A 121,896-nucleotide genomic window follows, 5' to 3' on the forward strand; every position below is an offset into this window, starting at 1 on the left:
AAAACTAGAGCTGAGCAGGAATGGAAGGGGTCCATACTTTCTCAGGGGTGTTATGAGCCCCATAGGAAATTACTTACCACTCTACACAAGCTGCATGCTTTAAATGACAAAATTTATCTCTCACTTTTCTTAAGGTGGCACCAATTCTGACAAGATGCTCATGACAAACAGTTACCAAGCAATAGCATCCTCCCATCAACTCCTGCTTGGGCACCAAGGTCAGTGCATTTGGTATCTAAGAAGCTTGTATAAATTTCTCAGTTCATCTTCAAAGAAGCTCTCCTGCCTCACTTTTTGAGTGCACTGAAGGAGTTAAAGTAAGTGGGAGAAGCTATAATACCTTTTTCCAAAGTAAGGCTGTCAGTCTCTGTTTAACCACTGTGAGTTATGAAGGTTGACACTAGAAAGGCAGTTCTTTCAGATCTAGGAAAAGAAAGGAAGTGTATTGGGCTCTATTTCAAGTCCTCTGTGGTTTTATTTAATCAGGGCAGAGTGGGAGGGGATAGAATATGGAGCCCTCTCAGTTTGCCTGACTTTTCTCCAGCTCAGCCCTGTAGTCATGCCTGGGGTAGTTATGAGTCCAGTTGGAATCTCCTGGGTTAAGTGGCCATTTCCCAGTTCTAATACTCCATCCCTCCCCCTTTACATACAACCAGAATACAGGAGTGGGGTGAGGTCAACCCTCTGAAGGGAAGAGGACAGCTGCACACATGTGGCCTTACGAAAATGACCTGTAGTCAGAATAAACAGGGACTCTCTGGAGCACAATAGCAACAGACATTCCTAATGTCTGCTTAGAGTCCATGACATGTGATAAAACACCAAGTGTTTGTTCTCCTGTAAAGAAAGATGTCTAGGGTTGAAAACTACCAATTCACATTCACACAAACACATGATCAGTGTTGGAAGATTCACCTCTGCGTAAAATTCATCAATCGGATTAAACCAAGTGTAACCAGCATCCCAAAACACTTAAGTTCAAATTTCCTACACATATTCCACTGATAAGGTCTCAGAAATTGAGACCTATTCCATATACCTTTATTCTTGGGCTTTGGGGATTTTTAGTACCCATGTGTTGAAAACTGTAAATATTTCATGTTGTAACTCATAACGATTCTTGGTTCTTTTACTTCAAGGGGGATATGATGCCAGTATGAATGGGTTGTTGTTTCTAAAAAGGAGTTACAAATAGGAAGCCAGTGCCAAGAAGCATAGAAAAGGATTTCCAAAAAAATTTACTGCTCCCTCACTAGAGGGGTCAAGGGTACCACAAGAGGAGCTACAGAGTCAATTAACTTGCGTTCATAGAGGTTCACAGAGATTGAACCACCAACAAAGGGCATGCAGGGGCTGGACCTAGGCCCCCTACACATTTACACATAGGCATATAAACGTGAATAAAGACAAGACTCGCGCACATGCACACACACACACACACACACACACACACACACACACACACACACACACAAAGGCATGAATGTCCTTCTTAGGAGAGCTAGTAACCTCCGGAACTTCCCTCCACCATTTCTCCAGAGAAGTAAATGACTCTAGGGATAATGTTGTTCTGAGTTTAATGTGGTGTCATAGCTTCCTCTGTCTACAAGATTCCTCCACATGTGTACTGCCTACCCTGAGGCACCAAGGACAGTGTTAGAGGGAAGTATGTTACAAAGCAGGAGGGCCTGGTCTTTCCATCCCCTCTCCTCTTGGATATGTTCTCAGATAAGTGTGCAGAAGAGAAAGGGAAAGGACAGAAGCCTCCAAGAGGACTTGACTTAAAGTCATTCTCTGTTTATGTCCTGCATGTCGCTGTTGAAAGAAGATGATGATAGATTTACAATAAGTGTTCATCTGGGAGGGTAAAATAAAAGGCAACAATTATGGAACATAGGGGTCTGGAGAGATGGCTCAGTGGTTAAGAGCACTGACTGCTCTTCCAGAGGTTCTGAGTTCAATTCCCAGCAACCACATGGTGGCTCACAACCATCTGTAATGGAATCCGATGCCCTCTTCTGATGTGTCTGAAGAGATCGACAGAATACTCAAATACATTTTAAAAAATGAATCTTTTTTTAAATTCATTTCTGAAGAAAAATTGACATAACAAAAGGTGCATAAAATGGTAAGGTTCATAGACATGTTATTCAAAAGCAAAAAGTAATACTAAGAAACACTTACTAGTCTATTGCAGCTACACAAACAAGCACAAGCAGGCACCAGAAGATCTACACATGATGCCCCCAAGACACTTTTTACAGAGGGGTGTTCAGTGGGCAGAGACTCACTGGGTTATACTCTCATAACATGTTCCATTTGCCCGTGAACATTTATATCTACTGTCAGAAAGTTGAAAGCCGAGGTCAACACCTCCAGTGGTGGACTGAAGTTGACCCCGCCTTATTAAAGACAAGTATGCGCTTTATGAATGCAATGTTTCACCAAGAAAATATACAATTCTAAATCTTGGGCGGGAGAAAGTCCGAGAATTCTGCCCCAGTCTTTGGGCAAATGGCGGCAGTTTAAGCAAACACCAACCCTACAGTTTTCTTCTTTGCTACTTTGCAGCTGTCTTTGTACTTCTGAACTCCTCAGACCCAGGCCAAGTGGGAAGCCAATACTATAAACCCGTAAAGCAATCTCCAGCAAATTATTTTATAAGACGTACTTGAAAGAAAATCCATCCTAAAGGGCTGAAAGGGTTTGTTTTTCTTCTCAGTTTTACCCTTTTATACCCAATAAACAGAGATGAAACTGTCTCAAAGAACAACAGCTATTTGAGTTGCACCAGTTCTGGGAAAATGCTCTCTAGGAACAAAAAGCATGTGAAAGCTTTGCGTGAATCATTTGAGTCTACGTTACCTGAAGCTTTTAATTTACACCTGATGTGGCTAATACCCACAGCTCAATCTGTGCTTAACACGGAGGGGTAAAAAATACAAAACGGACAACAAAAAAACAAAACCCATCTCCCTGAACTTCTCCATGTTCCTGGAAATTAAAATACATGATTAGAAATTGCTTTACATTTTGGGTGAATGGTTTTTTTTGTTTTGTTTTCATAGTGAGAATCTGGATTTATTACAAGGACAAAGAGTAATGAAATCTTCCTGGAGACTTGTAGATTCAACTACTCCTCATTAGTGAGTAGAAGAATTTCAATGAATTCAAAACTCTCTGCCTCTTTAGTGGCATGATTTTGATCATATGTTCCCACACAACTTCTTACAGACTGTGAACAAACGCTCAACGGCATATGGAAAGAAAACCAAACAATCCTGTGTTTCAAAAAAATCTGTTCAGAAAATTTCCCCCTGTGCCTATGTGCTCAAGGCTCTTCCCCACTTTTCTCCTATTAGTTTCAGTGTATCTGGTTTTATATGGAGGTCCTTGATCCACTGGGACTTGAGCTGTGTACAAGGTGATAAGAATGGATCAATTTGTATTCTTCTACATGCTGACTGCCTGTTGAACCAGCACCATTTGTTGAAAATGCTATCTTTTTTCCACTGGATGGTTTTCGCTCCTTTGTCAAAGATCAAGTGACCATAGATATGTGGGTTCATTTCTGAGTCTTCAATTCTATTCCATCGATCTATATGTCTGTCTCTGTGCCGATACCGTGCAGTTTCTATCACAAGCTAATACTCTAAGATCAAGAATTGACAAATGGAACCTCATAAAATTGCAAAGCTTCTGTAGGGCAAAGAACACTGTCGTTAGGACAAAACAGCAACCAACAGATTGGGAAAAGATCTTTACCACTCTTACATCCAAAAGAGGGCTAATATCCAATATATACAGAGAACTCAAGAAGTTAGACTCCAGAGAATCAAATAACCCTATTTAAAAATGGGTAACAGAGCTAAACAAAGATTTCTAAACTGAGGAATATTGAATAGGTGACTAGCACCTAAACACATGTTCAACATCCTTAGTCATCAGGGAAATGAAAATCCAAACAACACTGAGATTCCACCACACACCAGTCAAAATGGCTAAGATAAAAAACTCAGGTGACAACAGATGCTGTCAAGGATGTGGAGAAAGAGGAACACTCCTCCATTGTTGGTGGGATTGCAAGCTGGTACAAGCTGGCACTCTGGAAATCAGTCTGACAGTTTCTCAGAAAACTGGACATAGTACTACCTGAGGACCCAGCTATACCACTTCTGGGCACATATCCAAAAGATACTCCAAGGTTAATAAGGATACATGCACCGCCATGTTCATAGCAGCCTTATTTATAATAGCCAGAAGCTGGAAACAACCCAGATGTCCATCAACAGAGGAATGGATACAGAAAATGTGGTACATTTACACAATGGAGTACTACTCAGCTATTAAAAATAATGACTTCATGAAATTTATAGGCAAATGGATGGAACTAGAAAATATCACCCTGAGTAGGGTAAGCCTGTCACAAAAGAACAAGCATGGTATGCACTCACTGATAAGTGGATATTAGCCCAAAAGCTTGGAATACACAAGATACAATTCACAGACCACATGAAGCTCAAGAAGAAGAAAGACCAAAATGTGGATGCTTTAGTCCTTCTTAGAAAGGGGACCAAAAAACTCATAGAAGGAAATACAGGGACAAAGAGTGGAGCAGAGACTGAAGTAAAGGTCATCCAGAGACTGCCCTACCTGGGGATCCATCCCATATGCAGCCACCAAATCCAGTTGCTATTGCTAATACCAACAAGTGCTTGCTGACATGGCCTGTTATGGATGTTTCCTGAGAGACTCTGCCAGAACCTTACTGATACAGATGAGGATGCTTGCAGCCAACCATTAGTCTGAGCACGGGAAGCCCAATGATGGGGTTAGAGAAAGACTGAAGGAGCTGAAGGGGTTTGCAACCCATAGGAAGAACAACAATATCAACCAACCAGACACCCCAGAGCTCCCAGGGACTAAACCACCAACCAAAGAGTCACATGGAGGGGCCCATAGCTCCAGCCACATATGTAGCAGAGGATGGCATTGTCTGACAACAATAGGAGGAGAGGCCATTGGTCCTGTGAAGGTTCATTTCCCCAGTGCAGGGGAATGCCAGGGTGTTGAGGTGGGAGAGGGTGGTTGGAGGAGAGCAACCTCATAGAAGCAGGGGGAATGAAAAGGGGAAACCTGGAAAGGGTATAACACACACACACACACACACACACACACACACACACACACACAAGTATCTGGATGTATCATCACCCATGATTTCAAACTGGACTATAATAATAAAACCCAAATGGCATTGGCATAAAAACAGACAGGTTGATCAATAGAACAGAATCAAAGACCCAGACTTAAATCTACACTCCTATGAACAGCTGATTTTTTTTTTATAAAGAAACCAGAAATACACAATGGAAAAGAGAAAACATCTTTAACAAATGGTGCTGGTCTAACTGAATATCAGCAGGTAGAAGAATGCAAATAGATCTTTATCTGTCACCCTGTACAAAACTCAAGTCCTCAACATAAAAATAGATACACTGGGGTTGGGGATTTAGCTCAGAGGTAGAGCACTTGCCTGGCAAGTGCAAGGTCCTGGGTTCGGTCCCCAGCTCCGAAAAAAAAAAAAATAGATACACTGAACCTAGAAGAAGAGAAAGTGGGGAATAGCCTTGGACACATTGGGCCAATGTTTTTAAAACGTTGCATTTTCTCATTGGCACAGCATGAAAAGCAGGCCCTTTGAAAGTGTGCTGCAGCAAACCATTGAACTGAGAATGGGGTCTCCATTGGAGGAGTTAGAGAAAGGCCTGAAGGAGCCGATGGGGCTTGCAACCCCATAAGAACAACAATGCCAACCAACCAGAGCTCCCGGGGACTAAAACACTACCCAAAGAGTACACATGGACTGACCCATGGTTCCAGCTCCATATGTAGCAGAGGATGGCCTTGTTGGGCACCAATGGGAGGACAAGCCCTTGGTTTTGCCAAGGCTGGACAGCCCAGTGTAGGGGAATGTCAGGGGTGGGGAGGTAGTTGGAGAGGAGGAACACCCTTATAGAAGAAGGGAGAGGGGAATGGGATAGGGAGTTTATGGACGGGAAACCAGGAAAGGGGATAATATTTGAAATGTAAATAAAAATATATCCAATGAAAAAAGAAATTTAAAAAGAAAAAGAAAAAGAAAGGGTGCCAAGTCATCAGGCTGAGTATCACTCGGTAAAGCAATATCCCAAAGAAGCAACCCAGGACACCACTCCTGTCACCCACGGTGTGGTGATTTCCTCCCATCGGCAAGAGCCACTCTGCATCTGGAGCCCATTAGTAATTAGAACACGTGAGGCTACCATACAAAAGCGTTAGAGTTATTGCCAAGCAGTATCAAGTCGGGAAGTACACAATCAAGATAAGAGATATGAGAGACACCTGTCTAGGTTCTCTGGAGATCCTTCCTAGCCTCAGGAAATTAAAAAGAAAAAGCGGGCGGGGTGGGGGAGGCAGACAGAATTCAAACAATTTTGTCTGTATGTTCAAGTTTCAGGTAGTAGAAGGAAGTTCCCCACTAAAGCATGTGTGGGTGAAGTAACGTTCCGAGCTTTATGAAAAGCTTGACCACTAAAGAAATAATGAGACACAGGCATAGACATCAGTGAAGTGTGTCAGGGCATAAGGTGGGTTCCCTAATGTCCCTTTTAAAATATTTTTGTCACCTATGTTACCTAATAAAATCTGAGTGGAGAAATATTTTTTAATACTCATGAGGTAAAAAGAGCTGAATTTGTCAAGTACGAGGTAGAGAAGATAGAGAAATAGAGGCTATTTCTGTTCACAAATCGTTTAAATTATAAGTCCTCTGGTACAACATCTATGTGTCTTATATAAACCTAGCGCAAGGCTAAGGAGGCAACCAAGGCAATTTAGAAGCAAAAGGCAGCAAGCAATGATGTTAAGCAATGGTTTGGGTTGCGAGATTGCATTTATAGGAAGTACTCAGGGTGGGCCAATTCGTAGAGCTAGAGTAATACAGAGTAGACGCCCAGGGTTAGCAGGAGAGGTGCACAATGAGTTGTTGGTTAATTTGCATAGAGTTTCTGTCTAGGATGAAGTGGAAGGTTTTGGGAATGGATTTGCTAATAGCTGCACTACCTTGTGAACAATCTTAGTGTCACCAAACTGTCTGGTTAAAATGGCAATTTTTGGACTGTATTTTATTCGAGTTTTAAAAGCCAGCAATAACTTTTAGATAAGCATTGAGTGTTTGACTAGACAGGAGCCGTGACCTGTGGACCTCAGAGGCTCTGACTCTCCTTTTTGTAGAGTTAACTGCTCCAGAGTCTCAGAATGAGGAAAACCCCAGCAAGGAAGTGGGTCTGGCGTGGGCTTAGCGATCTGCAAGTGATAGAGGCCCTTTCCTGAACCTGAGACGGTCCGTTTCCCAGTACAGAGTTCTGCTCTGTGTGAAAGGCTCTTCCATAACCTTGAAGACAGGAACCCCAAACACCCTTTGGTCTAAAATAACCCAGCTAGATTAGGCGTCATTTTCCATGTCTGCAAATGAACGTGATGGGACTGTACGATTTGTGGCCTTCTCCGGCTCTGCAATTCCATGATTCTAAAGCATGTTTTCCTCTGAATAGTTGCAATTTAAGTACAAGGAAGAAAAACTGTGTATGCACGAGCACACACACACACACACACACACACACACACACACACACACACACACTTCTTTAACCATCCATGCTCTCTTTTGGATTATCCGGATTTACTTTATTGTTCCCCCAGAGGATCAAGCAAGTTTCCTTAAAGTGACAACTAGTAAAAAGTATGGAGAAGACATCACTTTTAACTTTTAGTAGCTAGTCTTCGGAAGGGCATTGTGGGTCACTCCTATCCTATCATTCAGGAGCCTGAGGCAGAATTTAAAGTCCCAAGCTACCTTGGTTGACATAGTTAGTAATCCCTTGGAGACCCTGTCTCATAAAGGAAAAGGGGCGCATATTTCTTGTTATTGTTTTGCTATGTTTATAAAACCAAAAATCCTACACTACTGGCCCATTTTTTAATCACTGACAGAGTATAGCCTTCCAGGATCAAGCCATAAAATAGTAATACCTATTTCCTGTCCCAGACTGGTTTGGTGATTAAAAGCAATCTGACTACACCAGGATAAAGGAGATAAGAGCGTGCACACAGAACATTTTGCAAATACCTTTTTCTTAGAAGCAACATGGAACACTTGTCATTTCTTCGCCATCTCTGAAGTGCTACAGAAACCATGTTTGTTCTACTTAGCCATCCAAGGGTGCTGCTAAGAATCTTCTTTAATTTTTTTCAGCATTTAAAGAATTTCATGTACTATAACTTAATCACATCAAAGAAGTCACATGTGGCCAGATCATAGAACTATGTAATAAAATGGCTAGGAGGTGTTCAGTCTTAACTCTGAACTTAAGATTTGCAGTGGAAGTCTTGGGTTTTGCCAATATGGTGTCATAAATCAGTTTGAGCAACACACTGATCTATACATTAATCTTATAAGAAATAACATCTACTTACCAAAAAGCCTAAAAACTTCAGTATCTGTGTATGCATGTGTGTGCAAGTACTTGCTCATACATGTGTAAACATACATGCATCCACAACATAAATGCATGTGTACTCATGTGTCTTTGTGAAGGCCGGATGCCATATATATATTTTTTTCTATGTTCCATATATATTAAACAGGGCCTCTCACTTGCCAAGAACTCTCCAGAAGTCGAGCCAGGCATACCAGAAAGCACTGAGATGTGCCTGTCTCAACCCCTCTAGCATGTCTCATGGATTACAAGCATAAAACACCACGCCTACCTTTCATTAGGAGGGTCCTAAGGGTCAAACTATTATCCTCATGCTTCTGAGTCAAACACTTTGCGAATGGAGCTATGAACACAGCCCCAGCCCTTTAGTGTTAATGGATGAAATAAATGGAGAATAAAGTGGCTAAAAGAAACCATCTATATTAACTTCCCCTGGATTGGGGTTGTATCTCAGTAGTACAGTGCTTGCCTGGCATGTGTAAAGTCCTGGGTGCAAAATTCAACATAAAAGCAACAACAACAAAATACCTCAAAAAAGTCAATGTTAGAAAAATTGTAAATTTTAAGAAAATGTCCCGCAATAAGATAATGCTGCAATAATATTTTGTGCAGAAATGTTTGAAACAAAATGCCCCCCATAGGTTCACAAGGCATGACACTATTAGAAGGTGTGGCCTGGTTGGAGTAGGTACAGCCTTGTTGGAGGAAGTCTATCTCAGTTCATTTCTTGCTGAGGTAGAACTCTCAGCTCCTTCTACAACACCATATCTACCTGCATGCCACCATGCGTCCTACCGTGATGATGATGGGCTAAAATCCTCAGAACTATAAACCAGCCCCACTTAATTGTTTTCTTTGATAAGAGTTGCCATGATCATGGTGCCCCTTCACAGCAATAAAAATCCGAAGACAAATGACAGTTGAATTTTTCATTAGATAATTTATATCTTAGGATTTTTTCTTTTAGAAATTTAGAGTTGATTGAACTCCTAAGGCAAATGTCAACTATATTGTTACCAGGAAACCTAAAATGTTCCAATACCATAACATACATTCCTGAGGAGGTAATAAAATATATTTCAAAGATAACTACAGGCCGTAATACTTCAAACACACAAAACCATAAGAACGGGTTATAGTCAAAATTAAAGACAAAATGATAAAGATAGACAAAACCTTTTATTTAATGACCACATAGTAATCTGATACAGTATTTCCTAGTACAAAAAGAGGGGGGTTATAAACACGCATATAGTATTTTTTTAATTCAAAGGTAAAGTTTGCGCCCTGACCCGCAGGGCAGTCAGCAGAGGTTGGGGACCACCTAGGAGAGAATGGAGAACAAGAGACACGAAGAAGGACACCAAGACAAGAGTCTGATCAAGGCAACACTTTTTATTTTTTCCCAAGGCTGAATTTATACCATAGCAGAGGTAACAGAGGGAGGGGGGAAGTGGGAAACATTCATGCAAGCCAAGGACACTGCGCGCCTGCGGTCAGGCAATCGGCTGACGTCAACAGGATGTTGGTTTCTCAGAAAGGTCACAAGTTTGTCATATCATTAGGCATCCTGACCACCAGATGTGTATTAGCCTTCTGCAGCTGGCTAATGTCCTGACCTCTTAATGAACCCAGTCATACTTAACTCTAACTATAATATTAACATCAATAATGGAGGGTTTTAAGGGCCTAGCTCCCAACAAATTTGCAGATAAAAGCTATGTACACACATTGTTTTCTGTCTCTATGACCCTCAGACTTCGTCAGTAAGGAGAGCCACTGAAACAATCAGGAGACCTTTTACATGAAACAAACACCCGCATAGGAGTTACTGATAACCAAAACAATACATCTGTTTGGACATCCTCTTCCATTGCTACACCCTTGTGCTGTTCCCTAAATCCTCTCAACATTACCTCTGCTCCCAAGCACCATTAAGCCTCTCCTTCCCGCCAAGCTCTAACCTCGGGTGGGAAAAGCAATAAAGGAAAAGCAAAGCGATGTGGCTCTAAGGGATGCTAACATCTTCTCTATCCGAAGGGTCCGTTCTTATGTCATCTCTCGTCACTGGCCCTCCCCTCCACCCACAACGATCATTCTTCCATATTCTTAACAACTCCTTCAATCTTCCTTCTAGAATTGCTTTCCCGCTCACAGATCCCATCTTCCTTTTAATGTTGTGCCTAACGGTTCGTCCTCACCTAGATCGACTTCAGAAAAATCTCCGCAAGCTCCATCCTTCCCACCCTCTGGCTTCCCTAGAGCTGGGATTACTGTTTTGCTTATGCTTGGATGAGTGTGCATATCCTCACGTAGCTTGTGTGCACACACTTATCACCTCTCATAGTGAGTGGCCACACACTTGTCACCTATCATAGTGAGTGGCTGCTGTTGTCAGTGTTGCCACGCTTTGCACTGTCCGTTTTCAAGCCTACCTCAGTAGATGGCGTCTCTCTAATATAAATATCAATATACTTTATATAGTTCGTTCATTCATGATTGGTCTCACAGTGCTTACCTTACACAGATGAATGAGTTAATAAACAACCAAGATTAGAGGCAAGCTGTCATCATGTTCCTAAAGCCCTTCGGTAGTTGGCCACCTAACCCTGTTAAAAAGCTCTCGCTGTATTCTCCTGCACCAGTCATTGAGAGAGAGAGAGAGAGAGAGAGAGAGAGAGAGAGAGAGAGAGAGAGAGAGAGAGAGAACAGATTCTCTGGAGCCTAGAAAAACAAATCGTCATTTGCATTATGTATTAGGGTAATGACAATGGAGGATGTGAAGAGCAGCCCTTCTCCTTAAGAACGTTTTATAGAGCAGCTCCGTGAGGGCGCTCACTGATGGTACTGACTAGTATGTCTGCCGAAATAAGTTCCAAACAGAATTAAAGTACAGATGAAATACACTTATAAACTAATTCTTTATTTAAATAATTGAAGAGGGCACCAGCGCCAAGCAGCTTCAGAAAGATGATAAGGTGTCCGGGGACCTTTATCCACAGCCAACACTAGCATCAGACACTTTTTCAAACATGGGGAAAACTTTCTAAAACGTACACAGATGGTGAGGTTGCCAACCAAATCTGAATACATTCAAAAAGAGTGTTTAGTTCGTAATTGTTTTGTCATTGGATATTTTCTATGGTGATAGAAAATAAGTATACAATTACTAGCATGACTGAATGTCTTAAAATGATGACATTACCAAAACTATTTCATACCACAAAGGATTGAGAATCTCCCATTTAAGGCATGGTACTGAACTCCTCAGACATAGTCTAGTGAACTTGGATTACAGTGTCTCAATATGTACAGATATAAACCAGTCTCTTTTCTGACTCCCACAGTGATGAATAATGAATGATACTTAGTTACATAGTAACTGTGTAACTATAATACATATGTAAATTTGTGTATAAAATGCTTACACAATACATTTGAAGTAACAAGTCATATATACACATATATATACATATATACATATATATTCATTAAAATGACAATTTATCGGTTACTCCAGACACCTGAGTCTGAAATGTTTCATCAGCACAACTTCCCACGCTCAGATGTGCACACTGGGGAGCCTAGGGCCACTTGCCCTCTCCTCATTTTGTAACCAGCCCCACTTCCTTAGCAAATGGCCTTTCTTTATCGACAACTGGCAAAGAACAGTTGATATGAACTCAGCAGTAATTTAAGGCAGGTTGATGGCCTGGTCCTCTGGGAACCTGGGAATCTCCTTAAACTCACTTTGCTTCCTGAAGAAAAGCTGGGCCAAAATATGGTCTGAGGTGGCCTGGAGATAGTCATCCATGTCGAGAGTTTGCACCTAACGAAGGAAACAAACAGACGTGTCATCGCCACACTGCTCAGAGTCCTACAGAGGCCTCAGGACTGCCAAGGCTTTGGCAATGTGATTGGTACTTGGCTATTTAAGTTCATACAACTGAACTCCTGCACAAGGTGATTGCCTGTGCCAGTCTCCCCTGGCCATGGGGAACTCACTGTTCAGTTCTGACAGGGAAAGTCTGGGAGGAAATGAGCTAAGATGCCCGCAGCCTTCCTTAGAAGGACTCTTTAGTCCCTCTAAGAAATGCATCTATCGCCCTGTGAGCAAGAATGAGTGGCAGACTTCTCATGGTTGTACACCATGGTCATCTGATGAGACAAGCCTCACAGCCTGGTAACTGCTCCTGGAACTCCATGGCAACACTGGCTTCTCCCAACAGGGTGCTAACCTCTGCTCCAACATGAGGAGGCCTATCCATTCCTGGGAATCGATATTAGGAATCGTATTCGCCAACTACCGTGGGTCACATCTTCTAATATTGCTGTGCCGTAACTGAAATGCCTTCATAGATCTGTGCACACTGACCCTTTAGTTCAAGCTTCAGAGAATCAAGGAGTGATTTAATGGAACATTGCTTTAGTCTCCTTTTCTTCACACATTTTTCTCATCTAGCTTACTCATCCACCCCCCCCCCGACTCAACACGTGCACATTGAGGCCTCCTTTGTCCTGACACACGGCTTCGCAGATTATTGACAACTGTCTTGGACTTACCTGATCTCCAGTGCTGAAGGCAAGAACGAAGAGCAAGTCTTCATCACATGTGTTCTTGATGTAATGCTGGGTTCCAATAGGGAAAAACACCACATCTCCAATGTGAATATTAAACTCTATGGTTCTTTGAGCATCGGTGAGGCCCACCTGAGGGGAAAATGACACTTTAGAACACACAGTCACAAACCCATGCAGGATGAGTATGAATTGTGAAGAACAGACACGACATAGCTTGTGGCTACATACATGTTCCTTAACAAGGATATGACAGGAACAGAGATGTCAAAAAACAGAACCTTACATAAATACCCTTTGAAGTGTGTGAGAACATCCAGGACACATAACATCGTGAATAAAATACAGCAGCTATTACCTTCTAATAAAGGTCACTGATTATGCTCCATGTACATCGGAGAGGAATTATGTCCAGTGTTTTCCCACCTACGTGATTTCAATTGTGCCGTCTTTCAGCATAGCCTCTGAAGAGTCTTCTATTTAAGAGTTAGAGACTAGGGCTGGAGAGATGGCTCAGGGTTAAGAGCACTGGCTGCTCTTCCAGAGGTCCTGAGTTCAAATCCCAGCAACCACAGAGCTCACAGTCATCTGTAATGAGATCTGATGCCCTCTTCTGGTGTGTCTGAAGACTGCTACAGTGTACTCACATACTTTAAATGAATAAATAAATAAATCTTAAAAAAAAGATCTAGACACTAAAAAGCAAATAACTGAAACACAATTTGTAGATGGCTGCAACATCCTTTTTTAATTTCCTGAAACTTTCACTCCTTTATACTTTTATTCCTTTTGTTCTGAGTGAATTTCATGTGTTTTTTGTCCTTTCCTTCAAGATTGAGAGAAATACAGACCATCGAAGCATTTTATTAAAATTAGTAGGCAAAGGTATTGTGTCATTTTTAAATATATTGAAAATATTTAAATATAAATATTCTTGCTGATTCATTTCCCCTTCTCTCTGTTCCCCACCATCCCCCTCCCCACTGTGGCCTCTCACCGTCTATTAACTCCTTTCCACAAAAAAAGTCTTGTCTGGTTCATGTTACTCTAGAATAACCAATGTCGGATCCTTGTAGTTACACAATAGATATCTTGGGGAGTAACAGTTTGATCACATAAGTGATCATCCAAATACTCTCTGAGGAGTAAAAGGGGTTGACCATAGTTTCAGCCAGACAACAAGTACACTCAACATCTCAAATAAGCTAGGTATATGGCCATTATACAGATGGGGTATAAGACCAGCATGCTAATGTCCCAAGCCTTTCCAGGGTCCCCCATCTATCTTTTGCTGAAAGACAAAAAGTTATTTCTGTTTCCCCATAGCAGAGCACTTTGCATAAGCTAAGGGTACACAACTGAAAACCTAAGTTTGTTCTTTAGGCCTCTACCATAAAGCATAAATGTTTATTACTTCCTAAATACTCTTACCCACTTCAGAAATACAGAACCTCTTTATTCTTTCTGTCTCCTCAAATATGAAAAGCATCGAAGGGATCTCCATGGTGTCCTCTGCAAAACCAGTGTCCACCAAGCCATTAGGAGAGATTTCTTTTGTTCCCAAAGGCTAGATCAACAAGAGAGATGCCTCCTAGTGGCCCCTTGCTACATCAAAGAAAGTTTGAAAGAAATGTTTATTGAAAAATTACCTTTCCACATCCGCTCACTACGTATCCCATTTCATTTGCATTGAAATGAAAATGTGGCTGTCTTAATCCATTATTATAAATCCTGAGTGTATTCAAGGCGAGGGCATTTTCATGCTTTCAAGAGAACAGGAGAAAACATAGTTATTTAGCCAACATGCTACTGAGCAACCCAACAATTCACAATACCATAAATATCCAATATCCATGCATCTCTGCAAACATCACCCATGCTCCTCACAGGTACTCCATTCCTTACTCCTTCCAACAAGCTGGCAAAGCTGTATCATTCTCCCTACTCCACAGAGAATGACTGAGATGCAGCAGAAATGGAACAGGAGCCCAGGGAATCTGATAGCGCAGCTATGCTATGGAGCTAAATGGAACTCACGAGACTCTCCACTCTCTCCACTGATGTGACTGCTTGTGTCAGAGAAGTCCCAAGGCCCCTGAGCACCTCGGTAAACAACTCATATGAATGGGGTTAATTTGCATGGTTGTAATCAGCCCATGCCGGCTTAACTAAGACACTACTTCTCCTACCAGTAAGAAGAAGCATGAATCAGATCTAAATTTCCTATTTCATCTGCCTGGATAGTCATCGATAGGTTTTTCCCCCTCTGTAAAGTTTGTAAGAGCCAAAAGAACAAGATGTTTACTGTGAGGTTTCCTCTACTATTTCTAGTCAAGGCACTGGCATCCATGAAGTCTTAGCAACATGGCTGCCTGAACAAGATCTGAACAAAGACAACACGTGTTAACAAGAAAGGGAGGCATCTCCTAGCAAAGAACAAGAGGCAGCTAAGAAATAATGAGAGCTCGAGAAATAATCCTCCTCAGGGAAGAGCTCCCAAGTTGGTTATCTAACAGCAAGTAGCTGAAATTATATTCACACAAGGTAAGTAAGCACACACACAGACACACACACACACACACACCACACAAACACACACACACCACACACACACACCACACAAACCACACACACACACACACACACACACACACACACACACACGTATAACAATATCTAAAACAGCAGCCATGAATTTGAGAGAGAGTAAGGTAGGTGTGCATAGGAAGGGTTGGAGTGGGGGAGGGAAAGGAGAAAGCAATACAATTATACTTCTATTTCAAAACATAAAAGAGAAAAAATAAAAGAGAAAAAAATTTTATGTTGTTTAATGATAACAAAAAAAGGCTTTATTCCTTAACTACCTGATGTAGAAATTCACTGAAGATTCTCTCATTGTTGCTTAGTTCACTTCCATTCTTCCAGTACTGTGCTCGCTGGATGACTCCTCCCGGAAACTTATATTCTTTTGAACCTGAATCAGATGAAGGTTAAGACAATATAATGAGTACTTCAAACCTGAGCTTCAGTGGACACCCAGCAAAACACAAATGTCTTCTACTCACGTAAAACTTACATAGTGTGGATTGCTGACCCCGAGCCATATGCACTCCCACCAGGCACAGTTAGATTCTAGTCTACCTCCCAAACTGTCTTGAAACTTTTAACATGGAGATTCCTAGTACTCTTCATTCAATTTAGGGAATCTAATAGAAAGCTTGGTAGTTACCCCAAACAAAACCCTACAAGTCTGCAAGTTTGATATTTACTTCAAAAAGCAAAATTCATGGTATCACTATGCTTCAAAATTCTCAGTCACTCTTTTCCTCATGTAAGATATGGTACAAACTCTTCAGTATGGCTTCTAAATCCTAGATGGTTGGGACTAGCCTCTGCCATCCATGTCTGGCTTGCAGCATTTCCCAGCTCTAAAACATCCCCATCCCTCTTCAAGATCCTTTGTTGAGTTTACTCTTGACTGGAAGACTTTCCCCACATTACCTACTGTATTGAAAACTAGGGCGAGTTTGTTGTTGGTTGTTTGTTTGTTTGTCCTCAAATTTCTCTCAGCAATGGCCCACCATGAAAAAAAAAACATTCTAGGCATATAGATAGAGATAGATAGATAGATAGATAGATAGATAGATAGATAGATAGATAGATAGATAGATAGATAGAGATATGGATATGGATATGGATATGGATATAGATATAGATATAGATATAGGTATAGATATAGATATAGGTATAGATATAGATATAGATATGAAATATACCATACCTTTAAGGTCAAAAAAGTATCTCCATGTAAGGCTGTCAGGAGACTGTACATAGCTAGCGTTCATGACTAATTCTGCCAAGTTGGGAGGAAGGTTGATCCCCTGATCCTCGGTTTGCTTCTGGAATTTTCTAATGAAATTAACTCCACCTTTGGGCTGAAACACAATCATAAGTCACACATATGGCTATGAAACACTCCACAGATTTTACTGACAGAAAAGAAAGTGGCAGAGGGTCTGGTAACCCTAGCACAGATGGGCTTCCATTGACCCAGGCAGAACAACTTCTGATATTTGTGAATGCATTTTGTTTTAGGTGATCAATATAAATTCCTGAGAAATCATACATTATTTCCCATACCTACCAATATTCTCCCTAAGAAACCATTTTCTTCTCCCTCTCTCTAGAGCAGTAGCTCACTGGAAAGCAATCTCACAAGTTAACTGTGTGGATTCCTATGCTTGCCACTGAACCTTCTCCAGCTGCCAGATACAGACCGTCACCATTTCTCCTCTATCAGCACTGTGAACATCTATGTCTGACCCTCTGTAACCAGCAACATCAGTTATTCCCCTGTGGTAATGGAAATAGGTGTCTGGAGAGGTCAAAGGCTAATTTTCAGGAGGAAACGTTATGCTATGGAATCATACAGCTGGGTGACAGCGGGGAATAACAATATACTATGTGCATTCAGAGGTCAGAAGCCAAGAGTTTTCCCTGTAAAGAGCATGTTTGAGGAGAGAGATAGGTTTAGCCTGATTAATATTATATCATGTAAACATGCATGCACTAGAACACCTTGGTATCTCATTAATAATTAAAAAGTTTTTAAATTTGTTTTAAAGTTCCAATAATTCGGGAAACAGGGTCTTCAGCTGAAATTTAAGCAAATATGATTCCATCATATGCAGCAAATTCTCCCCACAGAAAAAATGAGTGATCTCTTGACTCCTCAGGGCTATATGTGGCAGCAATTTTCCATTAATTATATCATAATCTTTCTAACGATACATGACAATTTCATGTAGAGGACCATCACAAAAGGAATGCATTTTCAACTTTGGTCAGGAGTAAGAATGCAAGATACACTTTTGAGCGTGCTATCCCACAGCTACTGTCACTGTTAGTCAAGCTGTGGCTCTGCAATTGCTAGATCTTAGAAACACTGATATGTACTCTCCCTGTGCCTGTGGAGAACACCATTTCGTGACTTGACAAATGTCGCATACCTTAAGTGATCTGGAAGCAATGTCTTCAGGTGTAGAAAAGAACACATCATCAACATCTAGAGTCTGTAACTCATCGTGGGTAGAAAAGAAGAGTAAGAAGAAACAGTCATCATCGCCCACGTTCTTTATCCAATGTAGCGTATTTTTAGGAAAGAAGATCACTTGGCCAGCTGTGACATTGTATGTGGTAGCAATCTCACCACCATCATCAACCACTCCGATCCAGGCCGTCCCCTAGGACATAAGAACACTAGTTTCACTTAAACCAATGCTTTTCGATCTGCTTTTTATCACTCAGTTTGTAAACCTAGTTTTCAAATTCTTTTCCCATTTCCTTCCATCGCCTTATAAAATTTTAATACAATAGCTATTACATAACACGTGGTGTGTGTGTGTGTGTGTGTGTGTGTGTGTGTGTGTGTGTGTGTGTGTTATTTTTTGTCCCCATAAGAATCCACTTTTCCTTGGGGCCAATATGGTTCCCACTAAGATTCCATGTTCTAGAACTGATTAAACAAGTCTAGAACATGTTTTAAATTAAGACTGAAGCAATACGTGCAGAACCTGTGCTGCTTACAGGTAATTAAACAGGCACATATGTTTGTATACACACTTGGGGGATAACACATTGATATATGTGTATTATAAATAAGAAAACGTCTATACACAATTTTAATAATGGAGGTAATATAATAGCATGCATTTCATACTTTTGGCATGTCAGGTACCTATCTAAGCACTTTACTTGATTAAATTTAATTATTTCTTATATTAACTCTGTAAAAATAGTAGTTATCCATATTATGTAGGTGAAAAAACTGGGCTTGGTTGAGGATATGCATTATCTTGAAGTTACTTAAGATAGTCAGTGACCAATATGGGATTTAGACACAGACGAGCAAGCTCCAAAGCCTATATTTTTTGTCCATACTACATCATACTTGAAGCCTTCTAATAAGAAGTGAAACTGAGCTAATGTGTGAAGATCCCGTGAATTGTTATAACTGAATGCAGTTAAATGCCGGACGTTTATACACCTCTTAGTTACATTGGTTTTGTGGCAGATAACCTTATACTCAGAGGACAGGCAATGGTTTCTTTTATTTTCTCCTCCTTTCTTCATTATTTATTCATATTGTTGCCAGTATTTATATTTTAGAGACACTCACGGTCACATAGTGAGACAAGTAATGGAGAGATTAAAAAAAAAAAAAAGAAGTCTTTGTTCTAGCACAACAGGCAATGTGTATCTTGGATCCAAATGGGTGTTAAAGAAAGAAGGAAACGATAAACCTGGTCTAACTCAGTGCCTCTGGCTTGTCTAACGCCTTTTAATACAGTTTCTCGTGTGGCGAGCGTCAACCATAAAATTACTTCCTTCCTACTTCATAACTGTAATTTTGCCTGCTGTTAGGAATCATGATGTAAATATCTGATATGAGAACATCTGATATGTGACCCTGTAGGAGTGGAGACGCAAAGATGGAGGCCCACTGCTCTAAAGCATTCTGTCCTCCTCCCCAAGCACGTGACAGCACAAATACCCATCTATTCTCTCGGGGCGCCAGTCAAGTAGAGCAGAGGCAGCCCAGTGGTCAGTGGTCATGGGATGCTCGCCGCTGAGCCAGGCTCACCTGCCTCCTCATCTACAGGTTCTCACCTCAGAAATGGCGCCCCAGCCTGCAACAAGTTACTCAGAGGCAGGCAGACGCAATCTCCACAGACCTGTAGGATAGTTCTTTCCTTCTCATCCTCCGTTAGCCCCTTGCCCTAGTTTTACAGGTCAGGAATCTTACAATTCTTCCAGGATCTTGAGAACACCTGAGTCAATAGAGTCCATGCTCAGAAACCAAATTCCAAATTACCCAGGGACTTCTGAAGTAGCCTCCTCAGGCCAAGTGGGTCCCAAGGCCTGTTCTCCACTGTAGCTGGCTAGTCTAACTAAAAGCCTGAGTGCGCGTGTATCTCTCAATTAGCGGACTTCGTGACAACTAAAAGAACATCCGGCATTTAAGCGCTGAAAGAGGATGACCCGCTTCTACCTGCACGAGATAGCCATGTTCGTTGGCGTTGAAGTGCCAGTGAGGAGCCCGGAGACCCTTGCTCTTTATTCTCAGCGTGCCCAGAGTCATCTGTGACCTCAGACTGTTCAAGCTGGTACCAAATGCCTCTTCTTCCTCACTGAGATAGTCTTTGATGTTGTTCCTGTACCGAGCCCACTGGATTGCACCGCCAGGGAACTCAAACACCTAAAAGGTGAAAAGCAGAAAATCATCACCATCGAGGCCATCTTCAATGCTTCTGTCCATGAAGAATGTGAGTCCACTATTACCCAGAGAGTAAGAAGGAGGCAAAATGGAAAATTGATGGGGAGTAAATTTTAGGGTTTCCCAAAAGGAACAGCACTCCTCTAAGAGTCTAGGAACTGTAACAATGGTATAGGCTATGCCATCAGCCTAATCCTATCACACTCAGATGCACAGACACACACACAGACACACAGACACACAGACACACAGAGAGAGAAAGAGAGACAGAGACAGAGAGACAGAGAGAGACAGACACACAGTTCCACAGTTCTCTCTCTCTCTCTCTCTCTCTCTCTCTCTCTCTCTCTCTCTCTCTCTCTCTCTCTCTCTCCACCTTGATAAGAAAGTGGAAAGATTTCCATTCACAACCTGACATATTTCTCTTCTCTATCTAGAGTATAAAATAATCTACTGAAATTTTCGGCCTGAATCCAACATCAGACCAACTTTGCACTCCTCTAGTCTGCACCGCCTCATTGGCTCTCCCCATGGAGAACAGTTTAATAACATGAAGGGTAAATGTAGCTTTAAAATCATCATCTAGAGACCAGTTTTCTAATATGCATGATTCATACCTTGGATTTGGGTAAGTGGTTAAGAAACTGAAATTTCGGATCAACAGCCTTCTGTACTTGGGAAACTGCTGTCGGCGCAGTTGAGGTTTTCTGCTCGAAGTGAGGCTTGGAGTTGACATAAACCAGGGAGAGAGTAAGTACTCCTATTGTAGAGGTGATGAAGCAGGCGAGCAGACACAGTAGGAATACGCTCACCAGCGACCATCGCCTCTTCTTTTCCTAGGAGAAATTTTGAAGCCATTATTCTCCATTTGTGACAAAATGGTCTCTTTCTGGATTTTTTTTTTTGAAAAAATTTTCAGCTAACTTCAATCAGTATACTCTATGTTTACATCTTATCTATTGGTGTTGAATCAGGAAATTATCAGAACATGAAACATTTAGGGCTTCTTGACATTTTTTTTAACCACATCCACATGAAGAAATATATTCCTATACTTAGTCACTTATGTCTTTCATAACACACACACACACAGCACACACCATCATTTACACGAAAATTTCCCATATAATTCTTATTCTACTACTTTTAAAATGCTATTCCTACACACTGTATGCATATCATTATTAATAGGTACAAACTGAAGTTTGTCTAGGTCCCTTTAAATAGAAAATATAACAGGTTATAGTGCCTGCTCAGATTGGTAGAGAAAACAAATAGCAAAGTCACCAAAGAATAATCCCCTAAACAAAAAGGATAAAAAAATTGATCAGAATGCATGACAATATTGCCGGTGGGAGGGTGTGAGGCAGTTACTATGGGCAATGATTTGGCCAATAAAGAGCCACAAGCAGTATCTAAGAATTTATAAGAAAAGGCAGTAGCAATGAGAAAAGGGTCTACTGAGAACACTAAAGAGCTTTCTTAAGCTCTATACCAGTCCGGGCACAGCACCCCAGCATGCAAATCTCTACCTTACCATGTTGGAGAGGGGACCAATCTTTCCCATAGAGGAGGCTTTCTGTGTCCCATCTTCCTGCATTTCAAATGCCAAGTTGTCCATTGGCAAAAAAGGGTCTAATAATCCACTGAAAAAAAAAGAAGAGAGCTTTTACAAATAGAGATTCCCAACCGGAGAGAAGTGAGACTTCTCAAGAAAGGAAGCGCTTATATAGAGCTGATAGCGAAGGGAAATAAGGAAGCTGACTCCCAAATTATGATACTGCTTTAAAAAAAAAAACTACTCTTGAAAGAGATGTAAGACGAGATATCAGTAAGGAACCGGCAATAGTCCCCAATTCCTTGGCAACTGATGACACATGCTCAAACAGCGACAGTCACAGACAACCTTTACTTCCTCCTAGCAGTATGCATCATTTGTAAGTTGGGTATTTCACAAGTAGAGTATGACGTCATTCTTACAGTAATATTGTTGGTTTCTCTAATTATTTCTCATTTTTCAAACTGGGAAAATTAAGCCATAGAGAAATGGCACCCAAATTCCAAACCAATTTTAGCGTTGGGACTAAGCACCTAAGATTCTCCCTTGACTTCACTTCTCTAGGGTTTTGATGATGGACAAGTAATTTAGTAAAATCTTTTCATGTGCAAATCAGCTGTGCCTCTGAGCCGTGAGTTGTTCTTCTAATGCTTACGAAATCATCTTTGTAGCTTGACAGCTGATTTTTTTCTGTTTCTATTAACAGATATTAATTATATAAATCACAGCTTTCACAGTGACATTTTCATATATACAATATACTTGTTAATTCTTATAAAATCCACTCTGAATCATTTTTCTTGGTCATGAGTGGAAAATGACTGCTCTGAAACAGCGTCTGCAATCCAAAAGATCAACACTGGGTCCTGTTTCTACTCATCCGTCTTTATTCTTCCTGTAAACATGACCAAATGTTTACTTCATTCCAGGTGATATGACATTAATAAATTTAGGGTAGGAAGAAGCCTTAGTAGTTTTAAATCTACCTTAGAAAACTTTTACGAAAAAAATGTGTTAAGCTTTATTCTCTGAGTGTTAGAGTTTGTGCATGTTTTTTGGTGACATAAAAAAGAGAAGGCATGTGTCTCCTGGAATGTCATCTGGAGCTGAGCTCTCAAGTCCCAATGCAGACTCACTGAGAGACATACTCAGTCAATCCCAGTAGATCCTACAGTCTTGGCTCATCCACAAACAGATCTAGCATAGAGCAGGTGGGAAGAATGCACTTTACCTGGACCGACCAGGTTGCATGTAAATCTACTCTTACCTGCTGAAGAGCTGACCTTGCAGCTTTTCTACTATATTTATGGAATCTAAGGTGCATGGTTTATCAATCTAGCATCGCTGTTAAGGGGAGATGTTTAAGATGAGTCGTCTTCTAGACTTGAGGAAACATACTATACACACTATTTATTACCATTTATCACACAATCGTTAGATTAGGATCATCAGAGCACGGTTGACACAATTTGTGTGTTCCTCTTCTCTCTTGAGTATAAGAAAAAACACTGCCCTCTGACGCCAGCATTATTTAGAGTCTTTGCGTAGCATTATTAAAACAGCTGAACAAGTAAATTATCAACCAAAGTATACTAAAATGCTGAAATTCACTAATAAACTCAACCAACCACTGCAGCTAGATAAGGTCCCTTTGATCTTTGCAGATTAAAAAGCAAAAGGTTCAAATAGGCCGAGTTATTTTTTTTCCACGCTAACAGACTAAGTAGGTCACTAGCAACACAAAACCAGAGGTCCAGCTCCCCGCTGCTAACCTGACTCCGTCCCATTGCTCTTCGTTCCTTTGCATACATTAAATAGTCGACGTAAGAAGCAGTGGGATCGTTGCAGGTTCGAGACTAGACTTTTCTACACATAGCAAGTTCCAGGCCGGGCAGGGATACATAATGACAACTTGTCTCAAAGTAGAACAACAACAACAACAACAACAAAAGTAAAACAAATGAAGTCATATCAGCAAGCAGTATAAAGAACAGAGAATGTATGGCTCCATTTATCTCTTTGTAAAGCACCTAATGTCCAGTGTAAGAACCATGCTTGTGTGCTCTAGCCAAAAAACAATCGGGAACTCAAAATTAAGCAGAATAATTGATAAGTATTTCTATTTGCACTTTGTTTTTTAATCATCTGGTCATGTACCTCCCCTGGCCATATCAGAGACTCCTTGTGTACTCATTTCCTTGTTTCTGTACAGTCAATTGGAAAGACACTCTTCTAGAACATTCTGAAGCTCGCCCCTACTGGGAGCCCAAGCCTCTACGCTGATAGCACTTCACTGATATCATGGCCTTTCCCCCAGATCTGAGCACACTACTCATCCCTTCCCCTGGTGCTTCCAGTTGTTGCTCCACGCCCCGGTCCTGCCTTTCCATAGGGCACTTCTGCACCTGACCTATGTTCTGCAGTGAAAGTTTCTGGCACTCTGGATGTTCTCCAAATGCTTAATTTGTTAGAGATGTGTCTCCAACTATAAATATAAGCACCAAGCATATTTATTGAGTTCACTTACCACTGTCAGATATAAAACTCACTCAATTCAAGGATAGCCAGGAAATCCTGCATATTCGCACCTATAAGTAGAGACTAAACACTGGAAATGTAACCATATACATTTCCATGGTTACTAGAGCCTCAGAAGTCAGAGAAGATGCACTGGGAAGATGTTTGTGACCAGATAAGAAAATAACTTACAATTTTCTCTAGCACAGAATATCTATGACAGCAAGTATCTGGATATTTCAAATTACATAGTAGGATTTCATTTATTTTGCTTGGAACAAGGAAATGATGGCTCAAGGTGTTTACCCATACCAATTACTTTAATCAGTTGTTACTCATTGTCTACAGGAAGCAAACTGAAAACATTGTCTCGTAAATATGTCAAATTGTCCTATGTCAATTGAACAGATAAAATGGGCTTTTTAAGTCAGATGGTGGGCTGTACTATGTTACCATGTGACCCTCTAAAGAAGTGTGGGAATAAGACAAGTTACTATTCCACAGAGAGTGAGAAATGGGGAACCCAAAAGAACTCATAAGGTTAGTGACAGGATATCTGTTATGTTCAGAGAAAGGGAAAGTCCTAGCACCAAATAGAAGGCCATGAACCAAGGGCCCCAGAAGCACAGTGCCTTCTGTGTTGAGAGAGCAGAAGTCTCTCAAAGCCATGTGCTTTTTCCTCTGTGGATAGTACTGGGGATGGAGCCATCAAGAGTAGTCTGTACCCCAACAGGTCCCAATGAAACAGGAAGACATGTCCCAAACCACAGATGCTCAAATGACAACACAGAAACACAAGAAACAGGAAGACAAGGTCATGTGACTCTTTCAAAAGATAACTCCTAAGTACCAATTCAAGGTGGGTCAAACACTGACTAGATACAATTACTCATGACCCAAAATAGGATATAAAGACCCAATAAATTCAATTCTAGGTCTTGAGAGGACACTCAACATCACAGAGTATGTGCTGCATAGCCTTATGTCAGGTTAACAGACAAACTAGATTTATCTGAAAGGAGGGAACCTTACTTGAGAAAATGCTTCCATAAGATCTGGATGTAAGGCATGTTCTTAATTAATGATTGGTTAAGGAAGACTCGGCCCATTGTAGGAGGTACCATCTCTGGGCTGGTGGTTCTTGGTTCTATAAGAAAGCGGTCTGAGCACACTCTGAGGAACAAACCAGTAAGCAGCACCCTTCCGTGGCCTCTGCATCAGCTCTTACCTCCAGGTTCCTGCCCTGTTTGAGTTCCTGCCAGGGCTTTCTTCAGTGATGGACTAGAGTGCGGATGTGAACACTTTCTCCCACACCAGCCTTTTGGTTAAGATGTTTCACCTCAGCAATGGAAACCCCAGTCAAGACAGCGGAAAACTAGCAACACAAGAGGAATGAGACAAATCAGCAATAAAAGTGAAAATCTCGCCAATAGGAAGGAAGAATTCAGCAGTATGTATGTAATTTTAAAAACAAATGTGGCAAGTGTAAAAACCCAGTGAGTTGAATTTAAAAGACAGTAGAAAGCACCATCAGTTGATTCAACAGATCCAAAGAAGAATATCAAGGATGGAGGACCCAAAGGGACACAAAAACTTTGGGAAACAGTTTAGTGGCAAAAATCCGTGGGATAGAAGAAATTAAAACTAAAACTAAAGACATGGAGAATCTATTCAAACAAGTAAGAGCAGAAATTTTCCAAAATCTAATGAAATAGAAATGAACACCAAAACAAGCAAAAAGTATTTAGTGGGCTGAGAGATGACCCCAGCAGTGGGGAGCGTCTGCTGCAGAGGACACAGGTTCAGTCCCAGTGCCCACGTGGCCGTTCACAGCTGCCTGTAACTCCAGCTCCAGGGCATCCAACACCCTCTGCAGCCTTCACGGGCACCGCACACACATGGTTCACATGCAGGCCAGAAGGCAAGCTACTCACACACATAAAAATACTCACTCATGTATTTTATATATTTAATATATATAAAGCAAGACATAATCAGAGAAGAATCTCTTCATGATGTCAAAAATAGGAAGCAAAAAAAAAAACCTTTAAGACAAGAACTATAGTATTAAGGAGTTAAAAAAAACACCTACCCAAGAGCAAAGGCAACCATTCCAAAATCTCACATTGGTGACCTTAAAATCATGAGTCATGAACGACACACTCAAGCCTCATATTGAACTCTCAAAGAAGTTATCCCCATTGAGGCTATCTTTTACATTTTTCCAGACTGGTGGTGCAAGACTGTTATTTCCAGCTATTGAGCTAAATAGAACAGGAGGATCACAAGTTCAAGGCCTGCGTCAAATACACAGTGAGTTCATGGTCGGCCTGAAAAGCTTAGCAAGGCCCTGTCTCAAAAGCAAAACAAACAAACAAACAAAATATGTGGTATGTCTACAGGATGGAATTTTATTCAGCTATAGAGAAAAATAAAATATTTGCATCTCTGTGTTTTGTGTGTGTCTGTGTGTGAGTCAGAGACAGACAGACAGACGGATGGACAGAATAAATATAAATGTAGAGAAAGAAGACTATGAAAAAGGAAGACTGTAAGGGAGAGTGGATGGAAGGAATGAGTGATAATAAAATATGTGTGTGTCCCACTATGTTCATCGCAGCCTTATTTATAATAGCCAGAAGCTGGAAAGAACCCAGATGCCCTTCAACAGAGGAATGGATACAGAAAATGTGGTACATCTACACAATGGAATATTACTCAGCTATCAAAAAAAAACGGCTTTATGAAATTCGTAGGCAAATGGAGGAAACTGGAAAATATCATCCTGAGTGAGCTAACCCAATCACAGAAAGACATACATGGTATGCACTCATTGATAAGTGGATATTAGCCCAAATGCTTGAACTACCCTAGATGCACAGAACACATGAAACTCAAGAAGGATGACCAAAATGTGAATGCTTCAGTCCTTCTTTAAAAGGGAACAAGAATACCCTTGGCAGGGAATAGAGAGGCAAAGTTTAGAACAGAGGCAGAAGGAACACCCATTCAGAGCCTGCCCCACATGTGGCCCATACATATACAGCCACCCAATTAGACAAGATGGATGAAGTAAAGAAGGGCAGGCTGACAGGAACCAGATGTAGATCTCTCCTGAGAGTCACAGCCAGAATATAGCAAATACATAGGCGAATGCCAGCAGGAAACCACTCACTGAACTGAGAACGGGACCCCTGTTGAAGGAATCAGAGAAAGGCCTGGAAGAGCTTGAAGGGGCTCGAGACCCCATATGTACAACAATGCCAAGCAACCAGAGCTTCCAGGGACTAAGCCACTGCCCAAAGACTATACATGGACTGACCCTGGACTCTGACCTCATAGGTAGCAATGAATATCCTAGTAAGAGCACCAGTGGAAGGGGAAGCCCTTGGTCCTGCCAAGGCTGAACCCACAGTGAACGTGATTGTTGGGGAGAGGGCTGTAATGAGGGAAGGATGGGGAGGGGAAGCCCATATAGAAGGGGAGGAGGAGGGACTAGGGGGATGTTGGCCTGGAAACCGGGAAAGGGAATAACAATTGAAATGCAAATAAGAGGTGTTTACCGGAAGTCCCACACCCGCGGATCCCGCCCCGCAGCAGCTCTCTGCTCCCAAACCCCGTGGGAGAGAGACCTCACCGCCTGGTCAGGTGGGCACTCCTGAGGCTGCAGAGCGGAGGAGACCACCAACACTGCCCACCCCTGCCCAGATCCCTGGCCCAAGAGGAAACTGTATAAGGCCTCTGGGTTCCCGTAGGGGAGGTCCCAGGAGCGGCAGGACCCCTGCGCCTGAGACACCGCCGGAACCTGAAGGAAACAGACCGGATAAACAGTTCTCTGCACCCAGGTCCCGTGGGAGGGAGAGCTAAACCTACAGAGGGGCAGGCACGCCTGGGAGGCAGGAGGAGACTGCACTCTGCACACATCCAGACGCCAGAGGAAAACACCAAACGCCATCTGGAACCCTGGTGCACGGAGGCTCCCGGAAAGTGCGGTGCAGATCTTCTTGGTTGCTGCCACCGCGGAGAGGACTTGGGCAGTACCCCACGAGCACACCTGAGCCTCGGAACCTCAGGTAGGACCAACTTTTCCCCTGCAAGTGACCTGCCTGGTGAACTCAAGACACAGGCCCACAGGAACAGCTGAAGACCTGTAGAGAGGAAAAACTACACGCCCGAAAGAGGAACACTCTGTCCCCATAACTGGCTGAAAGAAAACAGGAAAACAGGTCTACAGCACTCCTGACACACAGGCTTATAGGACAGTCTAGCCACGGTCAGAAATAGCAGAACAAAGTAACACTAGAGATAATCTGATGGCGACAGGCAAGCGCAGGAACCCAAGCAACAGAACCCAAGACTACATGGCATCATCGGAGCCCAATTCTCCCACCAAAATAAACATGGAATATTCAAACACACCAGAAAAGCAAGATCTAGTTTCAAAATCATATTTGATCATGATGCTGGAGGACTTCAAGAAAGACGTGAAGAACTCCCTTCGAGAACAAGTAGAAGCCTACAGAGAGGAATCGCAAAAATGCCTGAAAGAATTCCAGGAAAACATAAATAAACAAGTAGAAACCCATAGAGAGGAGACACAAAAATCCCTGAAAGAATTCCAGGAAAACACAATCAAACAGTTGAAGGAATTAAAAATAGAAATATAAGCAATCAAGAAAGAACACATGGAAACAACCCTGGATATAGAAAATCAAAAGAAGAGACAAGGAGCTGTAGATAGAAGCTTCACCAACAGAATACAAGAGATGGAAGAGAGAATCTCGGGAGCAGAAGATTCCCTAGAAATCATTGACTCAACTGTCAAAGATAATGTAAAGCAGAAAAAGCTACTGGTCCAAAACATACAAGAAATCCAGGACTCAATGACAAGATCAAACCTAAGGATAATAGGTATAGAAGAGAGTGAAGACTCCCAGCTCAAAGGACCAGTAAATATCTTCAACAAAATCATAGAAGAAAACTTCCCTAACCTAAAAAAAGAGATACCCATAGGCATACAAGAAGCCTACAGAACTCCAAATAGATTGGACCAGAAGAGAAACACCTCCCGTCACATAATAGTCAAAACACCAAACGCACAAAATAAAGAAAGAATATTAAAAGCAGTAAGGAAAAAATGTCAAGTAACATATAAAGGCAGACCTATCAGAATCACACCAGACTTTTCGCCAGAAACTATGAAGGCCAGAAGATCCTGGACAGATGTCATACAGACCCTAAGAGAACACAAGTGCCAGCCCAGGTTATTGTATCCTGCAAAACTCTCAATTAACATAGATGGAGAAACCAAGATATTCCATGACAAAACCAAATTTACACAATATCTTTCTACAAATCCAGCACTACAAAGGATAATAAAGGGTAAAGCCCAACATAAGGAGACAAGCTATACCCTAGAAGAAGCAAGAAACTAATCGTCTTGGCAACAAAACAAAGAGAAGAAAAGCACACAAACATAACCTCACATCCAAATATGAATATAACAGGAAGCAATAATCACTATTCCTTAATATCTCTCAACATCAATGGCCTCAACTCCCCAATAAAAAGACATAGGTTAACAAACTGGATACGCAACGAGGACCCTGCATTCTGCTGCCTACAGGAAACACACCTCAGAGACAAAGACAGACACTACCTCAGAGTGAAAGGCTGGAAAACAACTTTCCAAGCAAATGGTCAGAAGAAGCAAGCTGGAGTAGCCATTCTAATATCAAATAAAATCAATTTTCAACTAAAAGTCATCAAAAAAGATAAGGAAGGACACTTCATATTCATCAAAGGAAAAATCCACCAAGATGAACTCTCAATCCTAAATATCTATGCCCCAAATACAACGGCACCTACATACGTAAAAGAAACCTTACTAAAGCTCAAAACACACATTGCACCTCACACAATAATAGTGGGAGATTTCAACACCCCACTCTCATCAATGGACAGATCATGGAAACAGAAATTACACAGAGACGTAGACAGACTAAGAGAAGTCATGAGCCAAATGGACTTAACAGATATTTATAGAACATTCTATCCTAAAGCAAAAGGATATACCTTCTTCTCAGCTCCTCATGGTACTTTCTCCAAAATTGACCATATAGTTGGTCAAAAAACAGGCTTCAACAGGTACAGAAAGATAGAAATAATCCCATGCGTGCTATCAGACCACCATGGCCTAAAACTGGTCTTCAATAACAATAAGGGAAGAATGCCCACATATATGTGGAAATTGAACAATGCTCTACTCAATGATAACCTAGTCAAGGAAGAAATAAAGAAAAAAATTAAAAACTTTTTAGAATTTAATGAAAATGAAGGTACAACATACCCAAACTTATGGGACACAATGAAAGCTGTGCTAAGAGGAAAACTCATAGCGCTGTGTGCCTGCAGAAAGAAACAGGAAAGAGCATATGTCAACAGCTTGACAGCACACCTAAAAGCTCTAGAGCAAAAAGAAGCAAATACACCCAGGAGGAGTAGAAGGCAGGAAATAATCAAACTCAAAGCTGAAATCAACCAAGTAGAAACAAAAAGGACCATAGAAAGAATCAACAGAACCAAAAGTTGGTTCTTTGAGAAAATCAACAAGATAGATAAACCCTTAGCCGGACTAACGAGAGGACCCAGAGAGTGTGTCCAAATTAACAAATTCAGAAATGAAAAGGGAGACATAACTACAGATTCAGAGGAAATTCAAAAAATCATCAGATCTTACTATAAAAGCCTATATTCAACAAAACTTGAAAATCTTCAGGAAATGGACAATTTCCTAGACAAATATCAGGTACCGAAGTTAAATCAGGAACAGATAAACCAGTTAAACAACCCCATAACTCCTAAGGAAATAGAAGCAGTCATTAAAGGTCTCCCAACCAAAAAGAGCCCAGATCCAGATGGGTTTAGTGCAGAATTCTATCAAACCTTCATAGAAGACCTCATACCAATATTATCCAAACTATTCCACAAAATTGAAACAGATGGATCACTCCCGAATTCCTTCTATGAAGCCACAATTACTCTTATACCTAAACCACACAAAGACCCAACAAAGAAAGAGAACTTCAGACCAATTTCCCTTATGAATATCGATGCAAAAATACTCAATAAAATTCTGGCAAACCGAATCCAAGAGCACATCAAAACAATCATCCACCATGATCAAGTAGGCTTCATCCCAGGCATGCAGGGATGGTTTAATATATGGAAAACCATCAACTTGATCCATTATATAAACAAACTGAAAGAACAAAACCACATGATCATTTCATTAGATGCTGAGAAAGCATTTGACAAAATTCAACACCCCTTCATGATAAATGTCCTGGAAAGAATAGGAATTCAAGGCCCATACCTAAACATAGTAAAAGCCATATACAGCAAACCAGTTGCTAACATTAAACTAAATGGAGAGAAACTTGAAGCAATCCCAGTAAAATCAGGGACTAGACAAGGCTGCCCACTCTCTCCCTACTTATTCAATATAGTTCTTGAAGCTCTAGCCAGAGCAATCAGACAACAAAAGGAGGTCAAGGGGATACAGATCGGAAAAGAAGAAGTCAAAATATCACTATTTGCAGGTGATATGATAGTTTATTTAAGTGATCCCAAAAGTTCCACCAGAGAACTACTAAAGCTGATAAACAACTTCAGCAAAGTGGCTGGGTATAAAATTAACTCAAATAAATCAGTAGCCTTTCTCTACACAAAAGAGAAACAAGCCGAGAAAGAAATTAGGGAAACGACACCCTTCATAATAGACCCAAATAATATAAAGTACCTCGGATCAAGTACTTTAACCAAGCAAGTAAAAGATCTGTACAATAAGAACTTCAAGACACTGAAGAAAGAAATTGAAGAAGACCTCAGAAGATGGAAAGATCTCCCATGCTCATGGATTGGCAGGATTAATATAGTAAAAATTGCCATTTTACCAAAAGCAATCTACAGATTCAATGCAATCCCCATCAAAATACCAATCCAATTCTTCAAAGAGTTAGACAGAACAATTTGCAAATTCATCTGGAATAACAAAAAACCCAGGATAGCTAAAGCTATCCTCAACAATAAAAGGACTTCAGGGGGAATCACTATCCCTGAACTCAAGCAGTATTACAGAGCAATAGTGATAAAAACTGCATGGTATTGGCACAGAGACAGACAGATAGACCAATGGAATAGAATTGAAGACCCAGAAATGAACCCACACACCTATGGTCACTTGATTTTTGACAAAGGAGCCAAAACCATCAAATGGAAAAAAGATAGCATTTTCAGCAAATGGTGCTGGTTCAACTGGAGGTCAACATGTAGAAGAATGCAGATCGACCCATGCTTATCACCCTGTACAAAGCTTAAGTCCAAGTGGATCAAGGACCTCCACATCAAACCAGACACACTCAAACTAATAGAAGAAAAACTAGGGAAGCATCTGGAACACATGGGCACTGGAAAAAATTTCCTGAACAAAACACCAATGGCTTACGCTCTAAGATCAAGAATCGACAAATGGGATCTCATAAAACTGCAAAGCTTCTGTAAGGCAAAGGACACTGTGGTTAGGACAAATCAGCATCCAACAGATTGGGAAAAGATCTTTACCAATCCTACAACAGATAGAGGCCTTATATCCAAAATATACAAAGAACTCAAGAAGTTAGACCGCAAGGAGACAAATAACCCTATTAAAAAATGGGGTTCAGAGCTAAACAAAGAATTCACAGCTGAGGAATGTCGAATGGCTGAGAAACACCTAAAGAAATGTTCAACATCTTTAGTCATAAGGGAAATGCAAATCAAAACAACCCTGAGATTTCACCTCACACCAGTGAGAATGGCTAAGATCAAAAACTCAGGTGACAGCAGATGCTAACGAGGATGCGGAGAAAGAGGAACACTCCTCCATTGTTGGTGGGATTGCAGACTGGTACAACCATTCTGGAAATCAGTCTGGAGGTTCCTCAGAAAATCGGACATTGAACTGCCTGAGGATCCAGCTATACCTCTCTTGGGCATATACCCAAAAGATGCCCCAACATATAAAAAAGACATGTGCTCCACTATGTTCATCGCAGCCTTATTTATAATAGCCAGAAGCTGGAAAGAACCCAGATGCCCTTCAACAGAGGAATGGATACAGAAAATGTGGTACATCTATACAATGGAATATTACTCAGCTATCAAAAACAACGGCTTTATGAAATTCGTAGGCAAATGGTTGGAACTGGAAAATATCATCCTGAGTGAGCTAACCCAATCACAGAAAGACATACATGGTATGCACTCACTGATAAGTGGCTATTAGCCCAAATGCTTGAATTGCCCTAGATGCCTAGAACAAATGAAACTCAAGACGGATGATCAAAATGTGAATGCTTCACTCCTTCTCTAAAAGGGGAACAAGAATACCCTTGGCAGGGAAGAGAGAGGCAAAGATTAAAACAGAGACTGAAGGAACTCCCATTCAGAGCCTGCCCCACATGTGGCCCATACATATACAGCCACCCAATTAGACAAGATGAATGCAGCAAAGAAGTGCAGACCGACAGGAGCCAGATGTAGATCGCTCCTGAGAGACACAGCCAGAATACAGCAAATACAGAGGCGAATGCCAGCAGCAAACCACTGAACTGAGAATAGGACCCCCGTTGAAGGAATCACAGAAAGAACTGGAAGAGCTTGAAGGGGCTCGAGACCCCATATGTACAACAATGCCAAGCAACCAGAGCTTCCAGGGACTAAGCCACTACCTAAAGACTATACATGGACTGACCCTGGACTCTGACCCCATAGGTAGCAATGAATATCCTAGTAAGAGCACCAGTGGAAGGGGAAGCCCTGGGTCCTGCTAAGACTGAACCCCCAGTGAACTAGATTGTTGGGGGGAGGGCGGCAATGGGGGGAGGGTTGGGAGGGGAACACCCATAAGGAAAGGGAGGGGGGGATGTTTGCCCGGAAACCAAAGAATTATTATTAAGTATTAAATAAATTAAAAAAAAGAAATGTAAATAAGAAATACCCAAGTTAATAAAGATGGAGGGGAAAAAAGAATAAAAAAAAATGTGTGACACGAAAACAGAATGGCGATGGAGGACAGTGGTTGACAGGACTAAAGCAAGAAAACACCACAATGAAATTCATTATTTAGGTAAGAACTTCAAAATTATGTTTTTACCTTAAAAATACATTTTAACAGTGGCGAAGTCTTAACTGTCCCTGTTACAAAAGGAGCTGACCATGAGGAAACATGGCCATTAAATGAAATGGATCCTATAAGGGACAAAAGTTAGAACAAGAAAAACCAATGAATCTGGGCGAGACTCCACAGTTTAGTTAATGGTATCTTTGTGGAATAACAGAAAGTTATCCTGTGGCTATGTGGATATTATAGAAGGAGCTAAGAGATGCTCAGGATGTATCTTTGCAAGTCTGTGGTCTCCAATTGTTCCCAAAAGAGGGTAAAATAGGGGAGAAGAGAAAGAGGAATGAATACGGAGAAAAATGGTTTAAAAATCTCTTTTCCCACTTAGGCAAACGACTGTATAGTCCACGATGTTTCTTACAGATGGTGCCATTTGATTACACTAAATAAGAGTATTACCAGAAACATTGTAGTCACTTACCAACTAAGACTTTGTTGTCATTGTTGTTGTTGTTTCTGTTTTGTTTGGCTTTTGTTGTTCTTATTGTTGTTGTTTTGAGAACCAATCTATGTTACTCTTTTACCAGTTAGATGCAGTGATGCTCGGGTAGCGTCTTTGGGAAGAGAATGCAATCTGGATGTGTGTAAACACACATGCCAGTAAACAAACTTCCACCTCAAGTTCCCACATCTGTAAGCCGCGAAGCTCCATTGTTTCCCACTGTCTCACACTTGCCCCGTCTATTTTTAAACCAGCAACCAAAAATACATTTTTGCCCATAATTCCCACTAGGATATGCTGCAAACTTGACTCTTTGGGGTCTTTATCTCAAGGAGTAGGGTATACGAATACTATAGCAAACATAAGAGCTGCTAACTGCATTATTCAGCAAATGGATAATCTGGAGACATAACTCATTCCATAAGTCTTGAGTATGCACATACAGATCATGATACCAGAAGCAGGACCATGAAGGAGAGGAAGAGATCATGGGCTGGGTGAGATGGATTTACAGGAAGTCAGTTTATTTTCCAAGAACATATCAAGTCACAAGAGAACAATGTTTTCCTTTGAAAATCTGAGCCACGTAGACCCTTTTATATGCCGTCCTGACAGAGAAGAAAGGTCAGTGGTTCTGAAGTCTAATCAGTTACCCTTTTCTGCTACCTGCCTTGCTAAACCCAACAGGAAATACTTTATTTACTCGTAGCCTGACTTTTCCCCCAAACTACTTATCAATGTAAAAGATACAGACACTGACCAATCAGAAGTAGCAAAGTGTACGGCCTTAGCCTGCCAAGTTTATACCGAAGTGGTTGAGAATCTGAACTCTGGACCAATTAGTCACAGCCGAGGGATGACTGTGGAGTCACTGACACGGAAACGGCAAGCAAGGGATGTCTACCAGTAACAAGATTCATTAAGGTCCTCATTATGCAATAGTTCTTATCTGTTGCTTAGCGCTAAATGGATGAGTGGCTATCAGAAATATGTGAGATGACGTCATGGACCAGACAATGGTAAAAGTTATGAGGTCAAGAAGCGAAACAGACCTCTTCCTCAAACATAGTGCAATGTAATGACTCACTCCAGCTAATAAATGCGTGAGGAAGATAAACATTTTAAAATACATTTTATAGTATCCTGATAACAAGACAGAGAAGGCACCTTAGTGGACCCAAGGAAAGCCAGTGACAGACATTGGATATACCTGTTTGTGGGAAAAGATCAATACATATTCCCTGTGCTTCCACACCCACCGATACCCATTCGAGAAATGCCCTTGCTCTTACGAAGCGTTTGCAAGCCTTAAACAGGAATCAACTGCTAATAAATGTTAAGAATGTCACAACATCCTTGACCTTGTAAAGTTAATATTTAAAAAAACATTGATTTAGCTCTGTTAAGTATCCCCGCCAAGACAGTTTCCTCGTGTGTATGAATTATTAAAGCTAAAATAAATGGCATTACCATGTTATGGATATAGATTATCGAGCAAACATCCATGGGATAAACATGTGCTTTTCAGGGTGGGTTGCTAAGGTGGCAGGACTCTGAAGAGGATGCGCTTAATGAAAAGTAGTTAGGTCACAGGGAGTATATTCTCACAGATGGATTAATATTGCTTACAGCACTGTGTCAACTCCCCTGTGGCTGAATTTTATTCTGCTGGGAATGAATTGTAAATGACCAAGTTCAGCTTTCTTGCATCTATGTTTTGCACCGAGTCCCCTTTACACATGAAATGACCACCTTTGCACCTTTCTACTATGTGGTTTGGACTTTCCAGTCACCAGAGTCACAAGCCATGGAAACTTGCTTCCTTCGTAAGTTTATTTCATAAATAGCAAACAAGACAGACTGCAATAGGCTCATAGTTCTACAACTTGAGTCAGTGGTAATATTTAGAGAAATAAACTTCTAACTCCCCAAGGTTCTCATTCTCATTCTTGGGAATTCATTGGATTATTTAGTAAATTTATCTTGTTTCCTGCCCTTTGTGGAGGGATTTAGGTCTCTCATTCTTTTGATATACTCCCATACATAGCCTGCTACCTTCAAATTTTCCCCTACCTTACCTACTTTGGATTCATTCGAGAGGCGTTAGATCTCTTCTAGAATCAATTCCTTCCAGCTCTAAGTTGGAGATTTTAGGTCGACCTCACAGATGTTCTGTCCACTAGAAGTCACTTTCCAGATGCAGCATATCGCATTTATACTTCACACAGTTCCGCACACCTGCAACAATCTTCCTTTGATGTCTTTCAGTGACTGCCAATCACCGTGATGTTACAAATTCTTATTTCAATAGTGCATTCTGTACATTGTTTTGCGAGATGGGTTTGTGTGTGTGTGTGTGTGTGTGTGTGTGTGTGTGTGTGTGTGTGTGTGTGTATGTGTGTGTGTGTGTGCTTGTAAATTTTACAAACTTTTAAAGGAAAAACTTATTAGTTTCATTCTGGGTTTTTTGTTTTTATTTTCCTCTCTTTTCTTACATGTATTTATGTATGTGAGAGAGAGAGAGGAGAGGTGGTGAGAGGAGAGAGAAGAGTTGGAAATGGAGATGGAGATGGAGAGATATTGAGGGTTATATGAAGCCCAGACTTAGCTCAAACTTCCCGATATGTCATCAAGAATGATGCTGAACTTTGGATCCTAAGGCTTCAACCCCCAAATCCTGAGATTAGCAGCATGCATCACCAGGGTAGGTGTTTATAAGGTGTTATGGATGATGCCTAGAGTTTTGTGTGTGCTTGACAAGCATCCTACCGACCGAGCTAGACCCTCAACCCAAGAAATTACTGTTTAAAGAACAAGTGTTCAGTGGCTGTAGTCAAACGTTTTCTAGGAGCCCCTTGATGCTTCCAATGTTGCAAGTCCTTTCTCAGGTTTCCTGTTCTTTATCACCTAGCAGCCAAATGGCCCAGATGCCATTTTTCTGCCTGTATCTTTCAAAGCACCCTACAATATAGTTATACTGCATTGAGATAGATTAAGTGTCCCTACACTCTGCCTGCTTCATTTAAAGTACTCATGTCAGTTGACTATTTAAAAAACAAAATTCTTACATATCTCCGTTGTTAGGCCAGATTACAAAGAGGGAGCATCACGGTGATGGCATTCTGTAGGCTTAAGCGAATAAATGATTGGACCTTACATAATCTTTACAATTCCATACTAACATATGTAGCTTTCATCATTCTCCACTTGTCCTTCCAGAGAGCTTCCATAAGCCAGATTTTTGTCAATTGGAGCTCTGAATGTTGCTTACTTTGTAGTTAAATTGAGTAAACTGAAAACGTTAAAAGCTCATAAATTCAAAATGCCATAATCAAAAAATATACAAGATGTCGATACCCGCAGCAGTAACATTAAAAAGTATGCCACATTGAAACAAAGAGTAACTAATATTTAGGGCTCCTGTTCATGATGAATCTAGAGATTTTTTTGTGAGCACAATAAGCATGCAGAAGAGAATCGTGAATGAGCTTTTCCACATCAGCACATCTCCTGATCTTGCCGTTGTTCAGGTCTGGCTTAGGCAGCCATTTCTGGGAGACACAGTTTCACAGCACACTTCCGTGCTCTGCTTCTCACAAACCTTCTGCTCCCTCTTCCTCTTTCCTGAACCATAGACACTGGAGCTGTGCTGTCAATGCATTCATTTGGGCTGAACTACTCAATGATCCACTGCTCTCTGCATTATGGCCAGTTGTGGTTTTCTGTAACGGTCTCTGCTGTAAATAGAAGCTTCTTTGCTGGGGGTGACCGCTAACCTTACCTGTAGCATAAGAATAAAAAGGTTTAGACAGTAGTTAGGGACTACACTGGTCCAATAAAGAGGCAGTAGTAGGTTCACTTCGAAGATCCACGACCTCACTTGCCCTGGGAAATTGGTTGGTTTTCTAGTACAAGGGATGATTTCCCTCCTATGGAGCAGACCGTAAGTGCTTACTGTATTAAATGGCAGCTTTCGTATTGCATTGATCACTATTTGTAGTGATCACTATTATACCTTGGGGATGTCTTGTCCTGTTGGCCAGTATTGTGGTTTGTAGGCATCGCGGCTGAATAGGACAATTGACTGCTTTCCTCATGGGCAGCTTGCACAGTATGCTCTGGTACCACGGAATTAGGTCACAAGGAGGATCCAGCCCACCTGTGTCCTAAGCATGCAGGTGAAGCGTCTTCAGCAATAGGTTTTGCCTTCAAACTTTGGGAGGCAATCGAGAAGAGCAGCAGTAGCCTATACATTTTGAGAGACTCTTGGACTCCCCCTGACCACCCACTCAAATGCGGGTGTCCCATGTCTGGTACTGGAACTTTTGTGAGGTTATCAGATAAAAAGTTGTAGGGACATTTTTAGCCCAAGTGAGATGTGATACACATTCATTATATAATTTTACATAATTATGAACTGATTCCCTGAGGATTTATCTAATAACCTTGATGTTATTTGTCCTCCTCTCTCCTTCTCCTTCTCTATTAAGCTCGTTTCCCAACACTCCAGCTGAAGACTTTTCCTTATTACTGGTTCCTACTTAGTTAAAATATACTATCATTTTCTTCCTTCCTTTGCTCCCTCCAGCCCTTCCCAAGTTCTGTATCCCGATCTTCCTCTCCCAAGCACCCCCGTTCTCTTTACAAGTGAGGAATAGAGGATAAATGACTATGGCATACGTTGTTTAGACACGGTGGGCCCTTCACAGACATCTGGTAGCAAACATGAAGTATTGGAAATATGTCTGTCTGGATGGACAGTACCAAGGTCTGGAGGCTAGAGCATATGTGCAGTTATTAAAGAGTTAAGACCAAGCTGTTAAATCACAGAGCAAATGGGGTGTAGGAAAGTGTTGTGTTTTGGGGAGATGATGAAGCAGAGTTGTTGCCTTGTCACAAGGAAGTGTAAGTCTAAGTTAAGAACCTCTATTTTACTGATAGGAGGCCAGTAAAGCCTGAGAAGAGGTGCACTAACATCTACTGTGGAGAATGAATGTGCTCTTGGAGATTAGAGCAGGAGGCCCAACGGCAGAAGCTTCCTTGTGTTAAAGCTCCTAGCCTCCCTTAACTAATGTGTCAACACCACAGCAGCTGGTGTTTACTGAGCTCACAATTGACAGCTGTACCCTTTCTCCTTTAACCCTTCAAACTACAGGAGTGAGGAAGTCAGGTATTAGAATGCTGCCTAACCAAAAGTGAGGTCCTGGATCCATTCTCCCCATCGCTACCAAAGGAAAAAGCTCAAGAAAGATCACCTTCCCTTGTGTCCCTTTAAAGAGATTTTAAATGACAGAATCATAACAGAAACCTACCTTATTGCAAACCTAGATTCCTTCCCACATAACTCAGAATATGCCCTTCTTACTATGGTATATCAGACTTTATTCAGGTCTTTGCAGATAATATGTTTATCAAGAATAAATGCCCTTTAACCCAATTCCTTTATGGAAAACTGAAGTTTCAGTTACCGAGATCAATTCACACATCTCGTCCTGGATGAAACTATTTCCATCTGACTTAGCATTTGATCTTGCTCCTTTACCTGTTAAAGACAGAACCTAGCCGTGTAGCCAAGTTAGCCCTGAATTCATGTACCTTCTTTTTTGTCCTGACCCTGGTAATTCCCTCCCTTCTCAGACATCTCCCATCTGGCACAGCAACAAATTAGTTAAGAATCAAAATCAGAGTCTACTCCTTCTCAGGTTTCTGGTGTCCCATGTCAAACAAACCCCACAACACTGAAGGCTAGAGAACAACCAAAAAAAAAAAAAAAGTGATACCATCACAAAACAAAACTGCACTCTATGAAACAATTTAGAAACTAAATGTTAAGCCTGAACATTACTTTCTAATGCTGGGAAGACTGAAATATAGTATGTTTCTACCTTGAAGGACAAAATTATGATCTGTAGTTGGTACAGAAATCACAGCTTAACTGAGGTAAGAATTTGCTAAGGAACAAAGAATTTCAATTGTCGTTTTCTGTTTCTGGAAATATTTACAGAAAAGTTGCATGGTCACTTTAACGAAAGCAGTGTTTTTTGCACCTGACGCTTTGTTTGAGGCAAGCAATCATGTAGTTCTGAGGTAGACAAGCAGAGATAGTTTGATACTGTGGGACCGCCATTTGGCTTTAGGTCAGTCAACCCTTCTCTCGGAAACACTTGGAAGCCTGGTTCACTTCCTGCCCGCGCATCTCTCTTCAGGCCGTGCACCTAGCGGCTTCAGGACCCCATTAACCCTGAACCTGCGTCAGGCAGGCCACACACTACCATCTGTGAACAATGGTAGCTTTGCCATCCTAGTAATAAGCAAATTTAGAACATTCGAGTGTATTCCTCAGGTATTCGAGTATGCAGGCTAGGAGGGACGTTTCAAGCTCCACTGTTTTCACGGGCATAGACAGTAAAACTCAAAACTGTTTCCATTAGAAACACTGTAGGAAATTGTTTTAGGAGACGTAGGAAAAAAATCCCCTATTTATTACCATAAGCCTATGCATAACTGGGCATGCATATGATTAAAATCACATTCTAAGAAATATACAGAAATGACTCCGTAACCAATCCAAATAGAGAATCTAGCAAATGGTGCCTCTTAGGAAGCATCTCTTCCTATGGAGCTAACAGAAGAAAGCCCTGACTAGTAACTGGGGCTCTTTCGTTCACTCACGTGGCTTGCTGTCTGTCTTTAAAGCGTGTCCCTCTTTAGTCTGTATTCTGACTTACTCACAAAGAAAACTATCTTGCTCCTTTTGCAATCCTGTGAGCCCGTATTTTCAATTGTTTGAATGAGAGGAAAGGAACATGGAAAGCCTCACTCCAGGCCCCAGTCACCGACTCCAGGATTCTAGCTCATCAAACTCTTTTATGAAGTGGTCAGATTCGTCGGAGTTTGGGAACACCGGCTGAAACTCTCCCCCTGAATTTTGGTGTTTCTAAGTAACCTAATATTTTTTACTGTTATCTTGGATGTTAGGATAGGTTGCAAAAGAAGGGAGGCAAAAGTAGAAAACTGAGACATTTTTAAGTTTCCTCTCAACAAAACCCCTTAGGACCCGGAACTGGAATCTGATGATCAACTGTATTGGTGAACTAAAGGCCTTCAGGCAAAAATGGTCCTGAAGGGTTTTTCCTACTGAGTTCTGACAACTGCTCTAGTGGTTAAGGAAGCGTGGTATAAGACATTCGGGAGCATTCTGTCCCAACCGCTCTCCCAGGCATGCTGTCCTTACCAGCTTCCAGGGCTGGGCTAGGGGTTTCACTCAGACTCTGCTCAGCACCTTCGTGTTTCTCCGCTCACCCATCCATCCACTCACTGTGAAGTTAGTTAGTTAGTGTGGTCAACTCAATGGGATCTGGGATCTGAGAAGTGGATTTCTGAACATGCCTCAGGGAGATTATCTTACTTGATGTACAAAGACCGATCTTCAAACAGAGGATGCTGGCCTGAATAAAAGAAAACACAGCCGCAGCAGCAGCCATGGAGGACTCACTGCCTTTTGATTGTGGCATGCAATCTGACTAGCTGCCTTAGCTTCCTGCTGCCTTGGCTTTCCGGCCATGAATTGGAGTGCTACCTTCAACTCTGAACTAATATAACCCCTTCTTTCCTCAGACTACATTATTACAACAACAGGGGAAGGAAAAAAAAAAAAGACAGTCATCAACAACTTTCCTGCACCTTGGCTGGCTGTTTGCCTCGTGGCTCAAGATGAGATCTGGCCCCACCAAGATGGTTACCTCCATCTGCCGTCTAGTGGACTCCAGATACCTCTTCAGCAAGGTCTTAATCTTTCCCAAGTCTGTCTGTCTTCAGCTCTAGCTTAACAAGTAGAACTAAAGTAGCCATGGTTTCAGTCACTATGCACATTTCCTTAGAAATCAACACACACACACACACACACACACACACACACACACACACACACACACACAGATAGTAGCCAGGCTCAAAGCAGTATGATGCAAAAGCCATGTTTGCTTTACCTGAGTCCCTCAAACCCACGCACTACAGCCACAGCTCAACAGACTTAGAGGCAGGGCCTCAGGTTCGGTATTTTAAGTCAGAAGGATTTGCCCTCATGAATGAATGGACTAATGTCTTTATAAAAGGGCTCGCTTGAGGGACAATGTGGCTCCCTTTATTTTCTATGCTTTTGCTATACACAGAAACAGTCTTCTTTGGAGTAGGCAGCGAGGCACCACCTCAGAAGCAGAGTGGCCCTCAACAGAAACAATAGACATGGCAGCATTTTGAGATGACCTCTCATCCTCCAGAACAAGGAAACGGACTTTATTAATTACCTAGTCCCGGATACCCCATCACAGAGGCACAAAGCAACCATGACAGTCAGATTTAGTTCTTGATTTAGTTCTACATCTGTAAAATGGATTGAGTATCTGGTAAAATGCAAAATACCAAAAACTTTTAAATCTCAAGTTCAAATAATCAGGGTTCAAATAATCAGGAAGCTTATGGTTTCGTCCAGGTGTAATACTTATAAAACTTCTGATCCTGTTTGAGAACAGAAGCAGAAACATCAGAAAGGAAGTTAAGTTTCAAGTAGGTTTGATCCAGCTCATTTCAAGATGGCTTTGTGGAGATGGAGATGAATAGGACAACAGCAGATTTTTAAGGGAAAAAACACCATGATGCTTACATCATCGTGGCTCCTTATCACACAATTGTCCAAACTCAGAATTTATAACACCAAGAGTCAACCCTGTGCTCATCGGCACTTCTTCCACTAAACAGGTTTAAAATATATGTAAAGGATAAAATAAAAACATAAAATCAATCGACTTAGAGCAAATCCATTTATTCAAAATGCAGGAAAAATATGATTTTTCTTCAGAATATTTTACAGATTAGTATTCTTATTCAAGTGTGTTTAACAGCATGAGTAACTGCCACATGTGTACAGGTATCCTCCCTCAGAGACCAAAACAAGGCACTGGATTCTCTGGCACTGGAATTATAGGCAGTTGTGAGCTGCCCAACCTGGGTGCTGGGAACCAAACTGAGGTTCTCTGGAAGAGCAGTGTGTGCTCTTAACTGTGGAGTCATTGCTCTAATACTTGAGAATTTTCATTTGTAACTATATAAGATACTAGCCTAATCAATTAAATACAAAATAACAAAATATTAAGTACAAGAAAATCCCAACTTCTAAATTTTGGCAGGAAATAACCTAACTACAGAACCATATACCAGAGCAAATTGAAGGAGACGGTTCCTCAGTGGTGAGGAAAGTATGGCGCTGAACAGGGAACTCGCCTTGAACATAAGACAGTGCTGTTCAGTGCTGGTTCAGTTGTTCACGTGATCTCAGCATGAAATCGAGTGTGAGCGCATGCAGACAGAAATGAGGGATAGCCTCACGTATCATTTCTCAGGGATACTTGTCTACTTCATTTTTAGAGAAATATCTCTGACACGGACCTTACTCACTAGACAAGCTGGCCAGCAAGCCACAGGACTGACTCTTTTCTCCCTGCCCTTCTGAGGCTAGGATCATGCCATGCTCTACTCCGCTTGTTTTTGTTTGTTTTAACCTGAGTTAAGCATGAGTAGCAAGCGCCGTATTCAGAGCACCATCTCTCCATGCCCTTTCCCTTTTTATTTTTTGCTTTGAAAGACAAGGTCTCTCACTGTGTAGTTCTAGCTGTCCTGGAACTCCCTGTGTAGACCAGGCTGGCCTCAAACTCAGAGAGTCTCCGGCCTCTGCCTCCTGTGTGCGGGAATTAAAGATGTGCACCACCTCACCACAACAATCCTTTGGTTAAAAATTTTTATACTAAAAAACCTGAAGCCTTTTCGTTTCTCCAATTTAAAATTTTTCCCAATAAACGTTAAAAGTAAGAGCAACAAACTGTTACAATTTTACATTTATCCATTTTCAATCTAATTTATCTACTTTAAATTCTCAATTCAGAAGGCTCCATATTGCCATTTTCTTCCAAAACTCTATCAAGAAAAAACTTTAAAATATTATACATGCAGCTAAACTACTTCTTTGACAAACTTTATGAACATTTGCTTTTTAGTTCTCTCTCTCTCTCTCTCTCTCTCTCACACACACACACACACACACACACACACACACACACACACACACACACACACACACACAAGTTGGGATTAATAACCTATTAAATCAATTTCTTTATTTAAGTAAATGCTGAATTTCTCCATAAAGAAACCAATGCTTCTTTGGTAATACGAAGTGCTTTAAAGTGCAGGTTGTACTCTGTTTAGGGTGAGCTGGTTATACTTACTACTGGAAATAATGCTCTTGCAAAGAGTGCTGACCAAAGGAATCTTGGTCACTGCAGCACCATGTTTTTCTGATGCTTTCTAGGAATAGTATGTATTATGTGTGACAACTATATTGGCACTTATAACCTAGATCTCTCTTTACAAATTGTCTTTACTAGATAAAATGGCTCTCCCAGACATACCTGATGCTTATCGTGTTACAATCTTCCCTTTTAACACCAGGCAGGAGAACTTACCACACAACAGAGTGTCAGCAGCAGAGAGATCTTACTGTTAGCAAAGAGCTTCTCGCCTAGCCAGAGACTTGTGGTGGAACCTCTATGCCAGGGAACACAAAAGACAGGGCCTACTTGGTTGTATTTAATGTCAAAAGTGCCTTAATAGATGAAAAAAGTATTTAGCCATATGTACTTGGAAATTCTATATAACAAATTTATTCATCAAAAAGCTGGGTAAAATGTTACTTTGCAGTATTTGACCATACACTATAATTTCATGAAGCTTTGAAATACATTCTTTATGCTTTATTACATAATTTTCATTCTCGATGAAAATGTTTTCTACTTAATATTAATATCTGCTTAGTAGAACCTGCAAAGCACAATTCTGTTCAGTTCTATCTAGAGATAAATTTGGAAGACTAGAGTAAATAGATTTAAATTATAATTGTTTTTCGATTTTCTACACTCATTTTTTGTTTAGTTTTAGATTTGTCATAACGTCATAGCTTTTAATAGGTTGAGGTTAATCCAAATCTAAAATCTGAGAAACTTCATATCAAATATTAAATTCAAAATATACTCTATAAAATGACTTGTCAAGTGTTAAGTGTTATCAAGATTATCTTAAAAAGAATCAATTAATTGAATTAAGTAAATGAAAAGACTACATGGTTTCATAATAAGAACACTCCATAAACAGTGAGTCACAAACTATTTACAACAGATCACCTTAAATAACCAATTTATGAAACTTCGGAAGTAACAAAATGTCCCCTATGATACAACGATGTAGGTATTCCTGAAGCCACGTGAAAACATTCAGTACACACACATTCAAATCTCAACTTCAGAAGATCTGGGGAGAAGCTACAGACTTTACAATGAAGAATTACATGACAAATGATGAGAACATCGATTCAAACTAAATCCAGGTGAATGGCGAGAAGGGAGATGATCCACTTCTGAATGTTAAAGATCTTCTGGTATGAAGATCCAATGTATAATCATATACAATCAGGCCAACTTCATTCAGATCCTCAGAAATAAGTACACTAGTCATAGAGCAGCACATGACTTATTTCACTGTGTCAGTGTAGGGGACAGCAAAGAGTACACAGCTCATGGTATGGTGACGCTTTATTGTGGTGAAGGCTTATTTTCCTCTTCACATCTTTGGTGACTGTCTCCCACTGGTATCATCGACCAGGTCTCTCAGGCGAGATAAATGTTGTAAGGCCCTTCATTAAAAAAATTAAAAATACATTATAAAAAAATACTGAGAAGTGAACAGCCAATATATAAAGCAAGAGATGATGATAACATCATTTAAACATCAAAGTTACTGTAAGAAAGTTACTGTAAGAAATTAAGCTACAAAAAATATAAAACTTTGAGAACTCTTTTTTATAAACTGATATCTGAAGTAAAATAAGTTACTGTTTTGTAAACATTTGCTTTAAATATAATATTCAATTTTTAGTAATCTGCCAGAACCTAATAAAAAATAGTATCACAGGTATTATATTTAATAAGACATTTTTCATATACTTTTCCCAATAGCTCTGTAAAAAAATTATTTTTATTGTCGTGCTATATGAATCATATAGAAACAAGGCATGTAATTCATTTAATATTTATAGTGAAGACAGTTTCAATTTTAAAAATATGGCTTAAAGTCAGTTAAAAATCTCTCTTCTGGTCTCCATTTATGCCCCGGCTAAGGCTGTAGACAGCCTTCCATACCCAAATCCCGCCCCAAGAGAGCTGGTCTCCCATGCATACTGTCACTCCAAAGCTCACAGGTGAGACCACCACTTTTGCTCCAACAACTGTCCAAAGAGGGACCCACCAAGAGTCCAAAGAGGAACCACAGAGCAGCCAGAGACAGGATCCTTCTGGTCTCCATCAGCACCCAGGAGCTACCCTGTGACACAACTCTCCATACCAAATCTTGCCTGGACAGAACTGCTCTCCCAGGAGTGTTGAGGCACCTAAGACCACAACTCTCTGCACTCCATTCCCCCACCCTCAACCCGGAAGAAAGCTGGTCTTCGAGGAGTGCTAACAAGCACCAGAGACAGCGACTAACACTGGAGATAACCAGGTGACCAGCAGCAAGTGCAAGGGAGAAGCTAAGAAACAGAAGTCAAGGCGAATTAATTAGCATCATCAGAACCCAGTTCTTACACTATGGCAAATCCTGGATACCCAACACACTAGAAAAGCAAGATTTGGATTTAAAATCACATCTCACGATGATGAAAGAGGATTTTAAGAAGGACATAAATAACTCCCTTAAAGAAATACAGGACAGCACAGGTAAACAGGTAGAAGCCCTTAAAGAGGAAACACAAAAATCCCTTAAAGAATTACAGGAAAACACAACCAAACAGGTGAAGGAATTGAACAAAACCATCCAGGATCTAAAAATGGAAATAGAAACAATAAAGAAATCACAAAGGGAGACAATCCAGGAGATAGAAAACTTAGGAAAGAGATCAGAAGTCATAAATGCAAGCATCACCAACAGAATACAGAAGATAGAAGAGAGAATCTCAGGGGGAGAAGATACCATAGAAAACACTGACACAACAGTCAAAGAAAATGCAAAATGGAAAAAAGCTCCTAACCCAAAACATCCAGGAAGTCCAGGACACAATGAGAAGATGAAACTTAAGGATAATAGGTACAGAAGAGAGCGAAGACTCCCAACTTACCAGACCTTCAACCAAATTATAGAAGAAAACATCCCTAACCTAAAGAAAGAGATGCCCATGAACATATAAGAAGCCTACAGAATTCCAAATAGATTGGCCCATCAAAGAAATTCCTCCCATCATATAATGATCACCAAATACATGAAACAAAGAAAGAATATTAAAAGCAGTAAGAAAAAGAAGACAAGTAACAAATGAAGGCAGACCTATCATAATTACACCAGACCTCTCAACAGAGACTATGACAGCCAGAAGATCCTGGGCAGATGTCATACAGATGCTAACAAAAAAGAAATGCCAGGCACAGCTACTACACCTAGCAAAACTCTCAGTTAAGGCAGATGAGAAACCAAGATATCCCATGACAGAAACAAATTTCCACAATATCTCTCCAGAAATCCAGCCCTACAAAGGGTGATAGATGGAAAACCCCAGCACAAGGAGGGAAACTGTACCCTGAAAAAAGCAAAGAAGCAATCTTTCAACAAACCACAGTGAGAGGCCACACGGACATAACCACCTCTAAGGACAAACACAGCAGGAAGCAACGATCACTATTCCTTAATATCTCTTAACATCAATAGACTCAATTCTCCAATAAAAAGACATAGACCAACAGACTGCATACATAAACAGGACCCAGGATTTTGCTGCATATAGAAAACACACCCCGGTGGCAAAGACAGAAACTATCTCAGAATAAAGGTCTGGAAAAAAATTTCCAGGCAAATGGTCCCAAGAAACAAACTGGAGTAGCCATTCTAATATTGAAGAAAATTGACTTTCAACCAAAAGATAAGGAAGAACACTGCATACTCATCAAAGGAAAACTCAATTGTGAACATCTATGCTCCAAATGCAAGGGCACCCACATACATAAAAGAAACTTTACTAAACTTCAAAGCACACATTGCACCCAACATAGTAGTGGGAGACTTCAACACCCCACTCTCATCAATGGACACATCATGGAAACAAAGAAAACAGAGATACAGTTAAACTAACAGAAGTTATGAACCAAATGGATTTAACAGATATCTATAAACATTTCATCCTAAAACTAGAAATATACCATCTTCTCAGCACCTCATGGTACCATCTCCAAAACTGACCATAAAATTGACCACCAGTCATAAAATAGGCCTCAACAGATACAAGAAGATTGAAATAATCCCATGCATCCTATCAGATCACCATGGACTGAGGCTGGTCTTCAACAACAACAAAAACGACAGAGAGCCCGCGTACTCATGGAAGCTAAACAACGCTCTACTCAATGAAAACTTGGTCAAGAAAGGAAGAAATAAAGAAATTAAAGACTTTTTAGAATTTAATGAAAATGAAGGCACAACATACCCAAACTCATGGGACACAATGAAAGTAGTGCTAAGAGGAAAACCCACAGTTCTGAGTGGCTCCAAAATGAAACTGGGGAGAGCATACACTAGCAGCTTGACAGCACACTTAAAAGCTCTAGAACAAAAGGAGGCAAACACACCCAAGAGGAGTAGATGACAAGAAGTAATCAAATACAGGGCTGAAATCAACCAAGTAGAAACAAAAAGAACTACACAAAGAATCAACAAAACCAGGAGCTGGTTCTTTGAGAAAATCAACAAGACAGATTAAACCCTTAGCCAAACTAACCAGAGGGCACAGGGACAGTATCCAAATTAACAAAATCATGAATGAAAAGGGAAACATAACAGAAACTGAGGAAATTAAAAAAAATTATCAGATCTTACTACAAAAACCTATACTCAGCAAAACTGGAAAAATCTGGATGAAATGGACAATTTTCTATAGATACCAGGTACCAAAGTTAAATCAGGATCAGATAAACCATCTAAACAGTCCTATAATCCTGAAGAAATAGAAGCAGTCATTAAAAGTTTCCCAACAAAAAAAGCCCAGGAACACATGGGTGTAGTACAGAATTTTATCAGACCTTCAAAGACCTAATACCAATATTCTTCAAACTATTCCACAAAATAGAAACAGAAGGAACACTACCCAATTTGTTCCATGAAGTCACAATTACACTTATACCTAAACGACACAAAGACCCAACAAAGAAAGAGAACTTCAGACCAATTTCCCTTATGAATATTGACGCAAAAATACTCAATAAAATTCTCACAAACTGAATCCAAGAACACATCAAAACGACCATCCACCATGATCAAGTAGGCTTCATCCCAGGGATTCAGGGATGGATCAATATATGGAAATCCATCAACGTAATCCACTATGTTAACAATCTCAAAGAAAAAAAAAAACACATGACCATCTCATTAGATGCTGAGAAAGCATTTGACAAAATTCAACACCCCTTCATGGTAAAAGTCTTGGAAAGCTCAGGAAATCAAGGCCCATACCTAAACATAGTAAAAGCAATACACAGAAACCAGTAGCCAACATCAAACTAAATGGATGATATACAGAGGGTCAGGAATTTGAACAGAGGTGTGTTGCAATGGGGATGGGCAACTGGGGGGTAGCCACCAGCAAGTCCCAAATGCTAGGAAAGCAAGAGGCTCCCAGAACCTATGGGGATGAGATTAGCTGAAATGCCCAACAAAGGGAAGGGAGAACATGTAGAGACCATATCCTGAGGTTAGGCAAGGCCCCCAGTTGGGGAACAGGGCCACCCACTCATCTCCAAATTTTCAACCTAGAATGGCTCCTGTCTAAAGAAAATATGAGGACAAAGTGTGGAGCAGAGACTGAAGGAAAGGCCATCCAGAGACTGCCCCACCTAGGATTCTATCCCACATGCAGCCACCAAACTCAGTTATTGTTACTGATGCTAAGAAGTGCATGCTGACAGGAGCCTGATGTGGATGTCTCCTGAGAGGCTCTGCCAGAGCCTTACTGATACAGATGAGGATACTTGCAGCTAACCATTGGACTGAACACAGCGATCCCTAAAGGAAGTGTTAGAGAAAGGACTGAAGGAGCTGAAGGGGTTTGCAACCCCACAGGAAGAACAACAGTATCAAGCAACCAGGCCCCCCTGCCCTCAGCCCCCGCCCTCGAGCTCCCAGGACTAAACCACCAACCCAAGAGCACACATGGAGGGACCCACGGCTCCATCTGCACATGTAGCAGAGGACGGCATTGTCTGGCATCAGTGGGAGAAGAGGCCTTTGGACTTGTGAACGCTCGATTCCCCAGTGTAGGGGAATGCCAGGTGGGTGAGGTAGGAGAGGGTGCAGGGGGAGGGGTATGAAATAGGGAGGTTCTGGAGGGGAAACCAGGAAAGGGGATAACACTTGAAATGTAAATACATAAAGTATCCAGTAATAATAAAAACAGTTCTCAGGTAAACTCATTTTTTTGAGAAGACAAGTAACTTCTCCAGGAAGATGAATATGAATACACTTTTCAAAATACACATTAAATAAAAGACGGCATCGTCAGCTTCAAACTCTATTAACTACATGTAGAGGAATGGAACTCAATCCTTATCTCTTATTCTCACAAAACAACTGCAAATACATCAAGGACCTTAGTCCCAATATTAGACTCAACAGCCCGAGTCTGACAGAGGAGATTAGGAAATGTGCTTATTCACCTTATAAGCTCAGGAAGAAACTTTCTGAATAAGAAAACCAGTAGCACAGGCAACAGCTGACAAAATGGGACAACTATAATACTGTCGACAGTAAAGAGGCAGCCTACCAAAGAGAAGAAAATCCATACCAGCTCCAAAGCAAACACAATATATGAAGATCTCGAAAAAAACCTAAAACCAAAAAGACAAAACAAAAAAAAGGAAACAAAGAAAGAGGAAAGAAACTCAGAGGAAGCCATCGGAGCGATGGCTCAGTCGTTGAAGAGCCCCTGGAGCTCTTACAGAAGGCTTGGTGGCTCCACACGCGGGGGCTCACAACCACTCATAACTCAGGGAATCCAGTGCCCTCTCCTGGCCTCTACAAGGGTCCAGGCACACATATGGTACACACATATACACATTTAGGCAAAACATTCATACATATAAAAATAAAAATTAGTCTAAAATAGCTTTAGTTGAAGCAGACAATTCAACAGTTTAATTGAAGCAGGTAATGTAAAGGTTCTCAGAAGAAGAAATACAAACAGAAGGAGTATGACCCTGAGAACCTGGTGGAAATGGAGTACTGTAGAATCCTAGAGTATATACACATACTAAAAGTGTAAATGAATTCCCCTAGTAGAGTGGGACAATGCCTTCCCTAGACGCCATAGGCTATCAAATAGGAAGCCCACTGTCAGTCAGATATGAGTTATCTCTTCCCAAAATGTTTGCCAGAGCAGTCCCACAATCTCCCCAAATAATACAGGCTATGACCACTGCTCTTGGCCATCCTCCAATATTTGATGGTAAAACCTTACTGCTGAAAATACCACATACTTAAATCACAGACACAGAGAAGTCAAGCTGGTACCAAGATGAAAGTCTCATCTCTACCACCTAGATTTTATAGTAGGATACCGTGCATGTTACTGAAGGAGAAAATTAACTATGAAATCTACCTAGTTGTGAACCCTACAAGCTTCAGTACCTAGCAGCCTGGTAAGATTGCCTCCGGTGTAACAGTGGCATCAATGGCATGGGAGTAATCAAACACTTTCTGCTTGGACATAAGGTCCGCTGCTTAAGGGATAACTCCTACATTGTCCATTATAGCAAAACCTCCTGGCTCCACAGGCCCTCGGGGGAACCATTCCTATTGCTCTTCTAATTGTGCGTGGTATTACGGCGACTCCTAATGACCCATCTCACCGTCCTCATCAGAGACCATTCTGTAGCAGATGGTGGTTAACACGGAGACCCACATCTGGCTAACGTGAAGAAAATACGAGGCATCCATATCACACCCATACCTCCCAAGGCGCAGAGACCATCTTACCTCATATCTTTATAACCAAATGCAAACATAAAGAACCATATTGCCTGACGATAGAAACAACTTGTAGTATTCACTACATTTTTATTTAGGACATTCTGACTAAGGAAGATAAATGTACCTTTCTATAAAAGGTATACACACACACACACACACACACACACACACACAGCATTTGTGTAGAAGACCGGGAACAAGTTGTAGGAATGGTTTTGCCCTTCCACTACATAGGTTCCAAGAATTGAAATCAGATCATCAGGCTTGGCAGAGGGTGCTCGTACCTACCAAACCATCTTGCCAGCCTCAGATACATTGAATAATGATGCATTTGTGACTAGATGGACTCATTTCATGGCTTATTATTGCTACAGGATATTCACATCTGTACTAAATACCTCGAATTTCAGCTTTTATTCTGAAATAAAGACAGAATCAGACCCAGTCATATCCATTACAGCTTGTATGTCCTTCATCTTTTCAGCCGTTAGGACTATTTAAATAAGTTGCACAGGTTTAAGAGCAAGCAATATTCTTAAAAAAATAATGCACTCCATGAATAAGAAACACACTCGATGTTGACCTCTAGCCTCTACAAGCATAAAAGCACACATAAACACACATAAATACACGTATCACATTTTAAAGTAAAGTATGTGCTATAAGAACCTTAAGTATGCCTACCACATAAACACACATAAATACACGTATCACATTTTAAAGTAAAGTATGTGCTATAAGAACCTTAAGTATGCCTACCACACATTTACTCTGGGAACTACTGAATTCCACCTGAATTTCTGTTAAAGGAATAACTAAAATGGATTCGTGTCCAAAATAGTAAACAATACTTACTTGTGAAGAGACCTAGTAATAGGAATCATGTTTTCCTTCATCTGCAGTTTAGAAAAATCATCCTCTGACACCTATTATTAAATCCAAAAGACACAAAAACAATTGAAATACTCAATACATTGTACCAAACTATTTTTTGAAGAGCAATTAATACTTTCACTGTTCCTTCATTCTAAAACTTCTTTGACTTACTGCTTAATGCTCCTAAAACATGCTTCTAAGCACATGCCCATTAAAGAACCACACTGCCTGGAAATTACACCTTAACAGACAAGGTTACGTGTCAGTGATGTTTAAGAGAGCAAATGAAGGATGGGTTACAGCTATGAGTGGAGTGTCAGAGTAAAACTGACACAGAGATATAAGGCTGACTCACTCAGATGTAATGCTCTCTATTGTAAAGTTCTACTGAATGGCAGGAAAACTAATCAGGAAGGTAAGCCAGGCACAGAAAATCAAATAGTCAAGATCTCACTTACGTGGAATCTAAAAAGTACCATTCTTAAAGCCCCGGGGCTGGAGTTACAGGCAGTTGTGAGCCATCCTACACGGTGCTGGGAACTATATTTAGGTCTTCTGTGAGAGCATGCCTTCTTAACCACTGAGCTACTTCTGATGTCACTGGACCACAGAGTAAGATTAAAGGATCAAGTGATGACAAATGAAATGTGGGTAAGAATATGATATCACACCCAGAAGGGGGTAAGTTCAAGATAGCTACTGTGTAACTATGGTACTTATAGATTTTTAAATGTTCTCACCACAAAAAAATACCTATATAAGGTACATATACATTAATAAGCTTAATTTAACGATTCAATAATCTATACTTATATATTACACCAAAATATCCAAATTTTGTTTTTCACTTGTTTTAAGTGCCAGTTAGAATTCACAAGTACATATAAGAGAATTTAAATTCTATGGTTCTGTACTTTGAAAATTCATCTGCTACATGAAGCAAAAACACATTTTTCAAAATTTCTAAAAATACTCAATTTTTAAAAAATGTTTTGTACTCAGAAATGCCAATAAACACATAATAAAAATAGATTTGCTATTCTGATGCAAAGGTGGAGAAGTCTAACATTAAGAACATCTTCTGGGTTTCACAAAAACTCTAAGAAGCTTCTGTGCTTGTGAGAAGCCACACAAGAGTAATTCTGTAGGAGGTGCAAAGAGGGCACTGCTGGTTTTCTAAAACTGTGGCGGCAGCATCTCTAAATAAGATGTTGCGCAGAAGCATGAAATAAACAGAAACGATAGCTCGGAAGCAGAAAAGCGAAATAAAACTTTAGAAATGTAAATCTACTAGTACTAGACGGGAGTGAAATCATTTCTCGTGTACTGTGTTGACATGATCATTTACAGACAACTACACGTATGTCTAAAACGATTCTGATCAAGTCCGATCTAAGCTGGAATACAGAATGATCCCACAGCTCAAGTGCTGATCCCCCACGGGTGAACTATTTCGGAAGGCTACAGCGTGGAGGACATTGCTCACAGAGCCTGCTGCTGACACTCACACTGGTATCCAGCCCTTACCTCTTTCACTCTCAGGAGGTTCATGGGATGCACAGCCTCTCCCCATTCTACTCCCAGACACCATTGCTCCTGCGGCCTTCATGTTCTGCCTCACTGTGAGTGCAGAATTCAGAGGAACCAAAGACTATGGACTGAAATCTAAGAAACTACAAGCCAAGATAAACCATGTTTCTGTCATGTATCCTGCCACTAGCATGAAGAAATAACACGACTTTGGATAAACGCACACATCTCAGTTCCCAAGGTTGTCCTTACTTGTTTCCTCCTTTCTTCTGGCTCTGTACTCTTGTTCTGATCAAAACTTTCTTGTACTGCTTGAAGGTTAAACAACATCTGTTTCAAGGCCTCCACAGGACCATGATGTTTGCCTCCAGATAAAGTCGAGCTCTAAAGTTAAATGAAATAAGAAAATCAACCATTAGATATAAAAGGAAAATAGTACATTGTATAATATCCCTCAACATAGAATGAATGTAAAAAGCAAGACAATGCATTAAAATTGGTGTCTTAAAAATCAAATCGACTCTGTCTGTGGTCTTACATAGCACTGGACCCTGCAAGCTGCAATACCAACCTGACAGAAAAGATTCATCTCTGGTGTCACAGCAGCATGGCTGCTACCGACTAGTGCTTTCTGACTGACCTTGAGGGATGCTCCATAGACGGGACCTTCACGATATCTGACCAACAGCTGACAGCTAGAGGAGGCCACAGGTCAAGACATAGCTTTACTACTGTTACTCCGCTAAGAGTGGAACTGTGCAACTGCTGTCCAAACACATGGTTATAACCATAGACCTAAGCTACTCTCAGGGAAGCTTCGTTTTGTAGTGAGCATTGACAGAGTCCTAATTCTTGGGTCTTTAAAATGAATATTACGCATTTACATAATACCTTTAAATCCACAGCTTTTGAAATGTTCTTTTCCAATATCTAAAGAAAGTTATCAACAAAGTGAGAACTAGATTTCAAGATTTCAATTATGTTTTCACTGGTTGAGAAAAGAGAAGAAAGCCTTAGTCACTAGCTTGTGAAAAATGTCAAATTGTTCAGTCACTATGGAAAGGAAATGATTATCCCTCACAAACTGAAAACGCAAGACCGTTTAACCCGGCTACATGACTGTTGGTTACGTATCCAAAGAAGTGCGTCAGCATGCCACAGAAGTATCCACTCACTCAAGCTTACTGCCGCTCTATTCACACGGCCAGGAAACAGAGCCAACCTTGATGCCTAGCTACGACTGAATACAGAAAGAAGATGTGGTATATAAATACAACGAAGTCTTATGCAGACATAAGGAAAAATGAATAAAACCATTACATTTTGCCAAGAAAATGGTGAAACCAGAAATCATGTTAAATAAGCTAATCTAGAAATACTCTCCTCTGATACAGATATTAAATTTAAAACTATGTTTTAAGTCAAATGTGTGCTTGTCTGTATGTTTTCACACAGAGATGCTGTCTTTTTACCTCTTTAGCACCTTCCACTTAAAGACCTAACCACCGCCATACTCCCTTTGCATGATGAAAAACACCTCAGTGCTTACCTATACCGCAGGGTGACTGTTTGCAGACATTCTTACAGCATTTTAATTTATTTGCCTATGTGGGAATTTATACCCCATGCTGGCCTGGAACTTACAACCCTTCTTCCACCTTCTGAGCTCCACTGGCTCATGACCTTTCTTATGAAGTTCCCAAGTGGCTACTTTATAGTTACAAAAACCAAGACACTTCTTTAGTCAGGAGGTGGGGAGAAGAATGCGAAGTCAGTGCTCGCAGGGTAATACACTTTAGCTTAAGATGAAAAGGCTCTAGAGACAGTTGTTGGTGATCTTTAAAATAATATCACGTTACTAAAATATCACTGACGCATATACTTAAAACAAATTAACATGGCAAATGTATGGCATGTATACTTTACGACAGTAAAATAAAACCTCAGAGGAAAAAAGCATCAGTGTAAGGATCCAGTTAGGCTTAAAATCAGAACCTATTCAATATTCTGAGACTTACTACTGAAATTTAATAGTGTTTGGGGAAATTATTTTGTTCCTGATTCAGTAATGTTTCATATATAAACACACACACACACACACACACACACACACACACATACACAACTATTTAAACTTCTAAGTAACAGACTGACAGCTGACTCCACGTGAGCTGGTTATGGAGAAGTATCAGGGCTAGAAAGAGACCCTATTCCAAAGAGACGAGCAAAGACTGGCGTGTGGAGCGGAGCAGTGCAGAGACAGAGGGTAACTCAGTGTTGAAAGAAGTAAGCAGAACCACACAGCCCTCTGGCAGGAGTAGGGAAACAAACCTTCATCAAAGGTACGACAGTTCCTCTCAGTGAGACACAGAACAGTCCTACCCACAGGACAACACTGGCTCTCACCAACTTCAGAATTGGTTGAAAGTGTGTTAACAACAGAGCACTCCTCCTGTACTGGCATCTGGAGAGAGCACGATACTAGTCTTACTTTCCCATTGCTGTGATAAAACACCACAACCAAGGCAACTTATAAGGGAAACTATTTCTTTTTGCTTACAGTTTCAGAGGGCGAGAGCCCATAACAGTAGCAGGATCAGATGAGCACTCCCATAAGCTACAAGTAGGAGGCAGAGAGCAAACGCAGTCAGTCTCTGGAAATCTCAAAGCTCAACCCCCAGGAGTGGAGATGATACACCTCCTCCAACAGGCCACATCTCCTTCTCCTTCCCAAACAGTTCCGCCAACTGAGGGCCAAGTGGTCAAACACATGAGAACACGGGGTCATTCTCATTCAGGCTCCCAGAGCACCCTCTGCTTAACTAAGATAACCTGGGAGCCTGAGAACAGGAAACCATCATAAGTAAGGGAGCCTAAATTCAACCACTGCTGAAATAGACACCAGAGTTTTAGGGAGAACAAGAGGTCCAATCTACTCATAAGCCAAAAACAAGAAAACAAAAAACACAAAAACAAAAACAAAATCAGACATCAGCTGGTTTAACCCAGGTAGTAAATGGTACAGGGAGGAAGAAGGAGACCTGCCCTTAGTAGTTTCATCAACTGAGAAAAACCTTGGAGTCTGACAGTCCAGTCTGAGGTCAGCGACTGAAAAAACAACCTCAGAAGTGATGAAATTTACTGCTGTACAGGCCAAGAACTTTGAAGCTCCAGCAAACTATTTAATATCCATAATCATATCTCCCCAACAGAATGATTAATGTTTAAGAACTAGAAAGTCATCAGTTTACACAAATAACTACTCTCTGATAAGTGCCTGCCAGCTAGAATGTTTACCACTTGGAGAAAGGAGGAGTGAGAGTAGCTAGAGAGAGCGCAACCAAGTACCAGCAGCAGAGGCCCCTGCTGCACACAGCACAGGGATGATAATACAGACAACTCTAGTAGATATCCCACCCTTGTCCAACACAAGTTCAACACCAGCACCAATCATAGGAGAGACGCCAAGAGTTCTCAAGCCCAACTGACCCTCTACCCCATGAAACAGCCTCCAATATCTGAGAGCCCAGAAAGCAACTGTCATGTCCAATTTTAACCTCTCTTTTCTTTTTTCCTTTCTTTTATTCCATGCTTCTCTCTCTTTACTGTTCTTTAGCTCCTAGTTTTAGTTTATATCTCTACTTTTTTACTCTCCTTAATATACTTATCTAGTTTTGTGTATTTTTCAGTATAAGACAACTTTTCTTTTTTCTTTGTTTTGCCTCATGTTTCCCCTTTCCTTATATTATATTTAGTACTGTTTTGACTTTGTCTTATTTAAGAAAAGCCTTTAATATTTTTGTTGTTACTTTATCTACTTTTACTTATGAATTTTTCATTATTGGGAAATCATTTTCATTTTTTCTTCCACTTTGTTATTTGTTAGTTTCTGGGTCTTTTCTGTTTCCTTCTAAAACCTTCTCCCTTAGCCTGCCCCTTACCTTTCCTGCTCTAGTTTACCTGCTTCGCCCCCATCACGCATTTGCTGCCCTACACCTATCTCATTCTGTGAGGAATGCTCCACCTGCTAGCAGTTCCCCCTCCTGTGGTTACCAGCCATACTGATGGGCTTTAGTCACTCTAACTGTATCTCTCTATCTCGGACAGCTTAATATGGCTGATGTTACAGGTGTGTCCTCTCTCCTCACTGTTACTGCTGAAGGATAGAGGTTTCCTTGAAATTGAAACATTTCCCCAGAAGGGAGAGTTAGACTCACGAGACTCACATGTAAAAAGAAAGGTCACACATGCAGAAAGACAGGACTTGAAGCAACACGTCCAAGATAAATGGGATTGTATGGGCAACTCTACGACAAAGGAAAGAGATACTGTGCGGAGAGAGGGAGTATGGATAGGGGAGTACTATCTAGGACCTATGCCAAACCTCAAAAAGTCCACTCAAATTTGTTCCTCTACCAATGTTCCTCTATTAACGCCATCACCTAGCTGCTTGGCTAAAATACCTTGGATTCCAAGACATTTCAAATGGGACAATTGCTGATCACCTCCAAGGTGCGTACCCTACCCAATTCACTGCTCTACTATTCTGGAGGCTGCAGCAGTCTCCCCAGCGAGGTCACTGCTCCTTCTCTTGGGTCTCCTAACATGCTCCTCACAGGGCATTCTCTGCTTCCCAGATCTCCTGGCCATGTTGCCACCTTCTTACCCTTCTGTCGGAGCTAATCTGACTCACTCTGACAATCCTGGAACATGTCAGGTGTACTTGTACTTTTAGCTCAAATCATGTATCATTTCTTCAATGCATGCATATAACTTGATTTATAAGACACAGAAACTGACTTTGTAAAATAAGCTAAAAATTTACATTATTATAATATGTATTAGTACTGGAAAAATTCAAGCCTCAGTGATCAACTGGCCCACAAAGCAAGATCATCTCCCCACAATGATCTCCTTTGTTTTCCAGAAAAAAGCTGTAATGACAGTCCAAGCTACATGTACAATTCGACTCCAGTGTCTTATACTTTACAGTACAAAAAGTCCTCAAAATACTAAATTCTTATACTTTAAAATACTAAATATCCTGAAAATAGTTGTAGGTTTTGGATATGTTGGGGAAAATGAATTCGGGAACTGTTTTCTGTTTTAGAATATTGAGTAAGAGAAATCAGTATGCACAATTTAACTACAGACTTTCTAATATAATCATTAGGTTTACTCACCTGATTACAATCATTTAAAAAGTCCTCAAGACACTTTGTCCTGGAATTTTGTTGAGGACTGTCATCAGCTTTAACAGGGACAGGAGATTTGCTACACAGGATTTAAAGGATACAAACAGTAATTTTAAAAGTAGGCATGATAGAATTCAAAAGTTTTCCCTTAAAAACTAGCGAGGCTATAAGGATAGCCTAGGCAAGAGTCCTTGCTGCTATTGCATGGGACCCCATGCTTCTCCAGCATCCACATCTTATACAACCCACGTACACACAACCCATGTGAGCGCGCGCGCGCACGCACACACACACACACACACACACACACGTGCACACTTAAAAGTAAATTTTTAGTAGTGACCAAAAAATAAATGTCATGGGTATGACTCATATTAAAGCTGGGTATTAAGTCCTCCACCTTGTCCCTAAGCTGATACCAGAATTCAGCCCTTCTGTGTCCCTTTGCTTGTCCTTTCCAGCTTTAAAGACAATACATATAAAGTAAACTATTCTTCAACTGAACTGCCCAACTATGGAATAACTTCAAAAGCTCATCCGCTTGTCACAATACCTCTTCCCAAGTAAATACAGTGAAAGCTGGGAGGGTAGCTCAGTGGTAGAGTCCCAGGCAAGCACGCAGGGGACCCTGGGTTCATCCCTCCGTGCCATGCATACATACCAAACTCTTTACTAGTGATAATAGAAAGCTTCAAACTCTGAAGAGACTTACTTAAGTGGTAGTTTCATTCTCCCAGGAGACAACGGGACAAACCCACCTCAGAACTATTATTAATGTGGGAAAACTGAGGAAAGATTTAATTTTTAAAATCTAAACTCCAAATTGAAAATTCTGATCCCAGTCCCAACTCTATATGACCTTCAGTAACTCACGTGTCTAATCCTGAGTATCTGCACCCATTGTCCTTATCTCAGAGGTGTTGTTAAATAATTCTCTATGCACCTTACATATTTAGTCATTCAATAATCACTTCTTCCTTGATATTCTGAGTACTAAGGATTACTCATGGCGAAAATAAGAACTTTCCGAATTAAACTGTATTTATCACAAAAATAAATGAAATTATCCTAGCTCTTTACATATCATTACATATTTATAACTTAAACACAGTATCTAGTAACCTTTATATAACGCTTTAAATGCTGCATGCTAATTATTTCAAGAAGCAGTTCTTAGATGACATATTTTATTTATACCTTGCCATGAGCTTTTTCTTAGTCTGGGTAGTCTTCTCCCTCACAACTCAACAAGACGGTTTTACATATCCACACTGAAGACACAGGCAAACATGCTCATACACTATCCTACTTTTACTTTTAACATTTTCACAACAAAATTTGTTAAAAGAATGTTTGGTTGATTTTTATTAAGTTCTACATTTTAGTGTGTTTTATGTGTGTATGTATGTATGGTGTTTTATGTGTATATAGGTATGTGGCATGTGTTTAAGTGTGTATGGTATATGTATGTGTGGCATGTGCATGGTGTGTGTGTAGTATGTGTGTATGTGGTATATATGTATGTATATGTGTGTGGTGTGTGTGTATGGTATGCGTGTATGTGTGGGGGCATGTGTGTGGTATGAGTGTGTGTGTAGCATGTGTATGTGTGTGGTGTGTATATGTGTGTGTGGTATGTGTGTATGTGGGGGGGTGGGCATGTGTGTGGTGTGTGTGTATGTGTGTGTATGTGTGTGTGTGTGTGTGTGTGTGTGGCATATGTGTATGTATATGCATGTGGTGTGTGTGTACACGTCGGGACCATGGTCAGTGTCCCATGTCTTATTACCCATCTTAATTTCTGAAGGTCTTTCACTGAACTTTAGCTTTCTAACTTAGCAAAACTAGTTTGCCAAAAAATCCAGAGGTCCTCTTGTCTCTCTCTCCCTCCCTCCCCAGGCACTGGGATTACAGGTTCACACCACCATAGCCAGCTCCTTACTTGGGTGCTACAGATCCAAACTCTACTCTGTGTGCAAGCACCTTACGCACGGAGGCGGCTGCCCTGCATGTAGTCGCCCTTTACAGCACTAACTCTACACTTCTTGTTTACACTGTCTGATCCTGGAATGCTCCGCCAGTTTCCACCTAAGACCTGTTTACTCTTCTCAGCAGTCCATCTTTTCTTTTTTCCTACAAGCACAGTACTTGTGAGTTGACACTCCAAAACTGAAGTGCTGGGTGCGAGTTACTGGGTCAAACCATTAATATGACTCGTATAAAATGCAAGTAGTACAGTCTAATTGCAAACGCCTACAGTAAATGCATTTCTATGCCCACTCCTCAGCTCCGCTCTGACTTTACTCCTCATTTTGGTCACGACTATAAAGTAAGCATTGTAGCTATTCTTTTACTCATGCAATGACTGATTAGGAAACAAAAAAATAAAGGGCATTAAATAAGTGAGCTAGCTATAAATCTTTTAAAAAACATATGGGAGTAGCATGAGAAATAAAAAGAAAAAGTCAAGTCTTATGAGCAATCACCGACAGCATGAGACTCATAGACAGCTCGCCCCAGTCGGAAACTAGCCCCGGTGCCTCCATTTTCAAACTGAATCCTCTCAACAACTCTGTGGAACTGTTATTTCTCTATCTTTAAATTTTAGAGAACTTACACTACTATCAAAGCAAGAAAGTAAGAAATGAAGATGACAGTCAGCGTTGGCATCAAAGTATCCAACTGAGAAACAAGCCAAAGGAATCCAGGTCCTTCCCGGGCTGGCGGAGGAGGACTAAGAGTTGAAGGCCAGCCAAGGCTACAGAGTATGACACTGTCTCAAGAAAGAAAACAGGATACAGAATTATGAAACATAATCAGCTATTAGAGCCTGAGACACAAATATTACTTATCAAAATTGCATTTCTGTTAAGTGCAAATATGGTATCACTAATGAAAATACTCTTTTTATATAAGTTCCAGTGAGTACAATACTCATCTTAGGTGTGTAGGCACTTTTTAAATTACTCCAAGACAGAGTGCCGTGGAAGGCTGAGTGTACAAATAAAAAAAACCCTAGGAACTGCAACAGACCATGTCTCAAAAGGGACTGTCATCTCAGGAAAGCAGTAACCAAAAGAGAAAATCAAAATGTAACAAGACATGAGTAACAGAGGCTGGGAGAGAACATTAACAGGAAAGTCAACAGCACTCACTCCATGTGCAAGATAAATGTTTCCGCTACTTCTATTTTACATGTATGCAGAGTCTCACATACACTCATATAGATAATTTAGCGCCACGCAGCATGTGTTTTATGGAAGTACATGAAACATTGTGTCATCTCACAGGAACACTTGAAAAATGCATCTTAAGCCATACGAAAGCTAAATCATGCCACCATTAATCATTAAGTTATGTACAAAGTACATCTGATGTTGACGTAATACTTGTCATTTGGTACACTAAACAATGTCACTTACTTACAAAGTAACAGGGACATTTTCCCAGGTTCGCTCTGCTTCAAGTTTATCTAAGGAGCAAGGACTGTCGTCCTTTTCCACAGGCTTCGCTAAGTCTTCAGTAGACTGTTTGAGATTCTTCTTAGCCTTTAGGATGAGCAATTCAATTTTGTCACCTAATTTTAAAAACACTCTTTAAGAAAAAAAATAGAAATCTCAAAATATCTCACAGTCAACAGGAAGTAAAACATTGGGAATGTATACATCTATAACAACAAATTAGGATAAAGTGTGATAATTTAAGCAAGGAAAACATATAAAGACTTTAATAGTGTTAAAATACTAAAGATCATATATATTCTAAAAGTGTTAGTACATCATAAAACTTCTACAGAGTATATTACATTTTAACACATCCTTTGTTTTAAAATAAAAAACTAAAAACAAAATATTACCACAGAATGGCTTTTGGAACTGTCCTGGGAGAAGTGGATTGTCACACTGACATTTAAATTCATTAACTAATCCTTTATACTCACTAAAGGAATCTGTAAAGTTTGAAGGCTCAAAAGAGTACTCAAGACAATCTACTTTATTTAAAGGCTGAGTTGTTCTTTGTGTTTGGTAACTATGTATAGGGCGATATGCATCTTCATGAAATAATTTATACACCCTTGGAGTATTTGCATCAGGTAGCAAGTCTTGATTATGGAGCCAAATTGGATACTTAAAATCAGGTATACTAGTTACCCCTGAGACACTAAGGTCAGATTTCTGGCTAGTGAGCCATCTTGGATAATTCTTTTCAAGACTGCGCTCTGAACAGTCCTTGAGAGATGATTCTCTAGGGAAAGATAAAGATGATTCCGAAACACATTTACTTTTTCTATGAATAGGTTTTGGGGTTCTGGGCCTACCACATTTCTTTCCATTTATATTTGTATATACATAAGGAGGAAGTGTATTATCCTTGCTCTTGGGAGCATAAAAACTCGGACTATCTTTAATGTCCAGTGAATCCTGTCTTCCAATGTATTTCTTGCTTTTCTTCTTTTGTCGGTGATCAGATGTAACATGAGAGAAGGAAAAGCATCCATCTGCTGGAAGTCTTAACAAATCATCGGTTGTTAGGCTAATGGAGTCCATGTCATTAATAGTCTCTCTTCTGTAGTATAAGGGGTTAAAGTGCCGTTTGTCATCAAGATTTGCCAACGCTGAAAAACAAAGACAGTTCTGTCTATTTTTATCATATATAATAGTCAGCAGAAACGCGAATTACATTTAGGAATCAGTTTGGGGCTTCCCCTTTACCATTAGTTTTGAATAGAAATCTTAAACGTATAAACTGGTAAATATAGCACATGCTTTTTCATACCTCTTCAGTATTTAGTTTCTATACGTCACATCAGTCAGCTAAATCTGTGTCTTCTCTCACTGTTTCTTCAACTTTCTCCACCCAGACTCACCTTTATACTTACGCAGTGACAGTCAGCAACAGAGAAAACTATTAAAGTAGGTGGGAAGACAATCTGCTTTCTCTGCTCCCAACCCTGCAGTGGCACCGCCACAGAGAATGCTATCTGGTTCTCTCTGCGAGTAAACAAATCATCCACACTCTTCCCACACTACCACTCTTTAGTGTTCAGTCGAGTCTATAAATTCATTTTCCAGACTTGTCTTCGTGAGGCTTTATGAAGGACAAACTTTTAGTATATTATAATTATTATTCCACAGAATACAGATGGTAAAAATAATATTCCTATTTCACCAGCTGAAATTGAGCAAATATAAACTCAGAAAGATCGGGATTATTTAATAGCTTCTTTTTTTAAATAAATCTTTTTAAAGCTTTATTTATTTATTTATTTATGCAGGTATGCTGTCGCTGTTTTCAAACATACCAGAAAAGAGCATCGGATCTCATTACAGATGGCTGTGAGCCACCATGTGGTTGCTGGGAACTGAACTCAGGACCTCCAGAAGAGCAGTCAGTGCTCTTAACCTCTGAGCCATCTCTCCAACCCTATTTAATAGCTTTTTTTTTTAAAGATTTTATTTATTTTATGTATATGAGTACACTGTAGCTGTCTTCAGACACACCAGCAGAGGGCATCAGATCTCAATACAGATGGTTGTGAGCCACCATGTGGTTGCTGGGATTTGAAGTCAGGACCTCTGGAAGAGCAGTCGGTGCTCTTAACCTCTGAGCCATCTCTCCAGCCCTATTTAATAGCTTCTTAAGACAAAAGTATCAGTGCTCTTTCTATCATACCACAGAAAAATGGCTTTAGGATCAGCCACTTTCTACTGTTAATTATATTTACCTGTGTCCTCTCTGAGGACAAAAGATCTTAGCAAAAAACTCCTGGGATCATGACAAGTAGATAATACATTTTACAAAATATCAAGACTTCAGCAATATAAGGGTTTTTTCAAAATAACAAAAGGTCCGACTTTCTAAGGCACCTCTCTCAAGTATGTTAAATCACTGGACATAAAAGAATGCAAGCAAGCATAAAGAATAAAGCCTACCATTGTTTGGTGTAAGCACACAGCTGGAAAAGTGTGGCCCGTTACCAACCTCACCATCAATGTTCACTTTGTCAGTGTTTGCACCAGGATGTCCTCTGCTTAGGTCGAAATCATCAATGTAGGCCTGCAGTGCCTCAGAAGCAGAGCTGTACAGTTGGTCCTTGTACTGAAACGAGCCGTCGGAACTGCAGCCACTACTCCCACTTAGGCTGCAGCTTGCCAGGAGGGAAGATATTGAAGATTCCCGAGAACAAACTCTGTGCTTTGTGTTTAATTTCGCCATGGCTTTCTCAAGATGAGTTATTCGTTTCCATTAAATACTACAATACAGAAACAAATGTGACAGTGCCCATGAATAATGATGATAGGCAATATAAATTATTAAATATGTAAACGAAGTTTTTCAGGATTAAAATTAATTATTGATAATGGATAATCCTAAGTAAGCACTGAAAGTTTCCTATTATCTTTACTGTTAGTCATTCATGAATGACTTAGGAAAAAAATTTGAGCACCTACTATGTGCTTGGAAATATACAGATAAAAATTATCTGCCAATATAAAAGCAAGGAAAAGGTACTGTTTTTTAGAGTCCTAAAAGCTACTGTGGACAGTCCTTTTTCATGGTGATCTACTTTATGACATCACAGCACCTAACGTTTCCAATAGGTACACACTATTTTTAAGTCTTCTAAGCCTACTGACATACATTACAGATAGCTGACAATCAATTTTTAAGCCATTAAATAAAGCATTAGAAATAAGCATCAATATGAAACTTTAGCCAAAAATAACTTTAGAAAGCAAAATAATATATACAAAAAAATAAACTAAAATTTTTATTTCCCAGCAGGCTAGCTATATAAGCCTTTTTTAAAAAATGTCGAGAATCTCCTCTTCACTTTTCATATGCTCGGTGCATTTTAATTTTTATAATCGTATGTGTACGAGTATTGAGCCTACACTTATGTCTGCGTACTACATGTATGACTGTTGCCTAGGGAGGTCAGAAAAGGGCTGCATAGCCCATGGAACTGCTGCTACAGACAACTGTGAGTCAACATGTGGGTGCCAGGAATTGAACCTGTGACCTCTGGGAAAGCCGCCACTCTTAACCACTGCCTTTCTCCAGGTCCTGTAGTTTCAATTCTTAAAAACTTTCACCTTCTTAAGAAAGCTTAACTGGTTTGGAAATTCATTCGATGTGATCAGCTTTATGTTTTTCTAGTAAAACTGGGAGAGCTGGTGGCACAGTAGTAATATCTACTTTTGTAAACAATGAGATAGACATGTATCAATTCAGGACATAATAGTCCTCAGAATTGAAGGATTCTCTGTACTAAAAAAACCTCACACACAGGTAGTGATACATGCTACAATGTTGCAATGTCAATAGTTCGATTCTGGCTGTGACTTTGTATATTCTTTGTTTGATGTGGTATTAGCAATGTCAAATTTGACTTTAAAATATAACAAATGTGGGTTGGGGATTTAGCTCAGTGATAGAGCGCTTGCCTAGCAAGCGCAAGGCCCTGGGTTCGGTCCCCAGCTCCGGAAAAAAAAAAAAAAAAAAAACAGTAAAAAAAAAATATATAACAAATGTTCTAATTAAGGAGACAGTGCCGTAGTAGCTCCTGCCTATCTTCCTAGCATTCTGGGGCTGAGGGAGAAGGTAGCATTTGGGGAGTGGCAGCAGAATGTAAGACAAAGCTCTTCTCCGTTCCTGAGGGCTCTGCTGTAACTGATCAAAGTCAATTTTATGCTTTATCCTTCTTACGAATCTTTAAACTGGCTCAACTAAACCCACTTGGATAACGTTTTATGTCACAAATCAGGATGCCAATTTTACTTCACCAACAACAACAAGCAACATCGTCAAAGGGAGAGAGCTGTTGGTTGGATTTAATTCTTACCAAGTGGGTGAGAGTTATCTCCACTTTCATGACCAAAAAGAAAACCCGCAATTCTTTTGGCAAGTTTTAAGTCCATACAGAAGTAGAAGAGTTTAAGAAACCCCTGTACACCTACACCCCTGCTTCCAACAATTACCCCTGCTTCCAACAATTATCAACATTTTTAAAGCTGTTTATGACCCCCTCTCCCTCCCATTTCGGTCACAGGACGGTTCCCAATTACATACATTTTAAGTAAATACCATATAGCTTACCATTCCCTTCGCAAGCTCCGGCTTCGATCTCCCGAATTACAACCATCCTGTTGAATGGTAAAAGTTAGGGCAAGAAACTTCAACCACCTCGATACAAAACACAGTCGACTGTGTCAAGGGTGCCAGGGAGACGAACGCCCAGGAAGTGGAGCACGACTCTTGGAAACCGCTGCTCTGGTTTATCCTGCAAAGGGGCGCGTCGACGGGTCCGGAACACTGATCTTGGCAGGCTCTGGGCTGCAAAGAGTGGGGCCATCCGTGTGTGCTGGGTGTGGCTTTCGTGCTGGCTCCGGGGTGGCAGCGTCCCTGTGCTTGGGGACACAGACATGGCCTTGGGTTAAGACCTTCATCCCGCAGCAGCCGGGGCCCGCAGTGGATGCTGAGTGACAACGGCCCCCGCACGCACCCGCAAGCTTCGTCGGGGCCCCTCGGGTCACCGCACCCCGGGACGTCCCTACTCTTCTTCCAGACAGTGCCCTCCTTGGGAAGATCTTCCCCCACCTCCGTCCCGCCGCCCAGCACCAGGGTCTCCCTCCTGCTGCGGAAGGACGCGGTGCTCCCCGCAGATGGCTCACCGGGACACTTTTTTAAAACGCACAGTTCCAGACTCTCGGCGGGAAGCCCACGCACTTCCCAAACCGGACGACACGACAAAGCATCCCCGAGCGCGACACCGCCCTCCTCGGGACCGCTATTTCCTCCGCCCCCGCGGGCGGGCGAGACGCCCGCGCTCGCTTTCAAACCGACCCAACATGGCGCCGGGCCGCACGGCGCATGTGTAGTACCAGGCGCCCGGAGGGGGGCGGGGGGGGTCTCGAGAGCCCCGCGAAGAGTTCAGAGGTCAAAGGGCGTTGAGGGGCGTTAGGTCGCCGTCCTCGGGGGAGGTGGGGTTTCTTTCTTGTCTTTCCTCTGGGTCGGGTGGGAAGGTTCTAGACTCTATCCGTGACCCATGCTGTCCTCATCCAGGCCACTTCTCTTCCCGGCTCTATTGGCAGGCTGGGCTTCCCGGGCTGTGGGAGGGAACTGTGCGATAGAAGAGTTGGAGGCACCCTCAGAGGCGGGACCCTTCTCAGAGCCACATCCACAGCCCAAGTCCTTCTCGGTGAACTTTGCGCGACTTCAGAGCACGCCCCCCCCCCAACCCTAACCCCCAATCCCAGCTAGGTACCAATTCAGCCAGGGTCAAACTGCTCACCTCCGTGCCATCTCCATCCCGCCCCAGATCCCTGACCCTCCTGGCCTCCCACCCACTGCAGGTTCAGGACTTGGGAAGGAAGTCGGTTGACCTGTGATGGGATTTAACAAACTCCTGGGGAACCTTGATTCCCAGGAAAGAACGGCCCGTGAGCCAACACGCATTGGGGAATCCAGTGAGGCAGCTCAGAAAGCAGGAAATCATACAAACTTAAAGATCACTAACTTGTGTGACCCTGTCTACCAGGCTGGGGCCGGATATGAAGTGGGAAAAATCAAGTTGCAACCAAGTGCTTTGTCAAAAGAAGGTGCCATCTCAACAATGGTCTGGCTTCCACTGACCCAATGGCTGAAGACACCCTTGGCTTTCATCTGAATACATTCTAGTTCATCCAATGTTGCATCATCAGGTAATAGAACCACGACTTCGCTGCCTCCTGTATCTTCGTACTCTCTCTAGCCTTCTAAACTTTACCTTCCCGATGTTCTTATCAAAACTGGCAGGTGCTATAAAACACAGTTCAGTAGTTCATTAAACACATCTACTGTGGAATGCGAAATGGTTCTAAAATCGTTAGACAACCCACGCAGAAACTTACAGCTAGAGATAAACACCAGTAAGTGTGAGATTTCTAGATCAGTGTTAGGTAAATCGGTGATAAGTAAAACCCTCTTATGCTAGGAGAGACCCATGTTGGAGACCAGCCAAACAAGGTTTATGGCATGACCTTCAAAACAAAACAAAAACCCTAAAATTTTCTTTAAAAGCCTAAGCTCCATCTAGGTATCTTTTTAACCTCTACTTTTAAATGTTTCTTGGCTTTGGGATGTAGCTCAATGGTAGAATACTTGCTCAGATGATGAATTCAATCTTCATACTGGGAGGGGGCAGTTTTTTACCTACCCAGTAATGGTTTCAGTAAGAATGGCCCCGTAGGCTCAAGTGTTTAAATACTTGCTGTCCAGTTGGTGAAACTACTTGGGAAGTATTAGGAGGTGTGGCCTTGATAGAGCAGGTATGTCCCGCAGGAATGGATTTTGAGGCATGAAAAGGCTTGTGCGACTTCCTGTGCCTCCAACTTGCAAATCAAGATGTAAGCTCTCAGTTCTTGCTACCATGCGTTTGCCCTGGCATGATGGACTCCAATCCTCTGAAACAGTTTCTTTAATAAGTGACCGTGATCATGGTATATTATCACAGCAATAGAACAGTAAGGCGTACCCATTCCTTCTACCTTAGACGTATGTTTTTTAATAAAGATATAAAGTGTTAGTGGAAGAAATGTAAAAGAATTGATAAAATATGCTGACCTAAATCTCGTGGATCAAAATAATTCGACTTCCACTTTACTCCCTTACAGGTTAACAGAGATGGAGATCTCCAGGATTTGGAGACCAGTAACAATGGGCACTAAAATTCTGGACTAGATTTGAGAAAGGTAAAGAAACCAGGACTTTTATAGGAAAGAGGAGTCTATGATATTGTACTGTGGTTTTTCCAACATAAAAGGTATCACCTAGTTATCATGCCTTTCTGGAAAGCCAAGGAAGAGAATGTAAATTTGTTAGGAGAGAGCTAAGGATTTCCAAACATTGCGATATTCATTCTTAAGATGTGTTAAGGTGCTTAGGGGCCAGTTATTTGAAGAACATTTTAGGGATGGTTATGACAGTTAATTATAAGAAACTCACTGTACTGACCACCTTGAACAAAACCACTCACTGCTTCAAGCATGTTTGCATATAATAACTCTGATAACCTTTGTGGACCCCCCCCCCACACACACACACACATGAGTATCATTATCTCCTTCCTAGAAACGTGGGAAGTTGAAGTTCAGAGCCTAAGCACTCACCAACTGGCAGCGTCAGAGTCTGAGTTTGGTCCAGATGTTACCGTGTTCTTTGTAGCATCTGTTCAGCTTCCTGTAACTGAAAGTGGGTGACGGACTGAAGAACCGTGATACCCCAGGCCTCGTCAGAACACAGCCCCAACAGACACAGGATTTCATTTTGTTTTGTTTTGCTATACTTACTAGAGCACTCGGTCGCCTTGAGGTACTACTACATATTACCATGGACTATGTGGTTTATAAAGAGCAAACATTTCCTTTTTTTGCAATTGTGGAGGCCATAAGTCTGACCTGCGTGCCATAATGTTTGGTTTCTGGTCAGTGCACTTTTCTGGAATATAGACTGCTTTTATGGCTGTGTTCTCAGGGCAGAGGGGACAAACAAGCTGCCTACAGTCTCTTATAAAGACACCAGTCTCATCCATGAGGTCTGTGCCCTCATGACTTAATCACGACCCAGTTTCAGTCTGTGAGTGCGGAGGAAGGAAAACAGTCATTTGTAGTACTTAGCAGCAAGGAAAGATTTAGTAAATGTCTCCAAACCAAATTGCTTTGAATATGATCTTGTCTGAATGGTTGACATTTAAGCAAAGGATTCAGTGAAACATAATCTATCGTGGATTTTCCAAGGAAAAGAAGAGTAAGGACAGAGACCTTGAGATAGGGTGGTTCTTGCTGGTATGTGAGGAAAATCCAGGAGATTGTTATGGTTGTGCCTGAGTGGACAGGACAGCTGACAGGAGCATGCTTGGAGAGAAAGCCATATGTGGCCTCAGCCACTCAAGGTTAATACCAAGAGCACATGATAGAAGAGTGTCACATCATAGGGGAAAGCTCGTTAGAAATAACTAATGGCTTTTGGGAAACTAGAACCTGCCATGCCCTGGGACCTTAGTTAACCCATTGGAGGCTTTAGTTAACACTTTGACTCCACAGGATGTTGGGAATATTCTAGTTTTATATCAAGAAGAAAGGGAAACATTACATAGCATGCTTCACACAGGGCAGGGATCAGACTTCACCCAGGCCCCTGATTTCAAAATCTGGCTTTCTAAATGCTTACACACTTTCTCATTTGAAGAAAGAGGTTTGTGAGTGCAAGTGATCAAATAATGATTATGCTAAATGACAGATGGTGTAAAAGAGAAAGTATCGAAGTGTAATATTGCACACCTGTAGTACCAACCGCTCCACAGACTAGGCGGAAGAATGGCTTCAGTTCATGAGTTCAAGACCTGCTGTGCAGCACGGAACCCTTTTGTTTGCGAAATCATGTGTTACAATCCTTGTTAAATTTCCACAGGTAGATGGACTATAAGGCAATCGCCCAACAATCTGCTGAACAAGTTTTAGCTTACAATCAAGACCTGTCTGGCTGGAAAGTCGTTAAAACTTCAGTAAGAAAACAAATATTTCTCAAGAGTTTATTTTTTCAGGGGAAAGTTTACTGTAAAGATGTTTTAAAATAATGTTCTTTCTTTCTTTTTTTTTTTAAGCCAGAAAAACATAGTTTTCCTTTTGTTTTGTTTTGGGGTTTTCTTGTTTTCTGTGTCTGACAGTTAATTTATTTCTGGATTTTTATTTCCCCTTTGAGAAAAAGGTAACTGTTTCCAGCAAGGCCTCTAAACTATTCCAAGGAAACCTGTGAGTACATTTTCCCATTTACAGTCATTGTTTGAAATTCAGTGCCATTAGCAAATCTGGAAGTTAAGTTCACTAAGTAGCACCAACCATTTGCTACTAAGCAAGACATGGTGCATGGAACCATGGGCTTTCCTAGAGTAGAGTGATTGGGTGTTGTGCAAACTTCCAGACATGAGTACAGTCAGAGTTAATTCCTTTCTGCAGATTTACTTTTGGTGTGGAGCACTTCACTGGACTGCACACGACCCTAGATCCACCCCTAACACCAGAAAACTATGGATATGTGTGCAAAGCGATGTCCTTCTGATTCCCTTGGACAGAAAAGTTCTGCACAAGCAAACTGACATTCCTTGCCAACAGTAACATTTTGATGATGTTTGGAATCCTTCGCTTTTCTCTCAAACCACCAAAGATATTTTCCCCGTCATTTTTTTTCTCTTACTCACTCTTTTCCTATAAATTGCTTTAAGCAAGCGTGGTTTTTGTGGATCAGACTGTTTCAAACACAATTAGAATGTGTTTGTAAAGTGAATCAATGTCCTGACATATTTTAAGCATTTTTGTCTTTTTCTTGTTTTGATTTTAGGAGTTCACAACTGTTCCCTTGGGTCACTGGATTATTGAGAAAACCATGACCAAATTTGTAGAAACTGCCCCTTTGAAGACCCCTACTTAGCACATCTGGCTGTCGGGGTGGTTTTTGTGGTTGTTGTTTGTCTTCGCACATCTGGCTGTCGGGTGGTTTGCGTGGTTGTTGTTTGTGTGCGCATCCCAATTTCTGTGAGTTGGTTGTTGTTTTTGGCAATTGGTCTCACTAAGCCTTTCATGCTATAGCCTCCTGTGTGCCAGTTTTTAAAAAAAAAATTAATACTTAAGGATGGAGTGAGTTTCTCTTATTCATTTTAATATGTACCAAGAAAGTAATTATTTCTTTTGTTGTCTAAGCAACAAAGGAACCTAATAGTGGCACTTCATAAAAATAAATGTGTATGTGTAGAGGTATATTTAAGCTCAGGCATGCCCGAGTAATAAAACCTTTCTAATGTTTAGCTTGGCACAAAGTAGGATCTAGGAAGAGTCTTAGTGAAGGGTTTCCTAGATCAGGTTGGTATGTAGGCACGGCAGTGGGGGTTGTCCTGAGTACGTGATACAGGAAGACCCAGGCTGCTGTGGCCTGTGGGCAGCAGCCTTCCTGCAGCCTGCTTTTGTCATAGAAAACTTTTCTTTCACATTTCATAGTGACAGTTTTATTTGACATTATTATCTGCAGCACACGTCACTATCCGATTGTTAGACCACTCCGAAAACAGACTAGAAAAACTACCCTTGTTAAATATTGATTGATTTGCGGAGTCTAAGGGCCCCGATAGAACCGTGTATACTAATATGTTAACATCCATGGGAAGGGAGAGAAGAAAGAAATAATCAGTCACAAGGAGACCGGGGACAGTCGTCAGGTGTCAGGTGGGTGGTTAAATGGCTGCACACAGGAGAGGGAATAATTAAAATAAAGGAAAAATAGTGTGGAGCGTGGGGAATCTCCACCCAGAAATGGCAAACCAGGCCAGCCTCTGCACTTTAGGAGAAGTCACAGTAAGAGTGGGAACAGAAAAAGAGAAAGGCCCAAGAGAAAGAGGAAGGGATAGAAAAGGGTCCAACCAGTAGGTGGCAGTGTTGCCCAGCTGCGAGGCCTACTGAACTGACAGAGCTAAGGAGCACAGCAGTGGAGAGTGGGGGCTGGGTCGGGTTCCAGCGTAGGACGTGAAAGGGCGGTGGACAAAGAGTAGCCTCGTTCTCACACAGTTGGGAGCTTCTGGCGGCTCTCTAGTGCCCAGAGCACCGCACAGTTCCACAGCTCACCTCGTTTACCCTCCATTTGTGTTCCTTCCTGGGAAGGATGTCTGCTCCGTTTGTTGGCTTGTTTATTGAGTGGCACGGAAGGTTTCGGTGTTTAATTTTTCAGTTTTTTACAGAGCCTGGGTATTAACAGTTTGAAGTATAGCTAGCCAAGATTCTCACTCGTGGGCTGCTGTTTACCCAGTTGGTTTCCATTACTGTGCAGAAACTTTCTCATTGCGTGTCAGCTCTTACAGCTATCTGCTATGCTGTTAGGGGTCCGTTCAGAAGTTTGTTTCCTGTCTCTGTGTGCTGGAGTGTTTTCCTTGACCACTTTCAGTGTTTCTTGTCCTTTTGATCTAGTTTGAATTGACTTGTGTGTAAGGTGACAGATACAGACCCAATTTCATTCTTCTGTAGGCTTATGTTCTGCGTTTCCAACACCATTTATTTAAAAGGCTTTCTCTTTTCAAGTATTTATTTTGATTAATTTTACTAATTTAGATTTTATTACTCTTTTGGTTAGTTTGGCTAAGAGTTGGTCAATTTTACTCTTTCCAAAAAACCAACTTGTATGATGATTCATTCTCTGCATTGTTTTTTTGATTAGGTTTTTGTTTGTTTGTTTGAGCAGTGACCCTGGGCTGCCGAGCCCTTGACATCTGCTAGAGAATTTCAGGGGTGATTTCTAGTTGCCTCTTGCACTCAGTGTTCGCCTGGTGCCTCGGTTTATCGCTGTCTACTGTGGACTGTAGCAAGGGAGGAGGATTGTGGGCCTCCCTTTCAGATCTGCCACTTCCCTGAGCTCTGCTGGTGCAGCCTGATGTGGTCATCGAGGTGCAGCACTGCCCAGTGAGTGTACTGTCCTTTCCTCTACAGTCACGAGGACAGGGCCACTCACTGACTTTGGTTTTAGTAATACTGTATTTCTAGAACAGATTAGAGAAGGGTCATTGGTATTAAGCTTGGATCCATATAGACACCCCGAGTGACCAAACATGCACAGAGACAGTGGTCGGGGTTTCTTAGCTCCTCGCCGTTACCCTGCTGTCGCCAGCATCTCTCAGCGGAATATGTGAATGATTCCTGCTTGTCATTTCTTCTCAGCTACATCGCACTGTTCACCCAGTGCCCAAAGTGACGTCTTAAAATATGATCCCGCTTTTGTCACTCCCTGGATAGATCCTTTAAAGGATTTCTTTCACTTCTAAAATAAGATCCAAACTTTTGATTGTGACCTCATACCTATCACCTCATGCTCTTTTTCCCTGTGTTATCCACAAGCGGTCTGTCATCAAATGCCCTGCACCGAACCTGCAGGTCCTCATAATCCTTGTTTGCTTGGCATACTTCCCCATCTCTCTCCAAAGCTAGCGTCAGCTCGGATCATCAGGCTCCCAGCTGCACAGTGGCTTCTTCACAGTGACCTTCCCACCCACCAGGCTAAATGTCTTCCCTGCACACACTCAGTCCCTGTTTAACTATTCTGCTCTTGTAACCTTCACAGGTGACACTACATGGAATTTATTTTTTAACTCATTACATATGTCTTATTAGAATGTGAAGTGGTATGAACAGGAACTTGAATAGGAAGGAAACTAGAAATAAGTCACCCTTGTGTTTTGTGGTAGACCCTACACCAGAGCCCTGCCCGTCATATAGACACACGGTAGATATTTATTTAGTGAATATACGAGCTTTAGCTATATTGGTTTCCAAACAAAGTTAAATGTAACTGCAATATAAAAAGGTAATCTATATATTGTACTAGGATTTGTGCTTTTTGTTACTAATTTGTTGCCCATAAAGTGGTTAGTTTTTTGAGGACTTGGTTTTATGCATCAGAAGGCACATCTGTGCTTAGAACCCCTTTCCTTCCTGCCCTTAACAATGCATTCCTTTAATGCTATGTCAGCCATTACATCAAGCAAACAAAAATTCACTCCTACAATGTACAAACACATTTTACAATTGCACAATTTACAATTAGATACAATATAAATAGCACTACTCCTTCCCGGCTCAGGTGAGTTCAGACTTACATAGGTGATGATCTTGCAATAGTGAAATGGAAACTTCTAGAAGTTTCAAAGGCTACTTGTGTTATCAGTTGTTTCTCCTGAATCCTAAAAGCATCCAGCGTGTGAGTTGAATAACTGAGACAAGTCATCCAGAGAAAGTATCTACCAGAGTCTACGTTTTCTCATTTAACATTTCATGCTGGCTTACCATGCTGTTTTCTCTGATACCTTAATTCCTTGGTAGATAAGAACGCACAAAATTTAAAAGTTATTATCTATAGAAATTTAATGACAGCCCAGACATACCAGCCTAACATGTGCTGGGAAGGTTTTCTTCCATTCAGCTATATCCCAAAACTATCTTTATACTTTTTGAAATAAGATTGCACTAAATTGCCCAGTCTGGTCTGGAACTCACCTTCTGGCCTAGACAGAAATTATATATCATGATTCAATTCTCCTGACTGCTCAGCCCCACAACCAGCTGAGATTACAGGCCTGTGTCACCAGGCCTGCCTGACTATAAAAGTAAACTTTGAAATGATGACTGAAATGTTTATTTAAATAAGCTACGCTAGTTCCCACTCAATATTGTGTATTGAATAAAATTGTAAAATGTTATATAAAATTCCTATTAATATATGTATATAAAGATCTTGAAATACAAATGAATTTTGTGCTTAGACGTAGGTCTCATAAGCAAGGTCTGTATATATATTCTCAAAAGAATATGCATACATATACTCAAAAGAATCCAAAATAAAAAGCATTTTGATCCCAAGCATTTTAGATATGGGATACTCAATTGCTTTACTGTTCTTTGCTATTTTTAATTTCAGTACCAGTATATTTTCTGCTTAAGCTAAATGTTTAAATTTTCTTTACTTTGATAACCATAGATACCGTATTGAAGGAGTAATTCCAGAATTACCAGCTCACCTCTCTGATTTCCTCTACAAATCTGAACACAGAGTTTCATGGGATAAATCTTTGAAAGCATTCAACATGATACACAAGATTGATTCGGTAATTTGCTATTTAAAAGTAAATCATTGTTTCCTACATTACTGTATTTCGATGTCTGAGCTTATTGAAAACTGTTTAGTTGTCAGTATGTTTTGTTGTTGTTGTTTTTTTTTTCCGGAGCTGGGGACCGAACCCAGGACCTTGCGCTTCCTAGGTAAGCGCTCTACCACTGAGCTAAATCCCCAGCCCCGTCAGTATGTTTTAATCATATAAATTAGCTATTTTTCTTTTTCAATGGTAGTGTTGGGGACCGAGCCAAGGACCGTTCCTTGCTCAGCAAACTCTCTCACTGAACAGCCCCACACAACGTATACCACTGCTTCCATTAAAAAGTAGTTTGAGCCACATCTCACCTAGTTGGCCAGGCTCCTGTCAACCTTTGTTTTCTGAATGATAGACTTTTAAGCATGGACCACTACACCCATCTGAAATATAGAAGCCTTAAAATACCCATTTTCATAGTCAAGTTCGATAGCAATTAGCTTTGCTCTATTGTTAAATAAGTCTCCCATTCCTAATATGGTAGTCTCCTGTTGCTATGTACTTATGCCATGGGGGAATTAAACCTAGCTGTCTGTCCACCTGTATTACATGGAAACAAATTTAAACACACCTGGTTGAAAGGAGTCAAAAATTATATGGGGAGAATGGTGTGCACACCAGTGCATCTGCTCAATAGGCCAGAGGCAGAGCATCCCCATGGAGCTGTAGTTACTGTCATTGTGGGCTGTCTGAGAAGGGTTCTGGGACCGGAACTTAGGTCCCCTGCAGAGGCACTATGTGCTATTACTCACTGAACTGTCTCTCCAGCCATGGCTGTGGGGGACTTGTTGCTAGTTTGTTTTTGAGGAAGTCCACATGGTCCCAGTGCTCACTCCACTGCCCATACTGGCCTGGAGCTGAAGACTCTCCTGCTCCTTGATGCTGAGACCACAAGCATCCAGGCAGAGTTTGGTTTGTGGATAGGCCTGTACGTGATGCTGTGAGCCATTGGACTTCAGGAGAAACAGCAGGTACTGCTGAAACTTAAAGACAGAGACTGGAGAGGTAGCCTCACGGGTGATAGCCATGCCGCTATAGGTAAGAGTTCCAAGAACCCGTGTTACAGGGTGGGGGCGGGGGTTGGCAAAGTAGCAGCGGTAACCCCTGCATTCCCACAGGGTAGATGAAAAATGAGAAGTCCCAGAATTCATGGACCAGCTAGCCTGTATATGCAGTAACACACAACAAAGAGATTTTATGGCAAGACACACACTAAAATCCAAACAGAACATTGTTGTGGCTTCTATTTAGGCACGACATGCAAGCTCATTATATATTCCATACTTTAAAATATTTGCAATCCTACTGTAAATAGTCAAGCAAGATGAAAAACAAAACTATGACTTGTCTACAGATCCCCAATCTTGTAGTAATGGTTCCTAGTGCAAACAACAAAAACAACATTTCAAAAGCATTCAATAAGGATAGAAACACCAGGAAGGATGTAAAGACAGAAACAACTCTTCAGTGAAGTTCAAGAAAACAAACATCTGATTAAAACAAAAGTCAATTCAGGATAATAAAATAAATTTCAATAAAGCAAAATCATGACGATATGAGACTGAAAGTGAAGACTCAAAGTCAAATGAAAACTCAATAAAAAAAATAGGCTGCATCATACAGAAGACAGAAGAGCACAGCTTGAGGATAAGGTAGAAAAGTTGAATCACTCAGTTAAAGCATAATTTTTAAGTGTAAATGGAGTGTTTGAAGTCTCCTTCAAATTATGGGCTCAATAGGAGAAGTCCATGTCAAAGGCCTAGAAAATACTTTCAATGAAGTCATAGAAGAAAATGTCCCAAGTCTAAGTAAAGAGATGGCTATCAAATTCAAGAGGCATATAGAACACTAAATAGAACCAGAAAAGAAACATTCCCTTTAGTATCATAATTAAAGCATTAAGTACACAGTGGAGGGAGGAAGGTGTATTCAACAGGATGGGAAAAAAAAGTTACATGCAAAGGTAGTTCTATAAGAAGTCTTGAAACTCACCAGGTTAACTAGGCTCCTCCTTATAAGGATGTGACTAGGAAAGACTGCTGAGAGTCACTCAGATAAGCAGAGAACTGCCCGACGACTGTGAGGAAACAAGGACCAGCTGAGCTGCCTGGAAGAGGTTCAGATAAACTGAGCTACCTGAAAAGGACACTCTCACACTCTGAGCTCCCCGCAGACCCTGCAGGGAGCTCCAGGCTCCGCTCTTCTGAGCTGTTACTCATGATGGGGTGGCTTTGGCAGTGCAGCTGTCTTTGAGTCATTTCTGCTCCAGTAAGTAAGTGGCCTCGCCCATATTCCTGGAAGTAACCCTAATAAAACTCATTGGTTCATCAAATTGCACTTTTGCTGTATCCTTATACTGGACTACCATGGGTTCCCTTTCTGGAATGAGCAGACCGATAATGATCTCTCTCCAGGAAAAGTCTGTCTTGCAACACAGGCCAGCAGAGAGTTGAAATCACTCAAAGGGTTAAGTATCGACTAGGTATTTTACCTACCTAACATAGACAAAAGAGGGCTGTATGGAAAGCAGAAAACTTGGGTTCTAATTCTAAACTACTTTCTAGCTGTGCGTATGATTCCATCTCATGGGCCTTGTCTTCCCCATCTACAAATAGAATAAATGGTCATTTTATTCCTTGCTGAATGTTGTGCTTTCACCATTGTGGCTCTAACCTTCTCCACCACTAAAAATGCAGGCTGACTTGGTGATGCTGGCTTAACACTTTATTTATTTTTTTTTTTTTTGGTTCTTTTTTTCGGAGCTGGGGACCGAACCCAGGGCCTTGCGCTTCCTAGGTAAGCGCTCTACCACTGAGCTAAATCCCCAGCCCCTACACTTTTTTTAAATCTTGATTTTATTTTCTAAAGGCAGGCTACTCATACATGGTGACGTTCTTTGGGGAGCAATCAATCATTCACACTAAGTAATTCTTGCAATCTTTATGATTTGATTTGTCGCAGGATACACTTATATGCCACACCATCACACAGAGTTTTGCCATGGGCTCAATTTCCCCGAGAGACTTTATCGACTTAGTACACATCAAGCACCAGGACGGGAATATGGACATTATCAGTAGTAAGTTGAAACATTTTGCCCGTGTTTTAGAATTACTATGTATCATTAAAATTTTTTGCCTTTAATTATTAATGTTAACAGTTTAGAAGAAACTGTATTTTCAATTCTTTTTTGTTTGTTTGTTAGTTGTTTGTTTGTTTATTCAGTGCAACCAAAAAGCTTGTGTCCTATACACAGGCCAGGTATTGTGCCTAACACATGAGGTGCTGTTTAGAAAGTTCCCCCTCCACATTTGCAGTATGAACCGTGAACTCAATAGAGATAGATGACTGTAAGCTAAAACGTCAGTGTATACATTTGTAATCCTATAAAACAAAACTAGCTTTTATATATGACTTTATACTTGGCTTGTTGAAAATAGGCATGTATATATTAATTCTTACAGTACTAAGTGTAAAATATGAAAATACTGAATGAATAGTGCTGGATCGGTCACTCCTTAAATGTACTATTACTATATCTTCTCTAGGGAGTTCAAGTCTTGATCTAACCCTGCACCTCTCTGCAGTAATACGACTCTGTGACATGCAAACGTATCGTTTGCCAACTTGTGTTATTGACCCAAAACTTCCTCACCCCATCAGTTCGGACTCCGAAAGCTTAGGATCACTAAGAGTACTTTGGCAGGATAGTGGCGAAGGTCCCAGTTTCCCTCTTGAATTTGATTCCACCTTATAATTTCTATCAGAATGTTTCCTCTCCTGTAAGCTACTCAGAGATAGACAGTGAAACTGCTTTATTACTTGCCATGGGATGCAATATCTTAATATGGAATGCCTCCAGTAGTCTGTTTCACAGACAAAATTTCTCAGCCTTCTAACTCAAAGCCAGTTCTCCAAGTCTCACGGAGATCACTGAAGATGGATGCTCTCAGTATATACATGTTTTAACTGTTGTTCTCAGAGTTACAGCATATAGAATGCTTTCAGAGCCTACTGTACACATTTTTGCCTTTTCAGAATTGTAGATCTATAGTTTTCTGTATTCTGAAAGCAAGCCATTCTAGGCTTTTATTACTAGTCAAAAAGGAGGTAAAATAGCAGCTGCGATTTTAGCTGTGTCAGTTCTATCAGAGTCACCTGAGTGAGGCTAGGCCCTATCCTAGCATAGGAAAATAGGAAAATAAATGAGCAGTATGTCAGCTCCGGCATGATTGAGCCTGCCTTTGGTCCCAGCACTTAGGAGGCAGAGACAGGTGGAGCTCTATGAACTTGAGGCCAGTGTTGTCTACATAGTGAGTTCCAAACCAACCAGGACTACATATTGAGATTCTGTCCTGTCTCAAAAAATAATAAAGCATGATATAAGCTTAAACTAGCAACTAGAAATAATAATTCTGTTTTTGAAGCAACAAAGCTAAATTTTCTATCAGACATTCCCAGGGAATAAATTTTCAATGACTAGTCAGTTTTCTTAGTGTTTTTAAAGCTCACTCTGCACCTTGCTTTGAAGTAGAGACTTTGCATGTGGAATCTCACCAAAAATAAATCTTAAGTTCCAGAAATTAAGCAGTGAAAACATTGATTGACATTTCTAACAAGCTACTGAATTTTAAAGTCCTGTCTTTCTGGTTGTCAAAATCATGCCTCATCAACGAGTCCTGCTTTCTGGTATACTGTTAAGGTTTTTCAAAAAGAAATAGAATTATAATCTCCATGTTTTAAAAGGAAAACTACTTTATTGGCCCTCCAGGCACCATCATGCCAGCATACGAGGCTCTGTTTAGAAAGTGGTTCACACTGGAACATTTGTCTAGCTCCTCGCCCTCTGCACCGGGGCTTCACTGCCTTTCCCACAGACTTTGTTATGAACTTTCAGGAAAACCTATATTCTCTGATCTGACATATGCTCTCAAACTATTTTTAGAAAATATATAATTATCATCAGCATAATCACGATCACCTCCCTCTTTTCAGTGCAGCATATATATCTTGCAGCATAATTAATTACTGAGGCAAATTCTCTAAGTTTTAATTACCCTATGAAATTAGCACATGGAATTAACAGAAGAGGGCATTTAACGTGTCTGAGTAGTGAGCTATTCTGTGGAGAATAACAGTATTAACGGCAGCCAGTGAGCCCCTGACTCATTAATAATACAATCTCTCTCTCTCAGCTTTGCTCTTTTGTTCCAAACCTCAGAAAGGAATGAAGCGATACTTTGAAAGAGTTTTCCTTGTAAAAAAGTACACAAGTATCTTTAGGAATACTGGTTCAGATACATGCACACTGGGAAACCAGTATTAACATTGAAGCCAATGCTGTCACATGTCTTAAGATTATCCTTCTAGAAATAACATTGTTTGCTTTGTGATTGGGTCTCACTTCAACATTTTAAATCACAGCTAGGAGTGTGGAGTTCCCAGGATACCCTCCCACGTCACATTATATCCGTGGCTATAACCATCCCTCCGGCTATGTGTGCTCCCCTCTCAAGGAGTAAGTGTTATTTTTATTCATTTTAATGAGATTTTTCACATCTGATTTACCTCACTCACCAATAGAAATATGTACCAATATATTTTGTTAGAATAGAAAAACTGCCCCTAAAAGCAATTTTTAAGTACAACTTTTATATATTTTTGGCTTAAATATAAGAATAAGATAGACTTGATGTTTCTGGGCATAATGAAACAAACGAATGCTTTTCCACAGCTAAACCTTCCATAATGTTTATGTCTGTCCACTATAAAGGAATTCTTAAACATGCATGGATGAGAAGTGTACTTGGCTATATGTGTGCGTGTAATAATTAAAGAAGAGGTCATGCATTTGAGAAGTCGTGGGAGCGGGGAGGATATGAGAGGAGCTAGATGAGAAGAAGGAGAAATAATGGAGATACAGTACTCCTTATTTTCATGAACAGTTATAAAACAAAATTTAAAATTTGTAACTAAGAAATAAAATTCCCTGAAAACACAAAACATATTTATGAACCATGAGTATGTTATCCTAAGTGAATTATTCCCATGGGATCACCTGCTTTAAAAATAATATACAGAATGAGATGTCCCATGGGATAGTCAGATAAAAACTGCCAAGATCAGAGTTGAGGTACTGCCAACAGGTGGTCAAAAGATAAAATTATAATCTAAATAGATTCAGTAAAAGCGCACACTGCATTGAATTGGAGTGTATGCACACATGCATATACATCACTCTACATATTTTAATTTATGCTGTTATTTCCTATTAAAATCCATATCGATATATAAAGTGAACATAAAATTTTGGATGGTGAAATATACATTTGTAAGAGAAAAAAAGTGCATTTGTAGTTTTAGTTCTGTGTTTCTCACTGCTTTCTCTATTGACCTGGAGGGTTTAAGACCTGTTTTACACACTAGTGGACCGTAGTTGCTCCCCCTGGCTGTAATAGGTGTAATGTGCTGCCTTTCCAGTTAGTCGTCAGTTTTGAATCTGTGGCCAAGATCTTATGGTCCCTACCGGAACAAAACCAATTGAATGAGGAGAATCAGGAACTCTCATGGTCTTATTAACTCTGTGGGATCAGACTCCACCTCCCATCCTGCTAGGTTAATGTTACAGTTCTGTTTTCACAGACTGGAAAAGATGCTGGCAGAAGCCATGGTTCCTTCTCTTCTCTTCCCTGCAGTTTAACATTCTGGACAGCAGCCATTTGTAACGGAGCCATGCAAACACTTGTAACACACTGTCCTTCCTGCAGTACTCTCCATAAGCAGCAGGAAAGCGTTCTCACGTGTGTGATCCCATGGTAAACTCAGGAGAGGTTAGGACTGACAAAGGCAGCCTAAGCTCGTCATAGGGGAACGCAGAAATGGTGACACTGCCACACTCCGCTACTACAGTCTCTAATCATTCAGTGAGACGCTATCAGCCTCCATGTTTTCAAGTTGACATAGAACTTCTCATACACTAAAGGTGAACTTTCCAGTCTCTCCCAAATAGTGATGTGTTTAAGTGGATCTACCCTCATGAGCCCAGTAGAATCTGTATAGCATAGCAACTCGAATGGAGCCTTACACTGCTCACTTCAGAGGGCATAACGCCCTGCCCTCTGCGTTGAGCCTTTGAATCACTCCTTTCTTCCTTGACTTTGCATTTAAAATTTTTCCTCTCACATGATAGTTTCCTAATAGCATAGATTGACAGCTTTGAATTTTTTTAAAATAAACTTATAATTTTCTGTTAAAGATAGTATGACTTAAAGTTTTCAAATGTGTTTTCTATGGCCATGATATCTAAAGTTTAAAACTGCATGTGTGGATGTGGTAGTATAACTTGTAACTTAGAACCTGGGAGGTGAAGGCAGGAGGATTGCCATGAGGTGGTCAAGCACAGCCTGGGCTGCACCGTGAGTTCAAGGCCAGTCTGAGATATGAGTAAACGTAGCCATATGAATACAGTCCTGGCTTGGGTCATCCACTTTCACTGTGAGGGTTTTCATTTTCTTAATGTATTTTGTTTCTTTATGTTTTGTTGTGCCCTAGAAACCTGTTCCTTGCTAATGAGAAACATGAAAGGGAAGAGATCCAAATGGGAGAGGAGATGGTGTGGAACTAGGAGGAATAGAGGGAAGGGAAAATATAATCCGGACTTACTGTATGAAAAAAGAATCTATGTTTATAATAAAAGGAAAAAATATAATTATATTTCACTAAAAACTGCACATATGCAGCAACATTTTATATAACTTTTATTTCCATTTATTTATTTTAATAGAAGCAGATATTGTATTTCTTATAAGTAAATCATTTACATATAGAAAAGTGCTGCATAAGGTTTATAAGTGCTACAAAAACATGATTAGAACAGTTGTCCAGAGAAAAGAAAGGGTCTGTATTCTGAGGGTTGTGTCTGCTCAAAGGATCAAACAACAAAACGAAGAGGTACTTAAATTAAAATTTCAGTATATATTGTGACTACTTAATATTGTATAAGAATGTAAAATTTCAATATATACTCTGGCTACTTAATGTTTTATAAGGATTTGACCTCAGGCCACTCTCCGTTTTCCTCCTTGAATTAACTGTCTTGTCACGGGCACTGTAGAAAGAGCCAAAGAGAATTGATTTAAGAATCTTGCTCTCTATAAACTTGCCATCTCATAGGATCAAATTAAGAAGGCTTTACCTTTTGTAACTCTTCCTCCACTTACAGAAACCCAGCATATTCCAAGCTAGTGGTGTTTGTCCAGACAGAAATGAAAGGAAAATTGCTTGCCTCAGTAATTGAGAAGTCTATGCCTTCCAACTTAGTAAGCTTCTTCCTCAATGTGAAAGACGGCCTAAAGATACACAAAGCCCCAATCCCAGCACTTCGTTCACATCACAGTATGCACTCCGCTGTACACAAAAAGAAATAAAGCTATGCTGCCATTAAACCAGAGATCTCAGACGGCACAAACTACTACTAGTGTAAGTGTAGTTTGTTACTGCAGACTGCTCCTAAGTCGGTATGAATAAACCTGTCACACGCCTCTAGACATTAACCTTGTACACACTACTTAAAATACTTTGTCAAGGGGCTAGAGAGATGGCTCAGCAGTTAAGAGCACTGACTGCTCTTCCTAAGGTTCTGAGTTCAATTCCCAGCAACCACATGGTGGCTCACAACCATCTGTAATGGGATTTGATATTTGATGCCCTCTTCTGGTGTGTATGAAGACAGCTACAGTGTACTCATAAATTAAAAATAAATAAATCTTTAAAAAAGAATCAGCCTTGGGGTTTAAAAAAATATTTTGTCAAAATAAGAACTTCACTGTACAAGAAAATTCAGTTAAGTATAGTTTTTAGTCTAACACAACATTCAATAACGTGCCATTGATACATTTGAGCATGCGCCCCATTAAGGATCATGAAGAAGGAGATAGTGTCAGTAGTTAGCATTAATTAGAACTTATTCAAATATTCACCTGGCAGTGATCGAAAACACCTATAATCCCTGCACTGAAGAGGCTAGCACAGTGGGACTAGCCTGAGCTACACAGAGAGACCCTGTCAATAAACAAATAAGCTCGTTATCATATATATTACATTACTTTCCTTCACCTACTGCTTAAGTTGAGAAGAATGGAAAAGGTGAACATAAAAGATTTCCACTAGGGAGCTCGGAGTACGGCTCAGCGGTAGATTAACTGCCTAACATTTAAAGATCCAGGATTCCATCTTTAGCACCAGAAAACAACGAGAGGCCCACTCCAGTAAACAGTGGTGTTTATCTGAAGCTCTTCGTCAACGAGGAGGAGCAAGGTGGCGAGTCACAGGCCTCCTGTCACTCTGCTCCTGTACTGCAGATCACTGCCCACCGCCACCAGGAAGGGATCAGCAAGGGCAGACATGGAGCGGAATTGCCACCTACATCTGCCATGAGGGTCAGTGCTCTGCCTTCCCGGGAGATCAACACCACCCAGCTCTTATACTAATTACAGCAGACCGACTGCGATGCTGCCTTCCTAAAGGGGCCCTTAAGTAGGACCCAGGGCCCTCCAGAAAGCAAAAGATGCGTGAAATCACCTTTCATACTGACAGAGTCAAAGGCACTTCCTCAGAGGACAGACACCTGCCCAGCACTGGGTAGCAAGAGGCCTTTGCCCAGTTACGCACCATTCCCAATAACCATCTGTAACAATGCACTCACAGTGAAACTGGAACAGACACAGACATAACACCCCCAAAACACCCTAACCCACAGCTGAGCAGGGTGCTTACCAAGGAAAAGTGATCACTAAAAATAAGTGTGTGTGTGGTGTGGGAGTCCCAGTGGGAAAAAAATTTGCAAGACATTTCTGACAAAGAACTCTTACCTAAAGTACACAAAGAGCTTTCCAAACGTATAATGTAAAAACAATCTGGTTAAAAAATGGCCAAAGCCAATGCTCTAGAAGGGATCTGTCATTTAAAACAAACTAAAAAAGGAGTTACACAACATTAGCCATTGGGTAAATTCAAGTGACATCCAAGCCCAGTGTGTCAGCACACTTATCAGAATGGCAAAAGGTTTTAAGACAGTGATAGGATGGAGTTGTCAGAGAAACAGTGTCACACTTCAGGCAGAGGGGGAAAGCACCACAGCAGTCAGAGAGAGGCATGGCGCAGTTTGTTCCTAAAAGCTAATCTGTCCCCTGGAGGCGGGAACGTTCCAGTGAGGCCCTCTCTGCAAGTGTCCACAGCAGCCTTATTCTCAGAGCTCCAGCTGACAGCAGCCACAGACTCCCTTACAAGTAATTGAATTGTGGTTCACCATAGACGACACAGTGCTAAGCAAAAAAGATGAAGCTGTTTTCTTTCTCTTCAGCTCAAAGAATTCCTCCATGTAAGTTTTATTAGAGCCGCAATAGTGTGCGTGAATTCTTTAAATCTGTTTTTAGTCATAGATTTTCTCTGTCCCTCAATTATATCCCATAGGTTTGGTGGGTGTAGGAGTCTGGGGGCTGCTGTGCACGACCCTTCCCCACCCTCCTACTTTTGCGTTTCTGCTGAGACACCCAGGAGCTTCTGTTCTGAGGAGCTCGCCTTCGTGTGTAACTGGACTTTGTGTGTCTCTCTCACGACTTTCAGTGTACTTTCTTTGTTTCAAATATTTTAGAGGTTTTTTGTTTCATCTGTTTTATATTCTAAATGCCTTCTCTGTCCAGATAGGCTGTCATTGAAATGTTTTACTCTAGTAAACGTTGCTTTTGGAAAGAAATTTTTTACTTTCCTGTATGTTCATCATGGTTAGTTAGCATTTTCATAATTTCTGAATACCTCGAAAGCCCAGCTTGTACCCCTTTTATTGATTAATCATTGTTCTTGTTGGACTGTTCCAGTTCTAAAGGGTTAAATTCTTTGGTCAATTCTCTTAGTAGGACACTCCAAGGATATTTTTATTTGACTTAAATAGTTCCTTTCCGGTGTTTACATTTTGTTTTCCGTCTCCACTCCTCTGTGCTCCGGAAACTCCTCGGGCAGACTGTACCTCCTTAGCTCGGTGCCTGCTGTGGTCTCAGCATGCCTTCCAGAGCTGACTCTCTTTCTTTTAATTCATTTTCTGAGATTTCACATAATCTGCTTTCATGGCCGCCATTACTGTGGGCCATGGGATTTAGAGAACAAAGATTGTCCTGCTTTTATGTTCTGATTTGCACATCTGGAATCAGATCATTGCTTGGTTGAGCTCCTTAATTAATTTTCATCTGACATTTTTGCTCACCCTTATTCTTTCAGAGAAGCTTGTATTACTCAAGGAGTATCATGTTATTGCTAACAGTTTGTGGGATGTGGGGTATGGAGTGTTTGACAGGGCAGCTGAGCTCGCTGAAGTGATTGACAGGGATGGTCTCCTGCAATGTTCATCTTCACTGAGGCAACAAGCAGCTGGTTACCCATGTGTGTGTGTGCTGTGCTTGCCTGGGCAGTGCATGGAGCCCCTCTACCTTCCCGTGACTAGGGGTAAAGAGCACTGCCCCACAGACTGCTTCCCACAGCCCTCAGCCTTCATCAGCTCAGGGCTGTCCCCTGAAGAAGCGACCACTGGGAACTCTAAGCTTCCAACCAAGTATGTCAGGCTGAGTCTTCAGACTAAAAGGAAGGACAAACATCTCAACAGAGATAAATCAACAACTCCTCAATAAGAGGAAAACAAGGGAGGATAAGAAAATGCCAAATACTACAAAGTCAACAGAGTGAGAGGAAATATACACACTTTTCAATAGTAACTATCATTGGTCCCGATTTTGCAGTGAAAAGGCACTAGTGTAATGGATTAAATGCAGGACCTTGTTTTTATTCTTAGAGACACACCTCATTGTAAAACAGAGATGCAGCCTCACTAGTTATTTTCCCATTTTGAAAATACCACGACCAAAGCACCGTCTAGAAAGGAGGGTTATCTGTGGCCTACAGCTCTAAGACCATGGCCGCCACAGTGGGGAGCAGTGGAGCAGGCAGAACATGGTTGGCTGGAGCAGCAGCAGTGAGCTCACATCCTGAACCAACATCCTCAAACCGGGCTCTCCCAGAAAGGCACGGGCTTTTAAACCTAAGTCCCATCCTTCAGGGACAACTCCTAAACCTCGCCAAACAGTATCCCCAGCTGGGGACTGAAAATTCAGATGCCTGGGAGTATATGGAGGGGACATCTCATTCAAACTATCCACTCCCACTGAGAGTGAAAGGATGGGAAAGGTGTTCCAGGTGATGGAGAACTAGGAAATAATCACTGTTCTGATCGCTGGCAGAAGTGACTTCAATCAAGAGAGAGTCACTTCATAATGACTTAGCAAAGAACCCATTGGAAGCACATGGCAGTTCCAAACAGGTAGGCATAGGACGCAGGCCTACCTAATTTTATAAAACAAATACTACTAGAGATAAGATTAATCCCAGCACAGTACTACAGTTTGTGACTTCAATACTCCATTCTCATCCAGGTAAGAGAACGGGGTGGGGGGAGGGTTCCTGAATGAAACAGCATAATAGACCAAATGAACTTAAAGGTAACTACAGACGGTTCGCACAAAGACTTGGGAATGCGTGTTTTTCTTAACATCTCATCAAACTTTCAACTTTAGCGCTCTCTCTCTCTCTCTCTCTCTCTCTCTCTCTTCCCCCCCCCCCATACACACACACAGAGAGAGAGAGAGAGAGAGAGAGAGAGAGAGAGAGAGAGAGCGTTCAAATCAGCATATGGGGAAAGTTTTTTTGAGCACAATGGAATAAAACCACAAAGAAAAGAGAACAGGACATTCAGAAACTCATGATTAAGCAGCACAGTGCTGAGTGAGGAAATCGGGTCTGGCATTGCAGCATGTTCCTGTCGTCTCTGGAGCCAAGTGTAGCAGATGAGCCCTTGCATTCAACACAAGCCACACGGTCAGTGACACTTCATGGTTGCCTCGGTGGATTTTTTGTGATTACACATCCAGAAACTTCTTACTATTGCCAAATTAGGGACCCCACATGGAATGGCAACTTTCAGTTTAAGGATGGGCCAGAAGGATCTGGGAGGACTTAAGTGAGCGGTACAAAAAAATTAACAAAAGTAAATAAATGACTGTAACCTGCGGAGAGCGTGTCTGAGGGCCCCAAGGTTAGTTGGACTCTGTTGGTCCCATGGGGTTCCTTTCCCCTCGGGCCCCACAATCCTTTCTTCTGTAATTCCCTGAGTCCCCAAGCTCTATCCACTGTTTTGCTGTGGGTCTCTGCATCTGCCGAGTCAGCTTCTGGGTGTCTTAGTCTTCATGTGGGTCCCCAACACCCAGAGCAGGGGCCATCCCAAAAGCTGTTGCCTGTCTGTGGGCTATGTTCTTCTAGCTGGGCCTCAGTGGGAGAGGATCCACCTAGCCTTAAGACTTGATGTGCCAGGGTGGGGAGATGCACAAGGGTCCACCAGTCTTTCAGAGGAGAAGGGGTGGGAGAACTGGGGTAAGGATTGTGGGAGGTGGTTACCAGGAGTGGGGCAGTGATCAGGATGTAAAGTGAATTCAAAAAACAAAAAACAGCCTTTGATACCTTAATCCTATGCAGTCAAGTGCCACCAGGTGGCGCTCTCCACATTTTGATTGTAGATAGCTTGGGCAACTTTCTCACCAATATTGCAACTTTTATTGTTTCCTCAACCACATGTTACTCAGAAGCCCAATACTACAGACTCTACATGTTTGTGGGGCATCACACCAAATTTTGTAGCAATTACTTATTACTCTCCCCAAAAAGCTCTGTTCCATTATAAAATGGTCCATATAATATAGTCTCTGAATATATTGATAAACTGTCAATGCCAATCCTTTGAAAACTGGTGGGTTTTTTTAGATAAAATTAATTTCCCATTCATCATTTCAATTTTTTCAATAAAAATTAAGTTTATAGTTTGGTGGGTACCTAATTCCAGCTTCAGTCTTGTTTCTCATTCCACCCCGAGGACTAGCTTTCATAAAACAAGATGGTACTCTGCCAGCTGCTAAAGGAGGGAACTTTCTTGAATTTTCAGATTTATGTTTTTAATAATCTGCATTATTAAAAATACCTGTGGATCGCTTCTCAGCCTTTTGGCTAAGATCAAGTGTAAAAATACCTGTGGAATTTGTACACAGAAAGATGTATATGCATGGTTTCATTTGAGGGATGCAAGATTGTTTTAATATATATAAATCTGTAAATTCAGTTCAGGATATGTGCTGCAAAGTGTACTAAGTCTCAGATGTAGGACTCAAGAGGACACTGAGACAAAATGTTGGGGGTAGGAAATCTGTTAGAAGTGTTAGTTACTAAGGGTATGGGCAGACAACAGCATGGCGGGGCTCTGAGGAGAATTCAAGCCCCAGCCCCAAAGCTAGACAGCATGGAAGCTCTGTGAAGAGCAGTCAGGGCCTGGGCATCATGGAGAGACAGGTAGGCGTGGTGGGTATCCTGAAGGAAGGAGTCAGGCTCAGGCAGGATCAGAGTCCCTTCTAATAGCTCCCCAAGGAAGGGGTATGTTCCACAGCACAAGCCTGCAGTCGGGTTTTCTGATCCCCCCTCCACAGAAGGCAAGGTAGATTGTGTGGGATTCGGCATGGGTGGTCCCCAGTACTCAGTTTGATATAAATTCACTTCTGCTGGTGAGAAGTCAGGGCACTTGGAAGTTAAGTTAGGCAGAGATATACTGAGAATGCTCTCAGCAGGATGCCTGAAGGGGAAGGGGGAAGTAGGGGTGTCTGGGAAGTAGGGGTGTCTGGGAAGTAGGGGTGTCTGGGAAGTAGGGGTGTCTGGGAAGTAGGGGTGTCTGGGAAGTAGGGGTGTCTGGGAAGGGGCTGCTGCGGCAATACCTCAAACAGAAGCTCGTAAAGGTTAAGACGCTGAGACCATCTGAAGTAGAATATACACTAGAAATGAACTTACAAGGCACAACAGTGAATAGAAATATTGAAAATGAATTATTGTTGGAATTAAAGCCGTCATTAGCATATTATGTAGCAAACAGGATGCTCCTGGAAAGTGGCTAAAGGGACGTGAAGAAATCACCCAGAGGAGCCGAAGAGAAACAACAGGACGGAAGCCATGGCTCACCGCACAGAAGCTGTCATCTGGCAAGTCAGAATGCTAGCATGACTGTCCAACCTTTTGACACAGCACCATGACAATGTCATTTACAAATGCGATGGCCCACGTTCAAGCTGTTCTGGGACTCATGGGCCATGGGCTACATATTGGATTTGCCTAGAAAGGGCACTTTTTAAAGAACTAGCTCACACTCTGCAGAAAATGAATTGAACAATATGGAAAAGCCATCATATACCAGTAAGAAAAAGAAATTCACAATTGCAAATATTATTGTAAATATGAAGAGCCAAAGAAAACTCTTAAGAAAAAACTAAAATAAAAGGCAAAAGAGTAGAATGAAGCTCTCTGGAAAAGTTTTCTGTACAGTGAAAGTCATGCAGACTACCTGACCATAGCTGACTAGAATATATCATCAAAGGGGACAGCCAAAATTGTCTTGAATCATCTTAGGCCTCTAATGGCCAATTACCTTAATTTTTTTATCTAACAGTGTCATGACAAATACATTTTTCCTTTTTTTTTCTTTTTTTCTTTTTTTTTTTTTTTTTTTTTGGAGCTGAGGACCAAACCCAGGGCCTAAATCCCTGAGCTAAATCCCCAACCCCTACATTTTTCCTGATATAGCCCTACACTCAGAACACCTCTAATTCAATCCAAACGCTAACACTGCTGTGGTATCTAAAACCTCCAGATAACATGGGCTTCAGAGCCAACCAGCTTGAAGACCCTGTCAAGTAATTACTGAATACATTGATCTGTGCCTGTAAAGGTTCACGCAGCCACTTGCACCTGGAGCATGTCATTCGCGGTGACAACCCTTTTCCTGAACACTGTCCTCATGTGTCATCCACAAAACATCTTCAGAGAAGTCTGGTGTGCACGTTCGTGAGTGAATTGGCGGGCGTGCTCAAGGTGGGTGCATCTGTGCAAGGAGACCAGATGAGGGTGCCAGGTGACCTCCCCAACACTCCCTGGCTATTCCCAGAGGAGGGGTCTGTCCTTGAACCCACAGTTCATATTTCATGACCAGGCTGGAAGGTAGAAGGCTCCATCAAACATTCTGTCCCACCACCAGCATGGTGGTTAGACTCGGAAACGCCCCCATGGGCTGAAACATCTGAACACTCAGGCACCAGCTGGTGGCACTGTTTGGGGACGTTAAGGAGGCATGGCCTTGGTGCAGGGATTATGTCACTGGGAGCCGGCTTTCACAGTCCCTGGCCTCGCCACACTTGTGGTCCTTTGGCCTGTTTCCATGTGAAGATGTTATCTCTCAGCTTCCTGCCCCAGCCTGCAAGTCTCCCAACCATGTGGGGTGGCGTCACTCTGGACCGCATGTTAGTCAAGTGTCTCCCCGAGTATACCAAATGAAAAGTAAAACGCTGGGCTAGAGTGCTTCCTCGGCGTTCACAGCACTTGCTCTTGGAGCACACTGCTGTCTTTACCTCCAGCTCCAGAGGCTCTGGCAGCAGGATCTGAACCTCCACAGGCACCAGGCCTGCACGATACATACGCAGACATGGTGAAATACATTTAAACCAATACGACAACTGTTAAGTGACCAGACTGAAATACTCCTTACTTTAGGTATACCTGGCTCAGGAAGTGGCACTATTAGGAGGTGTGGCCTTGTTGGAGGAAGTGTGTCACTGTGGGTGTGGGCTTTAAGACTCTCATCCCAGATGCCTGGAAGTCACTCTTCTGTTTCCCTTGGGATCGAGATGTAGAACTCTCAGCTCTTCCCACATCATGCCTGCCTGGATGCTGCCATGCTCCCACCTTGACGCTAATGGACCGAACCTCTGAATCTCTAAGCCAGCCTCAATTAAATGTTGTCTTGTAAGAGTTGCCTTAGCTGCCGTGTCTGTTCACAGTAGGAAGACCCTAACCAAGGCACTCTTTTTACGAGTTAATGCTGTTATTAGTTTAAACAGTTGTTTGGTTCCCAACTTGGGATATCTTGGGCACAAATAATTTTAATCTCAAATGACTGGTCACATTAGCACATGCCTGCATTTTGGAGATGAAGACAGATAGGTAAAGGTCCTCTTCGGCTGCAATAGTGAGTTCTAGGCCAGCTGGAACTCCACAGACACTGCTAACAGACACACACATTTCAGTTTTAGTAGTTAAATTGTAACATGTCTGACCTGGAAGAAAGTATTTTTGAAGCTGCATTCATTCACACATGGGGACTTTATTTTTAACTCTAGTCTGTATTTACAAAAATTACAGCCACAAGATGACCTCTCTAAACTAGTGCTGAGGGATACTTCAGTATTCTAGAAATTTCCTTACAAAATGAGACATCCTCAATCATAAATCATACTTTGTCCAGAATAAAAGGATAGGTAAAATATTACAGGGCCACTTAGTAATGATTTCTGTTTCTGACATATCCTAGTCTCACGTCCAAATAAATATACAGGAGATAAAACACCGTCAGCCATTGCTTCTAGACACTGTAGACTGATTGCTTATGAAGACATGGACTTTATTAATAGTGCCAACAGTGTTTAGGCCCATCACCGTAACTACATTCCTGATGCCCATGTTTACCACGATAATTTCAAATAATGTTCCTTGCACCACTATCCTCTACAACAGCAGTTCTCAATACAGCGGTCCCCTGTCTATCAGAAACCACTGATATTTGTACTGTAATTTATTACAGTAGCAAAATTAGTTATGAAGTAGTAACAAAAATAATTGTATGGTTGGGGATCAGCACATGAGGAGCTGTATTAAACGACCACAGCACTAGGAAGGTTGAGAACCACTGCCTTACAGCATACAAACCCTCACCCATAATCCTTGCGGGCACAATGCGCATCCTTTGGTTATTTACTAATGCACTGCGGTACGTTCTCACTGGGAGAAATCAGTAATTATTATTTTAAAAACCAATGGTGAGGATGGAGGCCTGGGTTAAAAGTGTTTACAGCTTTACCAGAAGACTGGGGTTCAGATCCCAGCACCCACACTTGGTAGCTTACACATGAACCTCCAACTTCAAGGGATAACATGCCCCTTTCTGGTCTCCGTGGACTAACTGACTCTCTCTCTCTCTCTCTCCTCTCTCTCTCTCTCTCTCTCTCTCTCTCCCTCTCTCCTCTCCCCTCTCCCCTCTCCCCTCTCCCCTCTCCCCTCTCCCCTCTCCCCTTTCCCCTCTCCCCTCTCCCCTCTCCCCTTTCCCCTCTCTCCTCTCTCTCACACACACACAACCAAAAATCCCAAACAAAACCAAAGCCGGGCGAAGCCCATGCTCTCCCATGCATAAGGGTGCTGGGTGCTGTGATGAGCTCCTATTTTGCATGCAGGCCCAAATATCTGTCCAGAACGTATGGTAACAGCTGGAGAAATAATAGGACGATAGCTTTTTCTACATTACCACATGCTATGGATACCTTCCCTTTGTACTAGAATTTACTTCCTGCATCCACTTTTGCCTTATCTATAACATCTTACATCGGATTTCTACACCATTGAATATTACTGTTTAATTATGAAAAGATAATCTGGGAACGGCCACGCCCTGGCTTTCTCCTGAGTGCACTTACTTGTGCACAGAGGGGAACTCTGCCCCAGCTCTCTTCCATTCGGCCATCAGTTCTCTTTGGACCTCTTCTGGTAGCTCATAGAAAACCTGAGGATCAATGTCCGATGGGAAAGTAAGCTTTTCATCAGCAGAATCTTGCTCTCTGTTTTCTAGTCCCTGGTGAGAGGTGGTGGCAGTCTGCTTGTGGCTGTCTGCAGTGCGGTGTGTGGAGAAAAGCTGTTCACTCTGCAGATTTGGAAATGAATGAAAAACGGAAACAGCAGGGTTCGTATTGGAAAAGTGGAATCCCTGAGACTCTGTAGGGCCTTGACTCATACGTTCGTCCTTTAACTGATTATCTACATAATAGGAGCAGTCCTTTCCGCAGGATGGATGGGAGGAGCTACTGGTACTCAACCCCGACGTTCCCGGCTCACAGGGAGACACAGCCGATGCCTGCTTGCCAGTGAGCAGAGTATCTCTGGGACTTAAGCAGCCCGCCTGCGTCTGCTTTGTAGAAAAGAAAGACAATACTCCTCTCGAGGCATGTAACGGACAACTCAAACTTCCTTTCCCTTGAAGATTTTCTCTAGATTTTCCAGAAAGGATTTCTTCTTGAATATCTGCTGGAAGCTGCGTGAAGACTTCTTGGTCAACACCCTCTGGCAGGAACTGGAGTGGCAAGTCACTCGTGTCCTTTTCTTTAGGAAAGCAGGTGGCATCCGATGGAGACTCCCCCCTTCTCGTGCTTTCGATTCTTCTACTTGGGAGACAATCCCAGTTTGCTTCTTTCTCCTTGTAGGAGTCCTCCATGTGGATGTCCTTCACTTTCTACAACACAAGGAACAGCAGAGCTCAGAGTCCACATGCCTTGCACATCACTGCTGCAGGTGTCCTGCAACTAGTGTGTCTCACACACCCATAAACCTGCCCAACCCTTCGACCTCCCGTTACCAGTGCCAGGTACCCACAGAGATCAATCCAGCCCAGTGTCACACACCACTGAGTGGCTTATCATTCCATTCATACGTTCCTGGCTAACACAGAGTAGGAGACAAAATATGAATGAAGAAAGGAGGGGCTGGGGATTTAGCTCAGTGGTAGAGCGCTTACCTAGGAAGCGCAAGGCCCTGGGTTCGGTCCCCAGCTCCGAAAAAAAGAACCAAAAAAAAAAAAAAAAAAATACACCACAAAGCAAAAAGGGCTGACTTTCCAAAAATTACTTGTCTCAAGAGTAACATTTAACAGAAACAAAAAAGCACAATAAAAGTATATTATTTTTTAAACTATAATACTACATTTATATAAAACTTAGAAGCATTCTTAACCTGTTTACTCAATTTTTCTATAAAATTTTTCACTTGAATTTCCCTTCTAGTTTTATATACCATAAAACATTCAACTCCAGCTCAACAATTATTATAATACTATTATAATAGTATCCTAATCTTAATACAATGGTAATTAACTTCTAGATATGTTTATATTTATAAGCCAATCATAATATTTGTACAAACCTCCAGAAAATGTGTTAATGCTTCCAAAACAGAAGCACCACGATGGGTGTCTCTTTTAGTCTGTGTTTACATTTTCTTTTCGGACAACGATATATCTAAGGCCAGCAACCGTCCTGTGGCAGGAACTATGAACAACTAAATCATCTGAATAGCAGCACCTCAGGATCTCCGAACAGCACTACGTACAAATGCAGATGGTAGGTTTAGCACACCAGGGCAGTCGAGGGTACTTACAAAGCTCCGCTTGCCAGAGCAGGCAGTTGTTGACAGGGACGACGTTAGGAAGCAGTCCATAGGCCCTTTCTTAGCACTGTTCAGGGCTTTCAGGTTGCAGAAGCACACACTCAGAAGGGTCAGGTGAAAGGCCATCTTCACATTTACCATATTTCGGAAAAGTTTCATAAGGATCTCCATCAGGGGCGGCACTGCATCATAATTTCCTAAGTAAAATGTAGAAGGGTGTAATAAGCACGTGCATCTTAATAGTCAAAGCACAATTTTATTTACAAATCTAAGTTGGGATCACCACACATTTTGATATTATTTACTAAATGTATTTTACATAATTAGTTTTGTACCCTCTGAATTTGGGAAATATTTTTAACTAAGTATTTACGAGTTGATTGAGTAAATGAGAATTTACTTTTATTATCTATTAAAAAGTTTTCCTAATGTTGATTCCTGGTAAAATAAAACTAAGTTTTGAAGACTACATGAAAATAATGTGCCATGTTTCTAACTCAAAGTTTGCTTTTTGAAGAGTTCAATATACTATTTATCTTCTTAGAGAACTGGCCCATACCTGTCCCTAACTTCTGAATGACGTGAGATGGGATTGGGCACTGGCGACTCTCTCGATTACAGTGTTTGTCAGAGTATCGACGGATGACTAATCTTATTGTATGGGGCTTCCTTCCATCATGGCATACTCTAAAAATATAAATGGGAAAAACAATAACAAAAGAAATTAACATGATTTTAAGATGATGGAATACTTATTTATTGAAGTGTCGGATCTTGTAACTATAGCGACTATATGCACCATAGAAAATGAGATAATAAAGTGATAAATGTTCAAAAATATCCCAATAAGCATCCCAAAGTCAACACAGAGAAGCCCTGACAGCCATATGCCTTCTACTAGAGGACTAACAGCCAGAACATGTCAGGAACTCAAACGGCCAGGCATCAGGAAACAACCCCATTCACCAAGAACATAAAAATAATTTTCATCGCCTTAGCGATCAGGGGAAAGTAACTTAAAACAGTTTGCCATTTCACCTGAGCTCACCTCACTCAGTGGCCACGTGAGATGAATGGTAGTGAGTGCTGGGAAGAATGTGTAGAAAGGAGACTCCCCACTCACTTCTGCTGAGAACACCAGCTGGAGTAGCCATGGAAAGCAGTGTGGAGGTTCCTCAGAAAGCTAAAATCAAGGCTACCACATGACCCAGATACAGCATTCCTGGGCACACACCCAAAGGCCCTTCAGTGGGCTTTAACATACAGTATTAAGCAAGGTCTCACACTCTCAGAAAGAAACCACATGTTCTTTCATATGCAGAATCTGGTCAATAATATATAGACACACATACATGTACGTGTGTGTGTGTGTGTGTGTGTGTGTGTGTGTGTGTACATATGAGGGGTACAGTATAACATGGAGAAAAGAGGACAAAAAGCTTAGCTATCAGGGGACAAGGAAAGACTGAATGCAGGCAATGGCCATGAGCAATGGAGGAGCACATAGGGCTGTCTTCCTAACTCTGATCTGTCCACAGACTCTCGGCTTGGGTACTACACAGTATTATAGGAAGGACCTAGGAAGACAATGTGCATGTTCTCTCTTACTTAGGATCCATCGCCTCAACACTTAATGTTGGAGTCTCTAACTTGGAGTAATCGTGGAATCCAGCCGAGGAGAAAAGGAGCGTGCACTGGGTCCCTGTAGGCAGGAGAGAAGAACCCAGGCCTATGAAAGGAGAGGGGAGCAGAGGCAGGGGCAGGGGCAGGGGAGAGTTAATTAGAGAGGGAGATGAGAGGGTAGAGTGCAGATAAGCCAAGGAGGGAGAGAACACTAAAGATGTCAAAAAAGCCATACAGAACCCTACTATTTCATACGGGTTCTACAATGGGCATCATGTTCCCCACAAGTCCATGGACTTATCAAACAAAAGGTCCAGTGTCAGATGTGGGGTCTGGGGTGGGGTAGGGGCAGAAGACACTACAAGATAACACATGCAACTGTCATTGTTCTTAGCTGCATGCCCTGACTTGAGATGTACTAAAGACACCACACACTGGTCACAGGGCTTGCAGAAATCAAGCTGGAACTAAGCTTGAAGCTCCCACATCCCCCTCCTCTGACTGGCTGTCGCAGTGCTACACAGGACGCCAGGAAAGAAAGTTATCAGGAGCCCCACCCAACTCTAAGTCTTGTGAACTACCATAATGACAAGCTGTGCTGGCTGTTTTCGGTTGACAACTTGACTACGTCTGGAATTAACTAAAACCCAATGGCTGGGTCACCTGTGAGGTTTTTTTTCTTTCTGATCAACTGAAGTGGGAAGACATTTTTAAACTCTTAATCCAGTCCTTTGTGGTGGGAGAATCCACCTTTAATCTGGACCACACCAGCTGGCAGCCTGTATAAGGCCATGGAAGGAGGAGACCTGCTCTCTCTGCCTGCTTGTTCTCACTGCCACTAGCAAGTCCATTCCTTCACCAGCATGAGATACATATATAACTGGGTTTAATGTCTGCCGAACAGAAGAACTCCGGGCCTGGTGTTAAAAGACTAGCCAAAACCCTTGGCTGGAGAGGTCACAGGCCCTAGAGGGGCACCCACCTCACAGGCGCTACAGGAGCACCGACCTCACAGGCCCTAGAGGAGAGGAGCACCTACCTCACAGGCCCTAGAGGAGCACCCACCTCACAGGCCCTAGAAGAGAGGAGCACCCACCTCACAGGCCCTAGAGGAGCACCTACCTCACAGGCCCTAGAGGAGAGGAGCACCCACCTCACAGAACCTAGAGGAGAGGAGCACTGACCTCACAGGCCCTAGAGGAGAGGAGCACCTACCTCACAGACCCTAGAGGAGAGGAGCACCTACCTCACAGGCCCTAGAAGAGAGGAGCACCCACCTCACAGGCCCTAGAGGAGAGGAGCACCTACCTCACAGAACCTAGAGGAGCACCTACCTCACAGACCCTAGAGGAGAGGAGCACCTACCTCACAGGCCCTAGAGGAGCACCTACCTCACAGGCCCTAGAGGAGAGGAGCACTGACCTCACAGGCCCTAGAAGAGAGGAGCACCCACCTCACAGGCCCTAGAGGAGCACCTACCTCACAGGCCCTAGAGGAGCACCTACCTCACAGACCCTAGAGGAGAGGAGCACCCACCTCACAGGCCCTAGAGGAGCACCTACCTCACAGGCCCTAGAGGAGCACCTACCTCACAGACCCTAGAGGAGCACCTACCTCACAGTCCCTAGAGGAGTACCTACCTCACAGTCCCTAGAGGAGAGGAGCACCTACCTCACAGACCCTAGAGGAGCACTTACCTCACAGACCCTAGAGGAGCACCTACCTCACAGACCCTAGAGGAGCACCCACCTCACAGGCCCTAGAGGAGCACCTACCTCATAGGCCCTGGAGCACCGACCTCTACCGTCTCACTCAACAGGAGTACCATGTACTTGCCTTCTAAATACTTATCCTGATACCCATGGATGACTCTGCCCTCATCTACATCACACAAGCTTCATTTGTAGCAGATGGAGATAAATACAGAGAATCACAAAAGGACAAAGTTCAGAGCCTAGCAGTGCCCATGGAGTGGCCAACCCCAAATAATAGGACACCTACAATACAACCCCACACCCAAGGCTTGGTGCACAGTGAGGAAGAGGGAGACGGAGACAATGAAAGCCAGAGGACTGCTACAAAACTATGTCTTCTGGACCTGACAGGGATGATGTACCCATGAGCTAACAACAGTTATGGCTGCCATGCAAGACCACAGGAGTCAATATCAGCACGGATGGCAGCAGGCACTGCACAGCTCCACACGAAGCTGGGAGCTACAGGCAACAGATGGCTACTGAGGGAGGAGGCAGCAGTACAGGACAGGAACTGAGAGGTATGGCGGGAGGACATGGGAAGAGTTGGTGGGGGCGGGGGGAGGGGAGATAGCTCTAATAAAAAAAATGCAGAAAGACATTTTTCTATTTACCTAAAATTACATATCTATGTAAATTTTGTAACATATTATATATATATATATAAGTAATACACATAAACTACACATAGATATATATGTATCTATATATATATTTATATATGGTTTAAAGAAGTTACAGCACTTGGAGTAATAATGCTTTCCCCAAGAGCCATGGACAATTGAACAAAGCTCCCAGTAGCATGCGAGTGAAAGCTCCCGCCATGTTGTAGGGCAGGGTAGACCAGAACTCTGCCAACAGTACGGGCTACTGCATTGCCCGAGACTGATTCCTAGAACTTTAAAGTGAGGGCCTGTTCATGAAGACAGCATGCACTCTGGTCACAGGACGTGGGAGTGAGAGTTGGAACTGACCCAGAAGCCTCATCCCTGAGGAATGGCACAGAAATCTATCAGAAACGACAGTGCAACTTGGCAAAGAAAAGCATCACTATGTCATCCTCCGCAGCTGAAGCCTACAAACCGAAAGCAGTGACTACACTCGCCACGCTTCAACAGTGGTGGAGGGTGGCGCTTGTACTTTGGCGGTAACTGTCAAACCAGCCTTCGGACTTGAGGCTGCTCAAACTGGTGCCTAGAGGCTGGTGCCTAGAAGAAAACAGCTTATCTTTCTCTCCTGTCTGTAGGATTCATCAATAAATTCTCTAGAAAAAATGTATGTCAGACATACAGACACACAGATATGCGAAATTATTTTCATGCCAATCACTTGAATTCTATTAACCTCAGCTGCAGACACAAGTCTACGGCACGGCACGGCACGGCACAGGGCACGGCACGGCACGGCACGCTGGCGGCAGAGACGTGGACGGACGACTCTGGCCTCTCAGAGGGGAGAGGGCCTGCTCTCTTCTGGACTGAGTCTCCAGATGGAGAACTTAAGGGATACAGCACATACTTCTCTGGTATTCCATGTACAGGACCATTCTCCACAGCCACTGACTCAGGGTATGCGTGAGCCGAAGCAAAGTGGACGACCCAGCTTCAGCAGCAGAGTCCCCAGAGGAGAGCGATCCATGTCGCTGGAGCTGAGTCGTGCTCTGCCTCAGAGCAGGCGGCCCACAGTGAAGTGTACAGCGCTGCTCCAGACTGACAGCAGATCTCTGCAACAACCATCGGCCGTCTCACGTGTGACAGCCAGCCATCCTTGGAGAACTCAGAAGCACACATGCTCTAAACCAATTTAGGACACTTCCACCGAGATGAAGTGATGGGATGGACGTTAATACTTCCTTATGGGAAACGAGAAGTGCACACTTGAAAGATAACAAGGACACCAGGAAAGCGCCTTTTGCTCGCTTTATGTTACATTTTTTGTATACTAGATCCCAGTTGACACATCATTGTTAACTGTGCTCAGAGCCCCTTGTCCGCACTCCCACACTGTATGTACACCTATCTAGCCATGCCTTCCTTTGACTCCACTGTCTTTTCTGAGTCTGAGAAAGGGAGCCGGGCTTCTCCTGCTGTCTGCAGCCCTGCTCCTCAGCACCTTTCTACTCTGAGCCACCATCCTGCCTGCTCCTACAAAAGGACTGGGAGAACTGTGGCAGACGGACTCTTCCCTTTTAACTTTTAACTGAAAAGCAAGTCGTAATGTCAGAGCAGAGACTGGGCACCAGCTACAGGGAAGATTTAAAAATTCCTTCTCACCTAAGGGTGAGAAATCTAGGGATATTATTAGAAACACTGAAGAACCTTCAGGTAACTACTGGGGCTTAAGAGCAACACAACCACTGTTCCTTGAATGACAACTAATGGAAGGCGGCAAATTTAATTAAGAGCACACAGTAAGAGAAATCTAACGACAAATGATCGATCTTGAATAGCACTACCTCCTTCAGTTAAACTGTAAAAGCCAACACAGCACATGAGGGGGTTCTGCATGCAGCCTAAATATAAAGATGATGGGGGAAGGTGAAACGCACCTGTTTAAAAGGCTGGAAAGTAATTCTTCAATCTTAGTTTTAGCTTCCACTTCTGAGGAACACTTTTTAAATGTATCTTCTTCACTAAAGGACTACCAAAAAAATAAGGGTTAATGTAAAATCAAACACAGTGGCCGTGCCAAACAGATGTTCAACATTCTTCACTACCTATCTTTATGCGTTGGTAACACCAGGTTCACTTTTGCACTAATTCCTGGTGTGTGCAATTATCTTGTGCACAGTACTGTGTGTGCAGTTATCTTGTGTGCAGTACTGTGTGAAACTATTGTGTGCACAGTACTGTGTGTGCAGTTATCTTGTGTGTGCAGTACTGTGTGTGCAGTTATCTTGTGTGTGCAGTACTGTGTGAGGTTATTGTGTGTGCAATTGTGTGTGCCGTTACTGTGTGTCCTGTTATTGTGCACCAAGAGTCATACAATTTTGAAGCACAGGGACCACCTCTAATTACTCTATGGGACTACAGCAAGGTTTCCATGGCCCTAGAGCCTTAATCTGAGTTTACGCTTGGACAAGTTATTTAACCTTTTTATAGTGCAGCTTTAAAGAGGGAAAGAGGAAGGACAGGAGCAGGAAGGGAGGTCTGAACAAACAGCACTGCCTATCTAAGAGGTTATGGTGAAATTCACTGCAGTGGGTCTGTGGAGCAATTTCTGAGGCCTAGCACGTGCCAAACAACTGGGTAGTTATTCCCTCCCCACTGTCCAAATCTCTGGATTAGTCTAAAGGTGAGGATGTTTTAAAAGGTTAAAAAGTGTTCTTCATATGTTTGTGTGTTAAGGCAGTAGTAACAAAAAGTAGGTAATTAGATTTAAAACTACCAGCAGGCAAGTTTCAATTTCAGAGTACTGGCTCCTCTCACAGCAGTCAGCTTCTCCCGGGAAAGGGTCACACACAGCCGCAAAGCACAGCAGAGTAGTGGATCCGAGAGCCAGACACCTTTAGCTGAGGTAGCATAACCACCACCTGGTAAGGTTAACGCCAAGCCCACATACCTGTGGTGGCCCTGAGGGTGTTACAGGCGACTTGTCCTCTCCAAAGCTGAGCTTCCGGATGCGCTGAGCAACAGAAATTCCCAATTCCTTTTCTAAGGTTTTGATTGGAAAGGTCTGGAGATCATGCACACTATTGATTCCCAGGACTTCAAGACGCTTGGCGGTTTTATAGCCGATACCTAAACAACAGAAATGCACAGTGTTGCGAAGGCTTTGCGTCTCAAAGCCAAGCTACTCTCAACTCTCAACATCAAAGATGTCTCCACCATACGGCTCCAGGGCACCACTCAAAGCCTTGTGTGGAAAAGCACTTGCACGTCTATCTGCACACAGATTCGTACACAAAACATTTCAGGTTTTTGGCTTTCTCCAAACCCAAGTGTGCGCTTCTAGGAATTAACTGCATAGTTTAAAGAAACTACAACAAGGCCAGTATTTGTCTGCAAATGCATTTGTCTTACCAGGCATTTCCTTTATGTGGTTCAAACTGTGAATGAGATGCTGACAACTCTCAGGTAATAAGACTGTCTGTTGATTTGGTTTAAAAACACCAGACACTAACTTTGCCAATAGTTTATTAGGCGCTACGCCAGCGCAGCCTGTGAGCCCCAGCTGGTTATGCATGGCTTCCCGCATCTCTGCTGCAATCTGCGATCCAACCGCAAGTCTCACATGCGTGCTGCTGTGCAGGTTTACAGCTGTAACGACAAAGGTATCACCTCACAAACATGCACTTTCTCTCTCACCAAAAGGGTTCAAAGAGCCCAGGGATCTGTCCATGCTCACTCCTCCCCGACACTCCTCCCCCACACTCCTCCCTGACACTCCTCCCTGGCACTCCTCCCCAACACTCCTCCCCCACACTCCTCCCCCACACTCCTCCCGACACTCCTCCCCCACACTCCTCCCCCACACTCCTCCCCGACACTCCTCCCCCACACTCCTCCCCGACACTCCTCCCCACACTCCTCCCCGACACTCCTCCCCCACACTCCTCCCCCACACTCCTCCCCACACTCCTCTCCCACACTCCTCTCCCACACTCCTCCCCCACACTCCTCCCCCACACTCCTCCCCACACTCCTCCCCCACACTCCTCCCCCACACTCCTCCCCGACACTTCTCCCCCACACTCCTCCCCCACACTCCTCCCTGACACTCCCCACTACTCTTCTAACTGCTTCCTTAGTTTGTCCTGAGTCATTACAAACTAACCAGATGCTGAGGGTCCGTGACGAGAAATGCATGCTGAGAGTGCTTACTCACTAGCAGACTGTGAAAATGCAGTTCCTGGCAGTTCTAGCTGACATGCATAAGACCTTCATTCACCTTTACTAATAAAGAAACAGAAGGAAGCCTATATACTAGGAAAACATAGCTTTAGAATGAAGTCTGGATGTTGTGCACCCCATGAACGCCCTGCTGCAAATAATGACTGGGCCCCAGGTTATGAAATCTGCTCACGATACTACAGGGAGGGGAGAAAGAAACACGTTTTCTTTGGTGTGGGTAACAGAGTTGTATGATCCATCCTAGGATTCATGCTGGAAGGACGTGGAGATGAAGTGTCTGTCACAGGACTTACTCCCCAGTAGCTCATCAATCGGCCTAGCTGACAGCACATGCACAGTCCACAGAGGCAAGATAAAATACCTGTGCCCGAATGGCAACTGGCTTGTCTATAACAGACAAGAGCGTCCACACACAGGATTCTGCCTGTTTACGTACTTATTCAAAGAAATTGTGCTTAAACCTATGTGGAGCAGGCACTTGGAAGGCAGAGGCAAGCTGATCGCAGAGTTTAAAGCTATCCTGGCCAACAGCGAAGTTCCGGGCCAGCCAGGCCACATAGTAAGACTGGTTTCAATTAATAACTTACATAAAAGAAGAATAAGTAATAAGAAACTAGGCAGTCTTCATTTGAAATATGAAACCGAGCTCTCTGTCCACTGATGTTTTCTAAACAGTAAGTCTGCATCTGCTTTAAAAGCTGAACAAAGATGGATCTGTAATCTTTCTGGCTTTCACCCTCGGGGCTGACAAAAGGGCACAAGAACAAACCACACAGGAGAGGCTTCATGTCTCTAGACGTGGAGGTTCGGGCCCATCGTCTGTGTCGACGATATAGGAGACTCTAAACGGGCATAAGAGGAGGGGCATGCTGAGATGCAGGCCCGACTACGCCAGGCCTCTCTTACAGAAGAAGCTAGACCTCTACATGGCTGCATTCTCTAGCAGCCCTGGGAGTCTAGACGCCTAATTACATACTCCTGGGCACTAATTACAATTTATTTACACATGTGAATATTCCAGCAAAAACATCTGTCTTCCGCACTTTCTTCATATGGGGAGATAAACCATGTCGCTTTTGCTAATTGTTGCTAATGGTCATTTGAACTGATTAACCTGAAGCCTGGGGAAGTCACCAGCAAAGAGCAGATTGGCCTGTGACTAAAGGCCTGGACAGGATGTAGCCAGGATCCAACAAGGGAATCTCTGTCCTCAGAGGAACAGAAGGGATCAACAACACACTTAGCCTACCTCAAAATTCAGAATTAAAAATGACAAAGAAAAAAGTAGGAAGTCAATGTCTGTAAATTAAGAACAGCCTACAGAGACAGAGCTCTTAAAAACAAGGAGCAGGAAGAATAATAAGAAAACTGCCTCAGAGAGACGGAAGCCACACCCCAAGGGGCACGTCCCTCCACACCACTCAACTCTTCTGAATACCTGATGTGACTGGCACGACTTCATTTTGGCCATCTTAGATACTGGCTAACGTGGTTACACATCTGTCAGAGAGCTCACTTACAGTCACCGAGGGCACACGGAGGGAGAACTCACACTGGTTATTGTAAACATGGCCGGACACGGTCACTGACGGAACCTCGTCACTCGGAAGCTGCTGCAGTCTTTTCTCAACCATTTCTGTCAGATCCACAAAATTTTCATCAAATCCAAGCCTCTCCACAGCTGGACTAAATTCCTCCAACAATTCTAATTGAAATAACATTGGAACACAGATATAATTTACAGCTAGAACAGATTTCACTGTTTAATGATTAAGATATCAAATACAGCATATAAAATATGTGCATATCACATGTATAATACCATATGCATCACGGCTTCACACCTTTTAATTTTTTACTTACATTTTTATTTCATATGTATGGGCGTTTTGTTGACGTTGGGTCTATGTATTGTGTGTGTGTGCCTGGTACCTACAGAGGCCAGAGAGGGCCCTGGATCCCTAGGACTAGAGTTACCGATGGTTGTGAGCCTCCATGTGGATGTGCAAGCTGAGCCCAGGGCCTCTGGAAGAGCAGCCAGTGCTCTTAACCACTGAGCCGTCTCTCCAGCCCAGCTCCGCACGGAATATTGGATAATGTCCTAGCTAACAGATTTTGGAGTAGAGGCAATATTCAAAGAAAAAGACCCCAAAAGTAATAATTCCCAGGTAATGACTCACAGTAATAAATCTAACTCAACCTTCTTCCACATCCATAATGTTTTTTATCTGTAGTATACTTTAAAAAAAAATACAAGAGTCCATGCTTAAGAGGTAGTTAAAATCTTGACACGGATGTCAAGGAATAAATGGTAATCTCCTTAGAAACACATAACCAATTAATAATATTTTAGCAATATTTTCCATGAGCACTTACAAAAGAGAGATCAAACCCGTATTTAAACTAATCTGGAACCTGCATTAAGTGAGGTATCCTGATGAAACACTGCCTGAGTCCACTCCACTCCACGGGGACGGAGTGGCTGAAGGCGCACAACTTCAGGAACTCAAACACCTCACATCAGCCAAGACTTAGGCATTAAAAAGTTCACAAAACCAAGACTCAGAAGGAATTCAAAAGACTCTCAATTCTGAAATCAGACTTAATACTAATCACCAGCTACAGCTACGAAACCATCTTGTCTGACCCTGAATCTTCTGACTGGACAGGGAGAAGGACAATAGCTCCTGGGCAGTCACATACCAAATGAAAATTTATAAAAACTAGACAGCAGCAAAGACACTAATGTTGACCTTTAGTATGCATGTGCATGCTTGTGCGCGCACACACACACACATACACACATACACACATACACACACACATACACATACACACACACATACACATACACACACATATACACACACAAACACACACATACACACACACATACACACACATACACACACATATACACACACAAACACACACACACACACATACACACACATACACACACATACACATACACATACACACACACATACACACACATACACACACATACACACACACATACACACACACATACACACATACACACACACATACACACACATACACATACACACACATACACACACACATATACACACACAAACACACACACACATACACACACATACACACACATACACAGACACATACACACACATACACACACACATACACACACACATACACACATACACACACATACACACACATACACACATACACACACATAACACATACACACACACATACACATAACACATACACATACACACACATACACACACATAACACATACACACACACATAACACATACACACACATACACACATACACACACACACATACCACACACACACATACACACATACGCACACACATACACACACATACACACATACACACACATAACACATACACACACACATACACATAACACATACACATACACACACATACACACACATAACACATACACACACACATACACATAACACATACACACACATACACACACACATATACCACACACACACATACACACATACACACACACATACACACACATACACACATACACACACATAACACATACACATGCACACACACACACACACACACACACACACACCCCACATGCACAAAAGAAAGTTCTTTGCAGTATCTCTTTTCAGCCCATATTTTAAACCTCCCCTTACTTTTCCTGTGACATAAATCGTACTCATGACGGAATTTCAGTTGCCCTCAGCTACTCACTTTCTCATCACAGCCATAACAGTGAAAGAGGCCTACTTATATAATTAAAAATTTGTATTAAATGTATTTATCTGGGAGTAGATGAAGCCACTTTCTTATTTAGTTAAAAAAATGTATTAATTTATTTTTTGGTGGAGAAAGGGGGCCCACGCTGCAACATTTGTGGATATCAGAGGACGACCGTTCAAAGTAGTTCTTTCCTTCTACCGAGTGGGTGCCGGGGATGAACCCCAGTTGTCAGGTTTTAACACCAAGAGCATCTATCCACTGAGCCATCTGCCAACTCCTTAATAATTTTTGAAGTGGGCAAGGCCCAAATAATTTTTTTTAAGTGTTAGGCAAAAAGAACTGCGCATATGGCACTCTGTTACAAATATTTGTACAGTGAGTAGTCAACCTACATAAACATGCAAAGTGTACAGCAGCCAGCTTGTACCTGTGACCTTATAGGACATCTCCCGGTAGCGGCTCAAGTCTTCTCCATTCACCAGGACGAGCTGAGGACACTTTTCTTTTGCATCTCTGACATTCATAAGCTTCTTCACTCCAAGTTTCCTGGCTTCATAGTTGCAAGTAACCACCAAGTATTTCTGTTGCACACCTAAAAAAAAAAATTAAGAATCATCAGAGGAAATTATGCAGAACTGAACATTTTAGAATACCGCTTCGCAGCTCCGCACTGTGACAGCGTAGGCGGGAACCCACGGTTTGCCGCTGTGGTTGTTTGCAGCAATGAGGCTCAAACCCACAGCCTTGAGCATGCTGGCCAAGAGCTTCACGACTACTGGTGCAGAGCTCTTGGGCCTTTGCTACACGCCCGCCTCCCTTTCGCAGTGGCCTTGAACTCACGGCTGGCCTCCCAGCTTCCCACGTCTGCCTCCCTTTTGCAAGTGCTGGGGTTACAGGAGTTTTACCACCTTGCCCAACTTCAAGCGGGCTTTGACAAGAGCGAAAAAGATAACTGAGTTAAGAGGAACCACCCCGATTAAAACTCTAAGAAACACCAGGTTTTCCAGCAATTTCCCACTTACAGATTATAAAATAATTTACAGAATAAAGTAAAATACAGAAGAAACAAAGTATATTAAGTAAGAAAACACAAAATAATTGCAGCAGAAATTACACAGAAGAATGTGGACAGTTACCAGTACCCAAAGGGAAGCTGTGTCTCTCAAATCTAAATTATGCTTAAGTCAATATACTCTTTGGAGTTTTCAGTGATTAAACACACATTTAATCCTTCTAAGATTCTTTTCAGACAATTCAAAGCCCAATTAATTTATATTGTCGTGTACTATTCTTGGGTATGTTCACCAAACAATAACCTGATGGAAATAACAACAAAAACAACAACAAAAGAAAACAATTAAATGCTGGTTGATGTTATAAAAACATTCATCTTCCGAGCAAACTGCCAGTGAACATAAGCAATGTTCTAAGAGCCAAGCCACAGAAATCATGAGAGATCTCCTGCCAATAAGCACCCTAGGCATAACAATTAGTAGTGCTACCGCGAGGAATTATGTGGGGCTTTTTAAAATTGGCAACATTATGATCATCTATAGAACACATTTAAAATTGCTAAGCGCATGTGCTTTTCTCTTTTTACACAAGTTGATTATTTCATGACTCTCTTAAGTCATATTCATCTGCAATACATAGAATGAAAATATGAAAAACACCTAAACCCATTCTTTTTGCATATTTTTAAACCTAATGTCCTAAGACAGAACGTTAGTTTTGCAGGTACATTTTTTTTTCAATATCTGAGAGGCCCTGAGTCAATGGTAGCTATCCATGACTCTGTGAGCCATACACGAAACGGCCAGACTGGCAAACTCCTTAGCTAAAAGGGCTTCCCACAGTATGCCCTGGCCTGACCTGTTTGCACACTCACATCTCTCTTCATGATAACCACTTATATCTACTCCTTAACCACAAAATACCTTTTAGTACGAAGTAACTACTGGGCATCTTGTGCTAACTGGAAATTCTTTCAGAGGGAAAGAACTGATGGCCTAATTTAAATCCTTGGCCTCTTAGAAAAGCTTCAAGCTTTAGTCTCACCCTGGAGAACTAAAACCTAGGCATCCCATTGTCCTTCGTGGAATCACAGGCTGGACGCTATGACACTGCAATGAGTACTAGAAGAAAAGGAAGGAAACAAGGAAGCTAAAGACTGTCCTTTATGCTAATAGTAAAGATCCTCTCTGTGTGCATGAAAGAAAACCCACTTTCCTTGCTTAAGGCTGAGCCTTCAGAAGTAAGCTACTACGACTATTAAGAGCCCATTCTGCTTTCTGTGCGTGTGTTACCTATGCTAATATCAGCTTTATTAAGGTGGAAACATTTGGTGCATTTACCCCTGGCTGCAAAGCAAATATGACCGTCAATGAAGTACCTAAAAACGGACTCCAGGAATTGCCTCAAAATGGTTAATAAATCATAGTTGAAGCTAATGTTATCGCCACTCAACAAAGATAGCATCGATGTGGATTACCTAAAGGTTTGTCCTTTAATTCTGGATTGGAGATCATCTCTACTTGGGCATAAAAACAATCCAGGTCCACATGTACTATGACTCTGGACGAAGCGATTCGTGATGGTGCCCCTTGATCGCAAACCGCTGCACGATACACAAAGGAAAACAAGCATATTCAGGCTGCTAATCATCAAAGAGCAACTAGCACATCCTTCAAACGTTTTACCTAGAAAAGAACGTATAGTGGATTTGACATTTCCCTCCCCCCTTGGATTTATGAAGTAGCCAATCCCCACTTTTAATAAGCTCTACGGTACCTACAAATCAAAAAGACATGAAACACCATCAACAAAAAGGTCTTCAGTCCTGCTCAATTAACTTAATTGACTATAAGTTCTCCAGCTACTTTTTCTTCTGACTAGTTAATTTAAGGGGGAACTCTTGATCGATAACGGATGGCACAAAACCCAGTACTATTTTAGGGTCTTGAGAAGCTTTTAAACAGTAGAGGCAAAGAAACTGTAGCAATGTTATTTTCAACCAACTTGAGAACTACTCAAAGTGGCCTGTTCCTACATTTAAAAACAAAACAAAACAAAACAACCCAACCTGTGGGTTCCAAGACACTAAATTAAGTCCCCACAAGAGTTAATATTTCCTGTTTTAAAGTCCCCAGTGCCTACAACAGTGTCTGAGGTGCAACAGAAATCGAATAATTTAAGCACTGAATTAAAAAACTGAGTATCTAATTTTAAAAACCGGGGTCAGGGCTGCACCTGAATGAAGCCATCAGGCCAGTGAGTAAACAGTAGTTTATGAGTCCAACAGGAAGCAACAGGGACAGTTTCCTTCCTTAGTTACAAAGCAGGCTAAATGAAACCCTGGGCTAGGAAAAGCACATTTGTGGGGAAACTGAGAAAATCTGAGCATATAGTGTCTTCCAGTAAACGAGGATTGGTTGTGTACAGACTTTAATATATGTACCAAGGAGATGTAAAATGCTGATATAAAAGAAACCTGTCTGCCACAACTTTTCTGTTAACCGGAGGTGGGATGTGTCAGGGAATGGGTACCCAGCGCTGATTCTGGCGCCACAAGGCTGGTCCACAGGCTGGGGTGGAAGTGGGTCACGTAGGGAATCCAGCCTGCTTGCTAGGTTCAGGCCATCCTTTCCAACACAGGCAGAGGCCAGGTTTCTAGGCATAAATGGGTGACAAAAATCCTCCTATTCTCTGATTTGGGGCCGCCGGAAGCAGCAGGGGTCCCCACGGGAGGTCAGAGAAGGCCTGCCCGCCCTGGAGACAAGTGCACCCCACCGGTGTGCGCAGGAATGCAGCCATCACCCCAGTCTTCAGCAGCCAACGCAGTGCCCGCACTCTCCAGGCCCGAGCGGGACCAGAAGGCCGCGACCCAACGACCGCCCCGGGCACCCGCCCTTCACATCCTTCCTCCCTTCCCGCCATCACCCCGGAGGGCGCGCACCCCGCGAGCCGCCCGCAGCCCCCGAGTCCGAGGGCTCCATGGCACGAGAAAAGTCTTCTTCCTCCGCAGGGCCGCCTTCCTCCTCCGGCTCCACCCCCATCTTCCCTTCGGGCCAACCGCAGCGCAGCTGCTGCACGGTCTCCTAGGAAACCACGGCCCAGCCTCCAGCCTCGCGCCTGCGCACTGAAGCAAAACAGCCTGAGTGGCAGTGGCGGGGAGAATAGGGAAGGACCTGATTGTGGTCGGTAGGTGGAGTAGGAAGAACCCGAATGCTCCTCTTTCTCTCTTTAATCTTTTTTTTTTAAACGTGTATATGAGAGCTTATGCTGTGTGAGGGCAAGTGCCGGCAAAAGCCAGAAAAGAGCGTTGGATCCCCAGGAACTGAAGTTAACTGGAATTAACTGGGGTTTGTGAGCCCCGGGTGGCTTCTGGGAACTGCTCTTGAGTTCCACGAAGAGCAACAAGCATTCTCACCCCTGAGACATCTCTTCAACCCCATTCCTTCCTTTTATTTATTCAGTTTTCCCTGAGGGCTCCAGTGTTCGGCTCATGTAAAAAATAATAATAATAATAATAATAATAATAATAATAATAATAATAACGTTTTAAATATATTCTCTTTCCGATGATTATTAACAAAACCGCTAATCCCTAAACCTGAGTGATTTGTTTTGATGGGATTGGGGAAAGGGTATAGATTGTATTAAGATCAAGATGCCCACGTAAAAGACGTGATTAGCAAAGATGTTGAGGTTTGTTGAGGTCTGTTTGTTTTATTTAGAGAGACTGTGTTGCATTGAACCCCTGAGTGGTTTGTAAAAAAAATAATAATAATAGTGCTTTGACACACTAGCTTTGGGTCATAAAATCACCATTTCAGACTGGTTTTGCTGACATTATGACTCCGAGTATGTTATGTAACCGCTCTGAACCTGTACTGTAAAGACAAAACAGCATTCACTTAATTACATAAATGGAGAAGAAATAACGTAGTTTAGTATTTTGATGTCTGTAAAGCACTTAGCACATTAGCAGCTCACTGTGTCCATGCCTTCTCTAGGGGTGCTTTTGTGCCGGTATGTCAATATTTGATTCTGTGAGCTTCTTCTGATACCTTTCTCTCCCTATCTTGGTGGAGTAGAACATACTGATTGTTGAGAGAAAAATGTCACACTTCACTTCCTGTTGCTTTGATAACCACCATGACTAAAAGCAACAAGGACAGAAAAGGGTTTATTTGGGTAATACGCAGCCTGCTTCCTTCTACCGCCCAAAACCAACCCCTCAGGGGCTGCACTGCCTACAGTAGGTTGGGCTCTCCCACATCAATCATTAACCAAGGAAATGCCGCTCAGACATACCTATTAGTCAGTCTGTTGGAGGCATTTTCTCACTTGAGATTCCCTCTTCCCAGGTGACTCTACCTTGTTTCAAGTTAAAGGAAAAACTAATCAGCAGGAATGTCAAAAGACAAAACAGCCCTAGGCTGTTTTAGGCCCTTTAGAAAAGTAGTCATTTACTTTCAGCCTTTGTGTCTTGTCTGGAATGTATTGTTAAATTTAGCGAATCTCAAGCCTCTGTGACATCTGAAAACTCCTGGAAAGATTTGCTGGATTCTGTGTCTTTATTAAATGTGCTGATCATAACTGTTGTATCCCTTTGACTAAAAAAGTTTGTATCACTTTCATTTTGCATTGTATCATTTGGGGTAGCTTAAAAAAATGCATGTTCCTCTACCACAGTGTTGTGTGACACTTCCTGGGGAGATGGGGACACAACGTTACTACTCACCCTGAATAAGAAACTGACAGAACAAAGCAGAGATGCCACCCAAGTTCAACTTGGTCAACTGTTGAGTTTACAGAGGTTACTTACAGTGTGGGTGAAGGGGTTACCTACAGGAGCATGGGAAGCTCAAAGGCAACTGCAACCCCACCCCAACAGGGCTGATGACTCCAGAGCTGTCAAGGAGCCTCGAGGTAGAAGGAAATTTCTACGTAACATAATGAGAGTGACCACTCTCATTTGACTTAGAATAAACTATTTTCTTTCACAGAAAAGTTCTTAATTTATATGAACAATTAATATACATGTGTATAATACATTAATTTTTTTGCATGATTCTATTCCCTCCCTCTCCCCCACGACCCATCTTCTCTACTACCTAGCTCAGACTGGCCTTGAACTAACTCTCCATCCTCTTCCCTTTGCCAAAGAACTTCTGAGATTACAGGCATGGGCAACCCTGCTCAACTGTGATTCTGTTTCTTATTAAGTATGAAGTGAGGGTCTTAAGAATGAGAACAACTCTTTTAAAAAGTGCCATACAGCCATACAGAGTAATAACAGGGAACACACGTGTGTGTGTGTGTGTGTGTGTGTGTGTGTGTGTGTGTGTGTGTGTGTGTGTGTGTCCAGTATATTTCTTTACAAATCACCATTGCATATTTAATTCTTAGACATCTAGAGCAATTCCCAAAAAAGTTTGCATAGGATCAAAATCAAAGAACCATACTGTTCATGTAGGTTTCTAAGGGAAGGAACCATCTGATAGTCCTACCCAGCTATGCTGCCTTTGAAATCAAACAATGACCAGCAGTCATGACACACCAAGGGTGCAGTAGTGGCATACGTGCCTTAGCTGTAACCAACAGCTCTCTAATTGGATTCAAGACCTTTCACCTAAAGGAAAATTACGCCTGGTAGTGGAAACCTGTCCACCTACCCAGGGCTAGAGAAGCCATGGGTATTGGAGGAGAGCCTACATAGAACAGTTTACTAAACGAGCATAATTCCTAACTACATTCTAAATACTCATACGTACAGGATAAGCATAGATCTCACCCCTCAAAAAAAAAAAAAAAAGTATTCCAACAGATGTAAAAACTTCACAGAAAACCACAACCAGTCTGAATGCTGAGAACACATGGCCATGTGATCCCCGGCCCCAACTAACTGATCTCTCTACAATACAATCCTTGCCCCCTTGCCCCAAAGGCTCAGAGATCAGAGCAGAAACAACAGTAGTAAGAGTGTGAGAACAGGAGCAGGAAGTGTGCTGTGAGGTTTCATTTAGAAATATCAGAGACGCAATAAACACAAAGTGTGATCATGTGTCTGCCCAAGCAGAATATGAGCAACGATGACACCAGACACGCCAACACGGAAGGGGGAAATCTCACGGGGCCTCTGCTCTAGACAAAAAACTACAGGTAAGTAAATGAATGCTGGGAGTAGCCTTCCTCAGGAAAGAGCCCTCACCCCACTTTGCTTATCCAAGACCAAGCGGTCAGCCCTGATGTCATCCACATCTAAGAAACATTATACAGACTGAGCAGGTTGTATTTATATATTTAGGAATAATAAACATATATACCTATGTGTATAACAACATATATACCTATGTGTATAACAACAACAACAAGGACAGAAAAGAAACATGCAGAACTAGGTCCGCGAGTCACACAGAACCTACGCTTGGTTTAATGTTCTGCCATTGATTCGAGTTCTTAATAGTTTTTCTTTTTTCACAAGAGTGCACTTTTGTTCTGTAACTGAATCCCACACATGAATTAACCAGTGCTGGGGCGAGGGAGAAGAATAGAAGTGACACCCACAAAATGACACCTACGAAAGTCCCAAATGTCAGAAACAGGTGATAGCTCGAATGAACGAGGTTACTTCACAGCACAACATTAATGGCTCCCGAGTGAAGATGTTATCACTCTCATTTTACCAGAGATGAAAGGGGTGAGGAGGAGTGTGACTGACGACTCAAGCTTGCAGTCCCAGCATTTTGAAGCAAGAGGATCGGGAGGACAAGCATATACTTATGTGTCAGGGGCTGAACTACATGAAATCCTCTCTTGATGAACAGGGAGGTGAGGGAGTGGGGGGAAGCAAAAGGTCCTTGATTGAAGATATGAATCTAGCCGTGGCAGATCTACTTTTCAGAGTTCTCCACAAGAAAAATGGAATAATTCATCTTCGGAGAAGGAATCAATGCCTCCTGGCCATTTTCCATTGTGCCTCAAACAGCAAAGCCTTTGGAGGGGGAGAGTGTTTCTCAAATATATTAGCAGGCTGAGCCGGCTAGTTCTACGTCAACTTGACACAAGCTAGAGTCATATGGGTAACCTCAAATGAGAAAATGGCCTCATCAGGTTAGCCTGTGGGCAATCCTGAGGTACATTTCCTGTATTAATGATTTATATGGGAAGGCCCAGTACAACAGCACTATCCCTAGATGGACGATCTAGGTATTATAATAAAACAAGCAAGCCACAAGGAATAAACAAGCAGCATACCCCAGGGCCTCTGCATCAGTCCCTGCCTCCAGGTTCCTGCTATGAGTTCCTGTCCTGACTTCCCTCAGTGATGGACTTACTTGGACAAGTAAGCCGAAATAAACACATTCCTCCCCCAGTTGCTCTTGGTCATGTTCTTGGTGGTGTTTTTATTGTTTTCCTTTGTTTGTTTGGAACTATTCTATGAGTCACACTTTTTTTTTTTAATTTTTTTAAAACATTTATTATGTATACATCATACAACTTTGTGCCTGCGTGTATGCAACTACAGGCCAGAAGAGGGCACCAGACCTGATTATAGGTGGTTGTGAGCCACCATGTGGTTGCTGGGAATTGAACTCAGGACCTCTGAAAGAGCAGTCAGTGCTTTTAACCTCTGAGCCATCTCTCCAGCCTGGAGTCACACATTTTTTAACGAACAGATTTTAATCTAGGATAATGTTAGAAAATATCTTGAGATTTGATAGTGTATCTGAGTATCAAATGAGAAATACAATGAAATGATAATTGAAACAATATTTATGGGAGGGTGCGAGATTGGAGAGCGTTGCTAGTAGATCGAATACGAGGGCAGCCAGCCACAATGGTTTGCACCTGCTAGAAAGAGCTTTTCTTGAGGCAGGAGGATCCCTCCAGTACAACAGTACGCGATCAGTTTAGACGACATAAGACCTTGTCTGTTATTTTTAAACAATGTCTGAGACATTTTTAAGCACCAGTAATCAATGTGTTGAGAGTTTATGGTCATTAAAAGCAACAAACATTCTTTTTAGTGAAGTTTTAGGCATGGACACCTTATAATGACTAAATCTCTCCTGGTTGCCATGCTGGCCACTCAAGCCTCTTGGGGCAGGGGTGGGGTGGTGGTGGGGAGTTGCCTGGAAGGGGAACAACATTTGGAATGTAAGTAAATAAAACAATTTTCTTTTAAAGTTCTTACCTGAAGAATGTAAGAACATGTCTGTGTATTCATGCTCTATGGTGGTTGCTAGGGACTGGCTGCTGGAGTTTATTGCTGACCAAAAGCAACTTGGGGAGGAAAGGGTTCATTCAGCTTGCACTTCTGTATCACAGTGCACTGTCTAGGGGAGCCAGGCCAGGAGCTCGAAGAAGAAACCTAAGCAGAGACCATGAAGGAGTGAAGATTGCTATCTTGTTTTCCCTGGCTTCCCTAGCTTGCTTTCTTAACCAAGCCAGGACCACCTGCCCCACAGACATGGCCACAGGCCCATCGGATGGAGTCGATTTCTAAATTAAAGTTCCTCCTTGCAACAAGACTCGAGTTTGTGTCACGTTGACAAAAAACTAACCAACACGTTCACCACAGAGCAAAATGAACAATTTGAATTGGCAGAGGCCCAAAGGACTGGTTTCACAATTCTTTTGCCTAGCTTAGCACTTACCAGCTGAAAGTCATTGTCTTTTCTCTAGCATGTTGTGACATTTTTGATGGTCCTACTTGGGGGGGGGCTGGGCCAGTGCTATACTGGTGGGTGAAGGTCATATGTTAAGTGCAGGCTGTACCACATAAAACTAATCCTTCCAAGTATCGACTAGTCAAGACAAGGACTTTAGTGGGATCTACACCCCATTACTCTCTGCCAAGCCACCTCAGATTAGGGTCCTGCTGGACAAGTTGGCCATTTCAGTTATGGGCTTTTAGTTATCAATTGCATCTATTTTTTTTAAATATTTACTCAATAGTTATATATAGAACATTTTTCGAGACACGAGAATATAATGAGAGAAACAAGTATTTGCTTTACTTCTGTGTGAATTAATATACTTTACCTAAAATAATCTTTCCAGCTAAGAACGATTTCAGAAAAATAGCTCCTTGCTTGTGGGGCTGGCGAGTTGCTCCAGGCATGAAGGGATAGCATGTCAAGGATCATTTAAAGCATGGGGGAGCTCAAACCCCAAATCTCAAAAGATCGAATGACTAGAAGCCACCGTACTTGTGCTAAGATGGCCGTCATACAGCGTGCATGCCCTGTAGTCTTTACTGAGTAGCTTGCATCCCAGAGTCTCCGACTGATTGAACCCGGAGCTGTCATAAAGAAAATCCCACCCACGTCACACTGTATACTATTAGTGTGGTTCACAGTCTCAGGCTTTCTGTGAGTAATCTGAAAGTGCTTGATGCACCCCGTGGCCAAGAAACAGTACGAGAGGCTAGAGCTGATTTTGCCACTTGATGGGCCCAATGTTGTCTGTTTGAATGAAGAGGGTAGGAAGCAACATGATCCCTGTAAGATACCTTTGATAATTCATTTTTAAACAGAGCCTCCAAGTTTTAGTCATTGAGGAAGGAACTGTCTGATGTGCTATCCAGTTGCCACATATTGGATATGCTGTATTAAGTATCTCACACATTTCTAATAGTTCTATTATTATCAATACTGTCTTTAATAGTTCTCTTTAAAAAGAACCTCTTTCGAATTGCAAAGGCCTGGCATGATTATTATGTAGAGTTTGGAAAATATAAATAGAAGCTAAGAAGAAAATGGAAATTATTTGTCATAGTCTATAACTTGGTGCCCAAAGATAATCACGATTTGATAGTTTTTCAACAAAGCACAAGTTTAAGAAATTTTTTTCACTTCACAAATACATACATACATATATGAATATATATAAAATGTATGTATGTATGCAAATTTATAGACATATTTTTTCCTTTCCTTACCATCACATC

At 41.8% G+C, this 121,896-nt stretch overlaps 4 protein-coding genes across 42 annotated transcripts; 1 reads left to right on the forward strand and 3 right to left on the reverse strand.

The window, feature by feature from the left end:
- Positions 1-11,442: 11,442 nt before the first annotated feature.
- Positions 11,443-22,095, reverse strand: LOC134482986 (uncharacterized). The gene is made up of 9 exons (XM_087593697.1): positions 21,932-22,095; positions 21,012-21,230; positions 20,170-20,376; positions 18,128-18,361; positions 16,900-17,053; positions 15,983-16,092; positions 14,768-14,881; positions 13,104-13,250; positions 11,443-12,369 (listed from the first exon to the last, which is right to left on the reverse strand). The coding sequence occupies exons 1-9, from the start codon at positions 22,013-22,015 to the stop codon at positions 12,235-12,237; spliced, it is 1,404 nt and encodes a 467-aa protein (XP_087449823.1). The 5' UTR covers positions 22,016-22,095; the 3' UTR covers positions 11,443-12,234.
- Positions 22,096-45,280: 23,185 nt separating this feature from the next.
- Positions 45,281-69,699, reverse strand: C18h18orf54 (similar to human chromosome 18 open reading frame 54). Of its 13 annotated transcripts, none has more exon segments than NM_001017462.2 (9): positions 45,281-46,873; positions 54,097-54,167; positions 55,900-56,031; positions 60,831-60,921; positions 64,269-64,419; positions 65,161-65,457; positions 66,776-67,095; positions 68,943-69,253; positions 69,518-69,699. In NM_001017462.2, coding segments are annotated over 7 exon segments (1,098 nt in total). In that variant the 5' UTR covers positions 67,059-67,095; positions 68,943-69,253; positions 69,518-69,699; the 3' UTR covers positions 45,281-46,800.
- Positions 69,700-69,795: 96 nt separating this feature from the next.
- Positions 69,796-99,783, forward strand: Stard6 (StAR-related lipid transfer domain containing 6). Of its 9 annotated transcripts, XR_015642152.1 has the most exons (10): positions 69,796-69,826; positions 70,384-70,546; positions 71,498-71,575; positions 73,293-73,386; positions 73,584-73,633; positions 78,390-78,516; positions 81,520-81,637; positions 83,983-84,076; positions 97,358-97,468; positions 97,554-99,412. XR_015642152.1 is itself a non-coding variant. In XM_087592351.1 (9 exons), exons 4-9 carry the CDS (start codon positions 73,297-73,299, stop codon positions 97,365-97,367), a joined length of 489 nt encoding a protein of 162 aa, XP_087448477.1. In that variant the 5' UTR covers positions 69,796-69,826; positions 70,384-70,546; positions 71,498-71,575; positions 73,293-73,296; the 3' UTR covers positions 97,368-99,783.
- Positions 93,498-115,025, reverse strand: Poli (DNA polymerase iota). 19 transcript variants are annotated; one of them, XM_087592338.1, is made up of 11 exons: positions 114,892-114,995; positions 113,428-113,553; positions 111,364-111,528; positions 108,726-108,809; positions 106,343-106,579; positions 105,882-106,060; positions 104,869-104,960; positions 99,503-99,630; positions 98,935-99,140; positions 97,206-98,014; positions 93,498-95,743 (listed from the first exon to the last, which is right to left on the reverse strand). In XM_087592338.1, the coding sequence occupies exons 1-11, from the start codon at positions 114,989-114,991 to the stop codon at positions 95,572-95,574; spliced, it is 2,298 nt and encodes a 765-aa protein (XP_087448464.1). In that variant the 5' UTR covers positions 114,992-114,995; the 3' UTR covers positions 93,498-95,571.
- Between the last annotated feature and the right edge of the window lie 6,871 nt (positions 115,026-121,896).

The sequence above is a fragment of the Rattus norvegicus genome, chromosome 18 (assembly GCF_021556685.1).
Source record: "Rattus norvegicus strain SHRSP/BbbUtx chromosome 18, alternate assembly SHRSP_T2T, whole genome shotgun sequence".
Lineage (NCBI taxonomy): Eukaryota > Metazoa > Chordata > Mammalia > Rodentia > Muridae > Rattus > Rattus norvegicus.

Coding starts and splice junctions, on each gene's coding strand:
- C18h18orf54 (XM_087593140.1), bottom strand. CDS start 67,058: ATGGCGAAATTAAACACAAAGCACAGAGTTTGTTCTCGGGAATCTTCA. Junction 65,458..66,775: donor TGTGCTTACACCAAACAATG/GTAGGCTTTATT, acceptor TTTGTTTTTCAG/CGTTGGCAAATCTTGATGAC. Junction 64,420..64,698: donor GTTCCAAAAGCCATTCTGTG/GTAATATTTTGT, acceptor TTTTAAAATTAG/GTGACAAAATTGAATTGCTC.
- Poli (XM_087592336.1), bottom strand. CDS start 114,991: ATGGGGGTGGAGCCGGAGGAGGAAGGCGGCCCTGCGGAGGAAGAAGAC. Junction 99,141..99,502: donor CATTCAGAAGTTAGGGACAG/GTATGGGCCAGT, acceptor CATTTTACTTAG/GAAATTATGATGCAGTGCCG. Junction 95,744..97,205: donor GAGTTCCCCTCTGTGCACAA/GTAAGTGCACTC, acceptor TGTGTCTGTTAG/CAGTGTCTGTGGAGTTCCAG.
- Stard6 (XM_087592350.1), top strand. CDS start 73,297: ATGGACTATAAGGCAATCGCCCAACAATCTGCTGAACAAGTTTTAGCT. Junction 73,387..73,583: donor GGAAAGTCGTTAAAACTTCA/GTAAGAAAACAA, acceptor TTCCCCTTTGAG/AAAAAGGTAACTGTTTCCAG. Junction 78,517..81,519: donor TGATACACAAGATTGATTCG/GTAATTTGCTAT, acceptor GATTTGTCGCAG/GATACACTTATATGCCACAC.
- LOC134482986 (XM_087593697.1), bottom strand. CDS start 22,015: ATGGACAACTTGGCATTTGAAATGCAGGAAGATGGGACACAGAAAGCC. Junction 17,054..18,127: donor TTGCTTCCAGATCACTTAAG/GTATGCGACATT, acceptor ATTGTGTTTCAG/CCCAAAGGTGGAGTTAATTT. Junction 14,882..15,982: donor TCAGTGAATTTCTACATCAG/GTAGTTAAGGAA, acceptor TTCTCTTGAAAG/CATGAAAATGCCCTCGCCTT.